This window comes from Amphiprion ocellaris, chromosome 11, assembly GCF_022539595.1.
Source record: "Amphiprion ocellaris isolate individual 3 ecotype Okinawa chromosome 11, ASM2253959v1, whole genome shotgun sequence".
Classification (NCBI taxonomy): Eukaryota; Metazoa; Chordata; class Actinopteri; family Pomacentridae; genus Amphiprion; species Amphiprion ocellaris.
The window spans coordinates 1,901,533-2,014,916 of NC_072776.1; the positions used below are offsets into that span (position 1 = coordinate 1,901,533).

General features: G+C 39.9%; 4 protein-coding genes and 1 long non-coding RNA gene across 7 annotated transcripts; 2 read left to right on the plus strand and 3 right to left on the minus strand.

The window, feature by feature from the left end:
* Positions 1–30,890: 30,890 nt before the first annotated feature.
* LOC129350096 (uncharacterized) lies at positions 30,891–33,133 on the minus strand. Its single transcript, XR_008603332.1, has 2 exons — positions 33,019–33,133; positions 30,891–31,340 (listed from the first exon to the last, which is right to left on the minus strand). It is a non-coding gene; the product is annotated as an uncharacterized LOC129350096 (long non-coding RNA).
* cmss1 (cms1 ribosomal small subunit homolog) lies at positions 32,654–66,198 on the plus strand. The gene is made up of 10 exons (XM_023276747.3): positions 32,654–32,764; positions 62,167–62,294; positions 63,464–63,535; positions 63,639–63,774; positions 63,873–63,932; positions 64,013–64,115; positions 64,210–64,270; positions 64,367–64,454; positions 64,531–64,619; positions 65,853–66,198. The coding sequence occupies exons 1-10, from the start codon at positions 32,716–32,718 to the stop codon at positions 65,934–65,936; spliced, it is 870 nt and encodes a 289-aa protein (XP_023132515.1). The 5' UTR covers positions 32,654–32,715; the 3' UTR covers positions 65,937–66,198.
* LOC111572877 (filamin A-interacting protein 1-like) lies at positions 37,871–59,733 on the minus strand. Of its 2 annotated transcripts, XM_023276743.3 has the most exons (5): positions 59,587–59,733; positions 50,050–50,237; positions 49,760–49,930; positions 48,982–49,160; positions 37,871–40,712 (listed from the first exon to the last, which is right to left on the minus strand). In XM_023276743.3, the coding sequence occupies exons 2-5, from the start codon at positions 50,149–50,151 to the stop codon at positions 38,156–38,158; spliced, it is 3,009 nt and encodes a 1,002-aa protein (XP_023132511.3). In that variant the 5' UTR covers positions 50,152–50,237; positions 59,587–59,733; the 3' UTR covers positions 37,871–38,155. The 2 variants fall into 2 exon arrangements, 1 of the variants encoding a protein (XP_023132511.3); XR_004847889.2 differs by lacking the exons at positions 48,982–49,160; positions 49,760–49,930; positions 50,050–50,237; positions 59,587–59,733 and adding an exon at positions 42,242–48,965 and having other exon boundaries at positions 40,571–40,712.
* Positions 66,199–66,353: 155 nt separating the features above from the next.
* tmem30c (transmembrane protein 30C) lies at positions 66,354–71,541 on the plus strand. The gene is made up of 7 exons (XM_023276744.3): positions 66,354–66,911; positions 67,139–67,255; positions 67,536–67,643; positions 68,793–68,883; positions 68,969–69,115; positions 69,197–69,409; positions 69,619–71,541. Exons 1-7 carry the CDS (start codon positions 66,714–66,716, stop codon positions 69,804–69,806), a joined length of 1,062 nt encoding a protein of 353 aa, XP_023132512.1. The 5' UTR covers positions 66,354–66,713; the 3' UTR covers positions 69,807–71,541.
* On the minus strand, positions 71,522–98,220 carry dcbld2 (discoidin, CUB and LCCL domain containing 2). 2 transcript variants are annotated; one of them, XM_035951205.2, is made up of 15 exons: positions 97,889–98,220; positions 93,930–94,154; positions 91,562–91,699; positions 83,989–84,040; positions 83,839–83,911; positions 80,978–81,111; positions 80,775–80,815; positions 80,135–80,350; positions 77,472–77,596; positions 76,809–76,956; positions 76,562–76,702; positions 76,383–76,476; positions 75,830–75,879; positions 75,608–75,742; positions 71,522–73,405 (listed from the first exon to the last, which is right to left on the minus strand). In XM_035951205.2, exons 1-15 carry the CDS (start codon positions 97,992–97,994, stop codon positions 72,987–72,989), a joined length of 2,097 nt encoding a protein of 698 aa, XP_035807098.2. In that variant the 5' UTR covers positions 97,995–98,220; the 3' UTR covers positions 71,522–72,986. The 2 variants fall into 2 exon arrangements, with proteins under 2 accessions (XP_035807098.2, XP_023132510.2); XM_023276742.3 differs by having other exon boundaries at positions 76,556–76,702.
* Positions 98,221–113,384: the final 15,164 nt, after the last annotated feature.

Genomic DNA, 113,384 nt, shown 5'->3' on the forward strand with positions numbered 1-113,384 from the left:
GACTTTGCCACAGTTCTTCTGTGGATTGACTCTTTCTCAATGATTCTGCCTCTTTATGTAATCCCAGACTGACTCATTGATGCTGAGACCAGGCCTCTGTGGGAGCCACACCATCTGTTACAGGACTCCTTGTTTTTTAGTTCTTTATGGTTCTGTCTTTATGTTTGGGGAGGTTTCTGTCATGCTTCAGAATGGATTTGGGATGGATCAGATGCCTCCCTAATGTTATTGTGTGATAAAAAAAAAAAAGAACACAAAAGTATCTAAAAATGTTGTTGCACAGCGTTGTATTTTGTTCTAATGTGTGACTTTATATTGAGCATAATAGCAAATATGCAGAGGGTCAGTGAAGTGTGAATGTGTAGCTCCAAAGTGCGTTATTAGATACATTTACAGTGCATGAGGAGCTGCTGGAAGTGTCAACAGTGCTTTAAAATCAAAACGCCGTTTAGAGTAAAAAAATGAGTGTAGCTACTGAAGAGATATAAACAGAAACTTGATGCTATTAGCTTTATTTTTTTAGCTAAATGGTGCTTTGAAATATGTGATTGCTGAGCAGGCACATATGTACAGTGTTTCTGTGCATCAGAAGGCATAAAGGAGATGGGATCTGTGATGTTGGGAGAGGATCAGTAGATTGGCAACAAGAGAAACACAGAATCTGGATCAGGCCTGTGTTGAGCACAGATCATTCAAGCCATCATGGTTCATGACGGAGTGTGATGCTAAGAGGGAGCAAGGAAAATTACCACACAGCAAATTAACTCGACAGAGTGTGATTAAAAATATTTTTTGTGAAACTAATTTGCACTTACTGTAGCATAAAATTAAGGTTGCGTTGGAACAGTTGGTTCAATTTTCAGAGGACCATCAGGACTTTTGAAAATTTAATGAGGATCCAAATTGCCTCTTTCTCTCCCGTCCACATCGTGTATTTGTGACAATCCAACGCTGTCTCTGTCTGTTAAAGACCAAAGAGCCATAAAGGGGCGACACATTAAGTCCAGGTGGATCTGGTTGGCAGAATTTTGGAAATATCTTAGTTTTATTGTTCTTAGCTTACATGTATTCTATTCTACCAGTAACATTGCATTATATTTTGAATTCTTTCTCACGTTTATTATAGGAAGTGGATTTCCACTGAATAAAGGATCTACCTACCTATCCATCCATCTACCTATCTAATCATTGTATCTATCATTATTATTATTATATATTATTATTATTATATAGTATAGGAAATTTCATTGTTGCCACACATGCAAATATTCTTCATTAAACATAAAAAAACAAAGCAAAAGGAAATATTCATGTTCTCATGTAAAACTGATGCTAGTAATCTATTTTAAATATAAAAAATTGCTTTATATAATGAGATAGGGGGTTTCTCCATTATTTTAGGGTATTTTTAGTTCCCCAGTTACTGAAACATTACTGTTATTTTACAGTATTTGCAGATTGAGTATGTTTTTCTTTTGATAATATGTAGTGAATATCCATCTATCCATCCATCTATATCATCTGTCTCTGTATCTATCTATCCATTTTCCTACCTACCTACCTACCTACCTACCTACCTATCTATCTCTGTCTACAGTGTGGAGATCCAGATGGGTGCATCAGACAGATATAAGAAAAAAAAGGTGACTGAAAGTACCACTATGCTCCTCTGCTCTTCGATGCTGACAGATCAGCTCACGTCGAGGGCAGAGGCTGCAGGTCAGCGAAGGGTGAAGCCTTTGACCTTTAAACTCTTCATTTCAGCTATTATGCAGCTCACATGGATCCTTTCTACCCCAGCAGCAGTTTGCTGAAAAACTAAAAATTACTGCATCATGCCAGTCACTTAATCTCTCTCAGATGGCATTCAAGCAGAGAGGAGTAAAAACCCGTAACAAATGCAATATAATCTTAATGAATATGCATGTAATCAGCCATGAAAGATGGCCCTTGGCAGTACGATTCTCCGTGATCGCAACAAAAGTTTCTGACGTTCAGGTTTGATAGTTCCACCGGTGAGTCTAGCACTTAGCGTTCGTGCCGTACCGTCCTCTCATGTGGCTGACACAAAGATTGGCCTACTTGAAGGGAAGGGAGTGGATCTTTATGAGCTCCTCATGATATGGCAGGGAGACATTAGGGTGACGGGTGTTCTAACCCATTCGCCTCATGGTCATCGTGTGGAAGAGAAATGTTAGAAGCTGACAGCGGAGAGAGCAAGCAGAATATAATCATCCTTTACCTCTGCATGGCCTCAATCGAGCCGAGCAGCCCTTTTCTTGTCCTCTACAGACATCCGTGGTCTGTCTGAAATGACAGAATGAGAAGCCATGACTGACTTTGATTTGTCGGAGGAGACATGAGTGCTTGCCTGCAAGCCTGTGTGTCGTCTCGGTCCACATATACAGAACTGCAGGAAATTCACCAGTTATGCCCCCTGGCGGTATCGGTATAAGCTGATCTATGAATCACTGTTCGCATCACATTTTGCAGCAAATACTGCAAAAGTCTTGTGTCTGCAGAAACATGCAGCGAGACAGGCCTTAGATTACGAATGAGCAATCATCTTCCCACATATTTCATGAAAAATAGCAACAAGTAACGGTTTATAAGTGCATTTAGAGATAAAAACAAGTCTAAATTTAAATAAAGAGCATCACATTAAACCTAAATCAGCACTTCTTGCTAACATTATCCCCCTAATTCCAACATTCATTGCACTTTTAGCTCTGCTTTTGGTCTCCATCAATTCATTATTAAAGTATCCCTCTCCTCTAAAAGCTCCACTGATGATCAGCAGCTAGATACTAATATTGTTTGCCATTTGGTGCAGAACGAGGAGTGTACAGTTGGCTTTCTGTCTAAAAACAGCTGCCTGCTGTGAGCTGGGTGAGATGCTCCATAGAGCTGAGGGGAGCTGCAGAAATGGGTGATAATTATTTGTCAGTTCATACAAAAGCTCCCTTAAACATAAAAGTGAGAAGATATGTGCTTCCTTATTTATTGGTTCAAGCACAACAAAACAAAATAACCATCCTCCTAATAAGAAAGCCCTTAAAAGGGAACTAAAACACAATGCCGTGGTGAATACAAGAAGTGGAACAAAACAGCACATCGGTCTGACAGTGATAAAGAAACTAAACCCCGAATGTCAGTCTGTGTAGATTAAAAGGCATGCCGCATGTGATGCATCTGTTTTTGCATTCGTTTCATGTATTTTTAGCTGTGTTTCCTGAAAATGTAACCTATGGTAACCTTTTAATGCAACAGATGTCACATAGTTAAGGGTGAAAGCAGCCAAACTGAACATCTCAGGACTGATCTAAGTTCGGCTCTTTGTCAAGTTTTTCCTCTCATACTGGCTGAAACTCCTGCAGCTGGATCAGAAACACCTGATCCCAGTTATGTGGTTGGGGGTAACCTTGTACCTACAGTGAATGAGCCACAGGAGGGCATGTTTCTGCCTCAGGCTGGACACCTGTAGTTGAAAGGACTGTCTTAAAGTGATGGATTTGAAAGGCCCGAGCTTCGATGAGAACGTGTAAAAGCAACTAGATCAGAGGGAGCAGCCTGCAAGGAGGGAAAGTGTCTTCTGAAAGTTATTTTTAAAGTTTGGTTGGTTCAGCAGACACCAACTCAGATACACTTTTCTCTCATTCGGATCAACATTAGCAGTGCATAACAACCGCACAATCCTCATTTATTCAGCTAAACTTACTGACTGCTTTAGCATAACGAGAACCTAGTAAATGTACATCATTCAACAATGCAGTGCTATGTCCAATCAAATACGTACAGCCAAATTATAGGGCTGCACAATATATCGTTTCACATTGTGCTCATGTGCAATACAGTCAAATTGCAGGAAGTGTAATGTGAAGTAGGGCAAATTAACTCAAACACATGATGAAGAAAAGGGCACACAGCTTTTGCTACAGATACTTTCTGGTGTTACTCCTTCATTCCATTTCCCACACTTATCCACAATTCTTTTATCCTTTGTCATTTATTACTGTCGTTAGAAGCCCTCTTACCTTTGGTTGTCGCACCTTTGGTATTTGCATCTGTCTGCCAGACCCCTTGACTCAACCACCTGTGTTCTTTGTTGTATGACCTTCTGTTACTGATTGGCAACCACAGGCAAATTAACCACGATTCACCCTTGTATTTACATTCGGCCCTCCTCCCTACTCTCTGACCATCCCTAAAAAACGTGCACTTTCCAAATGTTCTGGGTGGGCTTACATTCACAGACTCTTCTCTGTGTTGGTCAGCCCACCGTATGCTGGAATACTAATAAACACCCCACTACAGCAAACTTCCAAGACTAAGAGTGAAATTTCTTTAACACACATTATGCTAGAATGTTTTATACAAAAAGAAAACCCCCACAGTTCTCACTTTTCATGACTAATCTACAAGAGAAGGAACATAATTTACTGCAATTTTAAGGGTTCCTGGTGACAGAAACTTTTTTTTATTCACTTCATTCACAAGAGAAGGAGGCTGCTGAAATGCAGGCTCAGGCGAAATGAGTGAGGTACAGCAGAAAAGCACTCCTAAGGAGCATTTTGCAAAACACAAGGCAGCACAACTGATTTGTTTGACCACCTAAGCCAGCACCACAAAGCCACCACAAATAGTCGCTTCCTGTATATATAATGCATCACAGAAGAACAAAACATTGCAAGAAGTATTCGTAAAAAGAAATTTGAAAAGTGACTTGAACATGTGTCACTAACATGCTGTGTTAAAACACCACCATGACTAAGCTCAGCAACAATGGACATATCAGTACTCTGGAGGTAAGCAACAAAACACCACAAATCGGTAAATTTGAATACCCTAATATTAGTTTTGAGATAATCCGAAACTGACTAGTTCCACTTGAGCTGGTCCTCTCCTGCAGTACCAGTAAACTAATGAGCTGTTGAGCAGGAGCCACAGCATCCACAAACGTCTAATCACATGGGGACAAAATAATAGGAACAATACCAATATGCCTCCAACAACGTGGAAAATCAGAAGCAACCAATTAGGGAGCAGCCCACATACACCCTCATTTGGCCACACAGGAAGTATTTGTATTTACACATAAATGAACCACAACAGATTTTCCTAATAAATGCTGGCATGACTAGCAGGTGCATAGTACAGTAAACTATTTTCCATTCATAATTGTTTAACAACATGTGATTAATTTTTGTTAAACATATTTAATTAGCCTTTCTGCTGTGCATAATTGGCAGTGTGTAGTTCTCTGCCTTAACCAGGAGGCAAATGAAATTCAATCTAAATCAGAATCTCATATTAATCAAATTACAAGACTTGATTTCAACTTCAACTTGATGTCATAAAGAAAAAAACCAAACTCTGGGTTATTTTTCCAGATTTTATATGGAGCGTGTGCAGATTGACATTCCTAATTGGCTCTGTGTACAAGCAATACTTTCAGCAGTTTCTGCTTTCCAGCTGAGTGACTAAGATACACATTTTCACAAAACAGAAAGAATTTATGATGCAGTGTCACAGCAATTATTTGGTTAAGGTTTTAGGTATTGTGTGATACCTTGAAACAAAACTAAACTATTTATTGTAGAAATCCATAAGTTATAAATTACAAAACAAGGCATGTATGGCACTAAATTGCAATTAAGAAGGCTAGAAATTTTCTGAAGAAGCCCTGCTACAATTAGAAATAAGATTTTAGCTTTTATTTTGAAAGTGTAGTTCAGTATCAATCAGCCAATCAGATGTGAGTGACTGGCTGGGAGCAGTGAGCAGAGCAGAAAGAGACAGAAAAGACAGGCAGACTAAGGATTAGACCCTGGAACAAACACTCACAGCTCAAAAACTGTAAGTTGTATTGAAAATATTCTTTCACTGTGTGAAGCACAATCTTGTTTTGAACAAGATGTATTTTCATGCCTGTACTGCATAATATAGAGATTTGGTAGACTCTCCATTGGTGTCGTCGCAGGTGCTTTCACTAGCTGAAGAAATATTCAGTATTTTCAAAAAATTCATTAAAAAAATGCACACTGCAGCTGCATAAGAGCTGTAAAAGACATCAAAACACAGATTTAAATGAGTCACATAGAGCTACAGGGTTCCAAAGATGGCTCTGTTTGACAAATTTCATAAAAAGGCTACCAAAAGTCACAGCTCACTATTACCGATTGAGCCACACATTTTGATAAATCATTTCTATGGGTTTTCTGAAAGCTGCGGGATGACATAGGTGCTGAAAATTGTGTTGGAAAAATCTACAAGAATAAGCTGGAGGAATAGTAATAAGTTGGCTTATGCATTGGCACACTTAATTAGAACAAATAAATTATTTTGGCCCCAAAACTAGACAGGATTGTAACTGTATTGACTTTTCTCCGAAGTGCTTTACAGTTTGACTCCCAGCACCATTCAAGGCACTGGTCGAACCACCAGGAGTTGTTCAAGGACACTCTGAAAAGACAGAAGGAGCCGGGGACTGAGCCACTATCTACTGGCTCTACCTACTGGGCCAAAAAACACAAAACAGTGCTGTGCTGTTCTTTTTGTTTATTCCCAAATTCCACTGATAACGTTCATCAGTCTAGCTTGGACAGCCTCCACCTTCTGTCCTCTTCATCCAGGGTCATCGTGGCCATAAAAGCCCTGTGAGAGCCACAGCTTTAACTGTACCATACACCTAGAGCTCTGCATCAGCCTCACTGTGGTCATTCCCCAGGCCTCAGAGCTTCAGGCTTGGCTGATCTGGCCTCTACTTCTCTCCTCTGTGACTAAGTCTCTTCTACCCAAAGTTAATTTTTAATGACACACTTTGTTATGTGGGTCCACAGGGGGTCCTTAGTGGCTGTGCTTTAATAAAGCGCGTCTCAGAGCTTGCTCCCTTCTGAGAAGGCTTCATTAAAGCTGGTGACAGAAAAAAAAGGCCTTTGAAGTCCTAGATTTGAGTCTATCCAAACTTTATATTTCTCTGTCCATCTGTCCGTCTGGAATTTTATGACTTTAGTTTCATTATAACATCAACGGCTGCAATAAACAAACAAGATATTTTGAAGGATAGACGATGTGACTCCCTGAGGGGCACTTCATAACTGTAGTGGAATGAGATTGCATTATTGGAGTCCTTTAGAACAAAGGCTGGTTTAGAGAGAGAAGGTACACGTACACTATTGATTTCTGTCAATAATACTGCATTGTCATCTTAAAATATCTCACAATTACAATGCAAAGTTATGTATGCCAGCGTTTTTGAAACTGCATTGTGATGTGATTGCAATTTACACGATTAACTTAATTGTATTTTGGATGGCTGTGAACACCAGAACTTTCTCATTTAAGATCTATCTGCAAGTCTGCATCATGGTCCCTCATAAAAAAGAATTTCTAGAGGAACTAAAAAATCTAATCATGAGGAAAAGAACAGAGGAAGCTCTTTGAGTGTCTAAAAATCAGGTGAAACACAATGGCAGCTGTAATCAGAAGGTATAGAATGAGCAGTGATACCATTAATCAGAGCCCCAGCGGCTGTCTTCTTCAAGCAACACCACAGACAGTGCACTACTCTACAACACTGCAGGATTAAACTTTGCTAAAGGACATGCAAAGAATATGGAGAGAAACTTCTTTGGTCAGATAAGACCAAAGTGAATTGTTTGGATTTGATGAGGTTCCGCATGTTTTGTATTAAGACTATCATAGTGCATGCATAGTCCTGACAGTGAAGCACAAAGGTGGGAGTGATGATATGGGGCTGCATTAGTGGAATAGGTGTTGGGGAAATTAAACACCTGTGGGTAAACCAAAATACACACTGACAAGATGACTCCCAGTCTGCAGAAGCTTTGGCAGAAAAGCAATATTCCAGTATGATAACAATCCAAAGCACACTGTCAAAATCCCACAAGAGTTTCTCAAGAAGAAAAAAGTGAAAACTATGACATGGCTGAGTACGTCTCCTGACTTGAATCCAATAGAACTCCTTTAGGGTATTTCAAAAAGAAAGGCAGAGCAGCACAACCCCTCAAGCAAAGAGTGGTTGGAAAAAAAAGTCTCTGTGGAATGTCAGAACATTTCTCCAGAAATCTGTGTAACACGGGTTTCCTCCATGCTGAGGAGGATGGCACTGGTCATCAAAAAAGGTGGACATACGAAGTACTGAAAAAATAAAAGATTTGACTGGGTAATAAAAGCTGAACTTACTTTTGTTTCATTTAATTCCTGCTGTGGGGGCTGTATTTTTAATAAAGGAATTCAAACTGGTGGTTTTAATTTCACAGAGCAGCAAATGCCCACTGTACAACTAAGATGAAACTTTAAGATTATATCATTTAGAAACATTTGTCATTTAAGTCGTGTATATGTGCTGTGTAGTGTAGTGCTTTAGATAGTAAACAGTGATTTACAGTTTACAGCTCATGAGTCAGACGTTGGCTTTCTGAAGGGGAAATGAATAATAAACATGCCAGGATATCCTTAAAAAAAGTTTCTTGCTGGTAAATGAGTATCTGTTAATGTTAGCAATCAGTTCAATGAACAGATACGGATATGTGGAAACCCTTCAAATCTCAAAGTTAAACTACCATTATTGGCTTGCAGCTGGTAAATGCAGAGACTTTGGTTTTGAATGAGCTTCAGGTAAAAATAAAACATAGCCATCTATTCAGGCTAGACTAAATTTTAATGAAAAGGTTTTACATTTTTAATTCATTTAATTTTTAATTCATTTCAGTGGCTTTTCAGTTACTATTTCCCCATGTAATAGAAAATGTATACAATATCCTGGGCACATTTCTGAGCAAAAGTAGTTCAATCCTTTTCATAGAGTGGTGACGGGAAAAAAAGCAGTTCTTGCAGCAGCTACTGAATCAATAGAAACAGATATACTGAGGAAGAGGTGGCACAGTGGTGAAGTGTTTAGCAGTGTTGCCGCACAGAAAGACGGTTCAAGGTTCAGGCAACCAGGTGGATCTTAAATGTTCTCTTTGTGCCCGTTTTGCTTTTTTCTTAGACATTTCCGTCTATTAACTGATCTCCAAAGGGCACAATTTGTGACAATATGGTAGCCAATGTCAACATGACGCTGGCCAAAAGCAACAGCTGTCTTCCGAAGCTCAAGCAATTTGGAAAATGGAGGTAGCCTGACGAAGGTGCAGCAGAACGACCCCTCATACAACATCAGTACCACCAGAATCAGAGGCCGAGGATGGGACAGAAGAGGAACCTGTTCCCCTACAGCCCCCAACTCCACAACAATAAACGCTTCAGTGTTTCCAGCTCAATATTACAGATAATCCTTTCACAGCCAATGGCCAAAGTATGCCAAACCAACACCTTCTTACACTGAGGTCATCATTTCCGCAAAAATATAATTAACCCTTGTGTCGTCCTGCAGGTCAAATTGACCCACTTCAAAGTGTGAAAATGTGGAACAGAAATATATATTTTCACAGTCTAACTTCTGATGTCCACATTTTCAACATTTTTGGGAAATTTTTGAACATTTTTTGGTGGAAAAAAGAAATGTTAAAAATGTTTCTTAAGAACATTCACATAAAAATTAACCAAAATCCAGTGAATTTTGCTGGATTTTGGTTGATTTTTATGTGAATGTTCTTAAAGAGAATATTAGAAGTTTTACTGATATATATGGAATCACTTTAGATATTTTTGGGATTTTTTTTTCCACCAAAAAATGTTCAAAAATTTCCCAAAAATGTTGCAAATGTGGACATCAGAAGTTTCACTGTAAAAATATACTTTTTTCCACATTTTCAAACTTTAAAACCGGTCAATTTGACCCTCAGGACAACACAAGGATTAAAGGATAATACTGCTTTATTAGAGGCAGTTGTGACTCTACGGACCATGCTACCCACTCCACCTTCAGTCTAGAGATTCAGGGAAACACGGGATCACAACAACAAGAGTTGGATTGATGTTTATCAGGCAATTTTTACATAATCCATTTCAAAAGTTTGCTTTGAAGTCTCACAAACAGCAAACATAGAAATTAGCTGCCTGGAACAGACATTTTGCTTGCTGCAAGTTCTCCTTGACAAAGAACCACCTGATGTATAAACAGTATATTGATCTGCACTTGTATTTTTAATAGTCACATTAACGCTATATGCCAGCTTCAAATACACAAGAATTATCCTTCATTGCTTATGCTATTAATCCTTAAAAAATGGCTAATTGTTGGCTTATTGACGAAGGTGTTTGTTTGCTTCCAGCCTGTGTTATTCAAAAGGGATGGTGCTGGGTCAAGAAGAGGCTTTCATGATCTCAGGCACCTTTCTGAGGGGATTACCAGACATGAAAGCAGCAGGCATCATCTAGACAACACAGCAAAAATTGGGCTCGGGTGAACAAACACAGCCACCTAAATTGACAGGGTGTAGTGTTAAGAATGGCGAACTGGGCAGAGCAGGTTTGTGATCAGTGTGAAAAACGGGAAAATGACGGATTAGGTCAAAGTGTATAATTTTGTGGTCTTACATGGGCCCAAAGCAGCTGTCGTCCCACCATAATTTCTGTTAAAAATGGAAATAAGCAGGATTGAGTCTCGGTTAGAGCTGTTCAGTGAAGCTTCATCACTGCTTTAATGAGCAAAGTGCCAACTGAAAGACAAATTAGCTTCACCATCACAGCCATCGCTCACCACTGCATTCATCTGCGTCGCACAAAACCTTCTCCGACATCCTTTTTCTCCAAGTAATTGTAATGCTGCTACTAAACTACCACAACTGAATGTATCATCTGTAGATAAAATAGCATTCGTCTTCAGCTCAGTAGCTTGCAATATTAGATACAGGTTGCAGTACCTGTTTTTAATGATGCAGAAAGAACTTTGAAGTTAAGTGGAGCTGCTGGTAATTGTTCTCTATATTGCTGTGAAGACTTGTACTTCTGTTCGCTGCCAAAATGAACACCTGGCTCTTGGCTTGTTGCTATAATAATCAAGGAGAGAAAAAAAAACTGCAGCTGTGCTATAGTTGTATTTAGCACCTAAATTAATAAATATCTTCTACAGGCTATGCTGAAATCGATTAGACAGTTTATCGGATGTGTCTCCTTTCTTCTCCCTCCCCATCTGTGAAAATATGTAATTTTCTTTCCCCACAACTTCTCCATTGAGAAAATAATTACACAAAAGAGTGATGAGAAAACTAAATGAGTGCTATCGGTAAGCTAAGGGCAGAAAATGTCGTTATTTAGGGACCGACCAACAGTGTAGTGTGAAGGTGGCTATAATAACACATTGCAGCAAATATAGCACAGTGTTCATTATAACTGGTCCTTTGGTAGGCTCTTTATAATCTCATGTAAATCTTCTGCATGACCAACAAGGGAATCGCAGTATAATCAAGGAAACAACTGAGGTTATTTTAGGCATCATTTGCAGAGCTGTGTCATGTTTCTACTATGGTTTAAAGACAATATGAGTAACATTTGATGGGAATTTTTGAGAAAACCATCACAAACTGGAGATGCATCCCAACTCCCTGCTGAAGTCCAATAAACTCTGCATGCAATTTTTGTTAAAAATTTCATTTGTGTGTTTTACATACAAACGTCTGTGCCCACAGGATGTTAAAAAATCCAAATAATGCTTTGGATTTCTGCTGGCATGAAAAGATCACAGACTCAGACATAAAATGTCACATTTGAAGCTGCTGTTCTTCAGAGGGAAAACATCAAATATGAAAATTCGAGTCAGCATGAGGAATGATAGATCTTTCTTTACATATTTACACTCTACTCTCCTCGGCACAAAATTCTGCAGCACGATGTCTTTCTCATACACATCTTTCTGGCTCCTTGAGAGAGATTTCTAGTCCATTTGAGCCTCATTTTAAGAAAGAAAGAATAAACTTGTAGAAATGGGTAATTTGATTATAATGTTCCAGGTAGTAGCTCTTCCGAGGATGAAATCCAATTAGTCATATTCTAAAAAACTGTTAAAAAGTGGCAGAAACATGGACTCATTTATGTCAATTATGCTTTAGAATTTCAATTATGCTGCAAAGGACGTTTTCGTTCTTAATTCTTGATCTTTTATCCTCGTAGTGCAGTTCACTGGTTATTATAAATGAATCTTTTTGGCGTAGATAAGATCAGTAGCAGGTGATGATTTAACCAGGGAGAATTTAAACAATACTTACAACAGGCATTATGTGCCTCATGCAGGAGGCAACGCTCTGTGTACTCTCCATTTACTTCATGTGATTTTGCTCTCCCTCCTCACAGGAGGGGAAGAGCTGATTGCAGTGTTCTCCCTGTCTTTTTCAATAAGCCCGGCACTGTCGTGTCCTCTTTGACTCAAACACATGTGTGGAGTGACTGTCAACCCGCCAAGGCCCATTTACTCCGGCACACACCGCATCCAAACCCCCCGTCTGCACCGCGGCTCCTCCCCAGCTCACTCTCGGCTCACAGTCATGTTCCGCAGCTTTGAACTTTTGAATTTAGCTCACCTCCAGCCCTCCTTTCCCCCCCAATCCCCGCTCTCTCCTCCTCCTCATCATCTTATAACTCACCCACTCCCTTCCTCCATCCCCTCTCCTTCCCTCAAGCTCCACTCAGGGCTACATGATAACACAATTTGGAGGGAACCGCTTTCCCCCAGAGCGGCCAAACTGTGAGCATATTCACTCCATCATAACAGCACTGTAGCAAAACTGCTGTCACGCCGAGTTTGCCATGCTAATGTGGCTGTAGGCAACACTAGCCTTGCCCTTAAAATATTGTGATGGAGGTGTGTGGTGTGTTTGGCGGGGAGGCGGGGGTGTTGTTTGGAGAGGCTGAAAAGCACAATGCGAGGCTTCTGTGGCACGGGAGTGAACAAAGAACGGGGTGAAGAGAGGCTGTAAAGATAATGCACATCAAGGGAGCCAAGGTAAACTCTGTCGGACGCATGGCAAAATGTGAAAACACTTCCACATATTCTCCCCCATCCATCCTTTGAGAGGGGTGAGAGACGAGGCTTCAAAGGGCTCGATTGACACCCGGTAAAGCTTTGAACTATGTCCTTGGACTGTCATGTGGAAAGACAGACACTCCCTTTAATCACGCACTTACAAACAGCATGTATCAAGACAGATGTACTCAGATAGTATCAACATGTCAACATTGCCTCAATCTCATACCTACACACACACACACACACACACACACACACACACACACACACAGATATTGACACACATACAGACACACACACACACTCTAGTCTCTGCTAAGGCTGCAGCCAAGAATTGATGTGAGTAACAAGGATCTCACCATCCTCCAAATGAGCAATTACTTCCTGCAGGCAACATGTGCCTGTTGTCCGCAAAATCATTGAGACACCAATGAACCAATTAAGCACCACTGCAGTTTTCCAGGTTAAACGTTCCAATTCATTCTGAGGCACATGTGGGGAGCATGAAAGTGATTCCTAATGCGTCTGTTTGTGTCACTTTTGATGTTTGGATATCGAGGGATGCCTCTGTCAAAGGCACAGTAGCAACCCAGCTAACAGTAACCTTCAGGGAACTTTCAGGGAGCGTTCTATTAAGGTTTCCTGATCCCTGATGCATTTGTGGAGTGCTTGGTAGCCGCCAAGCAAACAGTAAACTTCAGGGAACCTTTAGGGATTGTTCATGGAATGTTGTCTGGAGGTTCCCTGCGTGCTGAGGCTTCTTTAAAATGATAGTCACCCAGTAACCCAGCTAGCTAGCTAGCTATTCGTTTGTTCTTAAAAACACTCTGAGAAACTTTCACAAAGTTCTAGCAATGTTTTCAGCCGACAGTTTTATTATAGTTCCCAAAATGTTCTTCTTAAAAGCTTAAAATATTCTTAACCCTCATGTCGGCCTGCGGGTCAAAACTGATCCGGTTTAAAGTTTGAAAATGTGGAAAAAATATATATATTTTCACAGTGAAACTTCTGATGTCCACATTTTCAACATTTTGGGGAAATCTTTGAACATTTTTTGGTGGAAAAAAAGAAATGTTAAAAATGTTTAAGAACAATCACCAAAAAAAAAGAATAAAATAAGAAACATTCTGTCATCAAAGGTCTCGAGAACATCTTGAAAATCTAAGAGTTCAAATGTTCTGTTCCTTAACCTCATAGGAACATTACTTGAAATTAAAAATACATAGTATATGTAAAAATTATTTGAACATTAGATTAAAATTTTTTCTTTTAAAGATTATTAGAACTTATAGGGAATGTTATAGCTAGCATTGTGGGAACATTCACTGCTTGCTGCATTCCTTGAAGGTTTCCTGAAGGTAGAAGTCTGTCAGCAATAACCTTCAAGGAATGTTTGTTAAACTGTCAGCAAATGTTCCCTAAAGGTTTCCTGAAAGTTATTGTTTTCTGGGCACTTTGTCATTTATAGAGTTAAGGGAGTCAAACAAGATGTTTTGTTGTTTTTGAAAGAATAGTTGGACTTTTTGTGAAATACTCTTGTTTGTTTCTTGCAGAATGTTAGGTGAGATAATTAATTCCACTCTCATTGCTCATGTAAATTTGAAGCCAGCACAAGCTTAGGGCAAAGACTGAAAATAAGGCAAAACAGCTAGTTTGACTTTTTCCAAAATCCACCTACCAGCACCTCTAAAGCTCACTAATTAACATGTTGTATCTCACTTGTTTAACAAAACTAAGTCAAGTTGTTGTTTTATAAGAGGTGATAGGCTTCATTTATTCCTATAATATTGCAGCAAATTCCTGAGTCTCTGCTGGTTGCCTGGCAACCTCACAATGACAACAAGACCCCATGAAATTGCTGCATCCACGACCGAGATCTTAGCTGGCAAATACCTGTAAAACCACAGTGTGACATATGTGCATGTACAGTGAGTTGATTTGCAGTTGTGCATTTTCTTACCTCTAGATAAAGACACATCAGCTGCTTTCCCTTTATGCTAAGCTACACTAAATCCAGCAGTAGCATTACTTTCTTTAATCCCACCTTTATTTTCTCAAACAGTGCTGAGGAAAAGAGATTTCTTCAGGCGCCACTTACACGGACTTTCTGAATAACTCGAAATTTGCTATCTACAATATTGCCACCTTTCCCAGGACTCCTCACACAAACCCTATAATTTGATCACAGATTTTATTCAGTCCAATTGCCCTTCTCACAGCCAAACCAATCACAGAATTTCAGTCAGATATATTGTAATCAGGGGAGATTGAGGGAGAGAAAAAGGATAGGTCCACTGATTCTCAGATCCGTACTGCAGCAGCAGACAGGTGTCCAGACGAACACTAAACCAGTTTTTTGTTGTTGTAATCCATTTTCCTCTTCATACCAGCCATTAAAAGATCCCTTTCTAATGTTATTTCACTGTAGAATGGAGGGGAAATCGATTAACTTCCTTCATGCAAAAACGTGTTTAAAAAATCTAGATAGAATTTTCTCTCCTTTATTACTTTCCCTTTACTGTGATTCAGCAGAGACACTGCAAACACAAAAGGGAATTTCAACCTAAAAAGACAGTTATTTTGGAAAATCTCACTTGATTTGATTAATTCAGACTGCTGAAGCCTCATAGGATCTTTGAAAAAACCTTGGAACATATTTTTCAACATAATAAGGACTGCAGATTTTCTTCTCCATCCCATCAAATGAATACAGATTAGAGCAAGATTTTGAAATGCCCCGTATACAGAAGAAGTGATTAGAATGAACAGTGCACATATGGGCATCCAGCTATTGTTTTAAAACCGACTTGAAAAGTTGTAAAGGTATCCTTTAAAATGAAATTAACCCATTTGACAAAGTGTGCACAACAAGGAAGCAAGCTGTGAAATTTAAAGCATCTTTTCTGATCAAATCTATGCGTGGTGCAAGAGTGAAGCATAATAGCTGGTTGGATGACATGCAGTGAGATTTTGGATTAGTCAACTGGAAGGAGCTTTTAGACAGCTGGTTCTGATGAAAACTGGAGGTGAATAGAGAGGAGGTGGGTCGCATCAGTCAGGCTGTGAAATGACAGCTGACAGCAGGGGAACAAGGAACACTTTTAAAGTTTGACAACAGCAAGATGATGGATCTTATTGAAGTTAAAAGTATATGCAGGCTCAGTTAGCTGACTGACTCGGAAACAGGAAAGGAAAAGAGAGAAAAGTCTAAAGCAATAGTATCAAGAACTTTGACAATTTGCATCTTACATGTATAAAACTTAATTGGTCTTAACCCTCCTATTGTCCTCATTTACGGACACCAAAAAATATTGCTTCCTTGCCTGAAAAAAATCCAAAAATTCTGCAAAAAAAAATTCCCAAGTTTTTGAAAATTTGCAAAATCTTCAGCAGGAAAATTCCAATAATTCCTGAAGTTTCCCTTAAAAGTTTTTTTAAAATCCCCCAAATTTACAAGTTCTTGTAAATATTTTCAAAAAATGAGTAAAAATCTTCCCAAAAAATCCTAAAAATATCTAAAACGATTAAATATATATCAGTAAAATGTCTAATATTTTCTTTAAGAACATTCACATAAAAATCAACCAAAATCCAGCAAATTTCGCTGGATTTTGGTTGATTTTTATGTGAATGTTCTTAACAAACATTTTTAACATTTCTTCTTTCCACCAAAAAATGTTCAAAGATTTCCCAAAAATGTTGAAAATGTGGACATCAGAAGTTTCACTGTGAAAATAATCGTTTTTCCACATTTTCAAACTTTAAAACGGGTCAATTTTGACCCACAGGACGACACGAGGGTTAATGTTTATCTTCTCTCTTCTGCATCACTGACCAGCTACTCCAACTTCCAAGGCAAGGTTGATCTTCAATATTTAATATAACTGTATTTTAACTACTAAAGATCCCCTTAAATCCCCCCTTCCTTTGTCTCTATGTTGAAAACTTTCACTCCCCTTGTGCTGTCTGCATGTTTGCGTGATCTGCAAGCTAAACCAGAAGCAGGTCAGGAGTGAAATCAGCCATCAGGTTGTTGGTGTGATGGAAAATATACAATTGTTAATTCATGTCGCTGATGAATAAGTGATCACCTCCAGCGTTGGGGGCCAGGCTTAAAGGCATGGGGCATATGGGGAATGAGGAGGGGCACAGATGCTCCTCAAGGCCACAGGGCTGATAGGCAAACTTAAGAGGGACATGGTGGCAAGCATTGAGCAAAGAGGAAGAGGAGGAAGGAGAATGTTAGGCGAAGGCAGAGAGGAGCAAAAAATACCTTTACTCTGCCTCAAAAGCCAACTCTGGTCCCACTGTGCAATAACGGACCCCCTAACTCAGCCCTCGAACCCAGCGCCTTGAAGCGCCAGTTCACTGCAGGCGCTGTAGAAATGCAGCCTGAAGATGTCTGCCTCTGAGCTTTAGGTCCTGTCCAACTCTGACCTCCACCAAAAGCAAACAGCTCAAAGAGGAAAACACGCCTGACACGACGGCACTCACCAGAGGAAACCAGGCGCTCTGCAGAAACATAGAGACGCTGGTATTAAAATCCCCCTATACACCTTTACAAAACATCAATAATCACATGCATGCACACAGAGACACACAAACACACACACATTCTGCAGAGCTACCCCTGGAGCATTGAGAGGGTCTCAGCGCCATCTGCTGGTGGCTGCCTGAATAAGCCGCTGCACGGTGGCTGAGGGGAAATAAACAAATCGGTTCCCTAAAATCATTTTCTCCACCGTCTTTGCCAAGCCTCCCTCTTTCCATTTACACCTCCTTCAAGCCAAGAAACTAATCTGACATGATTAGTTACAGTTTGCCAGTGCTGCAGTATGCCATCTTTTATCACCCATCAAGACCCTCTATTATGCCCAAGAAGGAGGAAGGTTGTCTTGATCCAAAATTTGATATCAAGCATTGCATATAGTGATGCCCGTTCATAAAAGATGGCTGAAAACTCACAATCCCTGGAAGAATTAATTATCTTTTTGTGCAAAAGAGTAGTAAAACGGGTTGACAATTTGGATTTTGCAGAAAGGGTTTCTTGCATAAGAATGAGAGATTTCTTGTCCTAGTAGTAATGCTAGTTACAGTGCATTGTTGCACAAAAAATAACTACAATTTATTTAGGGGACAATTTAGGACACTTGATGCTTTATTATTTGTGTCCTTCACCCGAGTTGAACTCCAGCCATTTGATATTGATAATATCTGAGTACTTGCAAGACACAGAAGTTTAAAATATCAAAAATTTTCAGTAGCAACTACAGGTCAAACCTCAAAAATCACTAGATACTCCATTTCCTATAATGCAACTCTGAAGGATCTTTCACTAGAGCCCCCCGAACGGTAAACTGGGAGCCTGTAAAGTGAAAATGTGATTTCTGGTCAAGAAGTATGAAAATCTCACATCTGTAACAACTAATAACCAAAAAAACATTCTTGGTTTTTGGATACTCTCCCAGTAACTGTAGTTTAACTTTGTCAAAATCTGCTGATAATATGATCATGTGCACACTTTTTTATTTTCTTTTTTTTTTTAGGTATACTAATAAAAGAATTGCTGAGAGAGAAACTACATCAGAGCTAGTGGAAGAGAGGGCAGGCCTGGATGTGCAACTTTATATATCCCAACTTTTCTGAGAAGCATTTCTAGAAATAGAGCTAACTCTGATGACATAACCTTCATTTGTGACTGACTTTAGAAAACTTTCTCAATAAATAGTTGTTTTAACAGATTAAGTATTCATGTCTGCTACAAACAGGCTAATTCTGATAAACAAAACTGGCATGTGAATAAATATATCAAGTAAAAAAAAAAAAGCATTCCAGTCAGAATCTGTTCAGTGTGGTATCCACTGGAGGTGATCTGAAATGTTTGCTAACATGACAGTATTATATCATTGGCTTGATCTCAGAATAAATGAGTTCTTAATGGTGGTTTTGTCTTTGAGGAGAAGTCATTATAGGAGATCTGCACGTTGCATCCAAGGTCACATGAAGTCATTTCTCTCTTGCAAAAGATGAATGTTATAAACGACATGAAACCAAACGGTGTTAGAGAGCTGGTGGAGGGAGCTCAGAGCTGCTATTATTTCTGACTAAACTATGTAGATGTGGCAGCCTTTCTGGTTAGATTGTGCTGGCAGTGTGCTTTTCATATGCTTATCAGCGCCGACAGCAGAATAATAAAATCTTTTGTGCAGCTACTTGTAAAATTCTCCCCCCCAACAGCCAGAGCTTGTGGGACATTTCCCAAGATTAAGTTTTTAGTTGATGTGGAAAAATATGACACTCAACATTTCAATGTAAGGGTTTAAGATAACATTCAGAGAATATTTAAGCAGGTAAAGTGGTGACTAGATAACTGGCCCTATGCATCAGCATATAGCAGATATGCATCCTGATATATCTGCATGCGTAAAGGTTCCACCATCTTCCTACAATTACAGGCAAATACATCAATTTGTTATCAATGGAAGCAGCTGCTCGAGAACTGATGTCAAAATGGTAATAAGCTGCAAGGACCTGCAGAGAACAGTGACAAGACAAATCTTCCTCTTAGGAACATCTTTTTAGAAACCACAACGCAGCCCCGTACAGTCACTATCTCAAGTTAGATCAGAAAATGAATCACTGCTGTATGTATGAGGGACTTCCTCCTTGTGCTTACAGCCCTTCACGCTATCGAACAAAGTGCAAAGCAACTCACTGGTCGTCTTTATACCTCGCACATGAGCACAGCACGATCTAATAAAGCTGTCCACACCGGTATTTTCAAGAAAGTTAGTTAGTTTGTGTGCTTATGAGAGTTTCTTTCTCTGATGAAGAGAATATGATGTACTGGTGGAGCAGAGATTGCCTTGATAATATCACACTCTGGCATCGCACACACACATTTACAGAGGGCGGTAGTGAGGGGCTAATAGCTTCTCGAAGGATGAGATCCAACCTAATTTGCACCATGCAAATTCCCCGTGGTGACTGCACCTACAAGACAGCCATATTAATGCTCAGCGTGCATCTGTGAGCTCATGGAAAGACTATAGGGGGATGTATGTTGCTTTCAGGGACAGTGGGAGAGATTGCTTGCAAAGTAAGAAAGATAAAAACATTTTTTTTAAAAAGGAGAAGGAGCAAAAAAGAGAGAGATGTGATTGAATGTTGCTAATCTCTTTGATAACCGCACACGTTCTGTAGGAGGGTGAGAAACATCCAAATTATTCTTATCGTCTTTTATTCATGACCTGCGGGACATCCTGGCTTGCCTTCACTGCTTAGCTCACAGTCGAACTCAGTCTCCCTGCTCTCACTCTATGCACTCGAATTCTCATTCTTTCATTTCCCGTCTCATCATCCCCGTGTGTGATCTCTCGCTGTGCTTATGCATTCATGAGTGATTACTTATGTACATAAAGTATACGGCGCCGTGTCGTAGGTGGGGTAAAGAGGCAGCTCTAAGAGCATTAGCTTTTATGTTTTGTCATGACTGTGATTAACAGTAATTAAGCATGCAAGGAAGTAATGTCCATTTAAGAAATTAATTATGTAGGTATTTTTCTGAGTAGTAAAAGGGTTTGCTTTATTGGTGATGTTGGAAAAATAACCACCAACAATAATATATGAGCAGAAACAGATTCCAGTTCCAGTGTTTACTTAGGTATAAGGAGCAGTAAAGCAAAAATATTCTAAATAAAAGTTCCATATTCAAAATCTTCCTTTCTTCCTCTGATTTTCTTTTTTTTCTGGAGCATCAGAAACTTCTCTTGGATGGTTCCTAGGTTCCTCTACTAAATTCTCCTCCATCTGCTAAACCAATCATTGGTGACAAACATAAAAAGCATCGCTACCGGTGCATAAGCATGGAAACGCGCCCCTAAACAGCAGATTTAAAACTCCAGTATGCTGTGAAAGATGAAGGAGATTTACCTGCTGCTGACCTTGGCTTAATCAGCATTGTGTGAACTCATTTGGCAAAAGCTTAAATGTCACGGACGTTCATTTATATGTAAAGGTCTCGCACTTCAGACTTAAAATGCTCGTTCTGAATGATGTATTACTACATATAACATTAGACTTTTAAAACGGATGCATAATTACTGCTGTCGCTGGTTGATGTGGAGCTTTAACTTCTTTATTTATAGGTAGCTACTTTAGTTCAACGGCTTCAAACGTAGGCCTTGGGCCTCCTCAAAAGGGTCAAAGATAAATCAGAGCACTCATGAATTTCTTATCATACATTGCACTTTTCAAATCTAATCTTTGATTTTTTTGGGTGAAATGTTGCATTATTTGATGTCGTTTCACCACAAAAAGTTGATTAAATGAAATAGGGTCTGGGGTTGCCAACAAATCAGACAACTAGTTTTTAAAGGACCAGTGTGTAGGATTAAAGTGGCTCAATTAAGAAGAGTTGAACATAGTGTTTAGAATTATAGTTTTAAATTAGTATATAATCACCTGTAGCTACAAATCATGTTTTGTTAGCTCAGAATGAGCCCTTGTTATATACATATGAACCACAACAGAGAGTCTGCCACCAACAGAGCCCATAATGAACAAACCAAACTGGCTCTAGATCGAGCTTTTAGTCTTTTTACACTGAAACTTCTCCTACATGCTCGGGAAATGATTGGTGAAAGATGTGGCTGCAATCTGCAACATTACCACTAGGTGTCATTACATTCTACACACCGGTCCTTTAATATTGCACTGTGTTTTACAGTATTGCTTTCATGTGTAAAAATCTGAACTACAACCCTCATCTTTCAAATAAATGCAGCAGTAAAATCTGTTCTCATGCACAAAACTCGAATAAAGTATGTCTACCACTGCCCAGTTCTCCCAGATTTTTATTTTTCTTTGCACTTAGCTACAGGAATTCATTCTTGACCTTGGAGAGCAGTTGAGAAAACAATCTAATTAAAAAGTCTTCAGTGTGGACCAACAGAATTAATATTTAAGAGGAAAGGTGATGTTAAAATCATGCTCATTCCGATCACCCAATTTCACTTTTATTTATTCTGTTGACATAGCAACAGCCCCTATGTGTCCAGCTCATATATGATATATAAAGATTTTTATATACAGTCCAGGTCCTGCAATAACTCACGGGTGAATAGTTTCACAACAGAGAACATAAATTCAGTGGTTTGCAACAATGGAGTGGATCAGATTTGTGTAAATGTCAACTCTGTACTGTTGACTAACAATCAATAGATGCAGACATTTGAGGCATTTGGTCTTTTCAAGGCCTAAGTTTAATTCAATAACATTCACACTGAGCTCCTGAGTAATTGCTATTGATGGCTACTGAGAGCCTGACAATGAGTTTGGACACAGCGTTCTGTGGATTTGTTGCTTCTGAAGTGCATCAACTAACACTGTTAGTATTCATGGTTGTTTTCACTTTTGGGTCTAATTTTTCAATAGAATTTGACGCTGTATTTGAATTGAATGTGGAGGCATATAGTTGGATTGCTTTGCATATCAGCTTCCATTAGGATGGTACATTCTGGCCACTTCTGATTTCCACAAAAGAGAAAATACACAAAAGCCTCCTACTTCTCAAGGTAATATCAAACTGCGATGAAAACTCAGTAATTCAAAGCTGTAATGAAATTACAGAGAAAAAAAATTCACAAGATCCAAATAATAAGGCCAAACAGTAGACATGAAGATCTTTGAAAATTTAGTAATTTCTCCAGAAAATTGAATAATAATGGGGATTCAAGGTTATTTTTTGTGTGTTTGAGTTTGGTTAATAGAGCACTGGGTGTGGTGGAAGCAGTGTTTATCTTCATCACTCATATTTAAAGTAGTGGTGTGCGATACTGCAAGATTTGGTATCGATCAGATACCAAGTAAATACAGGGCCACTATTGCCAATACTGATACCGATACTCCAGACTAACTTTTTCAGTAGTTGGTAGATTTAGAGCAACTGTTAGGTGCTGTATGTGGTCGTCCCCGTCTGGAATGAAGATGGGGTTGTAAATGCTCACAGGGTTTAAGAATCAGACTAATTCCTGGGTAGGTTTTCTGTGGGTGAGACGAGGAAGAATCTGGGGTGCCGATGAAATCATGAAGTCAAGGATAGCCTCCTTAAACAGCGTTCATTTTTTACAGTTTGGTCAATATTTGTGCAACACTTCTGTCACTGAAACAGGAAATGCTCTTTTAAGACGCATTTTTAATTTTTTTTTTTTGCACAGAGTTACTTTTGTAATGATGAATATGAAAATATTTCCCCCCTATGGTTATTGTCTTTGATAATAAAACATGACAGACATTGTCAGTTTGTCACGCACACCTGGTCCCACCTGGATAGACGCTACATTTACCACTGTTCCCTAAACGCCTCACAGTGCAGACTGCAGTAGATGCTGCTCAGATGGCGCTAGTCTTTGTAACTGGCATACAGGAGAGAAACTGAAACTAAAGTATCGATCTTATTACACTGGTATCGCTCAATATCGATTCCAACGCTGGTATCGATATTATTGATATTTGGATGGCTCCACCCACCTCTAGTAAAGGCCTGGTAGCAGCAGGACTCTAAAACATCATTAAGAAGAATGAAGGTCTATGTGTTTTCGGGCTTTTTGATAAATTTTGTGCCAAAAAAGCCATATCCAAAATGACTTTACATCAACCTTTCTTACGGTTACACAAGAGGCAGCCAATTCATTAACAGTCTGTATCCTCGAAGCCTCATCTCATTTAGTTAAGACCGCAGGTGTTTGTTCATTTTCCAACTGTCCTGGCCTTTGACTGCTGGGTCACTAAACGCCACACAGGCAGCAAGGTCCTATTTTGACAGGTGTGTCCCCCCGAAGTCCCCTTTCACCTTGTTTTATTGCTCTGTGTCCCGTCGCTGATGTACGTGTTGAGGCAAAAATATGTACGTGTCACTAACCTCCCAGCTGTGCGGCTGGCCCTCAGCCCTTTAACGCCATCACTTCTGCAGCTAACAGCAATCATTCTCGTCACTTACCATAATTAGAGCGGGGACAAGATGTCCTGTCACTCTCTCCACGCTGTAGTCTGCTGTCTGTAGCACCAACAAGCTGTGTCCACACACTCTGAGGTCTCACACATGGGATCTGATATTCTGTTCCATCTGCTGGAAACAAAAGGTATGAATAAGATGACAAATTTCACATTAAAATGCATGACCTCCCAAGAACAAAGGCCAATTTTGAGAACAATTGTACTCGACTGTTGAAAGCTCTGACAGCACATTTTTATTCTCTTTATTTCATTGTCTAAAGCATTAATAAAAGGATTAATAGCCCAAATTTGCGATTACAATTTGACACTTTGCCTTGTCACATCCGTTCGCATACTGCTTATGAATATTACCGGTCTAGTGTAGGAAGTACAGTACATGCTTGCACTGAGTGCTCTACTGCACATTTTGGGGCTTATAAAGCTCATTCTGATACGAATTTAAAAAACTAAACAACTGAAGAGGCATTTCGCCACCAAATACACATACCTGGCAGTGCAGATAAGGCTGGGAAACAGCATTTAAATCATAAATGACCAACTCTCACAGCATAAAAGACGAAGCACAGCTCAGTATCTCTGGTTTTTCTTGGGGTGTTAATCACTGCTAAGAACTACTCCTGGATTTTTGTCGACAATAAATCCTGCTGCGTCTGAATGCTGACTTCTCCTGGTGAGTTTTGAAGATCTTTAACGTTTGAACACGGTCAAGTCTAAGACTCTGACCGATGATTTGTGACTTAGTTTCCACTTCATCATTTTATGTGCACAATAATTGAAGTTCCCCTAAATTGCAAAGTTCATAGGTGTAAAATAAGGAAGGTTTTCCCAGCCTTATCTCAGCTGCCTCGCTCTCATTTGGTCACATCAGCAATGCAAACATGACAACATCTCATCAGTGGGGATTTCACAGAAAGAAAACAAGAAGAACTCTGTCTAAGGTAACAAGAAAAGAACACTTCACTTGGACATGTCATACTGCAATCTCTAAGCTGTTCTTTGCCGTGTTTGGCCTTCCATCAGGTGCAGCCTGATCCATGTGGTCAGACAGCTGGTGAGGCTGACAGTAACTGGGACCTTTGCAATAGCGATGCCTGTTCTGAGATGCCTTCTGTCTTACCTCTAAACCCCTGACACATCTACAGGAGGGCATTTGCCTGTTAATCCCATCTGTGGCCACGGACACGTGTAGATATGTGACCAAACACTGACAGACCTCTTCTCCAATACAGAAATATAACACACTGGGAAAAAACACTCCCGCATGCGATAAAGTTACACTGAACATTAGATTTTTGATGTTTTGAAATGATTCTAACAAGTGTTTTTAATGTCTTGTTTGTCTCCCAACACACACAAATAAGACTCGAAAACCACAAACACAACAGAAAGCAACAGCAACAAATTAATATTTGCCGATTGTTTAGAATGCAGCACATCTCCATGCAGGTCAGCCGCAGCCAGATGCTCATGAATACAGTTGTAACTCCAAGACTTGCATGGGTTATGTGCGGTGAAGTTTTAGAAAGCTCAAGGTCACTTGATGTTGACTTGTACTTTGTCGCAAACTCGCTGTCAAGGCACCAACTATTTTGCTGACCCTCCTGTTCTGGCCGTGGCACACCAACATGACAGTTAACTCTATGACTCATCATTTTTGTTTTTTCAGATTGAGAGAGCTATTGTACTTCACTTCAATGCATTATTCTCCACTTACTGGCCTCTGTTTATACAAGGTTACTGCACAATTACGCAAGTAATATATTCACTGAATGTCACCTAATTATTTATCCATTACAGGCTTTAAAAACCATCTAACTGAGTCCCTAAAACAACTGCAATCTGCTCTCTAAAGCAGGTGACCTCAGTGCTGCTCAAAGCTGGCAAAAACAACAAGAAATGATATTCTTCAAAAACAAAGGAGAAGAGCTTAAAAGAGTCACAGTACAAATCTTTGGCAAAGAAGAAATGCTCCATTTTTTTCCATTTTTGAAAACGTTCAGCTTGAGAACAGGCAGGAAATAGATGCATTTGTGAATGTGTAGTAATTAGCACTGAACTTTTCAAAGCCATAATTAGTCTGTGTCCGTTCTCACTTGCTTTGTCCTTCCTCTCTTTCTGCACGTTCCGCAGGAGGAAAAAAAACACCTCGGTAAAACAGAGGAAGACGGCAACCAAAAATAACACATTCTCTTGTGATCATTAAAATGAGAAAGTGGATGAACAGCTGCTTATAACAAAATAAACACATTAACACCAATGCTCCACAGTGTGCAATCACAGAACCGCAAAGAGACAGCTGCCTGCTTTTAATTACAGTAACGTTCATCTCCTCTTTCACTGTTTTTTTTAAGCATTCTGACAACTTTTTAGACTTGCGTTGCCTTCATTTGTTTCTGTTTGCATCTTGCGTTACTATATTATTATTATTCAGACATTCAGAAGCACTTTGCTCAGCATGGATCAGTGCAGACAAGCAAACTAATGCTCAGAAATAACAGCAACAGAGATTAAATCAACAGTTTGACATTTTGCAAGACATTTGACATTCATTGTTGCTTTTTAAAATCCATTTCTGTCATTCTCCCATTGTCAAGAAAGCTCTAAATTAATTCAACACATTGCACCCTTATAGGATCTTACAACATAAACACTTTTCTTTTTATTCTAGAAATTTAACTGAATATATAGCTAGCATTGTGTTTTTGTTGAAATTTTAATTTTCAACACTTGCAAATACATAAATAGTGCTTGAGAAATGAATGCATATCATTCAATAATTGTCTGTTGATGCTTTGTGATTGATATCAACATTATATTGCAGATCAGCAGATTGCATGATGAGGAATTCTGGAGATGCAGATGTCGACATCTCATCAGCTTTCTAGGAACATGTACACTATGAGCCCTCACTCTTTTTCAGCTGGAGATGCTATGATCTGTTATGGAAAGTCATGTTTTGTCATCTGTGAATACATAACATCCTTTGCAAACTAAAAATGACTGGTGAACAAGCAAGCTTATGTGCAAATGCATATGTAACGCTAGGCTAATGTTAACTCAACGCAGAGCTGGAACCGGCAATCCAGGGTAAAGAGGAAGCCATGAGAGAGATACAATCAAGGCCAAGACTGCTGCTGACGAGTGCAGATTGTACCGTCTGCCTTGAAATGTCATTACACATTTGTCAATCATCACTGCCTGCCATGAATCTGGCGCTGTGATTGGTCGAACTCTTCTTCTTCTCTTTTGCTTTCCAGCAGGTCAGACACCCAGTGGCATAGACTTAACTGGCCAAACTACAGACTGGATATAAAAGATGGATGTAGGGTCTGAAGCTACATGGCTTAAAATCCTTAAAGCACTCTTTCAAATGACCAGCAGGGGGCGACTCCTCTCGTTGCAAAAACAAGTCTGAATACATAGAGGTCTGTGAGTAATGGCCTTCCTTTTCACTTTATTTCTTACTTCAGTAAATATTTTCCTGACCAGTTTATGGACTCACTTGCTAGTTCCACATCTCTTCAGTGCAACAGAATGGTAGCTGTGTAAACTACAGTTCCATTCAGAGTAACTATATTGATAAACCAGGGGATGCTTTAAGGCAGGGCAACCTTATTATAGACAGTTTGCTACTATATCAAAGTGTCCAAGAGTTCTCAGTAGTATTCAGTCTCACCTCCCATTTTGTGTTTCAAAAACTAAGATATCCATGGCCAAATTCCAAACTTGAGGTTTCTAAACACTAGTTCACAAACCACTGGGTGATGTCATTGTAGCAACAATCATCTTTTAAATACAGACTATAGACCACACTCACAAAAAGTAGACCTTAGCCTCGGGGTCTGAAAACCGAGGAAAACACTGAAATGGTCTAAATCTAATGACCAACAGGGCGCGACTCCTCTGGTTACAAAGATAGGTCTGATTGTATAGAAGTCTATGAGATATTATCCTACTTTTCACTTGATTTGTTTTTTCAGTAAACATTTTCCTCATCAGTTTATGGACTCGCTTGCTAGTTTCACATCTCTTCAGTGCAAGTATAGTTCCATTCAGAGTAAATGTGATGACAAATCAGGGTATGCCTTAAGGCAAGTTCTCAGTAGTACTCAGTCTTGCTTCCCATATTGGGATTCAAAAACAGATATTCATGAACCTTGAGGTTTCAAAACACTAGTCCACAAACCAATGGGTGATGTCATTGTAGCAACATTCATCTTTTATATACAGTCTATGGACCAAGCTCACAAAGCGGCACAGGCTTTTTGCATCTTAGAGCAAACTTTGATGTCAAAGTGCCTTCCTGCGATACAAAATGTGTATAACTTTAAGCAAGAAAGCTAATTTGAGTACTCCTAACATACAACTTTTACTTAACGATTATATTAAATCATTGGATATTTTTACTAATCTGAAAAGACACTTTTTGCATGTTAATTTGCCTGCATATCTAGATTTTATTCACAATATTCTATCACTTCCACAGAGGCTCACATCAGTCATTTCCACTATATCCTTTTGACTTCTCCCTTATGTTCAGAAAGAGAACTATAAAGATTTATATAAAGACAGGTCGACTGATTAACAGGGAAATCTGATTTTAAAGATTAACAGGCTCCCTGGGGTTGAGGAAAAAAAAGGATTGTGCTTTTATACGGCACATTATTCTTTGTGAAAATGCAGACAAATGATGAACAGAGAGAATGACAAATGCAGAAGAGCGCAGTGCTTTACAGGAATTATTCTTAATTACATACAAAGCTGCCATTTAGAGTCCATTGTCCTTCCTGAAACTTGGCAGACCTTAGCGCAATGTGTTGACTGCATCCTTCCTTTCTCTTTCTTTATTTGTTTTTCTTCCCCCATTTCGAGGGTTACACAGCATAAGCATTCTGGACCCTCTATAATTTCCACTCTAATCAGTCAGTTCTTTTTTTGTGGCAAAGCTTTAATCAAACATCTCATAGCCTCCACCAGCCAGAAATGTGTAATTCTGACAGAAAAACAAAAAAGCATGCAATTACTCCCAGAGGACCTGTCCCTCCTCTCTGCTACAGCTGCAGGAGAGAGGGCACTATTCCAAACACATCCTCCTCCTCTCTGCTTTTCTTCTGCGTCACAAAATAAGATCCCTCAGCCAAAACCATGATGACAGAGGATGTAAAGCTGTGGTTTGTAACATACACAATGTAGAAACACCGACTGGAACAGTAGGTTACCTCTTTCTTCTTCTATAGAAACATCACCTTGTGATTTATAGTGAGGGTTTATCCAGTAATTGCCTTTGCCATTTGTATAAAGGGTAACATTTGAGCTTCATAAACTTAATATAACTTATGGATGCCTTTGATGTAGAATCTAATTAAATGTTAGAGACAAAATAAGTAACTGAAGCAAACTATACTCCTTCTTCACATACCTATATATATCTCAGAAAAGCTGCTCTCTTGTTACGTCCACAGGTAATTGAGTGCTGTCTTGTTTCTGGGTGGATTCTTTTTGGGCCTTTGTGTGGTGAGATTACATGTGTAGGCTCAGCTGTGGCTGGTTTCAGAGCCTCTCTGGAACCCAGCTGACAGTCATCTCAACTGATGAATCCGGAGCAGAAGACCTGCACTCCAGCCTTGTTCTCCCCGCCTCCCGACCTGTCTGATTGGGCCACACAGTTCCCCCCACCTTCAGCCAACCAGGCGCAGCCATTGCCACACCTGAAGAGTATTTATCTGCAGCCAAGCTCTCAGTGTCAGCAGCTGGGATTTGATCAGACCAGTTTGCCCTGGTGCCTTGTTGTGTCTTTGTATTCTGGCGTGGTCTGTAGTCACTGAGGGGTGACTATGGATATTTAGAGCTTCTGTTGGCGGCTGCTAATTTGGTGAGGAGTCTCCAGTCTTGGTGGAGACTGTGGCTCCTGTTAGCAGTAGTAAATGTGTGTGTTCTGAGGCACCAGTTTAGTTATTTCTTTGAACTATTCTCTCGTTTATTAGTCTCTATTACATGTGGTGGGTGTTGCTACTGTGTTTAAGTTTGGCTAGGGAGAATAGTTGTTTTGCTTGTGTTCAGCTAGATTAGATACTCTGTTAGCCTTTGTTTGGTTCTTTGATTTGGTAACACCCACCAGTCTTGTTTTCTTGGATCTCTGTTCTGTTAAATTTGCTACTGAGCAATAAATTGCTTTACCTGAACCAATAATATTTGGTGATTTTTTTTTTTTTTTTTTTGTGACATCCAGTTGACCCTAGAGGTTGGATTGTAAAAGTTGTTAACCTGCAGCACCACTAACCCTTGCCCTTGAACTGTTCTCTTTTCCCCTTTCTTGTAGTCGGAAAGTCTCCTCCTAAATCCATTTGTTGAGGATTTCTACGAGTTTCAAACCTTTCCTGTGCTGCTGTGTTTCATAAGACTTTCTGGCCAGATCTAGAGTCTGTAGGCCCATTGCAAAATGGACAGTGGGTGTGTACTGTTAACTATCCTGGCAAAAAAAAAGGAAAATAATTGTCCTATATGATGGTACAACATGTCCCAATTACTTTCAATATCAAGCATCCACTGTGGGGAGAACAGTGATGTTTCCAGCTGACCCACGGTGTAAAACAACAAATTTTGTTGTTGAGCTTCTTGCAGAACGTGGAAAGGTCTTTTGTGCACTCATAGTGCAGAGGACAAATTCTATAGAGGCATGCAAAGCATTTAGTGCAGGTAATTTATCTCAGTGCATGAAGGGAGCTCTGAGCTCAAGCAGTGTCTGCTTAATTTGTTGGTTATTTTATAGTCACGATGTGTTTATCATTTGCTTTGTAGAAAGCTACTGTTAATGTGGACATGGAAGCCTCAGTAAATTTTTACCATAAAGTAAATGATAAACAGATTATCATTATTGGCCAGGTAAACAGTGAAAACAGTAAAACGGTACTCTGCACTAAAAGTATAGAGGCAATGCTTTCAAAAGTAATGACAAATAGTATTTATTTATCACTTACATTTGTACAAAGACCAGTAAATAAACAATATAAGTCAGTATCAGGTGTAATCACACTTTATATGTGTTGTGCACAGCTTTTCAATGTACTTAGCAGGTAGGTTGTTAAAAGCGTCCACACCCCACAGTCCCGTGGATTTAGGCTGATTCAGTTGCTTCCGTCTCTTCATGCAACCCCAGACTGATTCACGCTGAGATCAAGGCTCTGTAGGGGCTTCACCATCTGTTGCAGGAGTCCTTGTTCTTCTTGTGGCATAAGGTAGTTCTCTATGACTTTGGTTGTAAGTTTGGGGTAGTTGTTTCATGTTGCAGATTGAATCTGGGACCAAGCAGATGCCTCCAGGGCGGTAGTGTGTATCTAAAGAGACAAACTTTTGCGAGTCCCTTTCTTTTCCATGCAGTCATATAACAGCCACGACACTAGAAGTACAATTCAGGGTGATTTTACTGAGTTGTCTCAGGATGAAAATCAAAGTTTGCCTGTTGTATATTGAAAAGACCCATCTTCAGCTTGATACATTAAATGTCATTGCATGGGCAATTAAATTAAAGAAAGTCTTTATGAGCTCTAAATTACCAAGCATTCCTCAGGCTGGAGCTTTGTCACTATCCCTGTTGTCATTCGAAAGACAAAAGGTGACCAAGCTTTGGCATCTGATTGTCTTATCTCTCTGAATCATATTTATAAAAGTAGTGAGAGATGTTATATTGTGAAAACACACTGCAATCGGTAATGTGAGGCAGATTTCAGTGAATTGATCACAAAAAGAACAAGAAAAGCACTCAGAGTGCAGCACTCTGCCAAGGCTGTTCATTCCCCCATGTGGCATTGTCAGAAATGCAGCATATTTTTGTAGAAATGCAGCATTTGTTTATTATTGTTATTACTGATGATCAGAAATCACAGCACTATAGAATGTGGTCATTTAATATAGATGTACCCACAAACAAAATGATGCTGCGCTGAGCACAGGCGTGTGTTATGCATGTGTACATTATGCAAGGACACTGAATCACGTGACCTACATATGTGTGAATTACTCTTATAAATGTCTGTTGATCAGTGCATCACTTTTTGCAAGCCCTTGTTTTGCTAGTGGTAAAATAACCGTTCCCTTCACGCTCTTATTTTGAAGGCGTATTTTTTTAATGTTACAGGCTTTTATTTTTGGCAACATACCCGCGGCACAGGAAGTGTTTATCTAAGAAGCGGTTTCTTGACATGAAGGAGGCTGCCGAAAAGTCCGACAATTCAGGATGGAAAGGAAAACTCAGAAACACCCCCACAATTTAATCAGCTGTTTCTTGTTTCATTTCCGACGGATAAGTCCCGATAATTCAGTAATAGGATCACAATCATGTGATCATCTGTAAAACAAGCCTCGTTTAACCCTCCTGCTGTCCTCATTTACGGGCACCAAAAAATATTGTTTTCTTGCCTGAAAAAAATCCAAAAATTCAGCAAAAATTCCCCAAATTTCTGAAAATTTGCAAAACCACCAGGAAGAAAATTCCAATAATTCTTTAAAAGTTTCCATTAAAAGTTTCATAAAATTACTGCGGAATTTGTAAAGATATGATCATAATAAACATAAAAACATTACTTTTTTTTTTACTTTAAATAAAAATGTATGCAACATATATCCCATGGGCTTCAAAAATCCCTCAATTCTACAGCTTAAACTGTGAAAACAAGCCTCGTTTAAAACCTTACAGTGTGACTTTTGAACGTGCTGCTTTTGAACACACCCCTGTTTTACTGTAGCGGTATATTTGGATTCACTAATCCAGGAACATGGGGGACGATTTGGGTGACGATTGGTGGGAAAATGAGGGCAATTCAGGTACTGTTCTTAAACGTCACGTCATGTTTATGTTTCTAATGTGTCAGAGAGGTTCTGTTGTATCCTAATACGCTAAAGTTAGCTTGTAGCAGCCCCGAGAAACGCCGGTTCAGTGTAGCTGGCTGTAAGCTAACGTTAGCTAGATAGCTAGCTACGGTCAGTTAGTGGCTGCTAACTTTGGCTAAACTCTCGCAGCAGTGAGCGACAGTTGTTGTGTAAAAGACAAAGTACAGGTGAGGTTTGGTGTAGCTTACCTGGGTTTTTTGTTAGTACAGGGGAACCTTGGTAGCACGAGTTGTTCGGAGCAGCTGTGTAAACACGTGTGTTTGTGTCTGAGTGGGAGTCATCACAAGCTAACGTTAAAGTTCCTCGAAGGCAGGGGAGTCAAACTGATCTTACTCCAGGTTCCACATTCAGCCCAGTTTGATCTCCAGTGGGCGGAACCAGAAAAATCACAGCATAATAAGCTAAAAATAACTACAAATTTAAAATTTCCCGTTGTTGTAGTGCAAAAAAGTACAGTCTGAAAATGTTATCTTTTTACAAAACATCACGACCAACCTGAAATTTCTTTAAAAAAATAAGTTCAATTTCAACAATATTATGCCTCAGTTTATCCAGGGTTTCTGCAGGGCATTAAAAAGCATTAATAGTCATTAAATTGATTTTGCGAAAATTAAGGCCTTAAATGGCATTAAAAGTTATTACATTTGATTCTCAGCGGCATTAAAATTTCTTTCTGCAGTTGTCAAGAAAAAATATTTGATAATAATAATATATAATCTTAGGGTGCGATTCGTCAGATATGTGCATCTGCATAAACATGCCGAAGCATTGTGATAATTGCTCCGGCCGGTGGGGTACAATTGCCAAAAATTGCATGTTAGGAAAGTGGAAGAGAACTGGGAAATGGGGAAATGCAAATTCCAGCAAAAATCTCAAGAAAACGTGGAATTCAGAGAATGACTGCAGTCAGGGGTGGTTTCTGGATTCAGAAATAGTGAAGTGTGGGGACATACATTCATATTACAATTCATATAAAAATCATCTTTTACAAAAAAAACAAACCCGTGTAATTTGTTGAGTTCACGGTCATGGCATTAAAATTTTTACAGTATAGCACTGAAATTGCATTAAAAAGCATTAAATTTGACTGGCTGATTTCTGCAGAAATCTGTTATCATTTACACATTTCAACTCCCAGATCACAGTGTTTCTACAAAGGTACAAAACATTTAGTCACGGGTATCTGGAACTGAATGATGTAGTATTTTACTTTATGATTTTATGAAAATGACAAAAGTCAGACAAAAAAAGACAAAAAACACAACAAAAGCAAGACAAAATATTACAAAAATCAGATGCAAAGTGACATAAATGACACAAAATGACAAAAAAAGACAAAAAATCGCAAAGCGACAAAAAAATGGACAAACGACAAAAACGAGACAAAAAAATACACAAATTACATCAACAAGACCAAAAATGACAAAAGACGAAAAACACAACAACAGAAAAGTAGACAAACAACACAAGGGAGACAAAAACAACACAAAACGACTAAAATGATACAAAACATCGAAAAAGACAAAAATAAGAAAAAACACATGCGAGACAAAAAGGAAACACAAAACGACAAAAGTGAGAAACAAAATAAAAACATGGGACAAACGACAAAAGTCAGACAAAAAACAACAAAAACAAGACAAAATATTCCAAAAATGAGAGACAAAACGACAAAATAACAATCTAGTATTTTACTTTATGATCAAAAGAACTTGTTCTGGTCTAAAAAATATTTTAAATTTATAGTTTTACTAATTTACAGTTTGCAGTTAATGTGTTCTCTGTCATTTTTAAACTTTGAGGGCCAGATTGGACCCTCTGGAGGACCGCTTTTGGCCCACGGGCCACATGTTTGACACCCCTGCTCTAAGGTCATCTGCGTTGCTCTGTTAACTAACTGAAGCTACCTGGTAGCTGTCTTTCACACAGAACTTCATGCATTCACTCTGCCTGTGCTCGTATTCTTCTCCATACATCGACAGAGGAAGCTCCCTGCGGCTGTTTCTCGCTCAGCTTCATGCAGTCTGCATACCAATAGAGGGCAGTCATGTTGTTTAAGGATTACTGGCCTCATTGTGTTGGACAGCAAAGTGATGCAGCCATGCCTGCAGAATGAAATAATGTGTTTTCAAGTGGCATTTGTACATGTATGTATTATGCATACATACACATATGCACCGACAAAACACAACTAGCTCAGCATGTGCATATACATATATATATGAAGAGAAACTCACACATAATTGGATGATCAATAGGATATGTTGCCTTGACCCTCATTGCCATTTTACTGCACATGCATCATAATCTCCCAGCCTCGTTTTCTTTCATTTGCACACTCTTTGATAGTAATCTTATTCAGATATACCATTCTTTATTAGCTAAATATATGTGAATATGTTTACAGCTGTTTCTTTTCATATTAAGCAATAGTTCTTTTGTAACAAATGCCCAGTTAATGTTGAAGAATGTTTATCTTTATTTCATTTTTGATGTGCATTGAGTCAGGTGTTTGATCCTGCATGACATGTTTCCATATATATATATATATATATATATATATATATATATATATATATATATATATATATATATATATATATATATATATATATATATATATATATATATATATATATATATATAAAAACCAAAATCCAGCGAATTGTGCTGGATTTTGGTTGATTGTTTTCTGAATATTCTTAAAGAAACTTTTTTTTTAACATTTCTTTTTTTTCCACCAAGAAAATGTTCAAAAATTTCCCAGAAATGTCAAAAATGTGGAAATTTTCACTGTGAAAATAGATTTTTTTTCCCACATTTTCAAACTTTTAAACGAGTCAATTTGACCCGCAGGACGACACGAGGGTTAAATTTCCCTCAATACTGACTACACATTTGCATTAAAAAAATCTAATTTCCTTCATACACTTTGCATTTATTTATCATGAAAGTTGTTAATTTGCATAATCAGACTGCACTGCTAAACATATCGTAGTTGCAGGTATGTTGGTCATTCACAGGTCAGTGTTTTCCCTGTATACGCTGTGAGAGGTGTGACGTTTTTCTCTCCAGTCTTGAGAGCTCTGCTTCTTTTGTTAGCACCGTATCCTTTGGTCTTGGGGATCCTTGTTGAGCTATGCTTCTGAGGAATCTGATTAGAACAGAAAGAAATAACTGTCTGTTAGGAGGTGTTCACCAGATGTTCAGTCCTCCAGATTTATTTACTTTTTGTAAGCATTTGTTGTTCCTATAAAGATATAGTCGTGCCGTGCTTTGAAAATGAGACATGTGGCTTTTCCTACAGGCCTGGTATGGCATGCTTTACCCACACTACAGAATAATAAGCCACGATCATGTGTGTCTTCATTGTTGCTATAGTAGTCCATCTGGGTTCTATTGAACACGTGCAGAATAAAAGTATTTGCTACGCACGTTACACTCAAAGCTTTATGTGGTTACTTATGTAAAACCATGTACGCTTTATATGAAGAGATTTGTGCAACCGTTTCTTTTTGTAGGTTGGCCCCTTTACCCTGACTGACATCCCATCCTTACTCGCATTTTTATCACAGAGCTGCTTGACAAAAAAAGGCTACGAGGCTGACAGAAAATTGACAGGGCAGAAAAGGAGAGTTGAAGTTTGTTAGATAGAGCGTGGGATTGACTTTGAAGTCTTAAGAATGAAGCAGAGATTTGCAAGAAGCAGTATGACTTTTATGGTGATGTGTCTCGTGGCCAAATGCTCACACTCTGGTGACAAATATTCTCATGAGGGGCCTCTGTCAAGCCTCAAACTGTCATCGTCTCACCTTGGCAACCGGTGATGTCAGGGTAGCTGAAGCTTCTCCACATTTGTCGTCACACAACCAGCGTGTCGGCTTTCTGCCAGCCTCCTCTTCCACGAGAGATGTTATGATGTGCACCAATTTGTCAGCTAATCTCTTATTTATGTGACACGGCTCATCATGGCTTTGGTAACTAGATGTCATTTCTTAAAGCTGTCTTCTGCCACACTGTTTCACTGTACATTTGTTATGTTGCACTTTTTTAAAAGAGGTTGATGTAATGCATGTTGTGTTCACTTGTTGTTATGGTTTCAGGGTTGGTACTTACTGCTAGTTTATAAAAAAGGAACCAACTGACTTAAATATCAGATAATAAATCAGTTGCTGTTGCTTAACGTTTATTTTTTTTCAAGATGTTCTGACATTATTGCTTTGCCTTATGTGTGAAGGTTACCAATCTAAATGTTGGAAGCAAAAACAGTAGATTGTATGTCTCCAACACAAATAATATATTCTTTTCCTCATTACCATTCTGGCCTTCAGTGGTTCACACTCATATTTTTCTGTAATTGTAGAATTAACTTTAAATATCCCGTATAGTTCCCCTTCCCTTGCATTCTTTTTAACACAGTTTTGACAGTTGAAAGATAAATAATCCTGTTGTAGTTGGCCGTTTCTTATCCAATTTACAGACACTAGAATCTGATGTATGATGTACAATTTTACCTGTTGGGAAGGGATGTCTTTGTTTATCTCTGAACTGTGAGGGTTGGCTAGCATTAGATGTAATGAGCAGAATATTTTGGGTTGCTTTATTTGTTTAGTTTTTGTTAACGAGGAAAAGCAGAGAAAATGGGGTAATGGATTTATGAAACAGCTGAAAAGGGATTGAATTGTATGCCAGTTTTCAGTTTCCAATGAGTCATACTGAGATGAATTAGACTCTAATAATTATGATTGAAATTCCCAATTCTGAGTCAAAATCAAAAAGGCTTTTAGTATTCCAATCTCCATAATCCCTGAAAATCCCCACCAGCACTAGATGCTCCAAGTTTCACTGTGTCAGAAACCTTTCCAGCCTTTCAATATAAACCAGCTCAGCAAACATGTAAAACTTTTCTTTCCCAGTCATTCATCAAACAAACATCAAACCAGGGTTCTACTCGTTTTTTTTCAGTGACTATCCAGCTGTTTTGCATTTAAACTGGCTATCGACCCAACTCCTCTGAAAAGTAATCAAAATGAAAATAAATACCAACAAAAGCACTTTTAATGAACAGGAGAAAAAAACATGAATGAAACAGAACATTATGAAAAGTACATCACACATTTGGTTGCACGATGTCTCACTTAGCAACAGGCACACATGTCATACAGACAATAAAGAGTTGTTAAAGTCAGTAAATGCAGAGACACACTAACTAAATCATGTAGGTTTTACTAAGGCTCTTGTAGGAGTCCGCAAAGTGTTTATTTGATGATTGTTATCAAATACATCAGACACAGGGTTCTCCTTAGAGGAAGTGTGCTGTTAGACCTAATCACAAAGGCCACTGACTGTAATATTTGAAGAGTGCGATGCAGGGGAATTAGCAGGGGATATAGTGATGCTACTTGTAATCTTTCCAACGCCTTTTACATGACAGCCATTTGCGAGCACTTGAGTCCTTTGTTCATGTCGGAGATAGTACGACCCGACAGGCTGTGGGATGCTGTGGCCATTCAAAGACTGGATATATGGGCTCCCCAGATGGATATGGATCTTATTATCCTCTGATGTGATGATACTGGGACTTCTGTCAGCACTGTTGGACTTTTGATGTTGCCAGCTGTTCTGCAGCTCCGGAGTGCTGCAGAAGATAGCCTGATTTGTAACATCTGCTGGCTCTGGAGAGCAGGTCCTGACTGTTACGATCTGAATGGGGGAGCTGTTGTGGTCAGGTGTGACGGAGCGTGATGAATTTGGGCTTAACACCTGGGAGACGGGTGCTCCATTTAGCGGGGAGATGGTGCGGTCAGGGCTAGAAGAGGGGGTTTTAGGATTAACTGCAGGCGAACCTGAGTTCTGGATTATGGTGATTCTCTGCTTAGGTGAAGCTCCGGTGGTTGGGATGACGGCTGTGCTGGTGTAGGACGTGGCTGTGTCTCCAGTGGGGCTGCTAATCTCGAGTGTGGCTGTGTTGAGTATATGATGTGGGGTTACTTTGATGTGCAAGGGCTGCCCCGGTGTGTGCGTTAACATCATGACCTCTCCATTGTTTGTTTGGTGCATGTCTATTCCTGAATTAACGCTGTACTGGCTCATGTTGTTATTTGCACTGTTCAAGCTGTTCAGGCTGTTGACGAGGGAGCTTCTTCTATTTATGACCTCCGTGTTGTGGTTTGGGTCCTTGTCATCATTTTCTTCCTCCAGTCTCTCGCTGTGCCCGCCGTAGTCAGGCAGTAGGCTCTCTGCAGGCGCAGTTTGTACCGCTTTGGTAGTCTGATGGTGCTCTGAGAAGTTGTTGTTGGCGCCAGGTGTCAGATTCTTGATTCGTCTATACCTGTCTAGCTCACTAGTCAGTTCCTTCATCTCTCTGGCCAGCTCTTTGTTCTTGGCTTCTTGCTGGGTCAGTTTTCTCTGCAGAGTGGACTGATCCATCTGCACCCTGCAGATGGATTCCTCTGTTCCCATCAGCTTCTGCAGTTTTTCCTTCAAGGTATCTACTTCTCTAGTTAAGAGTCTGGATTTTACCTGCTCCTTCTGAAGACGGCAAAGGAGGAGGTGCTCCTGGTTGACCTCTTGCTTTTCTGCCTGCTCGTACCTGGAAAGCTCCCTCCTTGACACCTCTAGCTCCTCCGTTAGAGCTTGGCACCTGCTCTGTTCATCTTTGAATCTCCTTTCCAGAGACTCAAAGTCCTCTTCCAATTTCATTAGCTCTGCTTCCAACACTTCCTTGTCCTGGAGCCTTTTTCTCAGCTTATCAAGCTCCTGGGTCAGTTCTTTGACTTTGTTGTCCTCAGTTTGGCAGCGATGGGTGATGTTATTTGGAATAGAGCTGTATGTGTACTTCTCTTCTTTTTCTCTCCTGTTTTCTAATATCTGTAGCTTTTTCTTCATTATGGTTATTTTACTTTGCAGCTCTCTGTTTCTCTCCTCCTCAGTTTTAAGTCTGTCTTGGAGCTCATCCTTCTCTTTCACTATGCCTTTAATATTGTCTTCTAAATCTGCCTTAGACTTAAGCGTCTGCTGCCTCTCCTCTCTCAGTCTCTCTGTTATTGATGCCAAATTACCTTGCTCATTTCTTTTGCCCTCCTTCCTGCTGAGTTTTTCCTCAGCTTGTCGGAGCCTCTCAGCCATACTCTTTCTTTCCTCCACTAAAGCTACGGTGAGTGACCTGAGCTTGCCCAGGTCCTGCCTGATTACTGTTTCACTCTTTTCCAGTTTGCCTTCAACAGCCTCTAGCTCTCTCACCCTGACTCTTAGAGTGTCAAGCTCACCAGACAGCATCTTGCTAGCCTCTCTCTCTCGCTCCAAGCTGCTCTTCAGACTACTACAGTCCTGTTTGCTTTTACCTAAAGCCTCCTCTATCCTGTCCAATTCACTGATTCTGCCGTTGAGCTTATCCACCTCCACCTTCAGGCTACGGCAGTGGCTGGTCTCCTTTGCTAGTCTGCTGTCCAGGTCTCGACACTGGTCCGCCATGCGTATCAGCTCCTCATCCTTCCCTTCCATTTCTACCACCCTCCTCCTCAGTACCTCCACCTCTGACAGCAGACTCGGGGCTGTCATGGTGTTCTGCCTTTGGTGGGAGACAGAAAAATGATTATTACGCTCCACCACAAGATGCAGGGATTTGAGCTCCTCTTCCACCTTTGTACTGGATTTAGCAGCACTGGCCTCCTGGTTGATATGGTCAGTGATAACGCTCAGTTCTGTGATATGACGCCTCTGTTCCTCCAGCAGCTCGCTCAGACGCCGTTGCTCCTTTACAACCAGCAGTGCAAAGGCCTTCAGCGTGGTCAGCTCCTCTTCTAGAAATGAGACTTCTCTCTCTTTTTTCTCCTGCTTTATTTCCTGGTATTCTCTCTCCTTTATAATCAGGAACTTGAGTCTGCAGAGGAAAAAGAAAGGGCACTTATGTCAAACAGAATGATGTGGTCAAGTTCTGTTGTGTAACTGACTCTTACTTCAGGTTTCAAGAACACATTTTTATTTTTATACTTAACCTCTTGTGCAGAAATAATTTGTGTACTTCCAGGATAAACATTTATTTTGTTTTCATGAAAAATTTCAATAACCATTTCATGCCTGCTCATATTTCTGCAGAGGCTAGGAATGCTTTCTTTTCTCTCGGTGCAACTCTCCATGCGCGCCTGTAAAACGTACGGCATGTAGATGTGTCTGTACATTTCTGTGTTGTGCATTTCTCTCCAGGCAACATGCATTCTGGAGGATGTTTTGACTAGCATGGCAGATGGTCTCTTGGCAGGGAGCATTTGTTAATTAAGAAGTTCCTCTACCCTTGAGTACCCTCAACGCTGCACCCAATCACCCTCCTTCTGTGCACCTCGAATGCCACCCCATTTCCAGCTAGGAGAGGCAGGAATTCCCCCCTGTTCTTTAAGTAATTACAGACTGGCTACTTTTACCAAGTGCTGTCACTCCACATAATTCCCCAGATGCATACCAGCGATGTACATAATTCATTTCACACTGTATATTTTGTGTCTTCTCTCGCACACTTCAACATGATCACACACAAGTTCATTTTTGCTATTTAAAATCAACAAGTTTGGACTATTTTCTACCAGTGCTGCATACTGGAGGTTTTTAAAATACAATACCAGCAGTAGAATTTGATTTAAGCAACAACAAAGTAACTGATAACACAAAGTTCTGGCAGTTAGTCCACACATTAGTAATGGAAATTTTGTGCTTGAGATGTTTGCCGGTTTGCCTGTGTTGCAAATAGTTTGTAATATTTGATATGTAATTTGTGGAAAGTTGCTGTTCGTATGTCGGAAAATTCTGTCGGGCATTTAATAGCAAATGTAAAATATGAGGCTTTACATTGTGTTAAGGTTTTTTATAAGTAAAGAGAAGCAAGCTTAATAACATGCTGAGCATCTGCAGCTTTGCTATTAAAGTAATGCATCACCAGCAGTTGGAATTTGTGTGCGGCTCGATTAAAATAGCAAATTTTGATGTTCTAAATGGAATGAATGGCTGGTTGGGAAGCAGCGGTAAGTTTCTGATGTGCATGCATAAGTAGACTGCATGGCTTAACCTCAAGATGAGTTTTTATATAGTTTCATTTATGGTTGTATGTATGCAAACCCCTGTAAATGCAAAGAGTTGCAAAAAGCTATAACTTAAAATTTAAATGCCATAAGCACCTACACTTTTTAGGAACAGATTTGCTATTGTTAACTCTAAAGCTTTGACACTTTTTAAAGCGCTCTTCAGGTTATTTAGTGTCAGCTTAAGCATTGTAAGACAAGCTCTCTGCCTAATCTTTGGCATTCTTAGCAAACAGTTGATTTTTCCGTATCAGCTCTTCTGGCAATTGTCAAGTAAGTTTTTAAGTGGTAAATGTCTCTGAACGCACCTTTCCGCTGTTCAACATTCTGCAGTTCCTACCTGTGCGGTTGAGCTGGCCTGCGTCCTTTTACAATCCTCAGAGAATAAATTGTCTCTGTACTCCTTCACCTCTCCCTTTCCCGGAGATCCCAGTGATGTGGACATTCCATCCGGAAAACCAAACATTATGAGAAGTGCTCTGCACACTGAGTCTCATTCGCAGTCAGTGGCGCCCATTACATCATCAGCAAGTCCTTATATGGGACTGTACAGGCTCTAGTGCTGTGTGTGTGTGTGTGCAAGTGTGTGTTTTTTCTGGAGTTCAGCCCATTGCAGATGAGGTCATGGTGCAGCCATGCCAAAGAGGCTAATGGGAAGGACAGAGTGTGTGTGTGTGTGTGTGTGTGTGTGTGTGTGTGTGTGTGTGTGTGTGTGTGTGTGTGTGTGTGTGTGTGTGTGTGTGTGTGTGTGTGTGTGTGTGTGTGTGTGTGTGTGTGTGTGTGTGTGTGTGTGTGTGTGCTCACAAAGTAAGCTAAAACTTAAATCACAATTAAAACTCCAAAAGATAACACTCTCATGTCATTGGATTAGTTTGAGCAAACATGTTAACCATGCATGGCTTGTCCATGGACCCGTGACTCTTCCAGAGGCATGCAAACTGTATTATATGCTGTGTGTGTGGTGTTTCTGTGCGTGCATGTGTGTGTGTGTGTGCGTGTGTATGTGTGTGGTGCTCTCATGTTTTAAGAAGAGAGACATGTTTTGTGAGTTGTAGCTGCTTTGCCTGGGGCCTGATAACCTGACTGGGAGATGACATCATCAGTTCATCGACCCTCAATTACATCCATATGTCTCTTTTCTCTGTGTCTTTCTTTCCCTCTCCTCCCCGCGCCCTTTTCTATATCTCTTTCTTTTCGATTGTACATTTTGTAACTGCTGTTTTTTTATCTTTCTCATGCCATCAATTCCTTCGTTTTCGACGCATTCTTGTTGTTGCATTACTCAAATCAAATCTATGTGCTCAGTGGAGCGGCGAGGAATGACAGGTTACACTTTGATTCTCAGAGTCTGTCTTGTCCGTCACCACAAGAACTGGCATAAGTTGTAACTAAGAAAAAAAAAGAGTGCTATTCTTTGAGCTTGTTAGATGATCGTGCTGCAGGAGAAAAACATAAATATAGATTTGGTCATGTTCCCCTCTGGGAGCACTTATTTGCGCTATGGCTGCTCGTTCCAGCTTTCACTGGGGAAATAAACCTCTGGAGGTATTTTTTCTGTCAAGCAAACCCATATAGGTCCCAAGTAAAAGAATTATTCCCACTGTGTCATGTTGCCATCACGCAAGAATTTACAAAACGGCCAAAAACCTGCACTTAAACTTCACTTTGTTGGACATTTATATCCGCAAGCCTTTTTCACACCAGGCGTGAGTATCCACACGGTCTGTTCACATTCATGACATGCAGTGAAAGCTTGCGCAACAGGGCCAAACGTGTGCAGCAGAAAAGCCTCATACTAATTGCTGTGGACTATCCTGTGCTGAAAGAAAAGCTCGCCCACTGAAATCATTCAGATGCATGTCAGAGACAGCAACAAGGAATCACACGCACAGTTTACATATCGGAGCAAATGTACGAACAGTGTGTATACTGTACTTGAAAGATTCTGTCAGCTCCACATTCAGCTCCTTTGTCCCAACACAGCACCTTTCATGGCAGCAGCATTTGTATCTACATCTATCCCAAATCTGCAGTGTTATAGAATTCCTTCCATCAGAGACACTGCTGCCTTGATATACAGTTACCGATGCTGTCAGTTACATAAGTTAGTGATGTAAGGCCTGTATTCTGTGCCTGGTTGGCATTCACTTTAATCCCTTAATTGATTCAGGACAACTGTGGCGGCCTGTTTCGGATTGCTGTTGTTGATAACATTTCATCTCTAATTGTTTTTGGTTTGTAATGGCGGTTACGTAAGGTTGGTGTCATTTGGGAAGACTGTAATGCTTTGTTAAAACTGTCTGTGAGAGGTGTTGATGTGTTAGGCTGAGTGGTGTTTCTAATGTGCAGTCTACCCTCGCTGATAGAATCTGCAGCCTTTATGATTGCAGGGTTACTGCAGGTCTGTTGAAGAAGGCTCCCAGTGAGAACTACCCAATGAAGTGGCAACTAAGTCTACGCTCTGCAGGGTACAACTATCTGGAGTTCTGAGGAAAGTTTAACTTCATATGGTGACTCATTAGTCTGCAGTGGCCATTATAAATTGTGTCATGGGGTAAATAATGCAACACAAGCAGCAATTTAATTAAAACATTGGATGAAAATGGGCACCTCAGGCACACAGCCGGAGTTGTTGTTTATTGCCTGCTTCTTGGGGACACAGTTTCTTTTATTTTTCTTTTCTTTTTTTTTCTCTTTTGGAATTTTAGAGTGAAACTGAAACTGAAAACACAGAAAAGTTAGTTCTGATCTGAGTTTATAGATTATACAACAGTTCCAGCCCATTGGTGTACCACAACTCAGCACTGGGGTTGTCCCAAGCCAAATCACAGGATCTGGTATGAGCAACTCCAGGCATTTTCTGATGGATTATTACTGGCTATGTAAAACCCCTTTGGCTACTCGGGGTTTGTTAAAAACATCCCATTGCGCTCCGTTAAAATACACAACACCTTTAAGAAACACTTGGTTGAAATGAAAAATAAACTGAACAAAATCCAAGCAGAGTTTCACTGTTTGTGTTTTTCATTTATTTCAACTAAATTTGTTTCCACATTTCTAGTGTAAACTGCTCTTTAACTTCATTAGGCTATTTTGTTTATGTTGGAGATGAAGAGAGGCCAGAACAGATCAACAGTGACTCTTCTTTCATAGTGGACATTATACAAAATGCTCCAAACACTTGGAAATTAATTATCAGCTGTATCGCCCAGTCATTAACAGGTCAAAGGAAGGCCTGATTAATAAATGAACTTGTTTTTGCCTTGACCCTTAAAATTATTTTTGCAAGGAACAGATAGAGACCTATTGAGATGTTTCTCTTGTTGTGGAATGTGAGAGAAATCCCCCTCATTCCTTTCAATTCCTATCTACTGACCAACTCCCAAACAAGAGTTCATGAGGTCCAGTTTCTTAGAGGAGGGACTGCCATCTGCATCACTTGTTCTCGATGAAAAGCACGATCCGATCCCTCAAGAGGTCATTTCAAACCCTCAGTATGTTCCTTGTGTAAATAGAGCACTCTCTCTTCTGTTGTCCTAACTCCTACTTTCATCCAGGGCTATAATTTAAAATCTTGTTTTTTCTGCTGCCTTTTGTTAAATTCATCCAGTTCTCTCAGTATTGTAGTATAGGATCATACAAATGGCACATTGAAGATGCAAAGAGAATAGCGGCTGTTCAGGTATTCTCTCCTGGCTTTCTTTTCTTAGTTTATCAGCATGTTTAATAAAATTGTAGGTATGACTAAAATGACCTCATGTGCTCAGTATAGATAATAAATGGGCCAAACAGCTTGCGATCAGAGCAGTGGTTCTGCTCTGAATCGATGCACTGCCAGACTCCGATGGTAATTTATGGACATCTTCTTCTGACACATTATTGGCTGAGCAGGCAGATGGTGGACGCATTTGAGTGTGAGGGATGGACAGAACAGCTGTGGGTGCTACGGCACAGCCAAGTTTACCATATCCTTTTTCTTTGAGCGGAGTCGAGAGAATGTTTCCTCCTCCAAGTTTAACCAAGCAAGAGGGGTTTTTAATTGACTGCCATGCTAGCAGTGTCTCTAGGGATCGTATTGTCTCTCTGTTGGTTGTTTGGCCACTTTGATCCTGACTGAAATGTCATTCATGGTACCCAGAAGATAACTCCTTTTGTTATCCCTTGACTTCTGCCCTTAGCACCTCCAGCAGGCTTGACAGTTATTGGATAACAGAGGATAAATTCCTCTAAATTTGTGGTTTTGAGTGAAATATCTCAGCCACCACTGGATGGATTGAAATTTGGTACAGCCCTTCATGTTTTCTTTGGGATAAACTAGAATGACTTTGGTGGTCACCTGATCGATCATAAGTCAGGACTGTAACGTGTCCAACAGTTTACTTTAGTAATCTACTCTATTCAGCTTCAGGTATGCTTTGTCTTTGTTGCAAATCAGCAAAAGGTTCCATGCTAACTCACTACACTAGGATGATGAACGTTGAGAGCATGCGTACTTCAGGGCTGATTGTAGCTTTTATGCCAAACCACTACCGTGTACAGCCTCATAGGACTCCATTAAAGAATCTGTTGTAGGCTGTGTGCATTCCTTTCCTACATATGTAGCACTTACTGATGATGTATTTATGAGAAAACCACATCAGTTGGGAAGTGAAAACATGATAGATTTAGAAGTGCTTTGTGGGTGTTGGATAAAGTCTATGAAGAGTTTGTGATTCCGAATTCAAGTGGACAGATGAGAGCGCGGATGCCTTTTGCGTGTTGAACATGTGTGTGCGGTTAATGCTGAGATGCTGTCAGCTCGGTGACAGACCATATGAAACGCACACAGGCTTCAAGCATTTTCTGATAGCGGAGGTTGGAGCAGCCAGATTGCCGCATTGGCATTGTGATGTGCAGATGTAATCATCCTTTGACACACAACAGGGATCATACTATAGCATAAAGTGATTATATGGCGTGACTGGAATTCACTGTATAATTCACAGCTAAAACAGGTCATCTGCTCCGCACATGGCACCTGGTGGAGCTACTTCTTCAGGGAAATGAAAAAGAAAGAGGGGTGCTGATTTTAAACCAGGCTGAGTGGCTCTTTTGGCTCCGAGCACATGCTTTGAAAAGAAACAGAGAAGGAGATTGAAAGATAGCTGAAGAGGATTTGGAGTAAGGGTGGAAAGTATTTTCGGTTAAATATTTAGGCAACTGCAAAGCAAGGAGTAAGAAAGACAGGATGGAGAGGGAGATGAAAGGGACGGGCGTATCGCCATGTGCCTTGTGTTGTTTACCCTGTGGATAAATGCAAGCGTTGCACAGCCCAAGCCTATTTGAGACGAGCTCAAAGAAGCTGAAGTGCAGTTGGGAATGTAAAGAATGGGAAAATGCACTCTTGTGTGTACTTGAGAACAAATACACTTGAAATACATACAAGAAAGACGGCATTGTCCTCTGGCTTGATTGCGCATTTGCATTCAGGATTATGTCATTCATTAGGCGGTGGAGTAAAACAGCAACAAAGATTTTCTTTGTCAAAGTTTATGCCAATATTTTTCTTAAGTTAATTGTTTAGTCTATAAAACCTCACAAAATTGTGAAAATAAGTACAAAAACTTGCTCTTTAGAGTGATCTTGTTAAAATTAAGATGTTGTAGGTAATGTTTGGCATTGTTGCTGCAAAGATAACATCTCATCGATTGTCAAAACTCTTCCAGATTCATTTTATGCCAACTGACTAATCATTAAGTCCAATAATTGTTTTGGTTCAAAATGAGAGACCATCATATTAAAGATAAAAACAAAAATATAGACTACACCAGTTGATATCCTCAACAGTCCACATCTGACACTGCAACATCCCACTTTCACCACTGGGCAGCTGATCAGGTCCGGCTAATAAATGTAAGTATGATGTTTCAGATTATGTTTTTAAGTAGAAGACATTAAAGAGGGTAGGCATGGAGATGAAAAAACTTTGTGTTTCAAGTGCTCAGGAATGCGTAAGCCACACAGGGTTCACACCACACCACAGACATGCTGTCTACTCATGTATTCATCATCATTAGGCCAAGATGAACCACAAAGCCTTTATGTGTGCATGTTTAAGATTTCCACATTGTATTTGAGTAGACAGAATTCTACTAAACTTAATCACTCTACTGCCGTGACTATTTTTGGTCTTTAATTGCATGTGTGCCTGTGGTGGATCAGTAAAGCTTTTTCAGTTTGGCACACAGATGCAGACAACTAGTCTCCTTCCAAGGCTGGAAGCCCAGTGCGGGTCCAGTCTCTACACAGCTAGATTACAGAGTGGACTCTGGTGGTACATGAGCCGAGACAACCGGGGACTTCAACAAAACAGCCCTGCTGTTGGCCTTAAATTGCATAGGAGAACCAGTGACCACCTTCATGTTAGACCTAGCTATACTTGTAGGCCACATCTAAATATGCTCCCTATTTGGGAAGGGAATCTTTCTATCCGCCAGCAAACCCTCAGCCCATTTACTTAGTTTAGAAGAGGGCTTCATCCTGTGCTGTGTGGTGTTGTTGAATTGGGCAGGAGAGTGCCAATTTAGACTGTACATGTAATTGCATGTGAGTGCATGTTTATGTGTTTACAAGGGAGAGTGAACAGAGCCAGGCTGGCCACAAAGTCTAACCAAGTCCAGGATGTAATGGACTGTGTCTGAGTGGAGTAGCTCTAAGTACTGTCTTGAGGTCACATACACTGTCTAGTAGAGATGCAGGAGCCAACAGTGCCTTTGCTCGCTCACTCAGCCATGAAGAGCTTTACAGACCAACACAGACTAAAAGAATTTAAGCCTGCACAAGTGTACATCACAGAGCTCAGGTCTGGCTTGTTCCAGTATGCTGAAATACTTAAATCCCTTAGCCTCTCCTACGCTAGCTGTAAATCCTCATCTCTTTTACATCAGAAGGGATTCCAAAAGGCATGGATGGATATTTGTACAAGCCGAGATTCAATACAGGCTACCAATTTTGTGGGAACTATAAAATATCAATGTTGTTTTTTGGGGGGGTTTTTTTGCTCAGGCATTCTTTTGAATCTCTAGGTTCCGTTGCACAAACCTCTCCCTGTCCTGTTCCAATAGACTGGTGAGGCAGTTGCTCTTGTGGATAAAAGCCCTGTGGCTGCTCTCTTGCTCTTCTAGCTTGTGCAGGGCCTCATTGTGGGAGCGGGACACCTCCTGAAGCTGCTCCATCATCTGTTGGGAGGAACGCTTCTGGGCCTTCACCAAGTGACAGAGCTGAAGGGGAAAAATGATAATAAAACAGAGGACTGTGAAGACCAAGATGTTGGTGCACTTTGACTTGTTGCAGGGCTGCCCAGAGTGAGGGAGGTTGAAGTGCCTACAGTATGTAAATGTGGCAAGTTGTGCTTTTATGACTGTTAAACTGGACCCCAGTTGTAGTTTTATAGGATAATTTTACTCATATTACAATGGGTAGTCATCCATATAGTTTGGGATTCATTTAATGACCTTTTGAGATGCAGACTTGCAAGAGTTTTCAGCCACCCAAATACAATTTAATGTAATGTAATTTTACTGCAACACTGCACTGTCACATAATGTAGAAACTGTGCTCTGAAAAGCCTTCATTAGAGACTTTTATATATGAAAATGAACTGCATGAAACAGAGGGCAAACAAGCTATCCTTCCAGATTTGTAATCATTGCCGAAGGATAGATCCACCACATGCAACACCTGTAGTGCAAAGTAACAAATTTGTGCAATGATGCAGCAGCAATAGATGTTCTTTTGTCAGACAGTAATGCATTCATCTCATTAAATTTGATTATCCACTCCATATGGCGTCTAGTTTCTTGCTATTGACTGTTGGTACCTGAGCAATTGGTTTTCCATACACATCCTGCAGGTGGTCCTGCTGGGCCCAGAGGGAGTCTCTCTGCAGGGCATGGAGTGCCATCGCAGCTCCGCTGAAGCCATAGTGGGCTCCCAGTAGACAGGAATCTGTCTTCTCTGATTTCAAAACAGCAATTACCTCATCTCTCGCCTGGTGTGACAAACATTGCAGTAGTGGTTTTAGTTTCAGGATCTTATGACTGCAGTTACAGTAACAGTTTATGTGGCTTCAACGACAAAATGGATGCAAGTGTGAGCACATCATCCCACCTGTAGTTCACCTTCCAGAATACTGAGCAGAAACAGCAAGTCATCACTGGACAGGTCTTCTCCTGTGCGTCGGCCCTCCCTCCTCTCTCTCCTGCCTTGCATAGTGTCCTTTTGCCTTGTGGTTTTGAGGGGCCGGATGGTGTGGAAAAGAGATTTTGAGTTCCACAACACTGTGTTGCTACCTTTACCTACGGGTACAAGAATGGAAAATGATTGGAGGTGGCAGTTGAATAATAGGGACAAAGAGAAATATGCGTATCTGATAAACAAGGTTAAACAAGATCATGCGTCTTGTCTTCATAGTACAAGTGGTTATTATGTGGCTTTCATAAGTAATACAAATTATATAAGCCTTTATGGGCTAATCCTAAGTCAGAAGGCCTCTTGTCACAACAGTTAGTGTTACTGAAATGGATCAGCCTGTGTCTGCCATTACTCTGTATGAGGCTTATGTCATCTCATAGTCTTACTCTTAGCACATTTACAGCAATCACTGTTCCTTTGGCAGACAAAATGGAATAAAGGTTTCCAGAAAGTAGGACATTGTTTACTGACCACATGAGCTCAATACAGTATGTGTGTGTGACGTGTATGTGTTTGTGTGTTATTGAGGCAAATCACATCAGCTAAACATTGTTTGCTGGCCAACTTTTTTCTGAGCTGGTGTCCTCATCTAAAAGACAGAAGGCAAGCAGGTTTGTATTAGCGAAAGATGATGTCATCTCTCTACCCTTCAGCTCTGCTTTTCTAGTCCAAGCTCTCAGTGTCCGAGAACGCCTCTTATTCCCAAGCTGTTGGTCAAGTTTCTTTAGATAAGTAAAGGCCCTTGTATTTTGAGAAAAGGCATTTATGTGTCCAGAGGTATTACAGTGATACGATGAGGCTGTTTTAAGATGGCGTGTTAGCCCTCCTCAGACCTTTTTATTGGTAGATGTTTGAAAAAATGTTACTAAACAGAAAAGCACTGAGACTCCTACTCTTATTTTTCTCAGCAGCTCTTTTAGTTACACAAGCACAGATACACACAGACAGGCAGCATCTGCTTGTTGTCATCAAGGCCTGAGAGCAACCTTGAGTCCCTCTAAACAAGGTTAGTACTGTTACATAAGGAACAAACATTGTGCAAGAAAAACAAATTAAACAGAATGCTAGTCCTTTAACTGGTTCACACTGTAGCCAAAAGCATCCTTAAAGACTGAATCCTTACAAGAGTGCAGGCTTACTGAAATAATTGTGTCCACATAGAAGTATTTTCCCTTGGTCTCTGTGTAGAAAGAAAAAGAGTGATGTATTTGGGCTCCCTCCCTTCCTCTTGATACCCTCTCTGTATCCATCAGGAAGTCAGAGCTGTCCCTGCAATCCTTCACTTGTTTTAAGCTACAGGAAAGAATGATGGAAACTGTTAACACAACTGTTTTATTTAGGTAAGACTTACACAGGAATTAATCACAAAACAGAGAGCCACAATGTACAGGATCAGACACCCAATTCTAAAGAAAGAAAAGAGTTTGTGTAGTAAAGACAAACTTTATCAGTTAGATTGAGTATATCTAGCCCAAGGTAGGTACACATCAAGATGAGGACAAGCAGTGAGCTTGATGTGAGTTGTGGAGCTTTCGCACATATTTTCTGTAGGGGCCTGAGGTCTGCTTTCCTTGGACACGAGCGTTAATAAATTTCTTTTCTCTGCCCATTTGATGGCGCTTTTAATGTGTGCAGCCAAGCTGTGACACGTGCTTCTGCTTCCTTGCCCTTGGCCCTCAATTGACTAAAGGTGATGGGACCTGAACACCTCACAAATCCCTCTCTGTCTCACGCTCGCACAGAGATGACATGAGTCAGACTGTCTTCTTTCTGCTGTTCACTCACAGCGTCTAGACAAGCACATGCTTACTGATGCCTAAGCACACTCTCCACACATTGCCAGGCATGTGAAAATGCCTCGAAACTTCAGTTCTGGCTCGGTGCCAGAGCCAGCCTTAGTAATGGTTGCCAGGGCTGCCCCACTGAGGACTGTCCTCTGGCAGGCAGGTTGGCTTCCTCACATGTGGCTGGCCGCCTCTGTTTATTTATCTGAACACCACCCAGGGCAGCACACAGCATGCCTGCCCCTCTCTACTCAAAAGGGCATCACCTGCCCTCAGAATAAACCATTACTAACAGCAATCTTACTCACTACATGTTCACACCAAAGCTGTCCATACAGGTAGTATCTACAGAGTAATGTGAGTTGAAATATAGTCATGAGCTGAGAACAATGAAAGGTTTCATTGCTTATTTGGCATTGTCCATCCAGTTCTGCAATCAGCCTCCAAACTACAGCTTTTAGTAGCTCATCTGCACTGTTCTTATAGTTCGTCAGACATGCACGTCTTTCTGTTAATCTCACAGCAATCTTGGTCTTGCGTCTAAAAAAGCACACTTTTTCATACAAGCTACAATGACCTTATTTGTTCAGACCTAGAAATATGTTTCTATCGCATTCAACGCTGAACAAGTCTGAATGAATGCAGTCACGCTAGTAGATAGGCATGTGCAAGACTGTGCTGCATTAATGTTAGATGTTTTTACACATGTAGAAGCGATGCTGAAAAAACCCTGTAACCTAGTCCTAGATATTATGTGGACGCGGCAGGTTTGACTGCAGACAGGAATAGTTTGTGAGTTGCTTCTTTTTTTTTGGAAAACAACACAATTTCTATAAAATGATTGATCAGATCAGACACGAACAGGCAGCTTAACAGTACTTAAGGATGTAATTTACCATGTGTTCTTTGTGCTCTAGTCTCAGGTGTTACATAATAACTTCCACACCCCCTACATATGAAAATATAAATGTAGATACAATTTATTGCACAATGTACTCTGTCTGCAGCTTACAGAGATAACTAATATTGTCATTATTATCATTGACTGTGTATAAAAGATGGATGTAGCCTCTAGGTCTGAAGAGTGAAACCAACGTCAAGTGCCTTAAACCTGCATTCTTCATCATGGCCAGCAGGGGGAGACTTTACAGATTGTATACAACTGAAGAAAACAACCATACTTCTGCCTTGATTTGCTACCCATATAAACATTCTCCTAATCACTTGATCATCTCAATCACTAGTTTCAGGACTTTCCTAATACACCATGATGCTCGTTTTGTAAGTTTTGATCCCATTTAAAGTAAGATAGATGATAAAGTAAGTTATGTTTTAGGGAGGGGCTACCTTGTGATTGACAGGGTGCTTAATCACCATGCACAGTGTCCTCAGTATTCTCAGTCAGATCCACCCATCAATTGTTATGTTTGTTTCTAAAAAGGCAAGATGGCAACACTAATTCTAAACTCAAATCTTAAAACCATTTGCTGATGCCATGTTCACTACGTCGCTGTTTCTATATACAGTGTATGCTGTTGACTCAAGTAAAACAATCCAGAATGTGTGGTGTCAGCTCTGTGTCCTCTGCTCTGTATCTGTGAGGATCCCTGAATCTTTTCAATAGTTTTACAGACATCTCCTTTATAATGGTGGTGTATGTGACTGCAGGGGAGCTTCTTGTTGCCGTACAACCTGGCGCATGGCCTCCAGGTAATTTGATTTTGAGCCTCTTGCTTCAGCTATTCATTCTCAACAGGCAGCTCATATCCACTTTATATCCACCTGTCATGGGAGGCTGGATCAGTCTGTGCCCCGGAGTCCTCTTTGGCCTCCAGTTTTCAGGGTCAAGTTGGCGTAGCACTCTGTAATTCACATTCTGTGTGGCTGATGTATGTTTTGGCTGGAATACAGTATTGCAGGCATGGTTGGTAAGAGTGGTATAACAGAGAAATTATACAGCCAGCTACAGAGAGCAGGAGATGTTGAACAGTCTATAAATTTACTTTGTCACCAGCAATGCTGCTGGGGTACTTTATGGTTATGAGTGTGGTTAGGCTGTACAATTGCTGAATGCTTCAAACACTGATGAGTTTAGCATAAAGACAGCGTTAGATGACAACCACCTTCACTGCGAGTGTTATAATCGCTCTCCTTAATGAGTCTCTGTGCTTTGTTTAAATGTCAGGACTACAGAATGACTTCAGAGCTGACTTGAATTGATATTTTGAGAGAAAAACTCTCAGAGAACTGCTTAAATCTTGTGATAAAACAGTAGTTAAACTTTTACATATATATTTTGTAAGACATTTGATACAACATACTTCACCGTTGACTCTTGTTTACATCAGTTAACTGTTTCTCTTCAAACGTCTCAGTTATTGTGGTGTTGGTTCGACCAAAATAAAACAAAGTGGGCGAACTAAACACTCATAATAGCATGAGGTAATGCAGCACTGTTCTGTGAGTTTAGACATTGGACTTACAATCCTAAATAATGTTGTGTTTTTTAGTCATCTTTCCCAAATGTGTATTGGATCATTTGTTTTTTATGGCTTTATCCTTGTTGGTGGTCTTTCCTTCATTATGGAAAAAGGTCTATAAATCAAATGGTAACCATAATTGTGGAGAGCAAAACAACGACCATTAGGCGGTCAGCAATCTCTTGAAATATGGGCTACATTGTTTTGTTATGATGTAAGTTGTGTCCTCTAGGAGTTACTTTGGTTTAACGGGACCCTGTGGCAGATGATTGCTTACTGAATAATGACGAGGTGAAATTCTGCTCCTTACCGTAGCGTTGTGTGCGCTGGTGTTATGTTTGTGGACTGGCACGCACTTCTCACAGAAATACAGAGTGGGAGACAGAGTGGAGTTTATTTAAAGATCCCCTGTAGACATGTTAAAAGACATCTAAAAATGCTATTCTTAGAGTCATAATGTATCTGATATGGAAACAATTCCATCAAAATTCTTAAAGTGACATCTGAATACATCTACATTCAACCACCGGATGACTGAAAGCCTATTGTCAGTGTTGCAGATCTCAAGATTCCTCATCACATCCAAGTTTTCTAACTCCAGACTTCCAAATTAAACTCAGATTTTAGGTTAGACACTCTGTAGATGGACTTCAAATGGTGTCTAGCTCTGAAAATGCATCATCCTGAACAGTAAAATTCTTTAAGCAATAGCTTTGTGTTCTAAAGTAGTTTAGGCCAACTGTCGTATCCGCATTACATAAGTTGCAATATGCTGTCAAGGTAAGAAAGGGGTTTCCTCATTTAGTTCTTGGAAAGGCTTAAAAGCTTTGGGTTGTTTCCATAGCCTTGTATCTGTGATTAGCTGCTCAGATGTTCCTATGACAGTCTGCCAGCCAGGATGGGCTTGTGTTCCAATATAACTTTGGGGATTACACGACTCAGATCAGTCAATCAATCACTGGTGCAGAAAATGAAAGCTGTCACTGAGACAAGACAATTTTTTCCTTTTTTAACGATTGGCCACTCGTCTCACTGCAGACTGCTGACAACAAGTCAGATTATAGATAATTTAATCAATCACATTTGCTTTGGATGTTAATTGACAGGAGAATCAGCTGAGACACCGTGATGCTCATGCTTACCCTCATCAGAAAACACTCGAAATAGGAACCAGGGATACTGAACATCAAAGTGTGGACTTATGCTGGAGAGTTAAAGGTAATCTATAGCTGCCTGTACACTGGTGAACACATGTTCCCTGTAAAAACAATAAATACCAGATTGTGTGTGTAGCTATTCCTGGCTTTGATAAAACAGATTACATCAAGTTGATCATTCTGTGTGTGCGTTGTTGTCGAATAAAAAAACCACCTCATTTGCTGATTCAGATTTCATGAGTGAATAAGGCTCAAAAAGAGTGAGCCTGTGATGCACAACTCTTGTTACAGGAGTTCTGCAGGATGTCTTGCTTGGTATACCTGAAATATGCTTGTACCTTCCAAAGGTTATCAGCATCAAATCTCACCGTGCACCTAATGCTCCTCCTGCTGGTCATATTTCATTCCTGCACTTACTGACAAAAGATTACTCGTCCAAAAAACAAACCCTGCCCAGAGCAAGCAATGCCAAACAACAACTACCAGCCACCCATCATTTACCAAGCTTCTAATCTGACTCCTCCATTAAGCTTTGCTTTATTTCAAGTAGTTGCACAACAACCAACCAGAATGTAGCTGAATTCAAAGTTGAAATGTAAGGAGAATTGGACTGAATGGGCTGAACAGTAAAGTGTTTGAAGCCAACTGCATTTGTATCCAGAGACTGAGGTTCTGTATTGGCTGTCTTTAGTCATTCCACTGTTGCCTGCTTGTTAATATTGAGCACGCAGCCTAAAGTCCCCATTGATTTAACAATAACACATGCTGAAATTGTGGCTTTAGAGAGGAAGCTGCAGGCATCCAAAACCAATAACTGTTACACCCACTCGCCCACCCCGTCCACTCCCAACATCAAGCAGTAGTATATGACTTGAGATGAGCTATTGATTGTTAAAACATGCGGCAAAATGATTTCATGGAAAGCATTATGTTTTTAATAGAGGCACCAACATTACAACAAAAACACCGCACAGTATCTCTGGAGCTTGTGGTTGCTGATGCCTGTGCGCAATGCCACATGGTTGGTTGCAGGATAAAAAAAAATGTGCCTCTGCTTGAGCCAAAATGTCATCTGACAAATATAAACCAGGGTGAGCTTTTCTAAGGTCATAGCGACACAGTTTTATGCAGTTTTGTGGACTCAGTGCTAATTTACTCAAGTGAGCATATCACCCTTAAACACTAATGACCAGATCTGGGTGCCGTTTGTCTGGAAGTGAAGCAATCTGCTGCTTCCTGCAATGAGTCGATTGATCCTCATTACACCCAGTCAGCACCACTAACCATCCATTAAAACCAGTCGCCTCTATTGATCGCACATTAAAGATGACCAGGAAGCCCCATTTCCCTGCATGTGATTCCTCTCCATGTATGGTTATCTGAGCCGTACCCTCATTGGTCTGCTTGAGGCAGAAAGCATACACTTTTCCTCCTCGTGACTCCACCATCTGGAGCGACTGTGGCGAGGAGGATATTAAGGGTTAGGGGATGCTGAGGATATTGACCTTTTCATGGCTCAACATCTGCTCTGTTCAGGCAGCTCTTTGGGCTCAGTTTGTTTCCTCGCTACCTTTTGTATTCGATAATAAAAAGTTGTACGCTCCAATTATCTGCCATGCTTTGAACTAGCTTTGATTTTTTGACAGCCTTCACTCATTCACCATATTTACTTTCTTAATTAATACTCATTCATGTGTTGCTTCTTTTCTCTATTCCCATAGTTTATTAATTGCTAGAGACCCTGATAGTAATTAACCCTCCTGTTGTCTTCATTTTCGGCCACCAAAAAATGTTGTTTCCTTGTCTGAAAAAAAATCCAAAAATTCAGCAAAAAAATTCCTCAAATTTCTGAAAATTTGCAAAACCTTCAGGAAGAAAATTCCAATAATTCCTTAAAAGTTTCCCTTAAAAGTTCGATTTTTAAAAATCCCCCAAATTTGGCAAGAAAATTCTTGTAAATATTTTCAAAAAATGAGTAAAAATCTTCCCAAAAAATCCTAAAAATATTTAAAATGATTATATATATATATCAGTTAAACTTCTAATATTTTCTTTAAGAACAATTCACAAAAAATCAACCAAAATCCAGCGAATTTCGCTGGATTTTGGTTGATTTTTATGTGAATGTTGTTAAACATTATTAACATTTCTTTTTTCCCACCAAAAAATGTCCAGAGATTTCCCAGAAATGTTAAAAATGTGTACAACAGAAGTTTCACTGTGAAAATATATATTTTTTCCCACATTTTCAAACTTTAAAATGGGTCAATTTTGACCCACAGGACGACACGAGGGTTAAAGACCCCATGTATATTTACCTCTTTATTTTTTACTTCGTTGACATGTCTATTTGTTGTTGTTTTTTTAATATGCTAGGAGAAACGTAATGACAAAAATAAGTGGCTAAGCTGCTGTGTTCCAATATCAGCAAGTCAAATTGCAGATTCAAACAGACATGAGCTGGTGTGCTCGAGCTGTAGCAGTCGGTGAAGGGATGGGTGCAGAAAGAGGCAGGGATTTTATTGATCGTCACATTTTAATGGAAGTCACTCTAAGCCAATATAAGCCATTCAAGGGGTTCTTTTCCTGGAAAACAACTTTTAAATATGCAATTTTAATGACCAGAGATGTGTTTTTAATGCTTTAATGAATGACCAAAGAGTAATTTAAAAGCTTCCTTAATAAAAGCTGTGGCTGGATATCATTTACGAAGATCAAGGAAACCACAGGTACCTTTCAGCCTTTCACTCGTGATCTGTGCATGACCTTATCTTACATTTCATAAAGGAAACGTTTAGTGGAGATAAACTGTTTTGGTGAAACAGAAAAGTCTAATTAGAGACACAAGCCAAGTCAGAAACATTACTCTGCATGGTGGGTTGGGTATTAATGAACGCTGTAAATACAGAAATAAGATGCGTCTTTGCATGCCCATGATGGGGCATTTTACTGTTACCATCAATGTTGTCAACAAGCAGTCTTTGGATACTGTACCACTAACTTTAGTGCCACTTTTTCCTTCTGTGCTCTCTGTGATGGTGTTTATAGTGTAAACTAACATGTCAATCTGTTTGAATTATTGTTACGCCAGGTTTAATTTAACCAAAATGTCTGAATTTTTGTCCTCCAGAGAATATACTTTCATTGTCATTTGGGTCATCTCTTTCAGGAGTAAATATTACAGCAGTACTGTGTCACCTCTAATACTTTAATACCATCTGTGATCCTGAATTGCTGACACATGTCCATATAAAAATATGTGTTTCCATTCTAGTAAGTGCATGGACGCCATGATGAATTATCCACATAACCCATTTCTTAAATAATATTAATCAAATACCTGCTGAATCAAACACTTACGCTGGAGAGTGGCATTGACTAATTCTTTGACCAACATGTTTGGTTTGTCTTTGTGTCATTGGCGAGATGAGAAATGTGTTTAAAGAGTCAGTGTGGCTGCCCTGTCAGCATCTTCTACCCATCTGAGGGTTCGGTTAACTTCTGAGCCCACAGGCTCGTTGAAGAGTACTTCACTGCTCATTGAACACAGAACAGCAACGTCAGGTGATTGCATTTTCTGTTGTGAGCTGAAGCGCAAAAATCGTGCCTGTGGATGGTGCAAATCACGTCAGAAAGGATAGATAGATAGATAGATAGATAGATAGATAGATAGATAGATAGATAGATAGATAGATAGATAGATAGATAGATAGATAGATAGATAGATAGATAGATAGATAGATAGATAGATAGAGCCTTTATTGATCCCACAGCATGTAAATTTACAATTGCAAGATTTGTTTTCACAAGCTAAATAAATTGCAGATTCTAACAAAATCAAGCCTTCGATAGAATATTTACTAATTGGGTACCACCGCTACTCCTATCAAGCTGCTTCCACTGTGATCTTAATTACAAATAGATTAGTACAATGCAAGTCTAAAGTACCTTTTGTTCATTAGCAAAGGCAACTAACAAAGCGGTAGATTCAGATGGCCACCACCACTACCAACAGGAAATAAAAACACCTACCTGCTGTAGGACAAGTACACCACTCACTTCATAAACTTTCCTTGGATTATGGTCCGTTTATGTCCGGCATCATGGCATGAATTCCTCCTTGCCTCCATAATTAGCCTGTCTTTCCGCCTCGTCCTCCCTTCTTTGGTCTTTGGCACATTTCCCCACAACTGTCCAGAATGAGCGTGAGAACGAGATGATTATCGAGGAGGAATGGTTGGGTTTGGCCCATCAATAGTGGGGGCGGTCCTCCAGCAAAAGCAGTGTATCCCTGGACAGATGTATAGAACAAACAAGGATGACTGTCTTACGATGGATGAAGTGTAAAGGGGGGTGTGGTTATGCAGTGACAGAAAGAAAACCCATGAGGCAGAATGAGAGAACAACAGTGACTCGCAGTCTGTCCTCCATCCTTTGTAAAGTCTTCCCTTTTATCTGGTCCTTGACTGTAATGGACCCAAACAAGATACATAGAGGAAAGAATTCGAGAGGAAGCCTGTGATAATAACCACTGCATAAATTGATTGTGAGATGGGAAATTAGAGGACAAGCAAGTAAATTTGCGTCAGATGTTGGTGTGTGGTGTGCCTTCTGGGAGTGCTCTGGGCCTGCTGAGGCAGATCAGAGACCAGCTAAAGTGTCTCAACCACATTATTTCAGCATGACAGTAGATGCAGTCGCATTTAAGTTTGAAAGAGCAATATAGCTCAGAATCGTTTGGAATGGTTAAGATTACTAACCTCTTCAACAATCATCAGCTTTCTATCTAATAAAAGCTTCCCAGCAGCAGGAAAAATGGTCCTCAGTCAAGAGCAAGGCTACTGTACAAGTCATGTCTAAGCTACACTGGACTACAGGCTGCATACTGTTTGTGGATGTGAATACAATTTGAACCCAGGCATGTTGCTAACATTTACTCAATAAACCCCAATAAAACTGCAATATAAAGTCCCGCACAACAATGACAGCAGCACAAACGTACCTTGAATAGGCCATGAAAAAATGTCTTTTGTCCAGCATAACAAATTTAAAGTGCCACTAATCATAAAAAAAATAAAAATTAAAGATTTGTCTCTTTCATCAGTTATTTTACAAAAAAATATAAAAAATGAATTCAGTAAGTACAACTACCCACGGGTCTTACATATAATGGCAAAATGGTGAATTTACATACTAAAGATTATCTTAATACTGACATTTTGTCTACACAGCCTGCAGTTCAGCCCAGTTAACCTCAGAGGTCCCTTAATCTTTGGCATTAGACTGCTGGCCACAGCAGAGTCACAACTGGCCTCTCGCTCGTGCCAAGTAGTGCAGGAATATTTATTTTTGTGCAGAATGTGGTTAGTGCAAATTATTCATTTTTGGCAATTTTTAAATTGAGACATGTATAATACAGTCATTTTGATGAAATATCTCGACTTTAAGCTTAGATTTGGTTTAGTTTCCAAACCAAAACACACATCACAGATGAGTAGCTGAAAGACCATTGGAAAATGTGACAAATTCTCTCCGTCTTCTCAGTTTCTGGCTCAGATAAATGGTTTAAGTTTCAAATTTGCTGGCAGGTTTTGAGGTTCAGGGTGTTGAAACTACTACATAGAGATGGAGCTCCGTGATGCGAATGCCTTGAAGGGCTACTGCAGAGAAATGTTAACCATAGATGGGACCAAAAGCAGCTCAGATCATGAAACAAATATTAAAACTTGAAGGCTGGTAAGATCACAGATCACAGCAATCGTTTTGCCATTGATATAATACCTGTTTTGAGGCTGCTGATTGGGATTTGGCAATAAGTAGAACATGCTTGAAACTGCAGCCAGTATAGCCAAGTATAAGCAGAATTATTAAAAATCTAATAAATGTTCAGAAGTCAGACGTCACCACATTGAAATGTTGGCTCTCCTGATAGTTTTTAGCTTTGTCCACAGATACAGAACAAAAAGCCAGCTGATGCCTGTCCGTTCTTTGATATTGAAGGTCCATAAGAAGTAGTGCCAGTTTTTTAAAACTTCACATCCAGGAAGGACACTGCAATGAATCCCACTGATTTATCGTTGAGTTCACCCTGGCGTCTGTTCTAAAGGCTTCTGGCCGAGCACCCAGATATGCCAAAGGGGTCTAAGCATGACCTCATAGCACGAGACCAAAGGAATGCACTGAGAAGTGGTAGCAGCAGGGAGGCTAAATATAACCAGATGCTTGCTCTGAGATCTGCTGCATTGTTGTTACCTCGGGCAATGTTTGTGTATTTCTGACTGAAACGTGCGCTGGAGAACACTCACACCTGATGAACAACCCAAACAGTTCGAGGCAAAACATGCAGTTGCCAAATCACTGGTCCAGGGGTCAAACTAAACAAACATGGTGTTGCCTCATCGTAGCGTTATTCACTGCTCACAGTTACAAGTTAACACATAAAGCCAAATGCGTAACGAGCAAATTTATACCGCCGGACTCAGAATTTGCTCATTATACTCTACGGACAATTTACTTGTTGTCCCTCACCTGACCTGAATCTACTAACGGAATGTGCACACATCATCTCTGGTGCAGATTTTAATGAGGAAATTCTGCCTCTTTGTTTTCCAGATGCATCTGAGGCAGAGGAGGAGACAGAACAAGAGCATCAGCCCGCAGAAAAACCAGAGAAAAAACCAGAGAAGAGGAAGAGGGTAGCAGAGAAAGCTGTTAAAGCCAAGAAGAAGAAAAACGAGCAGGTTGTTGTGTCCTATTTATTTTTAATTTACATGATGTGATGCTGTGAGATTAACCCTCCTGTTGTCCTCATTTATGGGCACCAAAAAATATTGTTTCCTTGACTGAAAAAATTCCAAAAATTCAGCAAAAACATTCCACAAATTTCTGAAAATTTGCAAAACCTTCAGGAAGAAAATTACAATAATTCCTTACAAGTTTCCCTTAAAAGTTTTATTTAAAAAAATCCCCCAAATTTGGCAAGAAAATTCTTGTAAATATTTTTTTTAAAATGAGTAAAAATCTTCCCCCAAAAAATTCTAAAAATATCTAAAGTGATTATATTTATATCAGTAAAACTTCTAATATTTTCTTTAAGAACATTCACAGAAAAATCATTGGATTTTTATGTGAATGTTCTGAAGAAACATTTTTAACATTTCTTTTTTTCCACCAAAAAATGTTCAAAGATTTCCCAAAAATGTTGAAAATGTGGACATCAGAAGTTTCACTGTGAAAATATAATGTTTTCCACATTTTCAAACTTTAAAACAGGTCAATTTTGACCCACAGAACAACACAAGGGTTAAACAAATAACAGAAAATGGATCAAATTAAATGTGCCTGTGATTTGTTTATCATATGATGGTCAAACCAGCCAGTGTGTCACATAGTGAACTGTTTGTTTTAGCACTTAGGCAGATATGCAATTAAGACATTTTTAAAAATTGGTTATGTTTCAAGAAAAGATGCTTCCTCTACTCTGATTTATTGTTTATTTGTTTGTCTTATATATTTGGTAAGTAGTGTGTCTTTACAATAGACTTTTGATTGACTTTTTGATTGGTTTTGCATTTTCAGACATTAAGTTGTCAGATTAGCAGTAGCAGTAATCAGCAGTAGAAGTAATCACTAGTGGCTGCCGTGTTTATTGCATTATGTTATTGTAATATTTTTAGATGTCCTCACGTTATGTTGACAGACTTTGAATACAGGGCATTAAATACACATTACACAAAGTTTGAATAATTTAACATATTTGTAACTTTGCATTTATGTTCAAATTAACTTTATACCCCTGAGTTTTATACATTGATATTTTTTTAAATGCATCCAAATCGCTGGTTAATTAACATCACATGTAAGTAATTTTTCCTGAAATGCATGTTCTGCCTGTGCTTTTTTTTTACAGAAAGAGCATGTAACTCCTGCAAAGAAAGAGAATGAGGATGAAAAGTCATCTAAGCCCAAAAGAAAGAGAAAGGTGAGTGTGGTGACACCTGCTGTCACAAAGAGGAACTCTTGTATAGACAATCATTAATGCAGAGGCGTCTGTGGATATTAATTACACATCTTTTGTTTTTCAGAAGAAGAAAACGATCACAGATGTCCTGGCCTCTTCGGAGCCAAAACCCGGCAGTCCGGCTGACATGCAGGCTCTGGTTACACAGTACTTCTCAGACAAACGCTCAGTGATTGAGCAGGAGGAGCTCAAACTGCAGAGTGAGTCAGAACAAATCCCCTTTAACTTGCAGGTTCCGTCTCTATCTGCTGATCTGTTGACTCACCAAGGTCACCGTGTGTCTCCTCGCATCCCGCAGATTCCTGTTTCCTGTCCAGTAACGACCTGACGCACAGCCTCTCCTCTTATCTCAAACAGGGTGAGCGCTGTGCTGCACTTCCATTAGCTGTTTACCTCTAACAACACACAATTTGTTCACTTTTTTTCCGTTATTCTCAGTTTGTCCCAAGTGGGCAAAGATTCAGAAGCAGCATGCAGAAAAGAGCTCCGTGGTTCTGCTCATCGTCTGCAGCTCTGCTCTCCGAACCATCGAGCTCATCAAGTGAGTGTCAGACCTGTGATGTGTGTCCACTTTCCTACATTACAGCTTTTAAATCAGAATTACACGAGTGCTGTTTCTTTTGTGTCGTTCCCAGGCAGCTGACCACTTTCAGGGGCGAAGCCAAGGCCATAAAACTTTTTGCGAAACACATCAAGGTAATAGAGACGGCAGCTAATCATAGCGATGCGTGCAGATTATGAACGGTAATAGTTTTACCAGAACGCTTGTGTGTTTGTCTGTTCTGTGCACAGGTAGAGGAACAGGTGAAGCTGCTGCAGAAAGGCATCACCCACATCGGAGTGGGGACACCAGGCAGGATCAGCGCTCTCATTGAGAAAGGTGGGTTTCCATGTGAAAGTCTCACAGTTCAACTTCAAAGCTTTAGAAGTCTGCTCATTCGGATTTTCTTCCCCAGAGGGCTTGAACTTGCAGGCGTTGAAATACCTCGTTCTGGACTGGAACTGGAGGGACCAGAAGCTCAGGAGGATGGTGGACATTCCTGAGGTGAGCTACTGCCCCCTGCTGGCCTCAAAAGATAGAACGCTTGATCAGTGTTTGATTGTGTATTGGATTTAAAGCCAGCCTTGGCTCAAAACTGCCTTTTTATGATTGTAAGTTCACTTTACCTTGGAACTTTTTTTGTTTAGAAAGATTTATGAGCAAAAAATGTTTCCACAATCATGATTTGAAAGGAGAGAATGTGTCTGTACTCACCTTAAATCTGGGTGTATGATTAGTCAGTTAATCCCTAAATTACCCCTCTGAAACCCAAGAAGTCACATTTTCACTCCTGTTTCCTCATTTTTCAATGGAATATGAAGTCCTGCGACGTAGTCTTGCAATATTGCTTTAGCTTCCTTCCTGTTTAAACAATTCATTCACTATTTTCCCCTGTATCTGATGGTCTTTTCTCTAACCCTCTCTTGAGCTTTGTACATTTTCGTACAATAAAGTAATTTTGGCAAATTATCACGATTTCAAGCTTAGCTTTGGTTATTTTTTTCCCCAGTGAAACACCACTTCACTGAAGAAGTTGAAAATCCTGGCTCCCATTAATGTACAGTTCTACTAATTTCATTTAACAGATGCGTTTTGTCCAAAGCGACGTACATCTGAGAGTAGATACAACACAAGCAAGGATCTAGTCAGGAGAAAACAACCTGCATGAGAGCCATAAAGCAGGTTCATTAATGCTGTCATTTTGGCAGTTATTTAAAAAACACATCTTTCAAACCTACTGTTGTTAAACAACAAGAAAATATCATGAAGAGTGTTTCTTCTAGGACTTTTTTCAGCAGCGGCTGAATGTAGAGGAAACCCTGATGAAATATTAAGTGTTTTAAAGCAAAAATGACCCAACTTTCTCTATTTCCTGCCTCTAAATCAGGAGGATTTGCAGCTTTTCTTTATCTTGTGTGATCATGAGGTGATTATCTTTGAGATTTGTTGGTCAGACGAAAGGAGAAATTATGTTTTAGGAGTTCATTTTTCACTTTTCTGCATTTTTTTTCTTTTCAGTGAAGTAAGTGTGTTGATTAATTAGTAAGTGTTACAGTAATGTTATAGTATTATTAATTTATTATGCGTATTTGGCAGTTAAAATTGTGAAATTAACAATAATTGTGTATTATAGATTCTGGGTGCTTTATTGAAGGAGAAGGAATTTGTAATTTATTATTTTTCTTTAGTTTTTTGGGATTTTGTACATTTCATGTGATGTTTGTCCATTTCTTTCAGATCAAAGTGGACTTGATGAAGCTGCTGGACAACGGCATTCTAACTGGCTGTAAAGAAGACAAAGTCAAAATCGGACTATTTTAACCAGCAATATGAATGTTCTGCATGCTGATAATCCACATGTCAGCTGGATGTTTTAACGCGACCCACTGATGTTCCTCGCTTCGTGCCGACGGGCCTCTTCCTGTTTGTGTCCCTCTTTGTGTCAGCATAGTGTGAAACCCGCACGCCGCTTTTCATATTTTCTGAGTCTGTGTGAAATGTGTGGCGCTGTTTGTTCGCTCTTGTAGTCCGGCGCAATCTCACAGTGTGATGGATTGAATAAACGGACTGAGAATGAAACCCACATCCTTCTGTTTGTTTACTCTGACCTCAGGAAGTCCCTCCCACTGACAATGTGAGGTCATGAGTTTACTTGCCCACCAGGAAATCCCGTGTATCATAGCATCCTTTTCATGAAGCATTTTGAAACGACGTGCGTTATATATGATTTATACTAGAATAAGAAGACATGAAAACCTCCTCTGTGTCATTTTGATGTGGATGAACAAAGATCTGTGTGTTGTAGGAAGGAAATGGAGAAGAACAAACCGCAATCGGCCAGAAAAGTGGAAGTAACAGAAAGCAGAAAGAGGTAGTGGTTAATAAGTAACAGGCCACAACGGTCTCCCCCCACCCTGCAAAGCCTGCTGGGAAAATCTCTTGGCAAGCAGAGCGGTGCGAGTGTGTGTGTGCTGGGTGATATCGCTGACATTAAAAGAACAGGAAGAGAAGATAGAGCAGCTCCTTCTCGTACGAATTTCTTGAATCTTCCAGCCGTCCACCGACTTCCTCTTCTGTCCCCAGCTGAAGGTCCCTGCCATGGGCAAGGTGAAAGCGAAGTCTGGGCCCTTGGCTCGGAGGCCTGACAACTCAGCCTTCAAGCAGCAGCGGCTCCCTGCCCTGTCTACAATGCTAACAGCTAACACTGTGCTGCCTTTCTTTTACTTTTTGTCTTTGATATCTTTGGTGCTGGGAGTGTGGCTGCTTCTCACTGTGCAAAGCACTCAGGAGTTTAAGGTGAGTAAAAACTCCACTTGCTTTTAAGTACTAATATTGACATCCAGAAATGTTTTACAGTCTGTGTGCTGGACACAAAGAGGAAGAACCCAAAGGCCCTGGTGAGCAATAAAACAGGGAGTGACAGAGAGAGGAAAGATCCAAGGTTGTGTTTGGAAGAAGCTAATGAGGAACAGTTTATTGTCGATAGATTGTGCTGTTAAATTCACTCTCTCTCGTCTTTTCAGATGGACTACACAGATGCCGGAACCTGCGACAAGTGCTTTGAAAAGCGTAAAAATGCGAGCAACGCAGCGCAGCCCTGCAGCTGTAAGGTGGTGTTTGAACTTAAAAAAAATTTTAAGGTAACAACCCCTTAAATTTGATGACATACTGTGACAGAATAACCTGAACTTGAGGGCCACTCACAAGCTTTTTCTACAGGCCTAAGTGACACATGGTTATGTGGCTGAAAGCTCTCAAACAACTCGGAAGTGGACCTTGAATTAAGAGTAATTTGTCAAGATCAACATTTGCTCTCACACCAGTGCTTTTATTTCTTCTTCCGGCCTCTGAAGCTAAAAGTCAGACAAGCCGTTGTGTTTCCGCACCGAGCCGATGATGTGCATTATGCTTCTTTTTCAGGGAGATGTCTTCTTCTACTACGGCCTCCGAAACTTTCATCAGAACCTCCGCAGATACATGATCTCCAGAGATGATGGGCAGATGGTCGGCAGGAAGAACAGGTTAAAGGTATTTCCACAGTATTGCGTGCAATTTCATCAGATTATCACCTAGAAGACACGTGATTAGTTTTATGCAGACGTAACATGGTGCAACAAATACAGGTTCTGTCACCATGCAGAGTTAGTTTGAATAGTCTACTAACCCCCACAGGCTGGTAGGCACTAGCCATAATGAGGGCATCACTTCATCTGCCTCTTCTTACCCTGATGCCCCCATCACTCTGGAACAGGGTAAATCTGGACTCATCAGACCACATGACCTTCTTCCATTGCTCCAGAGTCCAATCTTTATGCTACCTAACAAACTGAAGCCTTTTTTTCAGATAAGCTTCGCTGATCAGTGGTGTTCTTAGAGCTACAGCTGTTTAGTCTCAATCCCTTGAGTTTCCTTCACATTGTACGTGTGGAAATGTTCTTCCTTTCACTATTAAACAGCCCTGAGTTCTACTGTTGATCTCCTATGATCATCTAAGAGTTTGTTCCTGGAAGATGATGGTTCTCCACTATCCTTCAGGTCTTAATGATGCTTTGGACGGTTCTCAACCTGATTTTAGTCATTTCATCTCCTTAGTTGTTTTCTTTGCTTGATGCAGGTCAATAATTTGACCCTTCTGAGACAGATGAACATCCTTTCCATGACCCAGGATATGTCTTCCAACATGGTTGTTTAAGAAATGAGAAGCTCCTCACTGCATCAGCTAGGCAGTGTATATGACACACCCTTGATAAGACAGATAGATAGATAGATAGATAGATAGATAGATAGATAGATAGATAGATAGATAGATAGATAGATAGATAGATAGATAGATAGATAGATAGATAGATAGATAGATAGATAGATAGATAGATAGATAGATACTTTATTAATCCCGAGGGAAATTCAAGAAATAATACCAATAGATTACAAGCAGCACTTTCATATTGTTGGTTGAGGTGAAGCCAACTTTAAAGACTTGCTATATTGCTGGGTCATTTTAATACATGCCCATATTTGTCTGTCGTTTTTTTTTTTTTTTTGATCACTGCAAATAAACAGATAAGTTTAATAGAATGTAGGTATAAAACGGCATGAAACTAATACACTGGTACATTACTAAGGAGTTTCTATTTCACTAAAGTACAGTACCTGCTTAAATCTGGATTTCTTCCCTAGACCCCCAGTTCATATTGCAATCCATTCATTAAAGGCCAGAATGGACTCCCTATTGCTCCCTGCGGTGCCGCGGCCAACAGTATCTTCAACGGTAAACATCACACACATCATCAGTCCCCACATCCTTCCTCCATCCTTCCTCTCACTGGACTCCTAACCCACATGTGTCCTTCTAGATTCCTTCATTCTGTACTATCATGGCTCCAGTGCTTCTCTAGCTAGGGTTCCTCTGTTACGACAAGGCCTCACGTGGTACACCGACAAAAACATCAAGTTTCGCAACCCAAGCACGGGCAACATGACACTGGCTCAGGTGTTTGAAGGTAAATCAGGATCTAACCTCTAGTTGTTGTTTAACTTGTGTCAGAAGATGTTCAGCTACATTTCTGATGCTTCTTCCACAGGAACAACAAAACCTCCGTACTGGCAGAAGCCCGTTTATGAACGGGACCTCCTCGACCCGAACAACAACGGCTTCATCAACGACGACCTGATCGTGTGGATGAGGGAGGCGGCCTTCCCCAACTTCAAGAAGCTCTACGGGGTTTTACACCGAGCCAACACTCCCTTCACTCACGGGCTTCCAGCAGGGAACTACAGCATCGACATCTCCTACAGTATCCTTTGACGGGTGTTAGAGATGCCTTCCTGTGGGAACTTCGGGGGCGGGTGACACACAAGTTACTGGTGTCTTATTGTTCTTTGTCTTATCTGCTGTTGAACAGAAGCGTGTGGACAGGGACTATTTTAAGACTTCATGCTGACTATTTTCCACTGAGCTTCTCCTTTCTGATCACCTATTTGGAGCCTTGACCTGCCCTCTCAGACTTTCCTGTGCAGTACTTCCATGGCAGAAAGGAAGTGGTGCTGGCCACGCTGAGCTGGTTCGGAGGTCAGAACCACTTCCTGCCCGTCGCTTACCTCGTCACCAGCGGCCTGATCCTGCTGCTCGCCGTCGTCCTCACTGTGGTCTGGTGGAAGTTTGGAAAGGACGGGAGGAACATGGAGGAATGAAGGGTAAGATAAGGGTGCTTCGGGATGCAGAGCAGTGACATAATGGGGAAAAAAAAACATCTCCAAAGCAGATGAAAAGTGCTAATCGTCATGCTGCTTAGGAGCTGTTTTAAAGAGACAACAAATCCTAAATGACAAGAACGCTGGGGAATGGTTAAAGAAAGAATGTTAATTTGGTACAATTTCACAACAGCATGTGCAGGAAAACTGATGCAGAACAGAGTCTGACATCTGGAAAATTACTTTCCTGATCAGCTAAATCATCTACATATGTGACGGCTTTTTGTTGTGATGATGTTGCTCTGAACAAGCACTTGTGAAAGCTGGATGTGTGTAACGCAGAGGTGAAGCTTTCTTTACTTGATTTTCATTTTTTTAATACACACCATTTGGTTCATGCACTGTTGATATTTATTGATATGATTTTAATACTGTATTTATTGTAATTATTGACTAAAGTCCAGTCGCAGCGGTGTTGAGACTGCATTTGATGTTTCAATAGATGCAAAATGGAAGAACTACACTTAGATATGTGCTACATTAGATCCACAAATCTCTCTAATGTTTTTCCTTCGGTTTTTAATTTCCCTCTGCACCAAGAATGCCTCCTAATGTCAGCGCTATACATGCTTAATATTATGATCCTTTTGCAAAACTGAACTACGGATGTACAGTTTCCACTAATTTTTTGGGTGGAAAAAAAGAAATGCTAAAAAAAATGTTTCTTTAAGAACATTCAGAAAAAATCAACCAAAATCTAGTGGAATTTGCTGGATTTTGGTTGATTTTTTTTCCCAATGTTCTGAAAGAAAATATTAGAAGTTTTACTGATATATATGTGGAATCACTTTAGATATTTTAGAATTTTTTAGGGGAAAATTTTTATTAATTTTTTGAAAATATTTACTGTTTTTATTTTTTACATTTTTATTTCTTCCCAAATTTGGGATTTTTTTTTTTAAAAATAAAACTTTTAATTTTTGGAATTTTCTTCCTGAAGATTTTGCAAATTTTTGGATTTTTTTCAGACGAGGGAACAATATTTTTTGGTGCATGTAAATGAGGACAACAGGAGGGTTAAATTACAGCAGAGGTTGATGAAAATATTAGTTTTGCAGGAATATTTGTCACAAACCAAAGTAAAATGCAACTTTCTTTCACTGGTGAGTTGTTAAGAGAACACCGGCAATATTGCAGTTTGTCCTGATGGATACATGAATATAAAATCTAATGGTAATCTGCCCATTAGGCAACTTGCACGGCTCAAAGTCAAACACCATGTTTACAATGGAAACAATGATGAAGCTATTTAAATCTTTTTTTTTCCCCTTTAATGTAACTATCTCCACTGATAGTCAAGTAAAAAGCTTAACTTTCTAATCATAACCTACTCAATTTGCAGTGTATGTTTTTCCCTTTGTACATGCCGGCTACGTGCACAGGTTGAAACTTGCAGGTAGACTTGCAACTACTGATTACTTTCATGACATCCTCATGTCTTGTTTTGCCCCCAAACCAAAGATTCTCAGTTTACTGTCAAAGACAAGTAAAGAAACCAGAAAATATTCAAATTCAAGAAGTTGGAATCAGAGAATGATAGTTTTGTCTGTCTTTTTTTTTCAAAGTAATCAATTAATCAATCGTTGCAGCTCTACTTCTAGAAATAAACCATTTGTAAATATGTTTGTATGACAGATGATGACTGTAATAAACCATTTTATCTTTTAAAAACTCTTTATTTCTCTATATACAATCAGTGAGAGCCACATAAACACAACCCCTCTGTGACCACAAAGCACCACAACTCTGGTTACTGAGCATTAATTGAAGCTTGACAGTGGCACAGCTGTTCAGACAACACCTTCCCTTTAGGTGAGGTCGCCGTTCTGTAAAAGGTATAAAGCAGCTTGTTTTGTACGTTACTCCTCCATCTGCATCTCCCGACCGCCGAGCGTTTGGTCGGATCAGTACCACAGGTTGGACAGGAGAGGAATGCAGTCTACTGGTGCTACAGACGACGTTCTACTACACCCTGAAGCCACGTCATACACAGTCCAAACAACACACACACACACACACACACAAGGCCGAAATATGGAAACGACTTCCAGACACCGATGCACATAGATACAAGGAGGGAACCCAGATCAAACACCCACATCAACACCAGACAATCACTACAAAAATCAACACACAAACTATGAAACGATCACAGCTGTAACATATTTACTACCTCTTCTCGCAGTACCTTTAGTTTGAAGGACACATCATCTAACTTAAGACTTCTTTTTATGGTTATTTGGCAAAACTTGGCACAATTGTGAAAGTCAGATCTGATGTGAATCAACAGAAAAGGCAACATTTGGTCTCCAATACTATAAAAAAAAAAGGGAATTTCACTGGATCGATTCTCACCATGAGCCTCTTCAAGTTGAAATGTCTGACAGGATTTATCAAAAACGACTTTATCGTTCACAACAGCGCAAAGCTCTGTTCTTTGACCTGCTGTCAGTGAGGGCAGTGGGGTATTTATCACTAAAAAAATCTCTCATCAGCAGGATGTGAAATAAAAATAAATATCAGTAAATCATTTGAGTTTAAACAGGATTGCAGTAATGGAATTTGCTAAAACTATCCACAATTTCAAGTCATGCGTTTAAACGAAGTAAGACAATAACGTACCGTGGAAACGAGTTTCTCTTAGATCTCAGATGTAGAGTACTTAATGCAACATGCAGTTAATTCAGTAAGAAAACCCTTAGATTTGATGAATCGTCAGGTACATTACAGCTGAACCTTCTTTAGTATTTAACTGAATGGAAATCACAGTTTTCACAGGATGAAAGACCTACTAAGAATCACAGAACAGGGACAGAGTCTTTATCAAATAGTAGTCAGCTTTCTCCTTCCCGCTCATCCGTCTCCGAACTCTCGCGCCGGGCACAAACACATTCATCTTTGTGGTTTCAGTGATAGGACTGTAATGGCACTACACCAGCAGTTTGTGGCCATGCAGAAATGTTCAGGCGATACAGACATCTCCAGATGAATCTAAAGCTAAGGTAGTGTTCATTCAAGACTCAAGCCGAGGCTCACAGGTTCACACCTCCTCCTCATACAACCCTCTGTCTTTGTCCGTTGGGTTGTTCTGGGCAACGAGGGGCAGATCATCCCGACTCTTCAGCTCTGTCCTGCTGGCTTTTGAGTGCTACTCTGAGGCACCTGGTAGGTCAGATCCTCGGTGGGCGTCACCTGTCCAGTGGCGTTTTTAGGCGTATCGTACGCCAACCTCCCCGACTGGCCGCTGTCTGTCCGTGTGAGCATCGAGGAAGGCCCGGCACCCATGAAACTGCACACTGTAGAGGGCTGGTTCAAAGCAGAGCCCCCTGATAGGTGGCAACCCATGTCGACCACGATGGGCGTAGCGTATTCAGATCCTGAAGCTGGCAGCGGTTCTGCGTAGGCGTGGTAAACGTCTGGGGAGATGGGAGCGTCGTACAGGTCTGGATCTGAGTATCCAGGGTCAGGTCCCTCATCTGGTTTAAAGGTGGACCGCGCACCGAGTGTAGTTACACCGCTCACCAGTGGTTGGGCATATTCTAGGAAAGAAGCAGGTGGTAGATGATCATTAATAAAGGGTGTCTTACAGTTAATAGGTTAACTGATGTCTTTATGCTTGGTAGCATGCCCAACAAATCTCCAAAAATCCAGTTTCTAGGATGCTCAGCAATAACAGAAGCTGCATTCGACTGTAAGAGCTTCATCACAAGTTGCTCGTCTCAAAACTTGTCTGTTTTGATTCATTCTCATTGCATCAGTTGGCTCAATATATAATTGAGGGGCTTTTGAAGTCCATGGGATATATCTTGCATACATTTTTAGTAAAAGCTAATGTTTTTTATGTCCATTATGATCATGTCTTTACAAATTCCATCATTATTTATTATCGAAACAATGTTATTAATAAAAATGACTGGATATCACTAAAATGTCAACTAAATAACCGTCTGAATTTAATACTAACCACCTTCTAATGAGCTAGACAACAATAAAATGAGCTGATTCAGAAATAGTTTGGATTTTGTTCTTTTTATTGAGATAATCAGGACAGATAATTCTTTTTTGGCAATATATCACATTTTATATGGAAAATAACAAATTAAATCCCTTTCCACTAAGTTCCCCATTATAAAAACACCTCTCCAGGAAGTGTGTTAATTCCAGATCACATGACCTGCTCCACATGATGTCATTTCCTCCTGAAGAAAAGACTGGCCAGACTCCAAGGCTTTCTGACTTATTTAATAGAAAGTAGTCAACAGGTTTACTACAGTATCTGTAGAAATAACTTTACATTTAATTCAATTTTACTCAGTTGTATATATAATATTTAGAAGAATCTTTCTCTAAAACGCCATGTGGTGTTTGGTTATAGGCGGCCATGTTGATTTTAGGCCTGAAAACAGCTAAAACGTCAACTATGATACAAAAAGTCCTACAATTATATATTGACCTAGTTGCATTTAGCAGCTGTTCTTCAGTCAAAAGGTCCTAAAAACAACCACCGTATGTGACCTGCTCAGGACCAAACAGCAGGTAAGCACGGCTCCTTACTAGCTAGTGAACATAATGATGAATTTAAAGACCTCTACCAACCAGGAGTTGTAGAATATTTGTCAGAAAGACTGATCTAAATTAATGTAATGCTATGAAGTGGTGATATGTCATTGCTGCTGCCTCCAAATGGCCAAATAGAAAAAATCTCTCCACATTAAAAGCTTGTGTGGTTCAGTCATTTTTCTTAATGCCAACATTTCTTACAGAAAAAGAAAACCTAATCAACAATTAATAGTTTCTACAAAATGCCGTTTGATATGATTTCTTATTCTGTCAGAGCTTTACCATAGCCCAAAGACTGCTTAAAACATCTTAACTTAAAAACTTAAAACTGTGGTTTGTTTAGAGTAAGTATTCTGCAGTGCATCAAATGTGTATTAATCCACAGCTGTAAACAGTTCTTACCTCTGTCTGAGGAACATCAGTGTCCTGCTGTGTAAGGAAATTCCTCAGCCCTTTCCATAACTGTATATGTACAATGTGTTCGCTCCACAGGATAGGGAAGTCTTTAAGCACATTCTTGGTTTTGGCCTTTACATCCGATTTGTTGACTTAAGCGTTCATATTAAATATTGCCAGAAAAACAACTCCAAAATGCAGCATCCAGCAGAAATGTCTTCTATTGTTTATCACTGAGCAATGGCTGCAAACCATAGATGTGATTGGAAGGCTCTGTTACACAGCAAGCAGTTCAAACTGTTCACCACCACCAATAAAGGTAATTTACAAGTACATACAGATTTCTGCTTTCATGTAACCTCCTAATTTGAGATGTATGGAACTTGAACTTGAGTTTTCTTGTAAAATTCAACTCAAAACAAGATAATTTCAAGATTGTTTGACTTAACAAGATATTTAAGATGCATTGTCTTAAAACAAGTCCCTCCATCTGCTGAAATGTCACTTGTTAAGTGAATTTATCTTAAATCAAGTGGGATGAGACATTCTGACTAAATATAAGACAAACAGACTTGGTAAGATTTTGAGTTTTTGCAGCATACTTCTTCCAGCTGATTTAAATCCAAAACTGAACAGAACTTTCTCCCGACCAGCTTAGCTCCAGCATAAGTAACTATGGTGATCCAGCAGATTAAAAGAGAGCCACACTGGAGACCGTGAACATTCTTCCAGACACACTAACCTTGCTTCGTCGTTCACCCCTCTGGTTACCTGACTCCACCCACCTGCAGGTTCAGCATGTAATCGTGGGACAGCCCCTCTCCCCGTCAGCCGGCCAACTTCGCTGCTGCTGTACCGAACCGAATCCTCCGTCTCCACCATCTTGGAAGGGAGCAGCTGCTTCATGCTTTTCCACCAGTCTGCACAGCGACATGCACGGAGTTGGAAGGTAAAACTCACAAAGCACGTCCAGAACGACTGACCTGTGCTGCAGAGCGGTGGCGTACCTGTGCGATCCCAGTGAGGAAGATCATACGTCCCTTCAGAGCTCTTTTTCCTGTGAAGAGAACTAAATACAGTCACAAAGGCGTAAACTAGGGGTGGAATAATACACAGTACAGGCCCTTTCATCACAAGCTGTCTGTCATTCTCACTGCATCAGTTGCATTTAGAAACTAACCCAAGCTGGAACTGGTAATACTTCTTTCACGTATTTGAAAATATATTTTTTATTTATTATATTTATCGCTGAACTCGATTGTTCGCAGCAGTGTTATAGTTACAGCAGACCAATAAGATGGACTTGTGAATGCTGCACTTTTATTTAGTTTATTTAATACTGAGAATTATGCAGCAGTATTTCTGTTACATTTAATTTGATTTACTGAGGTGCTAACAGCTCTTTGGTTTAAGAAAATAAACATGTTTTGGATTCATTATTAGCAGTTTTTTTTCTTCATTTTTCCCCTTAACTGACAGCCGAACCGTACCATACCGTTACACCTCTAGTGTAAACTCAAGTTTTCAAAAGCGCTGTGATTGGAGGAAATGATCGTTTACCTGTTCCTCCAGTGCCAAGCACAAACCACAATCAAGATGAGAGCAGTGAGGACCATGACCAACACAGGAACCAGAACTGCTGCCAGCGCCACATCTAGGAGCAAAAGCACCGCAATAAATACCACAAGTCTCCATTAAGGGTTCATATTTACTCAGATGAAACCCTGACGCACCTTTACCAGTGTGGGGAGGCATGGTGGTGTTTCTGATGTCCGGGGTGTGCGTTGTTTGGCCGAGTCGAGGCGGCCGTTTTGTACCCGCAGGACGTGGAGGGTAATGAGAGGGGGAAAACATCCTGGGCACCAGGTCTGTCCGCCTCGCTGCCAATAGACAGAAAAAGAAAAAAAAATTATTTATCTTCCAGCTTAAAATACTTTTTAATTTTTTTGCCAAAAAACAGACTTGTTTTGGGCGTTTTTTTTGTACCTGAAGGAACTTGGCAGCCAAGCAGCTCCAGCTTGAGCGCAATTCTCTGGTGCCATGAGGTGGGATTTACCCTCACATATCTGGCCTCAACCGGAGGGATGAAGTTATTCCTCACCTCATGCAGGTAGTTGATGTTGCCTTGGAAAACCTGGCAAGAAGTGAGAACAAACACTCTCATTTGTGGCAGAGATTTAAATCCAGCGGCAGGTCAGCAGTAGCAGCTGGGAAGAAATAAAGTTTGCTGGAACAAGTCAGTTTGTGGACAAATGCACTGTAAGCCATAAGCTGATTATTTTCCAACTTGGCCAGCTAATAACTACTTTCCTCCACGCAATAAGCGCCTGTGAGAATCCCAGCAGAGAGCAGCTCGTAGGCAGCAGTTTCCAGCCTAACAACCTGGCCACTAAATCCATATCCATTCATTATTAATGCCCAAGTGTCCTGACTTGTCTACCACAGCACTTAACTCAAACCACTGACTGCTCGCATTTCCTGCCATAAACATCTCTCAGTCGATACCAGTTGCTAAGGAAACAGTCCAACTAAGTGTCCCTGCAGCCTTCTGAAGTGTCATTTTTGTCCATTTGCACTAATTTGGAAGGAAAAACAAACATGACGTAACTGTTGAGCCAGCACGGTTTATTGATTTGGTGACTGAATTACCTTGTCCTGTGTAGAATTTGCTTCCCTGTAGCTGTACCACTGTTTACCATCGCTACTGTACAGGATCCGGTAGGCTGAGACGTAGTACTGGTACTCTCTCAGGGTAGAACCTGTGGTGGTGATACCTGGATGGATGGACAGAAGAAAGTAGAAGATGAAGACTGATGAAGGCTGAAACAAGATTAAGACTGCTTCATATTCACTGTGTGCCATTTTATCTGAGGTTAGATGTGATACTTTTTGAGGAAACGCCGTCTTTTTTTAGGCATTCTTAAGCAGTGCGTTCAAAAAATGAGCATGAGGACAAGAAAATTAGTTGTTTTTATCTGTCTCGTGTCTCTCAGGTCCTTCTATTGTGCTTTACGTTAAATCATAATGTGTCTTTATGGATTCTTGTGATACACATCCTGCTCTGCCATTAAGGCCTTTTGTAAATAAGCTAATGTATTTCCTGGTCAGATAAATGAAAATACTCATGCACAGATCATTAAAACTAGGGATGTCTGATAAAATCCACCCACCGATATTATCAGCCAATATTGGCATAAAATTGGAATATCGGTCAATATCGTTATTGAGTGGTTTTTTGGGGGGGGTTTTTTTTGCCTATCATGAAAACCGATAAAATAATGCCTGGATTTTGCCAGCATTTACTGAGAGGGAGAGAGAGTGTGAACTGTTTGAGACAATTTAAAAAAATGGCATAAATATGTCATTTTTTCCATAACTTAAGTTGAAGTTGTTTTCTTATTTTGCACAGACAGTGTTTCCATCTGAAAGCCTTGTTGCATCTGAGAATGCATCCAGTGGGGCATCACAATAAATTGAGGCATGATGTGTTAATTCCACCACAGGAGATGTGATGTTACCTAAAATTAGGTAAATAGCCCACATATATCGCTATCAGTTTATATCGGAATCGGAAATTGAGAGCTGGACAATATCTGCATATCGGTTATTGGCAAAAAAGCCAATATTGGACGGAGCTATTTAAAACCACTGAGAGGTGAAGTAACAACATTTAACATTTTATTACAATGCTTTGTCTTCACCCTAAGTCAGCTGGGATCAGCGCCGACCCCCAAATGATCCTACTAAGCTGGCTGGATGGATGGATGGCTGGATGGCTGGATGGCTGGATGGCTGGCTGGATGGATGGATTACAACGCCGTGTTCACTTAGGAAACCTCAGATTCTGGTATTCATATGGACGTTTCTTTGACACCCACCTAAACATTTCTCCAGATCAAGCCCACCACAAAAACAAGTCAGGAAGAGCTCGAGGAACACAACAAAGATCCCAAAGCATTGATCCAGTCTCAGAACTCCCCATATTCCAGTCCAATCAAGCATTTATGGGATGGCAAAAGAAAAAAATTATACATAGAAGGCACTGTTCTGCAACCTACAGGACCCAATCTAGCAGCATGAAGGGGACCTAAACAACACGAATGTTGGAGCTTATCAGTGTCCTCAAAAACCCCACAATGGAAATTTCACAGTATTCGTATCCATGACTTGTGTGCTTCTTCTCCCACACAGCAACCACTGCATTTTATGGAGGTGAGAATTGTGCAACTCAACAGCTGCTGGCGAGGCCAAAAAAAGTGATGGTTAGATGCTGTCCAAAACTGGAATTTATTGCTCACTACAGAGTCAGCTACTTACAGAGGACTATCCTGGACTCTGTCTAAAAGTCTGCAGCCATGATAGGAGTTCGTTATCTTCATCAGCTCTAGCATGTTAACGTTTACTAATTAGCAGTAAGCACAAGGTACACGCAAAGTCGACTGGAAGGTTAATAAATCTGCAGGTGTTTGGTAATAAAGTACTGGTTAAATTAAAATTCTGACCTGATGTTGGCGCTACTTGAAAGTGAGTGATCGCAGTTCATTATAAGGAGAACACGGGTATTTATTGATGAATTTCATAGAATAGTTTCACAAAGCATCATCTTTGTTGTGCCACTAGAGAGGAAGTTGGGGAACAGTCGATTATCAGTCTTTAGGTTCCAACCTCTGGAGACCACGAATACAGAAAAAGTCATCATAATCCATGTAGCTGCTGCCATAAATCAGTCTGAATCAAGACAGCTACTGTTCACTAATATGATAAAATGTATGAGAGAACCTTTTGCTGTAAAACCTTACAGTAAATTACTTAAAAATTATTAGTAATTCTTTTTCTCCCGAGTTTGTAAGAAAACGTTGGCGCCGGTGATGCGGCAGCTTTTCAGTCCAGTGTTTTTCAGTTTAGTGTGTTCTTTTCTTGATGCCAAACATTTTTTTTACAATCGTTGGCGATGTTTTATATTCTACTTTTTTTGATTATCTTGGAGGACTTCACTGTGATCATTGTTGTTTCCATTCCTCCTACTGCACACGCTCAGACTGGAGAGACCAGGTCCACCATCTCCTCCACCCTCCTCCTCCAACCCAAACTTCTACCTTCATCCTCTCCAGCTGGCCCCTCCCCTACCAGTTCTGGGACCTCCATCACCTCACTCCTCCTTCTCTGTTGTCTCGGTTGTCTATGTTAAGATGCTGCTGTTACAAATTAATTTCCTATTAAGGATCAACAAAGCATATATCATTATTAGTTGTTGTAGTATTTGGTGATACCAGCGAGTGTTTGTGTTTTTATTTGTCTTTTATATTGTCTACCTGTGATCCTCTTCTCTCTCTTCAGATCCACCTGTAGCCACTGCTGCTGGTCGCTCTGGGATGGCGCCCAGGGTAACCCAGTCTTTTTGAGCCGGGCCCCTGACGGCGACCACACGTTGCGCTGACCGGTGATGACGTTCCACTCCCACACCGACGAAGCGTTGAGCTGAGTGTCTGCAACAACACCAGACTCCAAACCCAGAGTCCCATAGCAGCCTGAAAACACAGAGAGCCCATTAATTTAAATAATTAGAAAACGTTCAAGAGACTGAATGAGATTTAGTAGGCATTAATATAAGTAATATCATGGAATTATGTTTGGATGAAGAATGAGGGACCCCCACTCATAATCCAATCCAGATGTATGCTTGAGCTTTTCTATATTTATCTACATTTTCTACATATCTACAATTTAGGGTCAGGAGCTTAACAGTAATCAAGTTTGAACTCTGAGCATGGAAACTGGGAGGGAATGTACTCCAGGTTTTTGCTGCAGACTTATAAAACATTACAGACAATGCAAGGTTTATACTCAATTAAAAGTGCGGATGCATGCCATAATGATTACATGTACAGGACTTGCCCTGGGAGAAAGCGGAACCGCTATTAATGAGGCTCTGTGGGAAAGAAAAAAACTCACCGTTGGTCCTGAAGGTGAAGAGGCTGTTTGACAAAGTTCCTCTGAAGAGAAAAATGCAAGATGAGGAAACCAAAAATGTAGCATCACCTATGTACACATTTTTCTTTGTTGTTTTTTTAAAGAAATCCCTGAAAAATCTTTAAAGCTGCAGGAGTCAACAGCATAAATATAAGGACGGGTTTATGTGGCATAGCATCTCTCACCCAGTGGAAGTGACATTGTTAGCCAGTGTGCCCTCGTAGTGAGGGATGCCTTTGCTGCTGACCACACTGATCCTCCCTCCCACAGCGTTGGACACCACACCTGCATGGACGGCTGCCACACACAGAGGGGAGGACTGCAGAAGCAAAGACAAGACAGATCAGATAAAGGTTCTGGTTAACCGTCTCAGGAACCACAGCGGATGAACTGTGAAGATAACGGACTCACAGGCAGAGCGCTGTCTGAAACACATTTTTCGCATGAGACGAAACAACAACTGTGTGATACTCTTGTAAAGAAAATATAAAGAGGATGGAAAGATCACAGAACGTTCAGAGACGGTTATCTCCCTGGAACATATTTGTATGTACACTAACCACTTTTTCCAACTAACTGCAGAGAACATAAACTGTCTCCTGCAGTGGAAATAACATCCTATTATGTCTACTCTTATTGTGAAGGCTCACTGGCACATGCAGATATAAAATATTATGTTTTTCAGATGCAGAGAAGTCACCACGCAAAATAAAAGTACTGCATCAACTTAAAGGTAAAGCATGCCACATATATATATTTTAATGTAACATTTTAAAACTGTTTTAGCCTGTCAGTGTCCATTTGGGTGATATTTTATGTTAAAGTCGTTATCAGTCAACACTATCATCACTATGCATCCATTGTGGGTGTTGTTGTAGAGCAGTAATGAGGATTGTTATATGATCATATTGGGTTTTGGGAGATTATCTGAGCTGTGCTGATAAACTGGCTGAGATTTTATTATTGCAGATAAATCAGTAAGGGTGTATATGTCATATGACAGGTGACTAGACAATAAAGATGTTTGAAGTAATGTAAATGCATGTAATGTAATGAAGTAAATTCTGCGTTAAAAAATCTTAAGGAAAGATTTATCAAAATCCTTCTTATTCTATTTTTATTTGTATTAGCAGGCTACATATTTTTAATCAAATTAACATCGCAAACAATAAATCCACGTATTTCAGAAAAACAACCAATTTCTTCATGCATTTATGAAGTTAAAGAGTGATAGAAAGTGTAGAAAACAATGTCTTAATGCAGAAATGTGAACTGTTTATATGCTGAAATTTGAAGCTGAGAGTCAGACCGAGAAACACGGTCATGAAGTAAAATAATTCCGATGACAGTTTCTCCACCAGAGTGCTGAAGAGTTGATGCAAAATGTCTCATTCAGTTTATTTTCTGGTTCAGTTCTTTAAAAAATAATCTACCGATGAAATGTATATTAACCAGTGATGCTTTCCAAATTGATTTCCCAGAAAATATACCATACTGCCCCGGGGACGAGTGCTTTTAAGGTTAAAATATTTGGCACATGAAGTTTTGTGGAGGGAATCAGACCTGGAGCTATGTTCCTGTGGTTCAGCAGATTATAAAAATACCTCCTGGCAACGTTTTGTGGTGTAAAAAGGCCAACAGGTTTGCTGGTACTTTACTCGTATAAATTCTGTCTATTTGCAAGTAGGTGAGCAGGAAGAAGCAGTTCTGCTTGGCAGCGTGATCACTTAACCTTCGGACTGAGGCAGATAAAGGCGGATGAGTCACACTGATGTCACGTCTCTGTACAGAGGATACTGAGTGGCACTGATGGGAATGACTCACTGTCGGCTGCATTCCTGTCCAAACCTGCTGCCACATCACTGACGAGCTGAAAAAACCCGATTCCACTCAGGCCACGAGCTCCCTCCGATGAGCAGCTGGTCGAGTGAGGAGGGATTTTATTACTGGAAAAGACCCACGATGGAATTCACAGCCTGACAGGATTGTGGGAAAACCCAGCGAGTGACAAGCGCTCGTATGCATGCATTCACACTCACACACACACGCACAGCAGTCAAACGCTGCCACAAGCAATCAACACTTACCCTGTGATGCTTAAACTTCCCAAAAACACACACCACATCCGAAAGAGAGCCATACCAAACCACTAACACAAACACCACGAGCTGCTGCAGACCACAGCGCCCTGCCTCCAACAGGGGAAACCACACCAACACTCACACACATACGTGATAAGTGGGCTGTGGAAATATGAAAAACGGCACAGTGTATGAATTAAAGGAGATAAAGCCAGCTGCAGGGCTGAGATCTGGGTGGGGCAATGGATCTCTGTGTGATAGAGGGCAAAGTATGCTTTAACAAACGCCATTACGTTCCAGTTTAGTGTCTCTCAGAAAGCCAAACCATGAATGAATTGTGTTCATGCAAACAAACAAAACAAAAAAAATCCAGGCATGCATGCACCAAGCTCTCTCCAACTTCTCAATCACACTGAGTCACTCTCCAGATTTTTGCCTCTCTGAAAACACACTTGACACGCAGCTCCGCTCAGCACCCTCTTGCAGCTGGACTGGATTACCGAGTTATTATTTTCAGCCAAACTATTATCTCACCTCCCTTTCACCCGCTGACCCTGCCCCTCCTCTGTTCCTGTGGGGCGCCTCGCTCCTCGAAGCACACCCCGACACTCCTCCCTGTCCTCCCATCAGCCAGCAAACACCGCTCCCTCCCCCAGCGAGAGAAAAAAATAAGCTCCGAACATGAGGTCATCAGCCAGAGACTCGGCGCCCATGACCTCACGCACAGCGGGGGTGCCGTGAGGTCATCAGACTAGGACGTGCATACAGCAGAGAGAGGGGCCCGTTTGCACAGGAAATATAGACATACAGACAAAAATGAATAAATCAGGGCCTTGAAAGCATGAGTAAGCTGATGATGTGGTGCTTCGTTGTGTGAGACCACCTGGCACCGTGACTCACCTGGAAACGTGATGCAGAAGACAAAGAGGAACACCTACATGCATACCTCTACTCTGTGGACTCACCTCTCTATAGCCGTTAGGTACAGTTCCAGAAATCTCCTCTGTAGATGTCAAGCAGCCCGCTGGACAGTATTTACTAACAGGAAACACACAATGAGTATTTGGCAGTTTGATCAGTCCTCAGATATCAACACACAGCAGAGCGTTATTTACCTGAACTCTGCCTGGGGGAAATCACTTCCTTTGTCCAGACAGGTGATTAGATCTGCAAACACAAACAGGCTGTGTCACAACTGGTTTCTCTGCACCGTCCTGTTAAACTATCAGCCCCGTTTTCTTTCCGTTTCTGCCCCTTTTAAGTCAACAACTGCCAGCTTTTCTTTTACTTAATTCGTCTATGCAGTTATCTGCTATTGTAAGTAATGAAGGAACTGTTCAGAGGGAAGTAATTCTCCCAACTAGGGACTGCAATTATTTCTAAGGCTAATTAATTATTTTCACTCTCACTATTACTTCTTTGACTGTTAAAAACCCCCTCTAGTAAAGTTTGTTTTTTTTACTTTGCTAACATGTCAGTATCGTGTTTTTAATAAACTACGAGACATCAGCAGTGAAATAAAAACTCAAAAGCAGTTATGAAGGATTCAAGCAAATGCAGTGCTGTTTCTTATGTGGAAATGTGCTAGGCATACAATAGTAGAGAATGGTAAAGTACAAATGCTTATTATTAATTGTACTTAACCCTCCTGTTGTCTTAATTTATGGGCACCAAAAAATATTGTTTCCTTGTCTGAAAAAAATCCCAAAAATCAGCAAAAAATTTCCCCATATTTCTGAAAATTTGCAAAACCTTCAGGAAGAAAATTCCAATAATTCCTTAAAAATTTCCCTTAAAAGTTTTATTTTTTAAAAATCCCCCCAATTTGGCAAGAAAATTCTTATGAATATTTTTTAAAAATGAGTAAAAATCTTCAAAAAAAAATCCAGGAAGAGGAAGTGTAGATAAGGAGGGGGAGTGGCCTGTTCGAGTCTCTCTGGGACCATGTGGCCATCTCAGGTAAGGCTGTGGTGGAAGGTAGTGGCTGTGTCTTTGTCTTTTGTTTGTTGGTTTTCTTGTTAGGCAGCATTAGCAATGAGCAGTTAGCAATTTGTACTTGCATCCTAGATGAAGTCTGCTTGTATAGTCTCTGTCTGTGGTGAGCTTGGCTGCAGTAATGATGTATCTTAGCAACTGGCATTAGCATGTAGCACTAGCAAGTTTGGCTGGCTTGTATAGTTTCTTTGTCAGTGATGTGGTGACAGTCAGTTGCTTTGGACATGGTTGTAGTCTTGCAGCTAGCATTAGCATTTAGAGGGGTTTGGAGGGGTTATAAGTATAGTTTCCTTGCCTTTATGTTTTTTTGAGCAGTTGGCACTAGGTATTCAGCATCTTGCACTAGCTAACTGGTAGCATCAGCACTAGTCACTACCTGGAGCATCTCCTAAACGGGCCTGGGTCAGCTGAATGTGGCAGTGCTGTTTGGATTGTGTAGGAGCAGTGTGAACTGGCACTAGGGGGGGTGAATCTGGGACACCAGAGTTCATCCTAGCCTCCTAGAGGTCAATTTTGACCCACAGGACGACACGAGGGTTAAACACAGTCCTTGCAATGTCAATGTATTTGGTCCATTTAATCGAGTTTGAAGCATTTCTACGAAGAAAATCGAGTTCTACAAAGTTTTGAGCTACAATATGCTTCTTTTCTACTACATTTCAGAGGAAAATACTATATTTTTACAGTTATCTACCAAATTTTGTCAGCCTGAGCTGCTTTATTGCCCCAAATTGTCTACACAGTGACAAAATACAACTTGAAATGAGGTTTTTTACCTCATTAATCTACGTCCATATGGTGTCTTTATACACTAAAAGAAACGTCATGAGCAAAATAAGTTGTGAAAACCATGGCTGAGCACTTGTCCCTTGAAACTGCAGTGTATCGGTGGAAGCCACAAAAACATGGATTCAGATTTACAGGATTTCATATGAAACAAACTTGCAGGTCGAGTCTTTTTGTATCATTGTTAAAATCTGTTCAGACAGTTTAAACATGAATGTCTTAACTACCCCAATATTACAACTTTTAATGTACAGAAGCTTAATCCTAATAATTCTAGTCATGTATATGAGATTTTTTTTAATTTGCACCAAAGCAGTGGATTGGCAGAAAAACCAACTCCTAGATTCTACTGTTAGCATGACTACAAATATTTTAAGTGTTTGTTTTCTTCAAGCAACAGTCACTCAGTTGATTATCATCTGGGCAAAGAAGACAAGTAAACCGAGCACAAGTTCACATCTGACAGGCAAGAATTGGCCAGTTTTTGTTTGTTTTTTTACTGACGTTTTACATCGACTCTGAACACATCAAAGTTCAACCACACAAAAATGTGTGTGTGGGTGTGTGTTGGGTGTTAACAAGGGAGCTTTAGTGACCACTTCTGTCCAACAGGATGATGTGGGCTGCTGGGAATTTGATGTAAACCTTGTGGTGATGGTCAGTCTCCGTGAGTCTCGACCACATTGTCAAGAAAAACAAAGAAAAAACCCTCTATCTGGTAAACCAGCCGGTGATTCAAGCTGACAAACACCCCCCACCGCTGCAGGTCACCATGGTTACTGATTTACTTAGCTGTGCAAACGGTCCACCCACGCTCATCTGCATGACAAGCAAACACTCGCATCAGCTGATTAGTGGAAAAAGTGGCCGGGTGCACCGGCGACCTCGTTTGCGTTCAGGTGTGATTCATTAGAGCCGAGATGACCACAGAGCCTGAATTATTACTCTGCTGAACACACGTCACCGACTTCCCTCTTCTTGTGGCTCCAATTATCTGTTGATCTAAAGTTCCTGCAAATATTCCACATGATGAGGCATATTTTCAGAAGCCACGCTCACGCAGTGCTAAGCAACAGCATTCTTATTAAAGAGAGAATCTGACAGTTTAAGGCAGGGGTGTCAAACATGCGGCCCGCGGGCCAAAACTGGCTCGTCATAGGGTCCATTGCAGCCGGAGGGACGACTTTGTAAAGAGTAAAAATTCCAGAGAAGACATTAACTGCAGATTGTAAATTTGTAAAACTATAAATTTAAAATAATTTCTAGACCATGACAAGTTTTTGGATCATAAAGTAAAATACTAGATTGTTCATTGTTCTTTTGTCATTTTGTCTCATTTTTGTAATATTTTGTCTTGTTTTTGTTGTTTTTTGTCTGACTTTTGTCATTTGTCTCGTGTTTGTCGTTTTGTTTCTCGTTTTTGTCATTTTGTGTTTCCTTCTTGTTTGCTTGTGTTTTTTGTCTTATTTTTGGTATTTTCTGTTTTACGTTATTCATTGTTTTTTGTCTCATTTGTGTTGTTTGTTGCTTTGTGTATCGTTTTTGTAATATTTTGTCTTGTTTTTGTTGTTCTGTGTTTTTTTGTCTGACTTTTGTCATCTTGTGTGTCATTTTTGTAATATTTTTTAAGTTCTAATGTGTAAATGATAAACTGAGGCATAATGTTGTTGAAAGTGAATTTATTTTTCTTGAGAAATTCCAGGTTGTTCATGATGTTTTGTAAAAACATAATTCCTTAAATGTGAACATTTTTGCACTAAAACAAAGGAAAAATTTGGAGTTGTTGTTATTTATAGGTTATTATGCTGTGGTTTTACTGGTCCGGCCCAGTGGAGATTACATTAGGCTGAATGTGGAACCTGAACTAAAATGAGTTTGACACCCCTGGTTTGAGGCATCAAAGTCTGCCTTTAGAAGCTCATGGACAACCACATACAAATGCGACTGGTAGTATTACATGTATTCAAACAATTACTAAGGCATCATAAACCATTTCAAGTGATTTACACTGATGCATTTAGATTTTTTTTGTATTGTTTGCAGGAAAAAATGATCATTTTGTCAGTTTGAAACTTAACTTAATTGGTGCCACATTCTATTAAGTTCCGCTAGATGATGTTCTGTGGCTGCAAAGCATGCAAATTAATGCTAAAGCTAATCACTTCTTAATAACCTATTGAACTAATCAATCAGTTTATTAATGCCTGTGATCAGTAAGGACAAAAAAAAGCCAAAATCCTCAGGTGTCGCTTCTCAAATGACAGATTTTTCTCTGGTTTACATCTTTGGTTGGATAAAAACATGCATCACCTTTCATTCTAGGAAACTGTGCGGACTATTTATTCCCATTTTATGGATTTACTGACCTGCCAACCTATAAGAGATAAAACATAATTAGTTGCAGCTCTAAATGTAAGCAAGATGTTTCATTAAAGACCCCCTCCAGTGGAAATCAAACTGTTAACACGACCATATGGTGCTTTTTTATGATGCCGGAAGACACATTGTGAGCAAAGTAAGCAGTAAATGCCACGGCTGAGCAATGACCATCTCAAAAACAGACAGATTTCCAGGATTTCACACATAACAAAGCCCAGAAACCAATCCTGTCAACTTGCAAAGTGACGCTTTTCCAGAATCAGTTCCCAGTACAAACTATATGGCTGAATAACTCCTACATTACAACTTCTATGTGTAGTGTACAGTAGTTTTGCAGTGTTTGAGCTGAGTTGTAGGTGAGCTGGTGTGCTCGAGCGACCGCCAGAAGTGAGGAGTGCATTAAGAGAGAGGTTTGGACAGTGTGTACAGTTACATCTAAGTCTTTTTGAGGCAGAAAGGAATTATTTTCATAGGAAAAACTTATAAATATGCAACTGTCCTTTTGATTTTAGAGTGTTGGTGCACCAAATTAAAAAAAAAAAAGATAGGACATACAAGAAGACACAAAGCAGTTTATGTATGAATAGCCTAAACCTTTTCGCTTATCACAGGTAGGACAAATAGATATCCAGTCCCTCCAGGAATTCGTGATGTTACGATTGCAACCTTGCAATTTAGTCCAATCACCGCAACTTTTTTGCAATTTTGTCCCGCTTCCCGTGAGTTGCACCAATCATAGCAGTCAAATGTAATGCACGTATGTCACCGAATTCACTTCCTTGTTTATGTAGTGAAGATGCAGACATGTCCCATTCTAATGTCTCTCATTTACCAACAGAAATTACTGCTGTAGACCATGAAAAACAATCCCGATGTTCTTCACCAAAGCGGAGGTAAACTGTTTTGTATCCGTGCAATATTGTGGTGGAATACAGACAAAAATCATCGACTGACAAACACTTTTCTACTGCCAAACATATTAGGAGAACGGCTAAAAATAGCAGACCACAGACCAGACAGATCACTGTGATGGAAGCTGTTGCATCCAGATCTATTGGAGCTCTGAAAGAATGAAGGTAAGTTAGATTCATTAATGCACGTGACGAGCCATGAGCGTGTGTGTGTGAACACACGTGTGTGCCAGGAACTGAAATTAACTTTTTAAGCCACTGACAGATATGTCCAAATATGATTCATTCAATAGTAAATGATCATTTAGTGCCTTAAATCTACCAACCACTTCATGTTAAACCAGTGTCTGGCTGCTGCTAGTTGTGCCAGCTGGTGGAGATGGGTTGGAGCGGTAAAGAATTAGTTTAGGAAGAAATATTGTCAATTAAAATGTTGAAACATGTTCTAAAAGCTGAAAAAATGCAACCTTTTAGCAATTGTCACCGTCTCAACAAATAGGCTTAAAACATCGCAACTTACATCGCAATTTTTTTAGAAAAGCTGCCGCGAATTCAGGCATTTTAGGATGCAATAATCTGGAAAAATGCCCACAAAATCTTGGAGGGACTGGAATCTATCACTATGGCCTCAGTGATGAACTTGTTTAATTCTACACTTTTTTGACTGATGCCACCAAAAACTGAACCCTGTAAACTTCTTAAGGGTAAATGTAAAGGCAAAGTTTTTGTGTTGGGCTGCGTAAACTTGTACATGTGCGTATAATAGAGGGTGAATGCAAACGGCAGTCAAGAAAAGCAGAAAAGATGCTGTTTTTGAGTGGGTCGCATGTACAGGCGCATGCATTTTTGTTACGTTTATCACAGGGTGAAGGAAGGGACAATAAAACCACAAAATGTCATCAGTCTCTCAATTACTCTCACTTCCTCTTGCCCTTGTTTCTCAACCGGCTTCACGATGACTCTTCTCGCTTCCCAAAACATCTGTCTATCCTCCTTTTTCCTCCTCTCTGATTTCTTTTACCAGCCAAACTCCAGTTTAAACCTTCACAACACATAGGTTACACAGACAGGAACAATGCAGCGGATTGACATTTTCTAAACACAAATTAGAATCTGACTAAGCAGAGACTCGTCGCCCCCCTCTTCTCTGCTCGTCTGGTCTTTCATTTATGGAAGAAAAACAATATTGACACGGTGCCCACTAGCATGATCAACCCTGCACGCTGGAATTCCAGATATGTGGCTGATCAGAATATACCATTCACAGCAGAGCAGCTCCTTATCTGTGCTGTGTGTTTAAATATCTGAGCAAACACCACATCGTAAATGCTTCTCTCGTTTGGCCTCAAGTGCGGCTGCCACAAAACTGCACACACACAGTCCTCTATTATTGTTTTTTTTTTTTTTTTTTTTTTACTTTTTATGAGCTGTAAACACTGTTTTCTTACAGGATAATGAGAAATATATATCATCTCTACAATATACACAGACGACAAAAGACAAACTGAAAATAATAATAGTGGCACAGATCGGCACTTTACTCAACTGGAGACGATGGAAACAGTGGAAAATTAACCCAAACACTCAAAAAGAAAAACTTGAAAAGGATATCTAATTCAAAAGGGACCTGGGAAGGGACCTGATCTGAATTTATCCAACAACAAAGACACGTTACAGACAGCTTACACTCTGTCGGACTTCAAAAACACATTTCTTTAAGGCAAAACTATCAGAAATGTGGCTCTGGGGGTGGTGATGTTGGACAGTGAATCAGTCAGTGCATCAGTTTTATCTTTAGTCTGTTATTCTTTTGATTATTTTCTCGTTTAATCCATTTGATCTGTAAAATGTCCAAAAATGGTCCCAAAGCAACACAGTGAAGAGTCTTGTTTTGTCCACAAACCAAAGATATTCAGTTTTTTGTCACATAGCAGTCAATAAAGCAGAAAATATTCAGATTGAGGAAGCTAGAATAAGAGAATTTAGAACTTTTTCGATTTGCAAAATAACTGAGGATCAATTTAACAGTGGATAACTGATCAGTTATGTTTTACAGCTCTAGTCCACACTGACTTATTGTTGAAATTGGAGTTAAGTTTAAGACTTTCACTTAAACACAGAGTCAACTGTGGGTGTTAAATCATTTGTAATCTCCAATTATCAAGACTAAATATTCCAGCTGGGGGGAAAAAAGCATCCCAGCACAGGATGAAACCTTTTCCTAATATTTTTTACGAACCCATCTAAAAGCCCAAATTGCTGTCGTCGCTGTATTTAATGGTTTTCAAAGCTAACATATGGAGAAATATGATGTTTTCACACAACAGTAGTGATACTTTGCCAGCTTTTAGACAAACCCACATGTTACACGTCTGTGCACAAGTCTTTTCAGGATAATCATAATACCTCAGTAGTGTAAAAAAAGAAAAAGTGGTGGTGCAGAATCAAACAGCTGTAACTACAACAAACACATGCAATCTGTGAAGCAACCCTTACCCCGAGGGCCAAAACAGAAATCTAACCAGGCCCCAAACTGAGATCACATAATCACACAGCTGTCCCTGCAGGCTCGGGCCGACCCATCACTAAGAGACACACAGGTGAGCGACTTGGTTACCTGCATGTTCAGTGGTGGAGTAGGACAGGTAGAATCCATGTCCGGTGTGGTGGGTCCCACTCATGAACTGGACAGTGACCTGGTTGCCAGTGGACTCGATCAGCTCTTTAACCTTCAGACCCAAACCGCAGTACTTCACTGTTAGACAGACAGAGGACACAGAGTCTGGTTAGCTGTTTGCTTTAACTTAATGACAACTTGTGCACTAAGAAGCATGAATTATATCTGATTATAATTCAGCAACAATCCTTGATCAGTGGTTGCTAAAATATCCTCTTATATATTGTGGACACACTTCAATAAATAATAGTCTTCTGCCAAGGGATGCAAAATCTCATGTTTTAATTAAATTCATCAAATGTCAATAGATTTTCATGAACCATTTTTTTAGATTTTGGGCAGGGTTTCTGCATATCGAGTCAAATTTAATCCTTCAGGATCTCTTTACACATCATAAAATGTAATATAACACTTGCTTCATGGTGAAACTGAACAATTATTTATTATTAGATCACACTTTTAGCTACTTACTAGCAATATAGAACAACATTCCTAATGAAGCTTCTCACTCAGTGTCAGACACACACAATTTTTTTATTTTCCTTGCACAGTGTACATTTTTGCATTTCATGTTCATACCTTTCGACTTATGTTTAATTTTTAGGACATGTTTTTAAACTTTTACGCTCAATACAATAAAGTAGTTCCGATTCTGATAGAATTTGTTATTGTGACCTGGACTGATTAGCAGTACTAAACCTAAAAGATGGATTTAGGAATGAAAAATAAGCTCAGGTCAAACTTCCTATTGTCTTAGCTTAAAAGAGCTTTTAACCTCATAGACTTTCATCTGGCTGAATAAAGAAGATGAAAATAAAAAAGTCTGTTATTTTCCCATCTTTCATAGCTACAGATTTGACTGAAACCTCACAAAAAGGTGTGCATAGCACCTGGTTGGTTTTTGATTAGACTGTGAGCAGACTTTTTATTCATATTTAACACTAACCGTTGCCTTCTCCTGTTTAAATGACCCAAATTTGCCAGCAGTATATTAAATCAGCTGCAGCCATCGGCGCCAGGACATATCTTTACTTTAAAATATTCCACCCTTGGCTCAAAAACACGGTTGAGGTCAGGGAGAAATCTGAGCACAACTTTCTGTGTGACATGCAAGTTTCGCTGTAAAGAGGTTAGAACAGTGAGAGGTAATTTGTTCTCCAGTTTCCTGACTGAACCTACTTTCTTCTAATAACCAGGTGTTTTTTGTGCATGTATACATGGACACAGAGCAAACAGCACAAGCTAATGGGACATTTCTTAAGGAAAAAGTGTTTATAGTCACTCCAAACAGCTGCACTCGAGGGCGGAGGAAAGAACCAGTTGTCGTAGAGAAAGGGGAAATGTAATATGATTTAATTATGAGGATAATGGCAGTGGGTGTAAATGCTGGATTTTCGGTTTAAGGCATTTGTTGGACACTGACGCTCGATATGTAACATCAGAAAGGTGTGGAGGGAAGTGGCGTTCCAAAGTTATTTTACTATTTGACAAGCAGCTTTGATGGAGTACGCTGGTGCTTTAACAGAAGTCTTCAACGCATTTTCCACCCATCCATTTACTTCCTCTTATCCGGGGTCGGTCACGGGGGCAGCAGATGAAGCAGGTCGTTCCAGACGTCCCTCCAACCAGTAACGCTTTCCAGCTCTTCCTAGGGAATCCCAAGGTGTTCCCAGGCCAGATGAGATATACAATTCCTCCAGCGGTTCTGGGTCTACCCCGGGGTCTCCTCCCAGGAGGACGTGTTCAGAAAACCCCCAAAGGAAGTCTCCCTGGAGGATCTGAATCAGATGTCCAAACACCTCCACTGGTTCCTTTAGAGGTGAAGGATCAGCAGCTCTACTCTGAGCTCCCTCTGGATGTCTGAGCTTCTCACTCTATCTCCAAGACTGAGCCCAGCCACCCTAAGCTCATTTCAGCCGCTTATATCCATGATCTTGTTCTTTCAGTCACTACCCAGAGCTCATGACCATAGGTGAAGGTTGGAATGTAGATGGATGGTAAATTAAATCGAGAGCTTCTCCTTGCCGCTCAGCTCCCTCTTCACCACGACGGTTCGGTACAACACCCAACATTCCTGCTGACACCGCACCAATCCTTCTGTCCATCTCTCGCTCCATTTTCCCATCACTTGTGAACAAGATCCCAAGATACTTGAACTCTTTTGCTTGGGGAAGCAACTCCCCAACGCATTTTGTGCAATTGAATTTCAGATGACAACATTTTCATTTTGCAAAGAAATACTGTGAAAATTTCTCCTCAAAAATTAAAAAATTTCAAGTTCAGGTTAGTTGGTGCTTATCACTCTCACCAATCTCGCTCCTCTCTGGTCCGATGCCGTTGTAGAGGCGGAGGTAGTTGACCTGGCAGTCGCTGTCTTCTATGTCCAACGAGGCGAAGCGGAAGTGGATCCTCTTGCCACGAGGCACGCTGATCTCCCACTCGCACACCGTGTTGTTGGGGTACGTCCTCGGGTAACCCAGAGACGACAGAGTCCCGCTGCTCGGACCGAGCACACTGGGGCCACAGCCATCACCTGCAGGACAAACACAAAGACACAGGTTCAGGAAACACATACAGGGCAGGAGTCGACAAGGACAAACACAAAGCAGGGTTTCTGTTGATTTAACCGACTGATTCCTAGCATTTGTAATTTCACAACAACCACGTAAATTGGAAAGTAAGCAGTTAGTGTAAACAAAACCTGGACAGATTCTAGATTTCCGAAGTTAAAATAAGTAAATACAACCACTGCAGCAAACACACATCAAAAATGAATTATTCAGCAAATGTTAACAGCTCTAGTTAGTGTATATTTCATCCATAATGTCAAAAATCAGCATAACTTTGGGCACCCTGTTAGGTCAGCACCATTTCATATTCTTCAATGATGAATCTTCATTCAGTCTTCCTTGCAGATCACTTCAAGTTCTGAGATATTTTTAGGTCTTCTTGCAGCAAATGATCAAGATCTACCTACAGATTTTCAATAATCCTCAAGTCAGGGGTCAGTGAGGGCTTTTCCCAAAGCTTCAGCTTGTTTCTTGAAGCAGTTTGTGGTGTCTGCTTTAGATCACTGTCCTGTTGTACAAGCCAACTTCTACTTAGTTTCATCCCGACTGACTGTGTGACGTTTCCATCTGGGCTGATGTTTAGGAGAATCCGATCTTCTCTTTATCCCGCTGGCTGTCGAACAACCAGAAAGCAGAATGTTTCCACCTCCAGCTTCAACAGTTGTCACGCTGTTCTTTTCATCAAACACCTGCAAACACACCTGTGTAGGGCCAGAAAGCTCAACTTCTTTCCAAAACAACTGTGGTTTATCCAGATGTTGCTCTTCATACTCTAGACGATGACTTATGGGATGAGGTTGCAGGTAAGATTTCCTTCTGATGACTCCTCCAGGTTGGACCTGTTGGTGTATCAGACAGTGGAACGACGCACCACCTCCCCCGAGTCAGCCAAACCATCCTGCAGCCGCAAACATGCAGCTTTCTGTAAAAGTTTTCTGGCTCTTATTGCTCTCAATTTCCGGGTAACCATCACTGTCATGACTTAATGACATTTAAGACAGAGAAAAATTCCAACTAGAAGTGTTTCGATATCTTTTTATATCCATTCCTTGCTTTTTTCTACATCCACAGTCAGCAAGCAATCCAATCCAAAATCCAAATGAGTCAATTAAGGCCTAACAGGTAGAACAACGCTGAAATTGTTGCACATACCACAATTACTGTTTAATTTTTTCACTTTGTCATAAGAGTATGAAGCTAAAGTAACAGTCCTTTTACATTTAAAGACTGGGTTGTTTTAAATTTTTTTGCTTGCAGCAGCATATCTACTTCTTTTCAGTTAAAAATATAAAAAAAATCTACAACTGCTATGCTACTTTACTGTACCAAAGAGTTCCACTGTTATCCAAAAACAAGAATGAGACACACCGTTGCACATGTTACTTCTCTGGGATGAAGACGAGTACCAAAGTTATTCCCACTTACGTCCTGCTGCCGTGAAAACTCACCAGTACATAAAATATGTGTTAATCTGCAGCTCTAAATAATCCCCAACTAAAGTATTTCCTTCATTTTGCTCAAAAGTTCCACAATGTCAATTTACTCCTTATTTCTTTAAAGGAACCGATGTAGCAGCTGCATAGTTTTAAAAGATTAGCATTGTCCACACTGAAGGCCACAGACAGCATAAGGAAGTGAGAGACACTGACTGACATGTTGATGATTTGGTTTTCACTTTTGGACACTCATCATTTATTTATTTTTTTTAAACATGCTAGTACACCTGTCAACATTAAATTACAAACATTACTTTCATACAGTTCAATTTAATCATTGCTTCTTTTACCTGCTCTCATATGTTGTGTAAACGCTTGTTTACAGGTAATTACTGACGTGAATGCAGTTCATATCATAAGACTGTTTGTAGCCATAAATCATAGGGTTGGTGGTTTAATTCTCATTTATGCAGATGCTCTTGAGCAAGATGATGAACCTTAAATTGTTTGTGAAAGTAAAAGTTGTCTGAAACGGGAACAGAACAAATATATATATATATATATATATATATATATTCATATGCTATTTTTTCTATATTTTATATACACACATATATATACATATATGTATATATATATAGAGAGAAAAAATAGAACAAATGAGCAAAAATTTATTTTTATATATATATATATATATATATATATATATATATATATATATATATATATATATATATATATATATATATGGTTTATATATTTTTTATTTTTGCTTATTTTTTTCTATATTTGGGACTTAGTTAAAGAATTTAATAAGCAAACATGCCATTTATTCTCTAGTTCCAAGGGAATGCAACTTTTACTTTCCAAACAAAACTAAATATCTTAAGATAAACTTTAATAGGAGCAACTGGGTTTTTTTTGCCATTTACTGAAGATTTTTACAGCCAGCAGTTATTGAATGAAGAAAATAATAGATATTTCGATCAATAATTAAAGCAAGTTATATTTTGTCCTACTTTGGCTAACACTGTCTGCCAGATTAATAAAATCTAATGTGATTTTATAGACATTAAAATCGCCACATAAAACTGAAGAACAGACTATTTCATTTTATTAGTTATGCAGTTAATGATGGCATAAATCCAATCTGAGACCATTTAAGGGGTCTAAAAGCCAATTTAACAGCGATGATGACTTTTTTCTTGGTAATCAGAAGTGTGTTTTTGTGTGTGATGAGCTCGGAGCTGTCAGAAAGCACAGACACTGCATGTGTTGATGTTGTGGCTCTGAGATAACACTGAGCAGTCACGCTTTATGGTGCTAAGTGGATGTTCTGTGGGCCTGCAGTTATGTAAGAGCCCCTCAGTAGACATTATCCAGATGAACAAGACAAAAACAAAGCAGCTACCCTCAGCCTGACTCACAAATGTTACTGAACAACTGCATGCAGCTCAGCAGGAGTTCACATTACCTTCCTCAACTGGGCTCTCGGGGCCAGAAACCAGAAAGTCCCTTAATTCAACCTGAAATGAGCCCCTAACCTCTAATAGCACTGTTATTAACGTGAAATTGTGACTTATTTGAATTTAAAGTTATGACAAACTATGGAGTCCACGTGTTTACAGCCCACTGCCACCCCACCCCCAATCTCTCACCACCTGAGGTTAGCTGCAAACTCTAAAAATGCTAATTTATTGTGTTTAGCTACCATTTAGCATCCAGCAAACCGTGTCCAATCGGAATATATTCAGCTTCTTGTGATTTTATTGCTGGTTTCGTGGTGAAACTGCTCTACCTGGAACGAGAAACGAGGCCACAAGCTCCCAAATGTGTACTGCTGTCTCGTACACATAGCGGCTCAAAGCCAGACTCCGTTTAAAAACCGGGCGATTTAAAGATAACCGGCTCACCGGGGAGCAAAAATAAAGCAACAGACCACGACTTTGGACTTTTTACAAATCACTCAAAGCTACACGTTAATTCGGCGAACACACAACATGTTATTGTTTAGCTGGCTCGGTTTTTAGGAACCGGTTTGCCTGGTTTTACCGCACCGCATTAAAAAAACGCACCATGATGACGGGCGGCGGCGTAAAAGCGGCCGTTGACTCCACGTACACACACACACACACACACACACGGCCATGTAAGGTAAGTTCACCACAACAGCACCGTTAAAACGGCTAAACGTGTGTTTGCGGTGTAAAGCAGCGTGATCCGGGAACGGCTCGGTTCAACCCGGCTGTCATGGCACCAACCTTTCTGCGCTCGGCAGCCCTCCGTGGTGAGGATGAGGAGGACGGACAGGACGAGACCCCCGGCGGCCCCTGTCGGTCCCCTGCCCACCATTACCGCTCTGCCCATAGCAGCCTGCAGTCTGAATGCATACTGCTCGCTGCTGGACCGGCGGCACCGCTTCAACCTGTACCTGGGAAATAAAAATAGAAGAACAATAGCTTCCTCCAAAAGTTTTCCTCCCGAGTATCTCCTTCTTCTTCTCTTCCTTTTTCTTATCGTGTAGTTTAACAATCCAGTGGTTGGCGACACTCTCACTATGGAGGTAACTGCTCCTCCACTCACATCCAATCTGTGGAGCTACTTCCTCCACCCAGGCTCCTCCTCCTCCTCCTCCTCCTCCTGATCCGGGACCGGGATACCGGGAGTCCCCCAAGCGGTGTGAACGGGCCGTGATTTACCGTTGAGGTGCCAAAAAGTGATCCTCTGCCATAATGTCTTTGAGTTTTTGGAAAAGCGCTTTATAAATAAAATTTATTATTATTATAATGTGATCTCCTGCCATGAAGGGATCTTATGCCAAAAAGTGATCCTATGCTATAAACACAGACTGTATATAAAAGGGTTCCTCTGCAATGAAATCACAATTTTATGAATAATGTCCTCAAAAAGTATTCATTTTTGACAATTTGGTCAATATTTGTGCAATATTTCTCTGCAATGTTTATTTTGGTCTTTTAAGATGCGTTTTTACATAGTATTTTTTATATTGTATTTATGGTATTTTCGAGGATATCTGGATTCATAGCGTATTCCTGTTATACAAATATTTGTTAGAAAAAATCAAACAAAGCTAAAAACTTATGTCAGTTGTAGTTTTGTTTGTGAATTCCACTGTTTCTATGCTTGTCATACGTGAATCTAAAATACAGCAGCGTGCTGATAGATCAGGGGTGTCAGACTCATTCTAGTTCAGGGACCACATTAGGCCCAGTTTGATTTCAAGTGTGCCGAACCAGTAAAATCAGAGCATAATAGCCTTTAAATAACTACAAATCCAAATGTTTGCCTTTGTTTTAGTATTTAAAAAAAAGTACAAAAATGAGTTCAATTTCGACACTATTACGCCTTAGTTTATCATTTACGCATTACAACTTGCAGATCACAGTGTTTCCACAAAGGAACACAACATTTAGTCTCAGGTATCTGGAGCTGAACAATCTAGTATTTTACTTTTAGGTCAAAACAACTTGTCAAGGTCTAGAAAAATAATTAGAATCTACATTCATAACCACATATATGTAGTAATCCTGACCACCACACCATACAAATTAAATGGGAAGAAGATTCAGTTATCCCCCTGCCTGGTAAATGTATAAAATTTATACATAAAAAATACATAACAGTTGTGACCGTACAGAGGATAAAATTTAAAATATCAGTTACTTTTATTGAGAAATTGCAGTTAATGTCTCTGTAATTTTTACAGTTTACAAAGTCGTTTCACGGGCCGCATTGGACCTTCTGCCAGGCCGGTTCTGAGATGTTTGACACCCCTGTTATAGATGCTTAGTCTGGAGCATTATAGCTTGTTGAGTTTTTAACAGATGCTCTGTATGGTCATTTGCAGTTAGTTTTTCCCACACAGGAAGCTTAGCTTTATCTATTTTTCTAGTTTCAAGGCTTATTTAAGTCACGTCAAATTCATTTATGTCACAAAATTTACGTCATATGCCAGCCTCTATCCTTATACCCACTATTCCTACAAGGAGAACCTCCTCAAAATTACTTCTACAGGGAAAAATGGGTGAAATCAACAGAGGAGGATCCTTTTTCCAGGACGGACCGATATGCAAAAGACGTCATGTGTATGTAATAGACCAAAATAGCAAAATTACAATACGGAAAATCAGACTGACATTATATTACAGCGTTTGTTCCACTTGATTTTAGAAAGTCTGTGGCTTGATGTGGAAGTCTTCAACGTTACTGTGTACATACAGAATGCTACTATACTTATGTTTGTGTAGATTTATGTGTGATGTGAATATAGGGCATCTCACATTTCTGTCTATCGAGGGATAAATTGAGCTTTAACCCTCGTGTCGTCCTGCGGGTCAAAGTTGACCTGTTTTAAAGTTTGAAAATGTGGGAAAAAAATATATTTTCACAGTGAAACTTCTGATGTCCACATTTTCAACATTTTTGGGAAATCTTTGAACATTTTTTGGTGGAAAAAAAGAAATGTTAAAAATGTTTCTTAAGAACTTTCACAAAAAAATCAACCAAAATCCAGCGAATTTCACTGGATTTTGGTTGATTTTTATGTGAATGTTCTTACGAAAATATTAGAAGTTTTACTGATATATATGGAATCACTTTAGATATTTTTAGTTTTTTTGGAAGATTTTTACTAATTTTTTTGAAAATATTTACAAGAATTTTCTTGCCAAATTATTTTTTTTCTTTTAAATAAAACTTTTAAGAGAAACTTTCAAGGAATTATTGGAATTTTCTTCCTGAAGGTTTATCAAATTTTCAGAAATTTGGGGATTTTTTTTGCTTAAATTTTGAATTTTTTTCAGACAAAGAAACAATATTTTTTGGTGTCCGTAAATGAGGACAACAGGAGCGTTAAAGTAAATCATGCTATTAGATAGTGAGTTGTGTTGCAAGAAACATATTTCACTCCATAATATTGGCAAGTAAACTATACCTTCTCAAAAAATAGAAGTATTTTAGTGCATTGATGCAGCAGTAAACTGAGCCTCACTCTTGTGTTGTCGTCATTTCTGGGAATCCTGTTAAGGAGTCCTGTGTTTTCCTGGAACTCAGAGTGTATATTAAACATAAATATCTGTGTGAGATTTACCCATCTGCCCCACTCGTTATTACTCCGTGAATGTATTGTCTGTACACGTAAATCCGTCACAACTGAATCCACATCCTGGGAAACCCAATAATTAAAGAGCGACTGTTGAAAAAGACCCTGATTGCGACTGATTCATGGCTGGGTGGCACTCGTAAAACATCCAGGATTTGGCCGGACATTTCAGAATATCCTCAGAAACATGCTCTTATTATTGTTCTATAATACACCCTGACTTGGCAGAGAGCTTGGATGTGATGCAACTGTCAGAGTAACCAATAGCAACGCGTAGCAACAAACACAGTGTCTTAGCCTGTAGCCTCTGACTAATATGCTGGATGATTCAGACGTGTTTTTTGCTCTGGATGGATGGACCTGTGTGCGTGCGTGTGTGTGTGCGTGCGCGCGTGCGTGTGTGTGCACGTGTGTGTAAGTGTGTGTGTGTGTGTGTGTGTGTGTGTGTGTGTGTGTGTGTGTGTGTGTGTGCGCAGACTGAAGGCAGATGTCAGCCACTTAGTCATCTCATGCTGAAATTGTCCACTTCGATTCTCTCCCAGGTATACTCCTTGGACTCGCGTTATTCTTTTACGTTCCCCATCTGTATTTCTGTCACAATACATTTGCACGAGGGGGAATTCCAGCACATCCACAGCGGCAGGATTTTTACAAGTTCCCCCCAAAGCTCAATGCAGATAACATACTATAAGCAGTTTTATACATATAAACACATGTTCAGTCTGATTCAGCCCAGTGGAATATCCATGCAGCAAACTGCGTATTTTTAACCCATGTGTTGTGATGATATTTGTGTATTGTTTGGTTTCCCACAGACTCAAATGCCAATTGTAAAAACTGTACCTCTGATTTTAATAAGTAGTGATCCTTCCCTTTGCAGCAATATAGGCTTTCACAAAGCTAAAAATAAACAATAAATAAAATGCATGATTATTATACCAAATAAGGAAATACGATACAATACAAAACAATCCAGAATGATAAGAAACGATACAATGCCGTACAAAATGGTATGATGCGATACAAAACGACACAAGATGATACGATACAAAACAAAACAATACAATACAATACGATACAATACAAAACAATCCGATACGATACGAAGCAAAATGATATGATACGATACAAAACAATACGATACAATATGATATGCTATGATACGATACAATACAAAACAATATGATACGATACGAAACGATATATGATACAATATGATACGATACGATACAGTACAAAACAAGCCGATACGATACAATAAAAAAACGAAATGATATGATATGTTATAAGATACAATACAAAACGATACGATACAAAACGATACGATACAATACGAAACAATGCAAAACGATACTATACGAAACTATATGATACAATATGAAACAATACAAAACAATACAATGCAATACAAAACTATACAATACAATACGAAACAATACGATACGATGCGAAACAATAGGAAATAATACAAAATACGATGCAATACGATATGATATATGATAAAAAACAATACAATATGATACAATACGATATGAAATGATATAATATGAAACAATACAATACGACACGAAGCAATACAATACATGATACGATGATATGAAACGAGAGAATATAGAACAATATGATATGAAATGAAACGATGCAATGTGTTATGAATACGATACAATATGATGCGATACGAAACGATAGGAAACAATACGATACGAAACAAAACAATATGAAATGATATGAAACGATACAACACTATGAAATGACAGGAAACGGAACGATACAAAATGATACGATATGTGCTGTGCATGAACAAATATGGTCAATTATAATCCAGACCAACATTTCTGCTACAAATTGTGCCTCCACAGCATTTATATTGTTGTTTTTTGATGGTGTTTTTGCTGATTGGCATTACACTAAAATGTCTCGTGCCAAATCATAAGAAACTCCTCCCATTGGTCCAGTTCACCACCACTACTAACTACAGCCTCAACAAAAATTAAACCTAAAATTAATGTCTCTCAAACAATATCAGTCAAAGATGAATATTATCTCAGTAAAAACTGGATATATGAGCTAATTTAATGGAGAATCATTAGCATTTACAGGCATATCTGTTAAAGTGGCCTCTAAATGTATGCTCCATTTGTTTGCTAAGAATGTCATTCACAAATTAAAGTATAAGATCCTGCATAAAAACACAAACTCACTATTAAACCTCTGATGAAAAAGCGGTTTAAGCTTCAATAACAGAAATCCAAACAGACCACCAGCATCACCCCCTACATAAAACACTATGTACTTAACAAAGTGTTGATGTCCAAGTCCACAAACAGAAGCAATGCATCATTTTCTTTTCATTTTTCTTGATATATCAAAAATAAATCAGTGTTTTTAGAGTTTCTGAGGAGTCTGTCCAACCATTAGTGAGGTATATTTTTATCTTTACCACTAAGGTGAGTCCTGTGGTCCTGTAGATAGACAGATATTGCACAGTTCTACTATTTCCTCCAACATGTTGCATCTTTTTCACTTCTGACATTTTTATTTGTATAACAGTGATAAAACTTTCAGCTCTGGAGTTTTTTTCTAGACAGAGACTAGTCTTTGTATCAATCAGACGTTGCCTTGAGATTGCTTTATATGTGTTTTATTCCACTGGAAGTAAACATCTTACACAGATCTACTGGATATGTTGCCAAACAAAATAGAATAGAATGGAATAGAATAGAATAGAATAGAATAGAATAGAATAGAATAGAATAGAATAGAAGCTTTTTATTGTCAATTTCTCTCTGTATATATATTCAGGACTTACAAAAGATGTTTCTCTCAAACCTTTGTATTACTGCCATACATTTAAAAAAGGGATCAAAATGCAATATAAATAAATAAAATATATAAAAATCAACCTATGAACTGGCAGTAATGTAATATAGGACGACTTTTTGAGGTGATAATAGTGCAAATAATGTAGCAGCTTATTGAGATGTACATTTGAATTCCTTTGTGTTCATTTGTTGTTTTGTTTTCTCAAGTTTTGAAACCATACGAGTGATTTCTGAGCTAATATATTGATGATTCTTGCTAAATAGGCATCAGACATTAATAGTTTTAAACAGCACCTATTACATAAACCCTTTAATAGATTGTTAGAGTAAAAACTTCTGCTGGGAGGCTGCATATTTTGTGACGTGATCCAGACTGAAACTCCTGAAATGAGATTGCGACACCTTGTGGTCTTACAGCATCATAGCAAGTCAGAAACAGCGGGCCTTTTCTATCTTTGTAAGGCAAGTGTCCTGTAATATCAACACATCATCCATAGCTTTGTCAAAGCGATTGTTTCGTCTTCTGACCTCCATCTCTCCTTATTTTAAGCTTCTGATGGCCTTGCACCTACCATTTTTATGCTTAATTCTGATTAAATGTTTCTATATCTAAACTGATATGTGCAGACTCCTGACCAGGACTGTCTTTTTGCTGCAGAACCTGTTTCATCTACCCACTTAAACTCATGATTGATTTGACTTTCACTGCCCAATCTCATGCTCCAACCAGGCTGCAATAATCACTGCACCTGCTTTGAAATCATCTATTTAGTCTGTCATTATGGTTATGATCTATAAGCTCAGCTTTGTGTCTCTTGTTGTTTTTGTCTATTCAGTAACATTTGCTATCAGCCTGGTGTGTTTCTGTGTCTATAAGCTGGTGATTTCTCGCTGATTTCGTGTGCTGAAGCCACTTACCAGAGAATATTAGTAGCTTAGACTTTTATTTTGAGTAATGAGGCACTTGTTTGACTGCCTGCAGTTTAGCTTGTCCATCACATTCACATTAAATTCCACAGTATAACTTCTAGACTCACACTACTAGAGGTCTGGGTATTTTACACTTGGGCAAAATGCTATTGTTTCCTTGTCTGAATTTTTTTTTTTTAAAAATCAGCAAAAAAAATTCCCCAAATGTCTGAAAATTTGCAAAACTTTCAGGAAGAAAATTCCAAGAATTCCTGAAAAGTTTCCCTTAAAAGTTTTATTTTAAAAAAAAAAAAAATCCACCAAATTTGGCAAGAAAATTCTTGTAAATATTTTCAAAAAATGAGTGAAAATCTTCCAAAAAATCCTAAAAATATGTAAAGTGATTACATATATATATCAGTAAAACTTCTAATATTTTCTTTAAGAACATTCACATAAAAATCAACCAAAGTCCAGCAAATTTCGCTGGATTTTGGTTGATTTTTATGTGAATGTTCTTAAGAAACATTTTTAACATTTACTTTTTTCCACCAAAAAATGTTTAAAAATTTCCCAAAAATGTTGAAAATGTGGACATCAGAAGTTTCACTGTGAGAATATTGTTCTTCCACATTTTCAAACTTTAAACTGGGTCAATTTTGACCCACAGGACGACACGAGGGTTAAATGGAACCCTTACTGCTGGCACTGAAAAATAAAAGGTAATGTTTCCTCTTATACATGAAAATAATTAAATGCAAACATTAAAACACATAAATTGGATTTGCTGTGGCACAATTTTCTAAATGATATTGATCAGTGGTTGTTGGAAATTAATGGAATTCCCTGCAGGTTTCTGAAGTCACAGCACATCGCTGAGCTCAGGAAGGTCAACAGATGCAGGAGAAACGTGATGATATTCGAACACACTCAGCTGTAAACGGAGGATTAGACTTTAAAGAATTCAACCAAGCTCCTGACAGTTACTGCAGGGTCATAGCTCTCCATGTCAAACCCGGTTTAACGGGGATCTGAAAGCAGGAATCTGATTGGTTTACTCTGGAATTTAATTATTAATCCAAAAAAATAACCTGACGATCAAATGACGAGGATGCACAGTATACAATCAGCCATACATTTGTAAAAGTTTGTGCTGATACCTGCTGCTGCTGTTCTTGGTTTCAGCCCTGTCATGCACTGGGTAACATCTCCACTGGGAGTCAGTATAGGACTCAGACAAGTGAAAATCACACAGTTACCTGTGAAAAGTTTTTCTTTTTCTTCTCATTCATTATTCAGAAATATATTATCTCCCAAATTTCTCAACAGAATATTTAAAACGTGTGCAAAAAATATACATAAATGCAAAATAATCACTCTGATCCCAAGACAGACAGCAGATAAATCTATCATTTTGAGTGAGAGATTTATCATGATTTCATAATATCAACATATTGTTTTTAATGTATGAATGATGTTGTCCAGGTGTGAATGTATGTGAATGCTAATTGGAGTGTGCGACTGATGGATCCACTACCAGCCTGCAGATGATTGACTGCTGTTCGATGACTCCACACAATTAAAGGAGCCAAAATGGTGCCGTTACAGTGTAGGGGAATCTGCAAACAGGTCATGGAAGTGATAATACTCTAAGTAGAATTTTGCAGGTAATACTTTTACTGATATCTTTAACTTGCAAATGCAAACACAGGTGGGAGGGAAGCATTTTAACATTAAGGAACTTTTGTAAAACTTGAGTAAGGATTTTTAAAAATGTTTTCTACCAGTGTGTTTGCACAGCATGTAGAAATGCCAGTGTTACAATGTGCAACACAATGCAAGTGCAACTAGAAGTTCTATTGGAGTTTTACACATCTTTTGTTACCGCCTGTTTTGGTGTAAGTGGCAGACGTTTTGTGCATATGTTAGACATTAAATGATTTTCTTAGGGAACTTTGGTAATCTGATTAGGAGCTGGAACATCCAGTGATAGAAGACTTCTGTCTTTAAAGACTTTTGGGTGAGTAGCACGGCACACTTGTTTGGACTCTGATTATTTATTTCCCTGCAGATTTATGTGCAACATAATCAGTGTAGCTTTGGCAGACAGCAGAAGCTCTGTGTGTGATTCAGTCAGTGTTTTCCATCCATGTGTACCTTTGTTTGTGTGCACGTGTCTCGGTGCATACATGTGCACATTTGAGTTATGTGTCATCCTTCATTCGTCATCACAGACGTCGGCCAGAGGAACAATACAGCTTAAGTGTCTGTGTGGTTTTAGGGATGTGGAAGGAAGTGTGGTTTCTAACTGCCGGTTTGCTCCATATTTTTTGTTCCATTAAATAAACATGTGTGACTTGATGAGTCAGTATCCTGTCCAGGGAAGTGTGAGCGAACGTGGCTGGTGGTCCTCCACTGGATGACCATTAAGCACAGTCTCTGTTCACACCACAGCACCCTCCAGTGGGACAGTCAACATAAATACATGCATCACATACAGCTTCCTACATAGACCTCCTCATACAAATAGACAGTTTATGGAAGACAAACCAACAGAGGTAATGTCAGCCCCGGTGAACAGATGGTTGTCTTTTAACTTAAAGAATTTATTGCACTTTTCAGTAGGAACCCTGGGAACAAGCTCTTTTTATCTGAAGACTAAATAATCAGCGGCAGACCCTCCAAACCCGGGGAGACTGTAAATGATGAATGTCATTTCTCCTCAACCGGGGTCCCATCTTCACTGGGAATGCAAACTAATAAATAACAGAACAAGGAGCTCATTCAGCATTGTGTGCATACACAGAGACACGTACAGAAAACAAAGGAGACATTATATAATGATTATTTATGTACCATGGGTAATTTGGGGAGTAAAAGCATGTATAGAATACATTTAACATCTAGCAAGCCTGGTTTTCTTCCCCACTATTTATAATATGGAAATTTCAAACTCAAAAAGAATCACTTATTATTAGTAGTAAATAAAAATGACCCGATAGTCACATTAATACTGTTCAACCAAGTGGGAACCCAAGAGACTAAGAAAAGAAGCCAGTATCTAAGTACAGAAACTGCAGCTCTTCAAATGGCCACTTGAGGCTGGTTTCAAAATGAGTTAATCCTCATAGATTCTTATGTTATAATCCTCAGTTTTGCAGGAGAAATAAACAGGTTTACAGCCTGGTGCAAGAAATGGTTTGGGTGTCTATACCTAATTTACTCATTCATGTCCACTTTACAGGGGGGATTTTTTTTAACACAATTCACCCATTTAAATTGTATTAATGTCATTCCCTGAACTTCAGCTGCCCAGTAGGGACAGACTCTCCTCCTTTCCCTATCTCTACCTCTCTCCTAGGTGGTGTGTGGGCGATTGGTGGGCGAGCAGGTGGGGGAAATTTGTGACAACACTAACCTGGTTCTCAAGTGGTTAAAGTCTTGCCTTGTACCTACTGCAATACAAAATCAAAACTTTCTGATATGAAAAATGGGGCACCTCAAAGCTCTGTTCTTGGGTCTCTTTACATTTCACCTTGTGCTAATAGTACAGTCATGTGCCTGTAAAGATGGATTCTCAAATTATTCCAGTAGAGGTTTTTCAGTCTCCAGTGGAAAAAAATGGATGTCACATTTCATTAAATTCTGATAAAACTGAGATGGACACCAGTTTGAAAACAGAAACTCTGCATTTTTTGGGGGCTAAAGTTTCCTTTTCCATTCACATGATACAGCTAAAGTTCAGTTTCTGAATTGTATGCGGCTAGAAAATTCACTCAAAGCAGACAATCTGGCATTATTGCACTAATTTTAGTCTTTGTTAACAGACTCTGTGCCCATGTCACATCAAACTTTGAGGTGCTTTTAATGATGAGCAGGCTAGGCGACATCTCTGTTCTATATATGGATATATATCCATAAACCCACCCAATGCTCTCCTTCTGCAGAGTTTAAAAGATGCTAGCATGAGGTCTCCTACCTCCTATTTTCTCTCTTTTGCCCGTCAGTATCTCACTCCAGATGCTTTAAATCTGATCATCATCCTGAAGATTCTGCTTCTCCTCATCTCCTCCTGTGTTTGTTTTCCTGTTTTAGTCAGTGTGAATGTGAATAATCGGTCCTGTTTGCAGATCTGTTTATTGGCACTCAGCGTTGCTTGACATATTTACAATCTTTGTCATCCTGACCGGACTGCACACACATTATCTACTGCCAGTTGTTCTTCTTGAAGGTTTTTCCTTTTTTTTTCTATCCATCTTGAACTCCTTCCCTCTTATTCTCCCCTTCTTTAATTGCTTTTCTGACCTCGAATTGTCCTCCAGTATTTACTGCCAGCTTAGACAAATTGTGTTTGTTCATCAGGGTCATATACGCCTTTGCCTTCTCAGCAAAGAAATACCAAAGAATGAACATCAGCCATTCAGAGTACGGAGTCACTGGGGCACACAAACGCACAAATCAGTTTCTCTGTTCTCAGCGTACGTGGCAAAAATGTCACCTCGGACAGGATCCTTTATTGAATCGTCAAATCCGTGCCTGTTCATTCCATTTTGCCGCTGCAGCCTCTGTGTTTATCAGAAGTTTGCAGCAGCAGATAAAAACATGAACATACATCTGACTTCTGAGTGCTTCTTTCATGCAGCATAAACACAACAGCATGTAGCTTTTAAAGATGTGCTGAAGCTTAAAAATTAACTAAAAGCCAAAAACTAAAACCCACGACGAGGCGGCATTTAGCCACTATGGTCCCCGCCTGTGGAACAGCCTGCTGGAGAACCTCAGGACTGCAGAGACTGTTGATGTTTTTAAAAGGTTAAAGACGCACCTTTTTAATCAGGCTTTTACAAACCTTTTAAAAAGTTCTTATGTTCTGATCATTATTTATTATCTTTTGTATTTTTACCCTTTTAACTTTTCATGTTTTACTTATCTTACATCAGACCTCTTATTCTATCTTATACTGTAAAGTTTTTAGTTTTTTAACTCCACTGTTTCCTCAGAGGTCCTCCACACTGGGGCTGTATCTGGTCTGCTGCTGGGGGTGCTGTCCACGGATTCCTTCGGCCGGCTGGTTGGAGTCTCCCCACCTCGGTGTGGGGGTCCCCCTGTCTGTTGGGGTCAGGGGGGTCCGTGTTGTCATGGCCTGCAACTCCTCCTGGTGTGGACAGCCTCAATGGTGGTGTTTTCCACAATCGTTGGTGCCATGCCATGTCTCCCTACTGTCAGTGGTGAGTGTTTGTGTGCATATATCTATATATGGAGGGAGGGAGGGATGGGTTTTCTTGTTTTTAAATGTTGTAAAGCACTTTGTGTTGTGTTTTAACTGTATGAAAGTGCTATATAAATAAAGTTTGATTAACTGGTCGTCAAATGTAAAAACAAGAAAAGCACTCAAGGTACGTGTCTACTAGATCCAGCAATTTCCCGCATCCCATTCATTGTCTTTGTGAAACACATCGTGTTGCATGCTGGTCCGGTTGTGGTGCGTTTTGAACTGCGATCCGATGCGTCTCCCTGCAGCTCATCTGCATAAAGTAGACTCGACTTCTAATTTATGCAAATTTGATGCGGAGTGTGGAGGTCCGACGCATCACCAAATTTTCATCAGACATCTAAACTAGCTGCCGGTGAACTAAAACCAGGACAGATTCAGCTCCTGCACAGCTTATTTCTTGCATCAAATGCTTTCAGAAATACTTTTTGCTGAACCGTTTTCGTAATAAAAGAGAAAGTTTGCGACTGAACCACCATGTTGTTCCAACTTGAAATCCAGGAGCAGACAGCTTCCTAGTCAATGCGTTCGTCCAATCAGGGGCAGGTTAGTTGGAGAAGAAGGAAGCAGGCGTTGAACACTGGCTACTGGCCTCAGATACACGCCCACCAAGCGGGAGATTTTCAGATGCAGCGTGTTTACATGCAGGAAAAATGCATCTAGTGGACACGTAGCATCAGAGCGCAGTACTCCGCCAAGGCTGCTCATTCCCATTGTCACATCTGCTCATTGTCAGAAATGCAGCATTTGTTATTGATGATCAGCAACGTAGAATTTGGCCATTTAGATGTACCCACAAACAAAATGACGTTACGCTGAGCACGTGCATGTGTACGTTTTGTATGGATGCTGAATCGCGTGACCTAAATACATAGCGAATGTATAATATATAATGTATGTTGACGAATAAGTGCCAGTAAGACCGCAGTGGTGGATTTGTAGTGGGATTGTGATCGTAATCATCAGCAGGCAGCTGATGTAGTGTTCACTTGTCGTGGTTACAGTGATGCTGTGCCGCTATCTCACAATGATACAAAAATCTTTAACAAGCCGTGGATCAAGACTATAAGCTGCATCACTGCCAAAATCTAATCCTTGTGTCACTTCTGACCTTCCCTGAGAATTTCATCCAAATCGTTTAATCCGTTTCTGAGTAATGTGCACAGACGGAATAACAGACGGACAGACAAACGAACATGTTCCTTAGTGGAGTAATTAGTTGGGGTTTTTTTTTTTTCAGTTTTTCTTTTTCATTGTTGAAATTGAATATTTTGGACTTGGTGTATGGACTTTTTACACCGTTAAAAACTTGTACTATTGCCTGCCACTAGCTTGTAGTTTGTACCTTTCACCGTAAGTCATTAAACAGAGTCTACATAGCAGAAATAAGCTTTAGTCAGACTGCCACGTGTTTTACTCTGTATATACCTTCAGCTCCTCTCGGCTTTAACTTCAGAGGCAGAATAGCAGAAAGCAGACTTATCTGTACATAAAAATAAATGTTTTGCGGTACCTATTATTCTAGTTTGCTGTAGAGACTGTCAGACAGGTGTTAATCCAGCTTCATGGTCACAGCTGAGGCTGAATCTTGTGGTTATATGAAGGATGTTTTGATTTTTCTGGTCTGTCAGTGCCGCTGCATAGATTTACAATACATGACTGAGTTTTCATAAGCTGTGGTTCTGGTTTGGATCCTGGACAAGGCTGGAGTTTGAAGCTTCCAGAACTGCAGACTGTATTTTTCTTTTTTCAGTCTTGCTAAGTGTTCAGTAATATCTAGTCTTGGTTGAAGGCCCAGAGCTTTTCTTGTGGCTCAGATACTTGGACCTGAACCGGGCTCCGTGCCTTGCTGCCCGTGATCCGTTCTTGGCCGTCTGGACACATTCCTGGTCCAGGTGCTGTGTATTTTCTTTTCTTTCTGCATGAGCCCCTCATGTAAACTTTCCCCGGCAAAATTTCATTCATTATTCAAACACACAATAAAAGGTTTCATCTCTCTGGCAGCCAGCCCAGGTTTTTATGTTTTTTAGATGATCTGGTGAAATCATCTAAGCAGCTTCAGAGGAACAATGAAATACATCAGTTACGGGAAAATTAATTTCTTTTCTCACTAACCCTTGCAGGGGTATATTTTATTTAAACTGGGGGGGAAAAGCTCACGTTTTGTTGTGTATAGGTTGTTCTGGTGCTAGTATTTAATGGGGGAAGAGGAGCGTATTTTATGGGCATTTCATCCTCCAAGACAGAGCAAATAAACTGCAATATCTATACTTTTCAGGGGTTCAGAGGTCAACTTGTAGGAGGTCCCTTTGGCCACACTCAGCTTCCTTGTACTGTATATGGAGCGTGTTTGCAAGTGTATATGTGTGCGTGTGTGTGGTCTGATGTTTGCATATTACTGATGGAAGCTTCACTACACTTTGTTTACACTACAGGTATTTTATTGAAAGTCCTAAGCAGCCCAGGAATACATCTGTAATAGGAATTAGACAGTAGCATGCTGCTGATGGTGCAGATTGAATGTTTGTAATCCAGTATTTGCTCTGTAACTTACCCTACTTTACTCTCGGTGTTGGAACAGAGCTGCGGAGTAGATGCATGTTTTGGATGCATGAGGCTTCAGCAGCAACCTTGGCAGTGCAAATACTGAAGTATAAACCTGCCTGAGAACCTGAGAAGGTTTTGCAGTAGCCAGATGACTGGATAAAGAAATGGTCCATTAGAAAATTGTAAGATGAGAGTTAAAACCAGCATTTTACTCCTGAAATCCTAAGAAAAGAAAATACCAGATCTAGCAATGGATTGTGTGTGGCACCAGTTTATTGGTTCGTACAGAAAATGGAAATTTATGGCAAAATCTAGTTTTGTATTAAATAGACCGAGTAACATCACAGAGAAGCATGTTGTTCCTGTTTTCAGCAAACATTTCTTAACCCTTTTCTGCATTTGCTGTCTTAGGTCCACTGTTAGATTATCTGTTAAATACTTTTTTAAAAAAGAAATTATTTTTTGGCCTTTCAATAGGTAGGGACAGGAAAGGAGGGAGAGGAGTGGAGGGAAGACATGCAGTAAATGGCCGTGAGCGGGAATCCAACCCAGACCGCTGCGTCGGGGACTAGCCCCTTTTCATGAGTCGCCCGCTCAACCAGTTGAGCTATCTGGGTGCCCGAAAATGGAGAGAGAGATGGACAGGAGGATTGGTGCAGCTTCAGCAGTAATGTGGACATTGTACCGAACCGTCGTGGTGAAGAGGGAGCTGAGCGGCAAAGAGAAGCTCTGTTCCATCTGTTCCATCTGTGTTCCAACCCTCACCCATGGTCATGAGCTCTGGGTAGTGACTGAAAGAACAAGATCGTGGATACAAGCGTCTGAAATGAGCTTCCTCCATAGGGTGGCTGAGCTCAGCTTTAGAGAGATAGGGGGAGAAACTCAGACATCCAGAGGGAGCTCAGAGTAGAGCTGCTGATCCTTCTCCTCTAAAGGAACCAGCTGAGGTGTTTGGACATCTGATTCAGATCCTCCAGGGAGACTTCCTTTGGAGGTTTTCTGAACATGTCCACCTGAGAGGAGACCCCGGGGTAGACCCAGAACTGGAGGGATTATATAGCTCATCTGGCCTGGGAATGCCTCAG

Excerpts from the sequence above, each read along its gene's own strand:
- cmss1 (XM_023276747.3), top strand. The coding sequence starts at position 32,716 with ATGGGGGACGATTTGGGTGACGATTGGTGGGAAAATGAGGGCAATTCA. Across the intron at positions 63,775-63,872 it reads GGAGGAGCTCAAACTGCAGA|ATTCCTGTTTCCTGTCCAGT; the intron begins GTGAGTCAGAAC and ends CGCATCCCGCAG. Across the intron at positions 64,271-64,366 it reads TTTTTGCGAAACACATCAAG|GTAGAGGAACAGGTGAAGCT; the intron begins GTAATAGAGACG and ends TTCTGTGCACAG.
- LOC111572877 (XM_023276743.3), bottom strand. The coding sequence starts at position 50,151 with ATGCAAGGCAGGAGAGAGAGGAGGGAGGGCCGACGCACAGGAGAAGAC. Across the intron at positions 49,931-50,049 it reads TTCTGGAAGGTGAACTACAG|GCGAGAGATGAGGTAATTGC; the intron begins GTGGGATGATGT and ends TTGTCACACCAG. Across the intron at positions 49,161-49,759 it reads ATGGAAAACCAATTGCTCAG|CTCTGTCACTTGGTGAAGGC; the intron begins GTACCAACAGTC and ends TTTCCCCTTCAG.
- tmem30c (XM_023276744.3), top strand. The coding sequence starts at position 66,714 with ATGGGCAAGGTGAAAGCGAAGTCTGGGCCCTTGGCTCGGAGGCCTGAC. Across the intron at positions 67,256-67,535 it reads AACTTAAAAAAAATTTTAAG|GGAGATGTCTTCTTCTACTA; the intron begins GTAACAACCCCT and ends CTTCTTTTTCAG. Across the intron at positions 67,644-68,792 it reads GCAGGAAGAACAGGTTAAAG|ACCCCCAGTTCATATTGCAA; the intron begins GTATTTCCACAG and ends TTTCTTCCCTAG.
- dcbld2 (XM_023276742.3), bottom strand. The coding sequence starts at position 97,994 with ATGGGCAGAGCGGTAATGGTGGGCAGGGGACCGACAGGGGCCGCCGGG. Across the intron at positions 77,597-80,134 it reads GAGAGAGAAGAGGATCACAG|GTATCACCACCACAGGTTCT; the intron begins GTAGACAATATA and ends CCATCCATCCAG. Across the intron at positions 76,957-77,471 it reads CAAATTCTACACAGGACAAG|GTTTTCCAAGGCAACATCAA; the intron begins GTAATTCAGTCA and ends ACTTCTTGCCAG.